We start from the raw sequence: 130,393 nt of genomic DNA, 5'->3' as shown, positions 1-130,393 counted from the left end.
AAAACACGAATTCCTTTAAAACAGTACTGTTCGCTAAAAAAAAACAATGTCTCACGTTAACCACAAACAAACGAAAATAAAATTTCTTTTAAGAGTGATTTCATGGTCGATGATGTTTTATCACTAATGTGTCATATATTATCTATAGCTAGTCTCATCTAACAAAATATCTTGAAATTATAGACACTTCAGATTAATGGAACTTAAGTTCATGATGATTACAAAATTTTATTTTTCAATTATGATCAACGATCCCCAAATTTTAACATATGTAATTTCTCTTTGCTGGTCTTTACCTATGAACTTCCATCTACCTATCCTCACAAAGGAAACAAAGAGAAACATTAAAACGTTTATGTATTGGCTTGGGTATTTAAATTAGATTGTAGCAGTTTAAAAGATACTATGTTCTTGGCCCTTTTTATTTTTCTAGGTACAAGAACCGTCATCCAAGCCATACATGACCAAAGAAACCCAACTTACTGCTGACATTATAGTATAGTACGTGCGGGTATCTCCCATTCTATATTTTATGGTAATATTCTCCTCAAAGCACCGAAAGTACAATACTCACAAAAAAGTAGTTTTAACCGGTGAATAGGCTTATAGGCTTGTAAGGACATACAAGTAGTTGTCAAATCAATAAAGGTAGTTTTTTTTTTTTTTTTTTTTTTTCGTTTTTTTCCTTTTGTTTTGGTATTAACATTTATTCGCGCATAGCGTCTTCACATAGAAACTAACAAACTATTTCTATCTTTAAAAGCAGTGTTCGGCATAACACTGGTTTTGTCCTTATTGTATGACTCATGAGGTACCGTGGTTCTGAACCCTGCATGGAAAGAATTGGGATTGATTTTACAAACTCGATGAGGACATAACTTTTTGTAGGTTTAAACTGATGTGGAGCTGGTTCGTTAACTTCTAGATATCATTTGTTTGTTCATTTGAAACGTATACTCATTTTTGTTATTTCTGTTTTGACTAGGGACTCACACCTACCTGAACTGACTTTATGTGTGTTTAATTGTGTAATATATTTCCACAGCAGCCTTATTTTAAAAGGCGCGAAGGTTGGGATCACGTCAAAGTACCTTAATCCAGCCGAATCGTTTGCGCTTGTCCTAATTCAGGAATATCGGGCCTCTGTATGTATTATCAGCCTGCCCTGAAGTGGTGTGAAGTTCTCCTCGTCGTTCATTGAAGATTCATGGGTGACCCTGAGCTGGTATCCTCTTCCCGGTGTGGTTGTTGTCTCTAACATATTCAACATATCCATTCTTGTTATATTATACACAAACAAAAATGATTCCTGTATACTATTGATTGGTGTACGGACATGTGTCACGTCTTGGCATATATGATTTGTATTAGTAAAAAACAGTGTTCTTTAAACATAAAGTGTAAAAGTAGCACGAGCTTCGAACAACTGATCTGATCTTCGGGCATAGTTGAAATATGAAAATAAAAAGAACAAATATGAGTCATAATTCATTTGTACCGTTCAATTGTATCCAGACCAATATTAGACAAAAATTAAATAGTATCTGAAGTGTAACAGGAAAATCCCATTTGAATGATAAATGTCGTAGTAAATTATAGTAGATTATCTATGTCGGATTACTCAAGTAGGTCCACTTAAATGCTTACACTGAAAATATATGTAAGGATTGCGCCTAAGTACATTGGCTGTATTGTCACGGATAGAAAACCACAGACGATATGTTTCGGTGAAAACGTCAGGGCGTTTAGAGTGAACAACAATAGTTCGATCCTTTAGTCTCTTCTGCAGTTGATGCGTGTATTTTCATTTCACATCACACCGCCTACTGTACACCACAATTCACTAAAAGAATAGGCTTTGATTCGAGGGCCATTTTTCAGTTTCCTGATACATATGCGTAGTAAACGTAAACAAAGAAAGAAGGCATAGACGAAAACACAACGAAGCATCACCGACGTCATTAACATAGGGAAGACTCCAGTTTACATAAAAGAAACTAAATTTATAGCATAAAACGCATCAACGAGAAGTGTGTGCAGAAAACTACAATAAATTATTACTCTTCGTTGAAGGTGAAATCCAGCAAAGAGAAACATTTGTTGTCGTTGATCATAATCGAAAAGGACACTAAAAAGGTTATTTAGGTCATGATGGGTGACGGACGCAAAACCTTTAACAAATTATAACTTTGTTGTATCGATATTTTCGTTATTTCTAGACTGTAAAATGTCAACTTTCAAAACCAATTATCATAATTCTAAGTTCCTTGTATTTGTAGTGTTCGTAATTTCAAGGAAGCTGAGACTAGATAGTCCCCAAATTCATGACATACTGCTGATAAATCATTACCAACCATATACTGTAAACTCAGAATTGTTGTACCGTCTTTTCTGTGGTTTCTGTGATCAATCTGTTTTTTCGCAGATTTGAATTCGCGATAGGTCCTTAAATGGCATTATAATGTTTTTCAAAGAAAAAAAATCACGCCAGTTTGATATTTGTGTGTTGGGTCTTACCGTGAAAAATAGCGAAACGTTTTACGTTTTACAGTAATCACGTTAAGCGATGGTTCTATTTTCGATGAGTTTATGGTAAACATGAAGCATTTTCCTATGAACCTAAAAGACCAGACATTGAAAACTGACACACACAACAGAAAACATTAAATAACCAAAATAAAGCATACAATGTAACAACATGAACAAACAAAATTAGCAACTAGGAATCCACTTAAAACTGGCACATGGTTCAAGTGCAGCGGTAGGGTAAGCGTTAAGACATTTCCATCATCAAACTAATTAAAATATACCACTATATGATATGATTTTATTTAAATGATAGGCACAGATTTATTATAGAGTTCATTCTTCTGACAAAAATGCATGATTTTGTTTATTTGGATAATTGCGTGGATGTCATCTCTTATTTTAAAAGAAACTTTTTAATTCACACAGGAGACATGACAAAAAAACAATCATTTTATAAACGTTTATAATAGAGAAAAATATTATGTATATATTCGAGATTAATAACGCTTTTTCATCATGTTAGCGCTAAATAAAGTTAGACAGTTGTATTTGTGTTTACCCAACCACCTAGTTAATATGCATTAATAAAAATCGGACGTAACATTCTATTACTATATATGGCTCTGCGGCGTCATTGGTTCTCAATATCCAAATGGGAACATTGAAAAAGCATATATGTGCTCGAAAAAAAATAATGTATCCTCAGAAATAGCCTGTATATATGATGCGGAGTGGTCCACTGATCTGTGTATGGAAACAATAATCGTGTTTTGTACGTAAGAAGACTGAGGTTCTTCTCGTTTTCTGTTTGCTTTTCATTTTCATTAGGCATACACCCCCGTGGTGAATACACCACTATTTGGCACACAATTTTTTAGGACTTGAAAAAAGGGTACAACGAAAATAGTGGCATTCTGTGAATCGATCTTTCTTTGACACTGGGTTATATTAATAGACAAGCCAGATAGATCTAATTATGACCAAGAGATAGCATGTACGGCTTCTTCTATTTTTACAGGGTTCGGCGACCCGTGACACAGGCATCGACACAAGTGTATGACTTCGATAATAATTAAAAGTATAACTTCTTTTGTCGTACGGATTTTGAAATAAAACAATTTACATGGATAATTTGACACAATACACAGTATACATTACATTATTATATTGGGTGACCCTAGGTGAGTTTAAGGAAGGAGCTTTTCTGGTACGGAGAGTATTTTTGTATATATAGGTCAGTTAAAATATTTAATTTTAGCAAAAAGATTAACATCATGAGTAAGCTACAGCACGAAACCCGTATGGGTTATGAAATAAAATGATCAAAAACAAATACAAAATAAACAGGTTCGTATCATCGTCTTGTCAGGAATAACGTTCTGTTAAAACGGTTGAAATATTTTCATCGAATAATCGAGGTCGGAGCTTTTTAAATCTTAGAATATGAATTAAATTTACCGTACGTAATACGTTCAATATTACATGACAAAACATAATGACATATTTCTTTGTAATGTTCGAACAGTAGAGGTGTCGTCTCACTGTGGATACATGTTATAGTTTAATATTTCTGACGGTGTTGATCATTTTCTTCTCGAAGTGGTTTAAATTGATACAACGTTAAGTACATATTCGTTGGCAAACCAAAACTTTTAATATTTTCAGTCTCAGTTGTAGAATTCATGAAACAAATGCAGAAGGCCCACGCATTTTAACCACTTGATCTATGAATTAAGAAGCAATGACGTAACACGGTCACGTAATCACATGGCTAATTAAAATTTACATGGCTTGGGTCATCGTCGATTTTGAAGCAATGTATCTTCAATTGACGATGTAAGTGACTTCAAGGGGCGTTTAGATTATTTATTTAAGGTGTTATAAATCAAATAAAACAAAAATTGAAAAAAAATATTCTTTTGTGTCACATCTCCATTGTTGCTATGCCTTTTTAATCGATATAAAATTGATAAGTGACAAGTCCTTTGTTATTCGTGCCACCATTATGAATATTTGTTTTAAACAGTTTAATAATGTGTTTTTCTTGACATATACCGATATGCCAAACATACATACTGTGTAGAATAAAAGTGTCATTTTGTAAACAATTTCTACTCGACGTATGTTCCACATTTATGGAATTAAAAATAGACTGCATTAATTCTGTATTTGTTATGTTTAAAAGTGTTAATTGGTTTTACGCAATTCTTGTCTTTATATTTTAAGCTTCTAACAATGCAAATTTATTCGATCTTCATTCAATGTCGACCGTCACGAGTGTATTCGATCTACATTCATTTCGTTCAAACATAGATTATTTTTCTACAACCAACCAATGCAGTAATCATATCATTGATGTATACATTTCCAATATCATCAATCGATGTAATTCATTGTGAGATATTCAGCATATTATGTTTAATCATGTTGTTTGATGTCGGTATTATGAGGTTACTTGACAAAACAAGATCGAATAAATTGGTTAATTTTACTATATTCCATTGTTTTGGAAGGTGGTATATTATGAAGACTATTTGGGACCTTTGATATTTGAGTTGTCCAGGATGATTATCGACGGTAAATTAGAAAATTCATCAGGCGGTCAGTCGGAAGAAAACGAACAAGGAAGAACTAGCAATGTTTCAAATCTTGGGTCAAGTAAAGACTCGATTGAGACTGTTTTACAATCAACTGAATGCAACCAAAATGGAAGAAACGATCCAGATGCTAAACCAAAACAAGTATTAAACTGTATACCACCAGCATATGAACGATATGCATGCTTAGCGTTAGAGGTAATAAAGTAATATCTGAAAACATTCAAAAGATGCAGAAACCTCAGAAATGTCAACTTTTTTCTGAACAATTTGTTGGTTTCCTGAAAAGAAAACGTACTGTTCATGATAGCCAAGCTTTTATAAATGATTTCTTCCATTATATCATTGATACTTTGTCGAAAAGCGTGAATTAAAATCCGTCAAATTCAAATAAATTAAGTTTGATACTTTTACAACAGAGGACGAAAATGAATCAGATAAAAAACGTCTAGATTTTGCGAAAAAGACTGAACTGAACTTGAATTCAAAAATCAAAATTAGAACAAAGTGAACTGAAAGAACACTAAAAAAAAAACACTTGTTGAAAAAAACTGAGGCAATTTAAAATTAGGGTTAATAAACACTGAAATAGAGGCTGAGTAAAAATAGAAAATAGAAATAGAAATAAAAGAGCGAAGATCGCTTTTACGTCTAAATGTAAATACTGAAGAAAGAATTCGAAAGTACCTCGAGGAATAGAGAAACATGATTTCAACAGATATATTCGACTGCATTAAGGTAAGATTATGATTTCGTGCCCCAAAGTATACAGTTGTAACCGTATAACATTAATTAAGACTGTTACTAACAGTGGCGATGGCGTTAGTCATGACGTTCCTCCTCACAATCATGAATAAATTTTGACAGGCACAAAAAACGGCGGGTTTAAATCACACTAGGCGTGATCACAACCCCCCTTAAAATATAGCCATTGTGGTAAACGTATTACACAATTAAACATACCGGAAAATCAGTTGATAAAAACTCTGAGTCCCGTGTTAAAACGAAAAAAAAGAAACTGAATATAAATTACACAAATTTACAGGACTACTAGCAGTTTTCTAACAAGCCAGCTCCAGACGTCTTTAAACCTACAAAAAGTTATGTCCCCCATCGTATGTGAAACCAATACCAATTCTTCCCATGAGGGGTTTAGAACCACGCTACATCATAAGTCATACAATAATGGCACAAACCATGTCATTCCAAAAATAAACTGCTTTAAAATCAATGATTTTATTTCTATGTAAAGACCATATAATGGAATAAATGTTATTATCAAACAATGCTATCATCAATAATTCGACAACAATATAACCATATCCCTTACGAATGGGCCTTTTCGACGGTCTTGTTAACTTACTGAGTGAGTATCGAGCTTACCGTAAAACAAAGGGATAGAAATACCCGCACTTATTAATCTTTATCAAGTTTATCTGTATTTAAGAATGAGTTACTTGTATCCGTTTAAACACTTTATGAATGTTTTTAACGAGTTTGTTGTATCGAAAATCTTGATGTAGTAATTTCTCGGTTATATAACGAGTCCTTTCGTTAAAATCCGAAACACTATTACAAATATGAGCAAATCAAAGTAATTATGATATGTAAACACCATATAATAGTAACATGGGAACGTCATCATCTTAAAACGGATAGTTGACAATAGGGATCGAAAAATAAATGATCTAATTTATTGTAGATTTTAGTAGTAAGTTTACCATTATCGATATGAACAGTGTGATCAAGAAACGAACATTCATAAGAAAATCAGAAATAGAAAAATAGCTGATTTTAAGAGGAAAAAAATCTACAGTGATCTTTGGATGTTTGGGAAGCCAGTACATAGTTTTATAATTATTTCAATAAGACATTTACGTCAAATAACCATACATTCATTTGCATCTTTATCAGCAGGAACAAAAACAAATTTCTTGCCGAGTTCTTTCAAATTATGTTTTATTCGGGAAATACGGTTTGGAAGTTGTTTATTAGGAGTAAAGTGCTCCTCAAAATGTTAATTTGGATATATACGTATATTACCTGCAAAAAATACAATACAAAAGCCACCATGAATGTAAAGGCATAATCTCCACATGTTCCCATCTCATCTCCTGCCACGAACAACCACACTTTTAAAAAGTTAGTTCCTTATTACTGATATTTCGAGATTAAACTTTTCCTTACCTCGACAGTTTAGACGCTTTTAAAGCGATTAATCTGGTACGTGCTCCCAATATTTTGTGGAGCCCGGCTGCACATTTACTTACTTTTCTATATTTGTTTGTATGTGCGTATTATTTTGGTTAGTTTATGTTCGTCGCTAAAAAATATAATTAAAAGCTGTGAAAAAAAAACAGGAAATTTGTTCTCGTTTTGTGACAGTGATACTGATTATTATTTATTATGCATTGACATTTAGTACGCCAATACTTCTTGTAATGAGGACTTCTTGCATACAATTTAATTTTGATTCAAGTTTTCGATGGCCTTGGTTCTAGTGCTGATGATCAAAGGTAGCTCTATGAAATACGCGTAAAGCATACCGCAATTTGCGATCATGATGCATCACTTACAGAGATATGTTCGATTACTCTCGGTGTAATTGATTAAATTATAATTACTTTTTCAAATGTATGATTAAATTAAATTAATGATTACAGCATTTCTGAAAGATCTGGTTTGGAGAATTTCGCTGTATTTACAAAATGTATTTATTTTACTAGACATCCAAGGAAATGCATACAACATGTCATGGCTATTTTGATTTGATTTTAATGTACTTCAACTTACTTGAAATAGCAGGTAAAAGAGCAACATTTTTATGATAGTCAACCATTGACGTGAATATCTGTAAAAATGCAGTGAGATAATAATAAATTTATACTTATTATATTAATTTACATCAGCAGCATGATTTTGTTGGTTCTGTTCGTATGTTGCTGGTCAAGTTTAAAGTGTCACTGCTCTTGATCGATAAGAAATTTCCCTTTAGAAAAAAATCATAAAATTGTGGTAAAAGGTAAAAACTCTCTTGATGTCATTTATCTGTCTATACTAACGGCATTGGTCGTCGTTATTTGTCAAAGCAATTATTCTTAACATGGAGCATGACATAGTTAGAGTTTATAAAATATCAGCACTTTGGAGTTGATCTTATATATCTGTTTTCCTTTTGTTTCAATATAATAGTGTCCTATAAAAAGTGCATTGTTCGACACCTTCCTATATGCATAATCCAGACAAAAAAATTAATGTCAAAGCTGAAAGTAATATTACATAATAGTTTAAGGGTTACATTTAAAAAACCTTATCCCGTGTACTTTTTTAAACTCAAATTCTAAAAATTAACCATGGCTTAGAAAAAGCTTGGAAATGAGCATAATTTAGTAACGAATGCTAGTGACCACAATTTATAAAATCGAAATTAACGATATTAGCTAAATATATTTGAAAATTTCAAATTCTTTAAAAAAAAAAACCCATCGTGACGCAATCATTCAAGTTTATATACAATACATATGCATTAAAATATGACTTGCATTTTTAAAGTTTTACCTGTATTGATTATTTAGCCGTTTGGAATATGACAAACGAAGGCCATTTAAACACATTTAACATGTAATTTGATATCAGTACATATTCACGGACAAACAAAATTTTTATATAGTTTTCATCTGTTGTTATTATTAATTAGTTGTCTTGTGCGCAATATAGGTACAGAAAATCCTTTCTTAATCGAATACTGAAAAAGTCGAAAACCATCCTCAACCAGATACTTTTAAAAATATTGTTTTATATTATTTGAAATGAATTTGAAACTGCCTTTTATGTTCCTCATCATGGATATATATGGTGTATCCAACTGCACCATAACAACCGATTTGTTGAATCGGAAAAAAACTACCCCCAACCATCACACAAAAGGACGATTCTGAGTCTCTGAATCTACAAAATGCCAAATTGTGAAAGCTTAAGACGGATTGGGTCCACGTACACATTGTAGATAATAGAATAATGTACAATAACATATATCACTGACGACAAGAAGAAAAAAACAACAGAAAAAAGCACTAATAAATAAAACCGTAAGTGACATCTGGTGCCTGAAAAAGATATTCTTGTCCTGCTTCACCAGCAGCACATTTTAAATAATAAGAAAAACAAAACCACTATAAAGAGGATAAAATCCGGTTACAGTTCTCATGCGGTCTGTCAATTCTGAGTTGAGCACATTGAAGTGTATGGAAAAGACCAGTAATGTTTTAGGCACAATGGAAATAACGTAATATCTGTTCCGTTACATGAGAAATAACGTTAAAACATGTAACATATGTGTTTAAAGAAAAAAACAATCTTTGTTGCCAACTTGGCTCTTTCATTCTCTGAATATAGCTCCTTTAAAATTTATCTTCATCGGTCATCGGTCACTATACACAAGAAAACACCGGTTGTACTAGTCATTGTTTTTGTCAATTCGCGTTCTGCGACTTTTCATATCAAGGTTTTGATTTGTACTACACTAGACTTTAAATAATACACATGTACAACAATGGTATTCTGTTAATTGTCATAACAATCGCTCTAAACATAATTGTCAGCACTGCCTATGGGAGGATGAATTTATTGTCGCATGTCGGTTGTGAAGAAATTTACTACGTTATTTTCTCCACAGAAATGTTTTGTATTACTTTTAGTAAGATCATTATTTTTATTTCTTCTGTTACTACTTATACTTTTATTGCTACTTTTATTATCAATTTTAGTCAATAAAAGCGTCTACATCAATTGGTATACATTTATATTGACACATTTTAAACTGTTAATACAATTGACTAAATATACTTAATGGAATGAAGAACATGTTCACTCGATATTTCCGTATGGTATGGTTCTCGTTTTTTAATACAACAAAAGAGATACCAGAAACAATGTTAAATTTAACAATATTTCCATGCAGTGTATACTGAAATAATCGTTTAGCAGACATAGAAAATTTGTCATATTCAATCTGGATTTCTGGGATATCAAAACGAAGCTCAGTAATTTGAAATTATGCCCCTAATCAGATGTAATGGCTAACTTGATTTTCCACAGAATGCGATACTATTAGCAAATAAGACTTATCCAGTCTTTTTGGCATCGTACACTGGATGTACTCTCGTACTTTTTGCAGTGAAAATGCAGATAACTAAATCAGGCTGATTTCACAGTATAAGGTTAAACTGAAACGTGAGTTTCCGATATCATACGGTATATAGTTAATGACACACTATATATACGGCGTCAGCCACCACAACAATGACGAAAATTGTAGAAATATGCGGTGCAAAGACAGTCGTGTACGAACGCCTTTTCATTTTTAATAAATCCTTCTTTGTGTTCACCCCTATATTTAATTCTACCTGTATTGGTATTTAACAATGTACGAATTTTAGTTTGATGGTCGTTTCCGAAAAAGGTCCTTATATAATATGTCTGCTATAGATATGGTTTGATATCAAAATAGTACGTACTTGTCATAGACTTCACAAGATAGACGTAATGTCTGATAATGAATGAAACCCTTGACACGATTTAGTTTCAAAACGGATATAGGCATCAACATCATTAATATTATATTTTTTTCCGCACTTGAATAGCATTGACCGAATTTATTTATCTTGTTACCCAGTCACAATTTTCAGTGGTATGGCTGGAAATTAGTGAATATTGCTATCTCTCTGCACCTCGCTATGCAAAACATATACATGTGCAAACAACTAAATGACATGAATTTTCATAATAATTTTGTACACAAGATAACCATCATCTGTGTGTTTTCCATAAATTTAATTGACCATAGTTTGTTACTTTTTTTGTCTTTGGTTTGGCATTTTCGAATGTTTTGAATTAATCAGTGGGTACGAGTTTATCCCCGTTTCAGTTACCACTTAAGTGAATAGACAGTAAACAAAAGGTATGCTGTGGTTTTATAAATTGAAGTTAGTTCAATATCATATCAAGAGTACACAAAAAAACCTTGTTACATGTCTATGAGCCGTGCAAAACAATGTTCAACCTTGCAACTCAACTTTTTATCGTTGGTTATGAAATTTGCCCCCCCCCCCCAAATTTTAAAGTCTGTTTGATCATTTAACCATTTTTTTTTATTTTTGTTAATTTTGTTATTGTATTTTTTGTGTTTGGTCCACTAAAATTGGTCAATATAGATCTTCAGAAAATAATGAATACTTAATATTCATTCTCATCCCTTTTAAAATATGTATTCTCACTAGACAGGATATGCACCGCCTATACGCCTTTTGCATAAAGCGTGTTGGTAATGTGTGGCTATCACAGAGGCACAAAATTACAAAAATCATTTTATTAATGAAAAAAAGTAACAAAAGGAAATTGTTTTTAGACCGAAATATTAAATCACTCTGTAATGAATATTAAAGACAATATATTATATTATATATAACCGAAGTTTATTAAATTTATATCTTGTACACTATTAATTTACAAGGTGGAAAATCTTTTCTTGTCGCAGCTTTGCTCGTGTTTTTGCTGAATCTTTATACCTTCATCATTTGATTGCATTTGTTTGCAAAAAATGGCTTTATGCTCCAGATCAAAATACAGTACTGTTTTTTTCCGTTTTACTATCAGGGTTCAAGCAATATTTTGAGTTACTAGTATCTCCTAGAATGATGGTTTGAGAAACATTTCGATATCCAGACATTTTTTCTTCACAGCTGCCATCTGAACTTGATGGACACGGAGTAAGGTAAATATTACTACTATCTGTAGCTGGAGTACACAATTCTTTTTTAAAACAAGTTTTTGGGCTCGAGTTTATAGAATTTGGTATTTGGTCCAAATCATCATCTTTTATTTCCTCATATTGATTTGTTTCGAGGACCCCTGATAATTGATCTGGTTCACTTCGGATGTTTTTGTAACATAAGTTCTTTTGTCTGACAACGAGTTGTTACTATTACAAGGAAACACACAACATTTGGTGTTAAGATGGATATTAATATCATATTTGAAGACAAATGCTGGTTTTTCTTCCCTACAATAAGTATAAGTATAAAGCATTTTAATCGGGGTTTTATTACCAATGCAATAAGCAATCATAGATTTCAGTAAAAAAGGGAACAATAAAATCGTAATTTAGAAAGATATTATCTATATTGTTGAATGAATTCTAAGACAAACTGAATTGAGAATTTTAAAGCGTTTCCATTCATTCCGATTGTTTCATTTTTGTCCGAACTCTAATAATAATAAGATAATATAGCCTACATAATTTTCCATCTCTTCATTCAGAAAAGTCATAATATAAATCACATGTAAGTGCATTATTAAAGCAACATCAGTTTTTGTACCTTTTCTAACCTACCTGTCGCTAATGTACCTCCTGTTACTTTTGTAGCTATTACAGTTGTAGTGTTAATATGATTTAAGTCGATTCTAGTCGAAAATTGAGTATTACCTCGGCCTGTAAATATCAATGAAGGGGTTAAATTCAAATGGAAAATGGAAATAAAACTATGAAAGTTAAGTTCTATTTATATGTACCATAGAATACAAAGTGATTTGCTACATTAAAAATTGAGATCAATACTAAATACAATGGCTTTACTCTAAAACGTCTTTGACAAAAAGTACAAAGCATTAATGGAAAAGTTCTATGAAGTCGTAGTCGTTAATTCAACCAATCAATTCTGTTATTTAACATAATATATTTTTACATTCTCCAACGTTTTGATCATAATGATGTATTTTTTTGTCTTAGTCTAACAAAAATGCACTTTTGTGTAAAACGGGAAGGCCGTGTACGCTTTTAAAAGATTTCGAGTAATTTTTGTTTTTTTGTTTTTTTTTGTGTTTTTTTTAATCTTATACGTCTGTGTTGCTTATATGTCTGGCATTACTTTTGACAATCTATTCCCTTACCCCTGTTCAATGCTGCAGCTGCATATCTGCGCACAATTATCACCAAAAGTCCTTGATGGGCACAATTTACACAATTCTCCCTTAACCGAAGTAAAGCCAATAGGAAATTCTATATTAATACCGAATAACAAAAGTTATTTGTGTTTTTTTTTTCATTTTGCTTCATTAAAAGATTGATCCAAGGTTACATCGCCATCATCATTTTTATTTTAGTTTGTAGCTTCTTAAATGCAAACTAGAAAGCCTTTACTTTTTTTAAATGTCAGATAGGAGTGGGAGTAACCAAGGGAACCAAAACTCAAGCAGACAAAAAATGTAATTCAGAGACAGACAACAAAGAAAATAAAGTAAGCAATATAGTACATACAAAGTGACTAAAGTTAATGAGCAACTCGGAAACTAAAACTAAAAACTGCTTTTCTAGAAACACCCGTTGGGTTGCACATAAAATGTCAACCCCGGGGTAGAAGAAAGAGGAAAGTAAAACTATGACACGTTTAACAAATCAGTTTTCATGGTGTATATAGATGTAACGTAATGATTCACGAGTTCATGATGACATCCATAAAACTTCTTTAATCGTGTAACCCTGTTACAGAAGCCTAGTTGTAAAACGTTTGGCGCGATACAAAATGTCTACGTAGTTACGACAAGCGCTTGCATAACGGATGAGTTACGATATGAAAACTCCATACGCAGGTGGTAAAGGAATGTTGCCACAAATGAAAGGAATGGTGACGATACGGGATTAAAAGCCATCGCGTTTGTCCTATAGTTTGGTCAATTGTTTTCCTTTACCATCGATTTGTAAGTGTAGGTCAAGTTTGCGGCTGACTTCACAGTGGCTGTAGTATCCTTTATCTCAGAAATACAGATTTTATAAATTGCATTTTGTTTAAGTTCTTTAAAATATGATTTTTGTTCTGTTTCTTTTTTTTTTCTGTAAAACATTTAAGCATTTTACTGTATATAACGAAAATGATAATAAAGCAGGTAAATGAATATAGAAACGTTAACTCATCTTCCATCTTCCGCCTAAATAAAACAAAACGCTTTTAAGGAATTATATATATAGTTATTGGTTAACTTTGATGACTCTTAACTGTACTTTATGTTACCCATTGTCATTGTTGGTTAATTAATTAATGTTAATATAATAGACGCAATATATGTCTTTCACAAGCATGTTAAAGTCGAAATGTCAGTATAATTTGGATTGGTATTATTTTACCGCGGCATTCATGTTGTTTTCTTTCATGGTTGTCACAACAATAATGTTGAAAGTATTCGATAGTTCCTGAAGATGAGGAGTACCTGAAATTGAACCAAATTTTATATCGATATCACATTTACAGCGAAATCATCCGATTGAGTGTTAATCAATAATCTTAATTTGGTATAGGCAAAGCTTCCACAAACTTCCAGTATTAGCACTATACAACGAAAATGTTACCATGCTGTCGTAAGTAAGAGATGTTTACACCATTGTCTGCTTTCACGACTTAAGTACGTCTGATTATTGCATTTTTTAGCGATAAATGTCATGTTTAATCTTAAAAAAAGGATAAAAATGAAAAGTTATGAATTATTGATTTCCTTACTTTATTTTTCTTCTGCAAACACCAGCTGATTGATATATCTTCATTGTTGGAAGAGGAATTATGAAAAAAAATCATCAAACCATGCAATGACAGTAAAATGCCCATTGATGTTAATTCTAATAAGGGCAAATGCTAACAGGAGGAAGTACAGAATTGATGAATAAATCACCTGATGCAAAATTATAGTTTCAATGAACGGAAATTATGTACACTAAATGTAATTCAGTTTATATTGAAACAAAAACTCAATACGGGAAGTTTATAAAAGATGCGTCATGTTTTATACAATTGTATGTCCAATGTTTGTAATCTAATTACAATGTTTGTTTATCTTATTGAAAATGATTTTTATTTTTATTTATTTATTATTTACAAACGCCTGGCCTTTGTCATGATGTAATGAGATCTTTATGATGTATGTTTAGTTTATTTAATCATTGATCGACTTAAAACTTAGTGAAAGTTAGCTTTTCGGTTCAATAGATTCGTAGTTATTATAGACACCTTTTGACACATAAGGCTTTAACAAAACACTGCATAAACAACTGTTCAAACATTTATATCTTTACATACCTAAGTGGTTTATGTTATTACTACTAAGATACATATTTTCAGCTGTTTTGTTTTCTGTTGAGTTGACAATAAACAACAAATGATTCCTCGCCTATTAGATGTAACAATAATCATATTCCATGTAAGTATGTTTAAAGAATACGAATCAAGTAAACATTTATTAAGTTATGATACATGTAGTTAATATTCGTCAAAATACAATGTTTATATTACTATCGGTTTAATGATGGTTTTTGTTTCTTTTCTAAACTAAACAAAATCACTTCGGGTTTTCACATCAAAATATCAGGTTATTTATTAGATGAATTTGACGATATTGTTCTACTTTACATATAATTGTCATACAACTTTTAAAAAAATACCGAGTTCTATATAATGTTTAAATTTATTTTAAAATGTAAATAGACTGTATTAAAGACTTTCCTACACTTTCATTATGTTCATTATGGAAAGTTGTACTTTGTGTTTTAACAGAGAAAATAACTTCGACTTATTTAAATTCTTTAGCTAGACTGGCTTTGTTTGATTTGGTCGAATGCCAAATGAACATGAACATTATCTAACTAATAACACCTACGAGTGAAAGGAAGCGTGACAGTCTACGGACCTTTTGCGTTCAAGATTTATTAAAATAAACTTTACCATTTGATTGACTGCGAACAGTTGAGAGCAACATGTATTGCATTTTGTGCACATATGACCTTCCCCTTCCAATAAAAAAAAACAAGCTATAAAGCCAAAAACTTTACAAAGTTATTGTTTGGGTATGACTTGATTTGATTGTCATCAAACGAGTCGTCAAACTCGTACATAATGGTAAAACCAAATCGTAAATTTCTAAAACGTTTTTGTTTTGTTAAACTCCACTGCTGAATTTGCAGTTTAACTGAAAAAGTCATACAAGATCACACACATCGGTAGCTTTTTTGCTCACTTAAGGTATTTTAAGTATTATATTTTTTTTTTTCATTTCAGTTAATCCAACTATCAACAAATGAGTATACTTATGATTTGCAGTGTCCTCATACCTCTCACTGGAAGTACAAAGGTGTTGCTTATTGTAACATTTCTGACAACTACTTCTGTTTATTTGATGCAAATGATAATGTATATCAACAGGGATGTAGAACGGATGGACTGGAACAGCAAAGACAAGGTAGAAATCTTTTCCAACTTTACCAAACGTTTTTTTTTGGAAATACAATTGGACAGATTTGTATTTGATATACATGTAAAAGTATATCATCTTGACTTCTATAAATCTTCATGATATCCTATCATTTTTTGCAGTTCATAAATGCACAATTACAATTTATTCATACTAGCACTTACGGCTGCATCTTTGAGTCATTTTAAATCTCTGACTCATCCATCACCTGGACAGACTACTACTAGTCGCCCCAAGCTTTTACTAAGAATTTAACTCTGTTTGTAAGACTCCTGAAGAACGATATTCTGTAGGGCCTTCAGAATACCATTTATAAAATAAAAACAAAAAAAATAGTATTCGGGAATCTTCTTTTTATATATTTTTCAACCATCTATACCTTTCAGGAAATAAGATTGTTATAAGAGGAGGGCTAGATAAAGCTCAGTGTGAGAACGACAAGTTTCAACCTTTTAAGTTTTTGACAAATAGAAATGATGACTGCGTCTTCTTAAAATCAATATGTAACGAAGAAGGACAAATTGTACACAGCGACGGAAATTCGTTTTTAAACAGATTGTGCAAATGTGACTTTGTTAGAGGTTATGTATTCGTGGTGAGTCCCTCAAGAACTTGTTTTTGTGATCCAAATATCGAAGATTGTTCATGCTTTAAAATGCAATGCCCGGAAGATCAGTTTCTGTTTCCTGGTAAGTTTTTCCACAGTATGCTTCAATTTTTAATTCATTGGATTTCATGTTGCTAATAAGATGTTACTTCTTTAAAGCATAGCACAGCTTAGCAGACTTTTAAACATTATTATGGGCATTATTTTTGTATCAAGATACGCAAAATTTGATAACTACCAATATGGCAATGATACGTTCTTCTAAAGTTCTTTTTTCTATGATAGTATTTCCGTTTTAGGTAGGTAATTATTTTAAGGACCAATTTTCGATTATGAAATATATTCAAAACGTCATAAGTTTTGAATTAATAGCTACAAAATTCTAAAAGTGGGGGACAACTTCCCATTCAATATACTTAATTCAAATTTGAATTTCGAGTGACTTGTTTTAACCATATTACAAGAAAGTCATGTGCTGGACTGTGTTACGTTATCATATTTTATTTATACATAATTACTACTAATGTAAAAATCTTAATTACTCCTATTTTTTAAGCATATTTTGCCCCGGTGAGATATTGGATATACTTTATTTTTTTACACTAACGATCGGATTCATTGACATTTTTTCACCTCTGCAAGCCATAAACAAGGCGAAAAATGTTGGTTTTTGGATAGATGAAAGTTTGTTCTCCAATTTTCACTAATATGATATTTTTTTGCCATCATAGTTGATATCGGCTTCTGAGGCGAAAGCTCACGAGCGTTTTCCAAAAGACTTGAAATGAATTAGAAGGAATTGAAGATAGGGTGCTCTAGTACAATCGTTGTTAAACTGTATAAAAGGGCATGCACTTTATTTTGAATATATTATATAAAATGTATCATAATCCCACCTACATGTACGTTTTGTGATTTAGTACATGAAATCTTCATAGCATAAACAAAAATGTCTTTCTTATTTAGTATATAATTTTAGTGTATAATTTACTAAGAAAAAAAATAATGTAGTATCAAAACGTTTTGTATTTTTTATAGATTATAAATGTCGGGCATCTAATTTTTTGAAGAAAGAAAAAATTGAGTGTATATACAGTTCAGTATCGAGGTAAGGTAAATGACAATCTCAAATTAAAATGAAGTAAGTCTTTGGAAACTTGCGAGGACAAAGACGGGACGTATGGAAAGAAGAAGAAGCCTACCCTAACGGTGCGCCTGGTCCATATTCCAGTTTTGTGGAGTCCGAGTTGCTCATTTGCTTTTTTAGCTTTGTGTGTATAATTTTAGTTACTTTGTGTTCTTTGCTAGTGTGTCTGTTTTCCATGTCTTGTCTTTGTCCCTGGATTGCACTCTTTTGATTTTCGCTATAACCTTGGTTCCTTTGATTTCTCTTACAAACAATATACTATGATAAACAATACACACAACAATGGCCACATCATATTTCTACATTGCTTTATTGATTTAATGAAAATCCGATGAATTCCATTGAACAATATTTAATTTCTCAAATTCAAAGGACGTAACCTCAATTGAGCCATAGGGCCACGTCTAGCCACATTCCTATACTACCTTTTAGTGCCAGTTAGTGGCATAAAAATTGTTAATACGCGAACTGCGTAAAAAAGATGACGTTTAAATGCCATAAAGACGAATATGATCTAGTACGCTAAAAACTTACATGGCCTACAGTGCTCCGTGAGTTTGGTTTTGGGTACTTTAACTCAAACAAGAGAAAGATATACTATTCCTTGGAAGAACCAAGGAAATTATACATGCTTAATCTAATAATATTGTACTCTTTTCTTTTGCTATATTCACTAAACAAAAACCGTAAATACGTCTTTGAGTATAGTGAATTATGCACACGATGTGAAAATTAGGTATATATGCCAATATTCTGAAATTTAAGTAACTCAAAATATATTTATGGTCCCAGTTCCAATACAATTACAGGTAATCTGAATGTTGTTAAAGACCGTGAGTTGAAAACATTTCATTAAAAAGGAACCAGGTATCGAGTCCCAGCCACAATCAATTAGAGTAAATGTCGTTATTGAAAGAACTCAGCAAGAAATCTGATTTTGTTTCTGTTGATAAAGCTGCTAATACTATCATTTTTATTTGTCGTATATTTTATATTAAAATTCTACAAAACGAAATAATAAAGTCATTGACATTCCAACTGATTACATATTCAGAAAGTGAAAATGTGAACAAAGATAAACTCGTCGCTACATCCTTACAAGCTGAATCTAGTAGCATGGAAGTCTCTATTATGAACTGGTTTCCCAAACTTCATAAATCGCCGCATAAATGTAGATTCGTTTCCTCTTCAAGTCAATTCTTTACATTTAGACTTTCTTTTTTCTTATTAGTGCGCTCAATACCGTAAAAGTCCTATTATAATTTTGTGTTACAAAGCTTATAAAAATAGTTGAATTAACTTTAAAAAAAAAAACTTGCTTGAAGTGCTTAATAAATTACAGACCGTGTGGGATCTTCCAAATCTTTTAAAAGTTTTGATTGTTTTTTTTTTACTTTATACAGTACAATTCCTCATTATTTCCAAAACAGAAAACAAACAAAAAATCACATATCTTATCAAATGGTCGTTTATTAAATCGGGATGTTAATATATTTGTTCGATTTTTTCATATTATTTTTTTGTAACAACAAACATAAAAATTACGTTAATTAGACTTTTGTTGGTATTCTTACGCACTCGAATTCCTTTTAGACAACAATTTCGTTCGTTTTTTTTTTTAAATTTACATATGACTAAACAATCGTTAGATAAATGGCAAAAACATTATACTACTATTAAAAGCCGAGACATATTGGGCTTCCTGTCGATGCCAGTATATACAAATTTTCTTCTTCCTGCATACATGTATTAAAGAAGCTTGTACTTGAACAAAAACAACACAAATTAGGATATTTGCTTCAACGAGGTAGCACAAGTGGCCAAAACATTATAAAAATGCTTAATTTTGTTTTTGTTTTGTTTTTGTTTGGGGGGGGGGGAGGTAATGAATTGATTTTAACATTTTACTGCAGTAAGAATCACAATATTAAAACTTGTGACCAGTTTTTGTCAGACGTGTCACCAGTCTTAATACTGTTATTAGTACCACAATGCAAATGACTTACGACGTCAAAGTGCGTCATAACATATTACTTTATCTTAAACCAATCATACTGCCTGTTCACGCCGATTTTAGACTTAATGTGCCATGCAATTATGGGTTTGTTTTCCAATGTTTATATATAAGATGGAAAATTGTTAACCTATAGCAGATGCCTAGATATTGACTCCAAACAATTTAAATTCTTAATTGATTCAAGACAAACTCGAAGAGAAAATGTAATTACCCGGATTTTCATCCTATATATTTCGTAATGTATTCGAATAAATAAATTAACTGATCCTCTATGGTCTTGTTTACCTCGATAAACTGTTAAAGAAGAGATATCGATGAAGTAAACTTTGTACCGTGTCTTTTGTTAACTAGTATATGTATAAAAAATGTTTTTTGTTGTTCTTGTAAACAATTCAAAAGTAAATCATGATTCTATTTGGCTTTTAACAATGACATTTGAAAAAAAAAACACAAATAAATATTTTCAAAAGCACGATATTGAGCAGACAGCGCACCGAACAAGGTTAACAATGCTTTGGCATAAATAATAAAGAGACAATTCATATTGTCATTGGTCGTATTGTGACGTTTAAAGTTTCAATGAAAAACATATTGGCCACTCCCTGGAACCGGAAGCAAGTAGAAGCACATGGTCAATAATTACATTCACAATTATTTTGTAGTTGTTCTGCAATTAAAATAAAATGTAGAAAAGGATATTAAAAACAAAACTTAGTAATGTTTGCATACTAATATATATACGAATTAATCATAAAAACGTGATCAGTGCAGTTAAATGTGCTATCATGATCAGTAGTTTTTAATCTTTAACGCTTCTTTGTTCAAGAAGACTGTCGTTTTAGAACGCCAAATAAAGTCAAGGATATTAATGCTTTATAACACACTTTTACATTCATTTGTTGTTTTTTTTTAATGTTTTAAATCAAAATTTTCGGGAATTACCTCCCTCATTTCTTAGATTATTTCGTCATTTTGAAACAGGGTAGATGACGATACATCGACGCATCCAATGTTAAAAGACAAGAGGGATCCCGATGATGATATATTTACCTATCGTAGGTTTACATTAAAACTAGATATCCTTTTGTAAGCATGGAATATCTTATATATAATATACGTCATTTTTCTCTGTACTTAGGTCAATATCATTTCTGTGCAAGACGGTCCTTACTGTTGTATAGTTATATTTATCATCAGAAAATCACCTTGTTGAAGCATGGGGATTGGATACATGTACTAACAAATGTGCGATAAAATTCCAAAAATCCATTACCACGTCAAAAGCGCGGGAAATTCAATTTCCCTGGTTATAAATAGCGAGTAATTAGTTGAGAAAATGAAATTAACTTTTTTTTTTCATGAACATGTAACAGGTTAGTTTTGATATTTATGACTTGCACAATAACATGGTTTCCTCTGATGGAATAACCACTATAGTTGTTTATGTAGAGCGTTTAATTGACTCATTTACTACTCTTAAGAATTGTGTTTGCTTTAAATATTTACATTGAACGTTTTACACTAATATCAGTTTCCATTATACTATATCAACATTAGCAAATTAACGGCAATCGACACCCTCCTGTCATGCTATAATCAGTGATGAACAGTAAAGGGCTTAAACATTTAAGTTCTGAAAGAATATGTATGAAAGAGACACAAAGCAATGTTACTTCATTTGGTTAAAACTAAACTAGTTATAACTACCGTGATGCTTAATGACGTTTTTTTTAGGTCCATGATACCGCACATTGCATGCGAAACTAACAACAAGCTTTCACTCAATTCGGAAAAGGTATCAGACAGATCTGACGATATGGGTCAGTGAAGTGAATTCAAATCGAAAAAAGCTCTAAACTGGTTTAAAATTGAAATATGCAATTCAAAAACAAATAAAAAAAAATGTTTAAAGTATCTTGAACCGGTACCCTTAGGTATTTAAAAAAAAAATGGACAACCGTTTGCCCCTTTTAAGCCATCGTCATTTTTTGAATCATTTTACAAAGATAAGAAAAACGTATATATGCGCTGCTCGGTTTTAGGCTGTGTTTAAATCGGCGGGTTTTTATAGAAAAGCAGAGGACGCTTACCCTACCGGTTTACCAGGTCCATGCTCCCAGTTTTTAGTGGAGTAAGAGTTGCTCATTTGCTTTTGTTACTTTGTATGTATGATTTTAGTTACTTCATGTTCTTTGTAGTGTATGTCTGTTTTCCATGTCTGGACTTTGTCCCTGGATTACATTCATTTGGTTACCGCTATAACCTTGGTTCCCTTGATTATTCTTAAGCTCATATTAGGTATAAACTAAATAATATATATATGTATATCTATAAAATCATTTTAGAGGTACCAGAAGGATTACTTAATGAATTACTTGATAGTACAAAAGGGTTCACAATAGTAACATTCATTTTCATTACCATATGTAAGTTGTAAGAAATGTATTTGGATTCATACTTATACATAGTTCGTCGTAACATTTGTCATTTTGCCATTTGTTTTGCATTCGGAAAATGCACGTACTTCTAACAAAAAAATGATTTTTTTTTAATTATTTGAAAATAGTCTACAATGATTCCAACGAAAAAAGATAATGAAATTATTACGCTTTATTATTTCTACAATATAATCAGTTTCGCAATAACACAAAATTTAATTATTATGTATCATATTGATTTATAAATGTATTCGGAAGTAGAAATTTAAATATAAATCTTCGGTTTATAATATTTTAACATTAATCTTAGAAAAGTTGAATGATGTTTCATATCTTTGCACCAAAAATACACACATCTTTAATTCAAATATACCGACAAAACAATGGTTATTGACATCAACAAGATAAAGTATTGATAAAACAACCGAATACATCAGTTGATATATTTCAAGTTTAAGAAGTAAAACACTTTTTACTTAAAATTTAAACAAATACTTTATACATATCTTGTGTGTACAAAAAGTTTTATTCTCCATGTTCCGTCGTCAAGTATTTTGCTGAAACACTTTTGGAATTAAATGAATATGACTCGTCGCATTGATTTATGCATCAAATTGATCAAAGTGTCTGTAAGTGTGTGTGTTCTTCAAATAAAAATTTTGTCCTCGTAAATGTATATTATTACCATAAAAATGAATAGCCAAACAATAAAAACAAAAACGAAACGAAACGAAATCTAAACAACACTTACAAAAGCCAATGGACGAATGGACTAGGTCTATTGCCTCCTTTTATCATTGATTGCATAACAAAAGGTTGTTTGGTTACAGAGGATAAAAAACACAGATCTTCAGGTTGGAAAGATTTATTGTTGAAATGTGCCCTATCATTGACTTATTCAACAGTTACTTCTATACAGCGTTTTACTGCTAAATACAAATAAAACTATCTATATACCAGAAATCACTTTAAAACAAATAATATAAACATGATATTGCATAAATAAAAGAGAGTGGATGAAATTATCATTAGTTTTAACTCAATCTTCCCTGTTTTAACAGATATGTCCCGGCAGAAAGGGGAAAGGGATATGGAAAAAGATGATTCTGAAGTTTAGTGTGATGAACATGAATGGAAAATATGTGAAATGTGTGAAAAAAAACCTATAAGCATAAAGTATCGAACTAAACTTTCGTAGCAATGGATGCAATATGGCTAGATACAGCATTTAATCAAACATCTTAAAAAACACATTTGTTTTTTATCGTATTTGCTGTCTTTTAATTGGTCAAAAGTTTTTACTGTTATTTTCAATGTTGTCAATTTTTATGGGGACACGTCCACACTTGCCGGAACTACATTTTTTATTGTTCCGAAAATTCTGAACCTTCATTCATTCTCAACAATACGATTAAAATTTAAAACAAAGATTTGTACAATAATGTGTTGCTTTCCAATCATTTAAAGATAATACCCCATCGAACAAAGCCCCTGACCAATAACCCCGACCCTCCCGACTTCCTATCATCTTCTTTAGTACTAGTAAAACAAAGATTAAAAAGATGCCAGATTTCGACATAGGTGGGGTGAAAATTTGCTTGAAATGGAGACAGGGGACACATACACTGAAGAAGATTTATTAGGATGCCTCTTCAAAGATGACATTCAAAATATTTAGGTGGTAGAGGTAAACATTCGCGACATTGCTTCAGAAAATCCTGAATTGGCAACACAAGTAGAGACGAAGGCCCCATCGCAGATTCTGTTTGCACCCCAGCCAGAGACACTGTCTCCACCGGCACCGCAGATTCCGTTAGCACCCAAGCCGACTGAAACTGAAAACCTACAGTTTCTGCACCTTAAAATAAAAACAAGAGCTGAAAGAACTTCAAGACAGTCGACAGGCTAAATCTACAAAACAAAACACAAAGTGGGGAGTCACAGGTAAATACAAACTTATCCAAATTTGGGAAACCATATTTATAATTTTGCCATAAGTGAGGAAAAATATATTAATTCAGACCAGGATTTGAACCTGGGACCAGGACCAGGTTATGGATTTCGAAACTGTTTCAACAGAAGAATTGAACAAAGTGTTGGCTAAATTTTACGCCGAGGCATCCCAAAATTTTCCGAAAGAAGATGCAAGGAAATGTCAGCTGCCCAGTCCAAAGAACGGCAAAAAACTCACTGAAAAAAACATTGGAACCGCAAAAAACCGACACATCCATAATTTAGAAAGGGATATTGCTATCGTTCGCGATAAGTAATAAAGAAAGGCAAATGAAACCTTGACGGATAATTGAAAAGAACCTCGAAAAGGGCCTCTCTCGTCCTACCAAACATAAACAAATTATTACAATGAATGACTTGGGAAAGATTAATTCTTTACTATACTCATCTGAAGTAGAGCCAATTAGCCTTAGATTCCGTGTTTTGTATAATATTACCATGCATTTTGTCACCCATGGAATTGAATTTCACGAACAACTCCAGTTTAACTCGTTTAAATTCCACTTTTTTAAACACAATCGTGAATATGCCTGCTTGTCACAGGAAATAAACAGAAACATTGACAAGACGGACTAGACTCTGAAGACACTATAAATGAAAAGCGAATGTACATTGTATCCTGGTGAAGGTGATCGCTGCACAGTTGCTTTATTGAAATTGTTGATTTCGAAAACATATCCGGATGCAACTTCATTTTTCAACCACATCAACAAAGATGCGTTGTCGTCAAAATCTCCGCAAAATTTACATCTATGGTACACAAACTTGTAAAATCTTACCAATTCAGTAGATTCAAGCCAGATGTGTCGACAAATACATACTGTAGTGTAATGTACACACCTCATTGTCTCCGTGCAACAGCGATTCAAGCATTGAGTGACGCTGGCTTCAAAAGTAGGCATACTATATATGTAACTTGTCATCTCCCCGCAAGTGCGTAACCCATAGTCCTAGCGATTCAGATCTATAGTGTGAAGTGTCGTAACAATGTGTCAGCGTTTCACAAAAAAATCGTACGTTTTACGTTTACGAGTACACCTACGAACGCCGTAAGGTTACATTTACTTGTGTTTCACAAAACCACACGTAAACGTAATCGTAAACACACTTCTTTTTCTTGAAGGTATAAAAAGCTCTTAATTAAAATTCAATTCCGGTTCGTCTGCTAATTATAAGTATCGTTAATTATCGATCGCTTCTTGATTGACACAACATGCTTTAAGTAGAAATGACATCAACAAGGAAGCCAAATTGGACGTCACTGGAAGTGACTACTTTAGTAGAGGAAATATCACCTCATATCGCATTTTTAAGGTCAAAATTCTCAAATACAGTAACAAATGAGAAAACAAAACAAAGATGGGAAAATATTACTCAAAAGTATGTTCCTTGGATTTTTTAAAAAGTATCATTGTTTTATCAACTAAGACCAAACATTTTTAAAGTATGAACATCATAATTTATAACATCTTCACCGTAAACATGTATGATAACCTAGTATCTATAGTGTTCAATTTTGTGAAAAAAATTATTCTCTTTACCTTAGCAGAATTTGTTTTCCTTGATTAGCATATCCTATTTTAAATATAGCAGTGTTGACTGACGTTGAACACGGACCGGGAGAATAATAAAACGTTGAATAAAAACACTGAAAATGCGGAAAGGCTTCGATTAATAGTGTTATCCAAACAAGTCTACAATAGAAAACTCTTCTTGTGAACTAAGAAGCCTTCCCGGAATCCTAACTCAAAAGAGTCTTGGTTCACATGTGTAAGAATGTTTCCACTAATCTGACGTCATCAATATAAACGTGTTTACAAACGTGTGTAGGGGCACTTGCGGGATTACACCTGTCGTCGCAAATGTTTGCAATAAAGTGGAACAATAGACAAACTAAATTATGCATTACCTACATGTAGACATGGGTTGTCGAATATTTCAACGTTTATTTAAACAAACATCAAACTAGGTTTTTATGAGTTTAAGAAAAAACATATTTTAACATGAACTGTTTGCATTTTTCAAGTAATTATGATTTCTGTTAACTTTAAATTTAGTTCTTATTAAACAAAACAAATAATACTAGTTTGAATCAGTGGCGGATCCATGGAGAAAATTCCGGGGTGGGGGCTTTTGTTTAAAATATTTGTTTATCATGTGCAAAATTATGCCAAAATTTGCAATTGATCGTCTGGAATCCAATAGTCGTAAAATATCATGAATCCGCTTCTGAGTATTAATACGGTACTCGACTAACATTATTCGAACAAATATATTCATATCCCGATTTATTAAATGACCTTACATGCAAAGGTATATTTCAATTGATTTCCATTTTAATCTTATTAACATATAATTCCAGATCATATTAAAAACCAATATCTTTCATTAAAGAGTTAATTCTGTCAGCCGAGCGGGGAGGACTGCAACTGAAGTAAAAAAGAAATGGCAGGACCTACAATCGGCAGTAAAAAAGAAGGAAGTTTCTAAGAGGAATCATTTGCAACAGACTGGTGGGAGAACTCCTTCTGAGGAACTTAAAGACTGGGAGTTAATGGTAAATGTATCATATTCTCCTTGGAATTTAGAGAAATCTAAAAATTAAAGTCAAACATTGATGAAAAGTTAACGGCGTCTAAGGGACCAATCCTACCTAATAGAGACTAAACCTGAATGCACATCGACACATTTAAAATGTCCGAAAATTGAAATGAAATGTATTAAAGTCCAAATTCACAATATGACAAGCAATGAAATGCTTGGTTATACATGCACAATTCTTAACTATTCTATGAATATTTCATTCATTACGCACAATATTTTTTTATGTTTCATATTTAAATAAAACTGGTAACTTGTATTTTACATGTTAAAGATACAATTCCTTCACCAAATGTTCAAGGAATTGAGGGTGGTGTTGATACTGGGTTCATCGGTTAGTTCATCAAAACGCATGACAAAAAAAATACATGTAAATGCATACAGACAATTATCAAGTGTTGAAAAATACCACCTTGAGTCAGAGTTGATATAACTTTCCAGAATGCTCCTTTTTCTTATAATGAATGTTCATTTCGGACACTGGAATGAGAACGAAACACTGAAAATTATATACCAATTTTCAGCGATCCATCTCAATTCAATGAACAACATATACGCACATGCTACTAGTATATCACTTTAGTAGTGAAGTAAACTAGGTTCTAAGTTTGCATCTGATTAGGACCTACATGTAGTGAGTAACTCATGGAAACAGATTCAAAAACAAGTGCGCAATCTTCATTGTTTTTAGTTTTCTATAACATGAAATAAACTAACATCGCAATAAATGTATTGTTTCCCATCCTGTCTATTCAAATGAATTTTACTGGAAGGTTATACTAAATTTTTTTGCATACTAGAATTACGTCTGCTATATGAAATAACATGTTTCACTTTATACTCTGAAAGTGCAATTACAGCTGAAACAACCTCAGATACCCTTAGCCAAAGCAGTGTAGAGGTACCTGGTTCAAGTTTGCCTGAAGCTAGTCAAAGTGTTCTGAGCCATAGAGGTACTTAAAAATTGGCGATCAAAGTAATATAGAAATAAAAGAGTTGCATATAGGTTGGATTTAATGTAATATCATAGCTTTATATGGCAAGCCAAAGTGGACAAGAATAAATATTTTGTAATACTGGAAAATACGTTTTTGATATTACAAAATGATTTTTTTAATATTAGAAAATATATTTTAATATTATAAATTCATTTTATAATATTACAAATTCCTGATTGATTGATTTATTCCATTTCGTCCATGGGTGGACATAGGGCGACTACAGTTTCTCTCCATTCGCTTCGGTTTTGGGCGATGGTGTTACAATTCTTCCACGTTAGTCCTACTCTCTTCAGTTCAGAGTTCAAACCCCTCCTCCAGGTGTTCTTTGGTCTTCCTCTTTTTCTTTGCCCTTGGGGATTCCAATCTAAAGCTTGCTTTGTAGTGTTTTTATTGTTCTTTCTTAAAGTATGACCAATCCATTTCCATTTTCGGGTTCGAATGGTGTTTTCTGTTGGTTGTTGTTTTGTTCTTTGCCAGAGTTTCTTGTTTGTTATTTTTTTCTGGCCATCTGATATTCAGTATATTTCTTAGGCACTTGTTAACAAAGACTTGTATAGATTTCATGGTGTTTTCTGTTTCTCTCCAGGTCTCGCAACCATATAACAGGACAGACTTAACATTGCTGTTAAAAATTTTGATCTTAGTAGTCGTTCTCAGTGTTCTACTTTTCCATACTGGCTTTAGAATGGAAAAAGCCTGTAATGCTTTCATCTTTCTGGCTTGTACATCTTCGTCAGTGCCTCCAGTTGTACTCATGACAGTTCCAAGGTACGTAAATTTATCTACATTCTCTATCTGTTGGTTATTTACCAATATTGGATCCATCTGGTTTTGTTGAATTCTCATGGCTTTGGTTTTGGCTGTGTTGATATACAATCCTGTTCTTTTAGCTGTTTCTTCGAGATGGTTGACCTGGTGTTGGGAATCTTGAAGACGATGCGATAGTGTGCATATGTCGTCTGCAAATTCGAGGTCTTCTAGACGAGATGTTAGTGTCCATTGTATACCATGAGGGTCGTTGTAAGCTGTTGTTGCTATCCAGTCGATGACTATGAGAAAGAGAAGGGGAGAGAGAATGCATCCTTGCCTTACGCCAGTTGTTACAGGGAAAGGATTCGTCAATGTACCAGCATGTATGACCTGACAAGAGAATTCTTCATACAGTAACTTAATCATGGAAATAATCTTAGGAGGAATCCCATAGTGTCCAAGAATGTTCCACAAGACCTGATGATCTATGCTGTCAAATGCTTTCTGGAAGTCAATAAAGTTTAGATATAGGGATGACTGCCATTCGATCGTTTGCTCAATAATTATTCTGAGTGTTGCAATCTGATCGACACATGATCGTTCTTGTCTAAATTCAGCTTGTTCATCTCTCAGCTTGCTATCAATCTCTTCTTTCATTCTTTGTAAGATTATACTGCATAGGATTTTACTAGGAATGGACAAAAGAGTTATTCCTCTCCAGTTGTTGTAATTGGATTTGTCCCCCTTTTTAGGTAGTTTTACCAAGAGTCCCTTTTGCCAGTCTTTTGAAATTTTTTCTTTTTCCCATATCTGGTTTAATAGCCCAAGAAGATATTGAATGGTAGTGTCATTCATGGACTTGAGGGCTTCTGGTGGTATGCCATCGATTCCCGCTGCTTTCCCATTCTTAAGATGTTGTAGGGCTTTTCTTACTTCATTTTCGGTAATTTTGTCAGTCTCTATGTTAAGTGTTGGACCTTCTTCAAGTATTGGTGGATTTGTTGGTGGTGGTCTGTTCAATACCTCACTAAAGTTTTCTTTCCATCTGTCAAGCTGATCTTCTAGCTTTGTGAGGGTATTGTTGTTTTTATCTTTGACTGGTACATTTTCATTTTGAGAGATCTTTCCACTGAGTTGTCTTGTGATGTTATACAATGTTTTGATGTCTCCTTTTAAGCAGGCGTTTTCAGCTTCTACTGCTAACTTTTCAGCATGATTTCTTTTATCTCTTTTACAGCTTTCCTTTACTTCTCTGTCTTTTGCGCTGTAAAGGTCTTGCAGGTTTTTCTTTTGCTGTCTGGTTTTGGCACTCATCAACTTTTCTTTTATTTCCCTTCTTTCAGATATTGTATCCCATGTTTGATCTGACATCCATTTCTTTCTTTTCACTTGAATGAAACCAACTGTTTCTTCGCATGCTTCCAGAATGGCTGTCTTTGTTGAGTTCCAGATGTCATCAATATCATTGTTTATTTCTTCGTTGTCAAGATCTAATAAAGTACTAAATCTGTTCCTGAGTGTAATTTGGAAGTTTTCTTTCACTTTCTGATCTTTAAACTTCTCAACATTAAACTTCCTTTTTGTAGTCTCTCTTTTCTTTGTTGTTAAAAGCTTGAGTTTAATTTGTCCAATTACAAGGTGGTGATCTGATGCTGCGTCTGCTCCACGTTTTGTTCGTACATCTTGTAATGAAGATCTCCATCGACGGCTTATTGTTATGTGGTCTATTTGGTTTTCAGTGTCTCCAGATGGTGAAATCCAGGTGGTTTTATGACAAGATTTATGTGGAAACCAAGTACCGCCAATTACTAGACTGTTTATAGCGCAAAAGTCAGCAAACATCTCTCCGTTCTCATTCATTTGCCCTATTCCATGTGGTCCTATCTCCCTATCTCTACCTCCTCTGTCATCACCTACTTTGGCATGCAGATCTCCTAAGATGATAAGGATGTCTCTTTTAGGAACGGCATCAACAACTGATTGTAATAAGTTGTAGAAGTCATTTTTATCATCTTCGTCTGCGGTGTTTGTTGGTGCATACACCTGTATAAATGTTATTTTCTGGAATCGAGTGTCAAATCTAGCTGATATCACTCTTGCAGATATTGGATTCCACTCCAAAAGCGATTTCTTGGCTTTCCTTGTAAGCATGAATCCCACGCCTTTGTCATGTATGTCGTCTTCATTTGGATTTCCTGAGAATATGACCGTATGACCTGAAGAAAGTGTTGTCATTCCAGATGTATTCCATCTTACTTCGCTGAATCCTAGAATTTCGATATTGTATCTATCCATTTCGTTCGCAATTTGCAAGCTTTTGCCACTTTGATACATTGTTCTAACATTCCAAGTACCTATGGTTGTTGGTTGTTTTGGTGAGAACAACTTCATCAGCTTTCGCGTCATTTGCTGTCCTCGATGTTTGGTTTGGTCCTCTTTCTCTAGTCGTTGACGAGTCCGAGGAATGACTTTTACTGTAATCGTTTTTGTAACCATTTGTATCCACTAGTGGGGGGTTGGCCCTCTAGCTTCAGCTTTATTTTAATGTGGTGGTCAGCAAGTCCCTCACATGCGTTTGTATCAGAGTTATCTCTCCTAGATAGGTTCCCTACCATGGGTGACGACTCCTTTCTAGCCGGGTTTTACATCAGAGTTACCTCTCCTAGACAGGTTCCCTTTCAAAGGTTAAACAAATTCCTGGTTTAGTAATATAACAAAATATCACACTTTTAAATTGAATTTGTAATATCAGGAAATGAATTTGTAATTCATTTTTGTCCACTTTGGCTTGCCATAGCTTTCTGAAATTTCACATGAGCAACGTTAACTTGGTGTATTATATCAGATATGGAACAAACATATTTAGGAGCGGGTGTAACTGTTTATTAAGCAACATTCACAGGTTGTAGTTTTTGTTATTGAGCACTTGTATATTTCCTTTTTCTTTTGTATAGGCCCTACCACAGGCATGACTATCCAGGAAAAAATATGGGATAAGCAGCTGGAAAAAATTCACGAGAAGGATACTGCAGGGTAATACTTACAGGCTATTTTACATTGCTAGTTTAACTTATGGGTCCGATCTGAAAACTTCGGTAACTTCAATATTGAGTAATCAAGGGAACCAATGTTATATCATATATCATATACTGATCGTAAGGGACCGGCATATCACCCCGCGTGTTTCCTTTGTTGTTAAAGTAGATAGACAAAACATCAAAAATTTTTGTTAGCATGAACATGTACAATAATTATTGCTCTTTAGCTGGAATCAATTTTATTTCGCTCTTCTCTTTCCTAGGGACAGCTAACCAATTCCAAAGAAGAAGAGAAAGACAGCAGAGGACGTTTATGATAGACAGTGTATTTTGCTTGATAGAAACAGACTTGCAAATAAAGTTAATCAACAAATGTTTGCACCACCGTGACAAGGAAGAGTCCAATTTTTTGGCTTTTCTGTCAACGATGATATAATAACGTCCATGGAAAAACCTTTTTGTGTGACATTTTTCATTTCAGTGCCTATGTTATGCAAAATAATAGTGTTATATTATATTTCATTCAGATAAAACGTCTAACTCCAAACTAGGGGCAATTTTTAATTTTTAATTTTTGACTTGGTGACAACTGAAATGAACGAAAAACTGTCTTATGAAGTATTACATATATTAACAACTTTTCACAACTCTTAGTTATATTCGATTTAGAACAAAACACATTTGTGTATAGACAGAATGAATAATTTTAGCCTCAAAATTGAAGTTAGAAAAAATCTCAAATTTATAAAATGATACAGCACCATAAGCCTTTACAGGCTGGTTGGTAAAAAACATAGATATATTTAGTGTCATGACTATGTATGAATATGATGTCATGTTTATATATGTCAAGCTGTATTAAACATAAAATATCTATATATTTTTCTCAGAATAACACTACATGTATTATATATTTTTTGGATATGCTGAAATTCTATACAGGTGTTTATAGAGAAGTTTATTTCCAATTTTGGTAAAAATAATTTGTTTCCATGCAGTGATGTGTTTTACTTTCAGGGTTTTGTTTAGCCTTGAACGTATTTGTTTGGGGGAAAGTGTTTTTAAATTGTTGCGCGACAAAATGGCTCAAAGAAAAACATCCATTAAGCTACCACCGGAAATCAAATGATTGTTTTATTCCAATAACTGTTTCGTCCCTGCCACGGGTACTCATCAGGTGGCTTTCAATGGGCTACCACGACAGTTTTTAGATATGATTCATATACATGTGCACGCAAAGTTAGCATAATTTAGCAAATTTTAGTCAAACTTAAGAAAACATTACATGTATATGAACACATTTTTACAATATACAACATATGTATGCACATAAATAAAATACCTTAAATAATGTGACACAACAGCTTGAACATTTATAGCTGGATACTGTTTTCTGCATAGGTAAACAGGCTCATCTTTATGTGGGCGCTGAATTGGAATCAATGTCCCACCCATAGCTCCAACAACATTTGGAATGCCACCACTTTTTTAATATCACGCTTTTTTTTAAATTTCTTGTTTTTCTTGTTTTGTTTTTTTTTTCATTCTCTGAAAATCGGAATCGACCTGAAACTCGAACTCTTACTTGAACCTGGTGATTATCCACTCATAATTGGGTCTTTAATCCTACCAGAATTGCCGACAGAGGTATAAAAATGTCAATGAAATGTTTGACCCTAATCTAGAAAGGAACTTGTATGGTGGAAAGGGAAGGATGGTAATGTGTATTTGTAATTCTGCACTTGTTCCCTTGCTTTGCTTGTGCACAAAACAATACAGAAAGTATCAACTAATATGTACAGTGGGACATTTATTACAATGGGAGCCTAGTATATTCTGGGTTTGGATGGGGCGATGAGTACCCCCAGTATACTAATATACGGGAATGTGCATTGTCATGAGTACTTTTTAAAAATGCGTAGATTTCGTTGTGATTTTTTTTCTTATTGGAAAATATACATTTGGTACAAAATATCTAATGATGCGTGACACATACTTTTTATTTGTGTCATTTACCCATATGAGAACGGTTTTCTGTATTTTTGTTTGAAAGCTTGCACCCAGTTCTGTTTCCTTCTGTGTTATATTTACTTCAACATTATGAATATGAAACGGTTTGCTACATCCATAGATGGGTACGGATTACATGTAAATTTTCACAAATGGGCACTCGAGTCATAAAAAGTAATCAATTAAAAGAATTAAGATTAGAGCGAAAGGAATACATTCCAAGGATAAAGACTACATAGGGAAAAAAATACACACACACACACACACACACACACAAAAAGAATTGAAATAACAAACATAAAACTTTAGAAATTGAGCAACCCGGAGTAATGGAAATAATAGAGTAGCACCCCTCCTTCCCGTGAGTATTCTCCTCTCTATTAGCCCCACAAAAAATGCACAGAACATGAATAGATTAATATGCTGTATATTTATATTTCAATAAAATTTTATGCTGTTCTTGTTTTGCTGGCTTATCTCGACCAGATATAAGAAGGGTACGAAACAGTAAAAGTATGAAACGTTTTGAATCGCTTTCGGTTATTAGCTATACCTTGTGTACGTTTGTGTGTACATAAACAAACACTTAACATGTGTTGTACCTGAATAAATGCAGGAATTGCATGCGACCTTGCAGTAGGTCTTTCCACGTCTTCTTTCACCAAAGCTGTGATTTGCAGAATTCCGTGCCGAGGAAACCGGTACCTCTCGATCAACTCGCTGTCATTTAATTGATCATGTGCTGTTGATTGCTCCCAACACGTTCTCTCCCGTCTCAAACGCTCACCCTCATCTCTCACCACCACGAACGCAGCCATTTTACCTTCGTTCGTCCGTCTACGATTAACTTATACCAGCTTGTGACCACTCGTAAGTTTACGATCAAAATTTACGTTTACGATGTTTTGTGGAACGGAAAAAAAAATTACGATTTGACCTACGACCATCTTACGTCTTAACTTAAATTTGTTTGTGAAAGGCTGGCCAGGTGAACAATATTTTGATGTCGCAACTGAAACCATATTGGCATCCACAAAATACACATGGATGATTTAGGGTTCTTTTATTGGTAAGGCAGATTGGAATCTGTTACAAAATAAATTAATTGACCCTGTAACACAATAAAATACTTTAAGTACAGAGAAAAGAAAGATAACTCTATTTTTTAAAGAGAACATATTCTGTCCACCTGTACAATATTATTATAATAAAATATAGATTATGTTTTCATGTATTTGTCTGTCTCTAAGACTCAACATATCTTGCGTCTACATGTATGAATTATAATTATTCATGATTGACATAAATCTCATACCAATATAATTTTGTAACTTCTGACATAGTAGTATTTTGTACAGATCTCTTTTACTCTATTAATTGTATGCAACATGTAGGATTTAAAATAACAGCAAAACATAAGTTTGCCAAACATTGCCACAAATGGTATGTTAACACAAAAAATTATAATAAAAACACAACTTACTGCTTACCTCTCAAATAGATGAAACGGTCAGGTTAACTGTCTGGTGTAATACAGTATGACACATACAAACCTGAAGCAAATATATGTTTCATAACTGATGTGTTCATGGAACAATAATAACATTCATTACAAACACCAAACACTTTGAGTACATCATTAAATAAAAATATTATTTAACATATTAAAATTTAACCATTTAATCAATTATTTATATTCTATTTATTTATAAGAAATCACATTCATTCAAGATTTGTCTCTTTTGAAACTTTTGGTTTAATAGCTCAATTATTAACTATTTTAAATATTTATAATCCTTTATATCATTTTGTCTCTTTAAATGGTTTAAATAGATTTTACTCATTCACTCAGTTCATTTTCATACTGCAAATTCATTCTCAAATTCAAACTAAACATTCAACCTCATACTAGCTGCTCAGTTAAGACAAAGTTATTTTAGTGGGATAAAGTGCTAGAAATATAGAAACAAACCTCAAATACAAGTTCCAGAAACTCAGCAATACAACTAAACTTCCAAAGTAGATTTATGTTGAAATACTAGGCAGAAACTATAGACTAAGTTATAAAAATCTCAAGGAAATCAATATGTCTGCCATCCAGCTCAGCAAACTCAAAGAGAATAATACTCACATTCCAAAGGAAACCCCAAAGAGAATTTTAAAGTACATGTGACCTGAATTGACCAATAAATAAAAGAGAAATAAAGAGTTCTATAAATAGCTCATCAGCTGATAGGTAAATCAATCAGTCAAAGTAAATGATAATCAATTACACTGATACAAGTAACAATATGTATACATTTTAATATAAATGTGAGCAAGTTTTAATAAACATATAAACCTTTCGTTTATTAATCTCAAATCATATATCATATAATAAATAAAATACAATACATAAATATATAGAAAGAGTAACATTAAATGAATATTATATCCACAGTCAATTCCTGGTTAAATTCCACTCTGCAACATACTCCCCCGGGCCGGTAAATGACGTCTCGGCATTTCATTGATGTACTAAGGTGAGGTATGTGTCTCCAATATCTTGAGAATTGAACGCCCTGCCTCTGTCTGCAAATCCTTTAGTAAACTAGAATCAGAAGCTAGAGTTGTAATGAACTTAACTCTCTTTTCCCAGTCACTTTGTGGTTTTCCTATTGCAGACTTGGTCATTAGGTATTCACCAGATCTAAATCTTTCTGGTAGCCTCCGTTCTCTGGTGGAACGTCTCAGAACCGGTGTATCTTCTGCATCTCTTTCCGGAGAACTGTCATTACCAGAATGGTTGATTTCCTGAGTAGTCTCCTCTTGGTCTGTTGAAGCGCTTCTGTTATCCTCAACATCAGACTGGCTATTGTTGACAATGATGATATCTTCCGATTGATGGGCGTCCCCTCCAGTCTCTGTTGACTCCTCATCAGGTCTCTGAACAGAATCCACATCAGCAATGACTAAACCACTGTTGCTCTGTTCCTTTTCCCCAATGACATGATGAACCCATACTGACTCTTCATCTGATGCAACATCCTCTGTTTCATCATGTTTGGTTTGGTCCGGTTCTTTGGCAGGTATCAATCTTGCAGATGTTGCTTTCCGTGGTGCAGGTGTTGGTCTGTCTCGAAGTATTCCAATAGGTAAAAGTAAGTTGCGATGAACAGTCCTGGTTCTTCCTTCCCCATTCTCCTTCCTCACCACAAAAACTGAAATGTCCTCATTCTTCTGAGTAATCTCCACATATGGGTCATGCTCCCATCGGTCAGCAAGTTTATGTTTTCCCTCAAACGCAACTACTTTCACCAACACTCTGTCACCTTCTTTCACTGTTCCTCCTCTAACTTTAATATCATAATTGTCCTTCTGCTTCTCTCTAGCTTTCTCTGCAGTAGCCTGTGCTAGTCGATGTGCCTCTGCTATTCGTTCCCGCAATTCCTGGATAAATTTTGATGATGGTTCCTTCTCATTCTCTCTAAGTCCAACCACTGCGTCAACTGGAATTCTTGGATTTCTGCCAAACATCAAAAGATAAGGTGTTTGCCCAGTGCTTTCATGTCGAGTACAGTTGTAATAATGCACCATTGGTCCAACATGTGCCTTCCAGTTGATTTTCTTTTCCTCCTCGAGTGAACCAAGCATGTCCAGAAGAGTACGATTGAACTTCTCCGTCATTCCATTTTCCATCGCATGATAACTGGTGGTGCGTGATTTCTTCATGCCGGTGATGGTACACAACTCCTTCATGATCTGGCTCTCAAAGTTGGCTCCCTGGTCACTGTGTATCCGGTTTGGTATGCCATAATGGACTATGAATTGGTTGTAAAAAGCTTCAGCGGGGGTTTTAGCAAGCTGGTTTTTCGTTGGTACTGCCACAGCAAATCTGGTAAAATGATCTGTGATCACCAATATGTGTTGATGTCCTCCCTTTGATCTTTCTAAGGTCAGATAGTCCATACAAACCAATTCCAATGGTGATGTAGTGGTAATGTTCACTAGAGGTGCTCGCTGATTGGTCTGCGATTTCCTCCGTACACACCTTCCACATTTCTTAATCCATTCCACAATATTCTTGTGCATCCCAGGCCATCTTACTAAAGATGTAGTGCGATCTTTTCCAGGGTGACCATAATCATCATGCAAAGTCTCAAGAACAGTTGGCACATGAATAGTTGGCAATACTAGCTGATTCCTAGTCCCGTCCTCTGTTGTTGTTGACCGGTACAAAACTCCATCAAAGAGGCGTAGGTGACTGAACTGTTTCCTAAGCAAATTAGTTCCAATCTGTTTGCTGGATGGTTTAGAGTTTCTCTTAAGATGTTCCACAATATTCCTAATGTCTGGATCTCGTTGTTGTACTTTCACCCAGTCGATGATATTACCAGTCTCCAATCCAGTAGGATCTTCATCATCTAATATAACATCCGGTGTTAGTGACATACTCTCCACATAGGACTATGGAATCACTGAGTTGCATATTGCCTGCACCGATTCGTTGTTTATCGTTGGTAGACGACTCATGGCATCAGCATCTGCATTGTTTCTTCCAGGGAGGTACTTGATGTCAAAGTTAAATGCTGCAAGCGAAGCAAGCCAACAGTGTCCAGTGGCATCCAACTTAGCAGTGGTAAGGACATAGGTTAACGGATTTTTGTCAGTCAGGACTGTGAACTTCTTGCCATACAAGTAATCTCTGAATTTGTCGCTAATTGCCCATTTCAATGCCAGGAACTCTCTTTTGTGTGGTGGGTAGTTCTTTTCCGCTTTGTTGATTCCACGACTGGCATACCTGATGACTCTAAGCTGTTCTTCTTGTTGTTGGTAAAGGACTGCGCCAAGTGCGTCTCCTGAAGCATCTGTATGTAACTCATAAGGAAGGGAACTGTCAGCATATCCTAGAATTGGTGCTGTGCTGAGTCTTTCTTTGAGTGTCTTAAAGGCCGTTTCTTGCAGCTCATCCCAACCCTTGATTGGCACCTTTTTGTTATTCTTTTTGGTCTTCTTATTTGGAGTAGGAATCATATCTGTTAAAGGCCTGCTGATCTTACTAAAGTCTTTGATGAATCTTCTGAAATACCCTACAAACCCTAGAAATCTACGTACGTCCTCTGGTGTTGTTGGTTTGGGCCATTCCTCTACCTTCTCTGTCTTCGCTGGGTCGATTTCCACTCCATACTCTGATACAACATGGCCTACGTACTTAACCTTCCTCTTGAAGAATTCACATTTGGTAGGTGCTAGCTTCAAGTTGGCGTCTCTGATGCGTTGAAAGATGAGTCTGACGTTTTCTAGATGTTCCTCATATGTTCTACCATAAACTATGATGTCGTCGATAAAAATGCAACAGATCTTGAAGTTGTAATCGGCCAAGCAGTTCTCCATAAGGCGTTGGTAAGTTGCTGGCGCATTAGTCAGTCCGAACGGCATCCTGTTGAACTCATAAAAACCAAGGGGTCCAACTGAGAAGGCGGTCCTCTCCTTGTGTTCCTCGAGTATCTCCACTTGATGTTATCCGGACTTCATGTCAATCACAGAAAAAACTTACTTCCAGAGCAGCAGTTAAGTAACTCCTCTATACGTGGCAAAGCATAATTATCTCTCTTCGTCTGCTGATTAAGCTGTCTATAATCCACACACAACTAATAAATCCAATAACTGCCTAAGATGGGTACGCACCTCATCGTACGTGGATAATGATATGCTTCGGTATCTCTGCTTGAATGGTTGTTCATCGAGAAGATCTATCCTGTGTTTTACTTGGTTAGTACAACCAACATCATGATCTCCTCTGCTAAAAATGTCGCTGTAGTAGACTATAAGATCTTTACTTTTCTGAAGTTGGGTATCTGTCAAATCGCTTTGAGTAATGTCTACCAATTCTAACAAATTAAAGTTGTCATCTGGTTTTAGGTTTGGTTGGTGTTCCACAGTAACTGGTTGGACTTCACATATGATGCCCTTCTTTGGTATTGTAATTGTCCTTGTACTGGTATTAGCTATTTTTACAGTGATAGTACCATTCTGTTTATAGTTGTATGGAAGGCAGGTTGGTTGAATCTCAATGTCCTTGTTGGTAGATGATAAAGTGGGTGAGTGCAAAATAGACAGTGATTGCTGATATGGCATCTTCTTGTCATAGTACGTCTCAACTTCAGTGACCCTGTTAGGTGGAATGGTGATTTGCTGTTGTAGTCTAACTATTGCAAGACGGTCATTGTTGCTAGTAAGCATCTTTTCCCTCATGGATATACAACGAAACGATAGAAACCATGGTGTTGATAACTGTGTATTCTGTAAATATCGTTGTCCATTCTCCTCTTTAAGTTTCTCCATCATTCGATTTAAGATGTTGGTACCAATGAGAACTGGTACGTGAAAACTATAGCGGCTGTCAGGTGTGACTAAACATAGCTGACGGGAAGTTGAGTTGGTATCGCTAGGTGTTTTGATGTCTACTTAAATGTATCCTAAATATGGTAATGATGTACCTCCTGCACATTCTATTTCCAAACGCTGATCCAAAGTATGTAGGTGCACTGTGTCTTGAAGATGTTTTAAGTAAAAAGATTCTGAAATGGTTGAAACGGTACTGCCAGTATCCAATAAAGCTATAATTCTATAACCATTGATTATAACGTCTGCTTCTGTAGGTTGTCCAAATAAATCTGTTGGTATGGTACTCTTTACAATATGATTACGTCTGCAAATGGGACCTGAATTCCTGAAGCCTTTTACCGGCCCCTCCGTAAAGGCTTCCTGGCGTTTAAATCACGTTGTGAATGATCCAAGTTGATTCTGCATCCAATCTGAATATGACCCTCCAAACCACAACGGTAACAGCGAACTGTCTCCTGGTTCCTTGGTGGTCTTTGGTATTGCTGCTGAGTTGGTTGGTTTGTCGGTTGTAATACCTGTTGGTTGTTCCAATCTTGGTTTGATTGTGGTAGATTTTGGTAGTTTGGTTGCGATCTTTGTGGTGGTTGCCAATTTAAACTCTGTTTTGGTTGTCGATTATAACCTCCTCTACCTGAGTTATAGTTTCCTCTCTGGTTGGGTTGATTACTACTCTGAGTATGGTTGGGCTAATAGTTACCTTGAGTTTGGTTTGGCCGATAACTGTTGGAAAAGTGCTGTTGTTGACGTTGTAACTCTGCAACTGTATGAGTAAGTTGACTAACCATTCCCATGAGCTGCTCGACATTGGTCGGTTCTACTGATGTAGCGGCTTTGAAAGTATTTGGCTTACCTGTAGACTTCTTTGGCATGTGGTCTCTCTCTAGCTCTCGAAGTGCTACTCTCAGCTTGTTCAAGTCTTTGATAGTATCAAACTTGTGTCCACAAACATCCTTCAACTCTGGTCTAAGTCCTGTGTACAGCATGTTGTGTAGCATGTTGTTCACTTCCTTGGGCATTATAAGCTGCTTCTCCACTGCTCTTCCAAGGATCTCTTGCAGACGGTTACTCCAAGTAGTAACATCTTCATCATCCTCCTGACGTGCACTATAGAATTCCGCAAGGATCTGTTCTTTATTGTCTACGTTACCATAAACACTGTCAAGAGTTGCCAGTAAGTCATCAATGGTCTTGTGGTCCTGGTACATCACCATTCTAGCTGCTGATCCAGTCAATGACCGACGAATAGCTAAGTCTTTCTGTGTTGTACTGTATGAAAGGTCCTTTTGTATCATCCTAACTTCGTATCGCCATATGTCATAAGGAGTTTCACCTTTATTGTCTCCACCAGAAAAAACTTCTAAGCTTGGGTGGCTGTGATGAAGTTGTGTACACCACTGGTTTGGTATCCATCGCATAAGTCCTCTGCTTTGGAATAGTTCCAGTAGCTGAAGTTGGTGGATCGGTTGGTAATGTAAGTCCATGAGTCTCCTGTTTCTGCCTTGTCTGGGCTGTGTAGTCTTTTATCCATTGATCAAAATCCTCTGGAGTATCACCCTTTGGGTTAAGGCCCATCATCTGGAAAGTCTTAAACATGGTATCATACTGTTGCTGTAAAACTGTTGGACTGGTAGGTTCCTGCTTAGTATCATCAGTAGATGCCATGATAATGATTTGTAGGTAACCAAATATCAATAATCTCTGACCTAGATATACAGTCAAAAATATATAACTACTCAAATTCCAAATAAGGTACTGATTTACAAAAGTATATACTTATCTTTACTATAAATAAACAGCTAACTTAATACATCTATAAAAAAATTGGGGTGAGATGTTAAGCTTCTACGTTAACAAACTCATAAAATGAGGATAATATTACACAAACAAGTAATGGAAAGTCAATTACTTATAGTCAGGTTTCTCAACTTGTATAAGTTGGTATGCAAGAACTTAAAATACAAAATCAAAGTATAACTGCTTTCAACTTACATGTATACTGTGGGCTATGTGTCACCAAAGTATCTCGTACTTTGTATGAATAGACTACACTATAAGTGTCTACAGATTCACCAATAATCTGACTGAACTACATGACCAATGACTAGAGATGACTGACCCTGACTCAACTAAGAAAATGTATAAATGGAACTGAAGTATACCCTCATCAAAGAAAGAAAAAAAAATACCTCAAAAGTATCTGCTAAAGCTGAAATAAAAAAAATAAGGGTAGATTCAAGGTATGTGCGACGTCAGTGTTATGCTGCTTTAAATGTTAGTTTAGGTATGCATGCAAGTACGCGAGTGACACGATCAAACATCCGCACAGTCAAGTGATTTAAAAGTTTAACTCGGTTTATTAAAGTTTAACTTATTTAACCAAGTTTAATCTTATTTAAATCAAAAATCTAGATTTTATCTGAAATGTTCAAAGTCAAAAAAAAATATATTGATGTACTCAAACAATAATGTACAAGAGACAAACACATAAACTACAAGACAATTTAAATGTACACACACACAATAATACTAATGTATTAACAGTAACACATAGTTATCAAACTCAATCACATACGAGCAAGATACCTGTGTGTGATATGCAAAAAGTTTGCACGGTATGTGTATATGCAAGTGTAAGCTATATGCAAGTTGTTGTCATTCTGCAATAAATGCACATCTACTAATCAATCAAATATGCACTCTGTTTTAAATGTGTACAAAAGTATTTAATAAAATCAATAAATAAATAGTTTTAATTTGTGTCACCAATTATAACAGGATTTGCACATCTCCTTCCTGTGACCTTAAACTCATGTGACCTATGAGTGGGTGTGTCACTGTCAGCGAAAAAAGGGGTCGAGTCTCATTAAACAGATTAAGTGTAAAAAAATATATATATATATGAATAGAAATGGCTAATGCACTCAGGTTTTCACAATACGCAGTTCCTGTAAAGTGTTACAGCATTGTATAGACTTATTTCTAAACTACACTAAATACAGATCTTATTTTCCAAAATCAAAAACAGCTGATTTTTTAACACTTTTTGACAAAGTTTCTTTTCATAGAAATTCATAATTTTTTTTTAAATGACAGTTACAGTACACACAAAACACATATAAACGTACAACACAAAGGTGACATCAAACCTTTATAGTTTGGTTTAAAGGTGAAAAACACTCCAAATTGTCTAAATGCTGTTAAATTTCCCGCCGGCTGACGCCTTCCGGAAGTTTACAAACTCGGATCGGTTACACTATATTAATGAATGCTGGTCCCGGGAACAATATTAAAAGTTCGTTGCAACATCAAACAGAATTCCAAGCCATCATAAATCACAATAACCAAACAGGGTTAAGATGTGAGGAAAAATGGGACCAACTTTTGAACTAAAACCACTCATGGAAGGCGATTCACTCTCAAATGAAATATTCAACACAAAACTCAAAGCTGCAATGGCTACAATACAGAATAATTCATAGAATACTAGGGACAAATCAATTTCTTCATAAGATAGGTATAAAATAATCAGATAAATTTGATTTCTGTGGGGAAGAAACAGAAACCATAGAACACCTATTTTGGTCATGTCATAAGGTGATAGATTTATGGGAAAGATTAAATGAATGGATTTTTGATACAACCGAAATAGAATTACCTTTAAATGTTGAGTTAGTCCTATTTGGGAATTTAGACAAAAATCCAAAGAACTATATTCGTAACCAAATTATTCTTTATTGAAAATTCTATATTCTAAGAACTAAATTGAATGGAACTGAACTCAACATCACTGCATTAAAAAGCTTTGTCAGAGAAAATCTAAACTTTGAAAAACAAATATTCTACAAAAATAAACAATTTCAACAATCAAATATCTACTGGAACCCCTGGCTCCAAATACTATGATTTTCTTATAATGCAACAAAAGTCATAATTAAAACAAATATATTAATAATAAATTGATAATTGACCTGCAGTCCTTTCATATCTGCTATTATATTTGTAAATATTTCTAATTATGAAATATATCTGTAATATGTAAATACACATAATACTTGCCTTCATTATGACCATATTGTAACTATCTGATATTTAGGTACATTTGTTATTTCAACAGACCAGAGCTGACCTGACACCTATTCTTCATTATTGTTTTTATTTTTTTTTCGGTATTTCTATTGTTCTTTTTCTGCTTATTAGATTTTAATTTTTTTTTAGCCATTTATCCTTTTTCAATACAAAATATCAATCTGTTTCATATTACTTAAATGTCAATTATTGTTATCAGTACATGTACCTTTATACTAACAAGTACTAACAAAATCTATCCACTCTAATAAATATAAATGAATTATCTTGTTATACTAATTTAAACGGGGCCGGGATAAGGTACCGGTATTCGATGTTTTCCACTAACAAATGTACAGATTGAAATAAAATATCAAAAATAAAAAAAAAACACGTTGGGCGCCATTGAAACCATATTGGGATCCACAAAATACACATGGATGATTTAGGGTTCTTTTATTGGTAAGGCAGATTGGAATCTGTTACAAAATAAATTAATTGACCCTGTAATACAATAAAATACTTTAAGTACAGAGAAAGATAACTCTACTTTTTAAATAAAGAACATATTCTGTCCACCTGTACAATATTATTAGAATAAAATATAGATTATGTTTTCATGTAATTGTCTGTCTCTAAGACTCAATATACCTTGCGTCTACATGTATGAATTATAATTATTCATCATTGACATAAATCTCATACCAATATATCGTCTGAATATAGCTGAAATATTGCTGCTCGGACGTTAAACCCCAACAAACAAACAAACAAACAAACATACCAATATAATTTTGTAACTTCTGACATAATAGTATTCTGTACAGATCTCTTTTACTCTATTAATTGTATGCAACATGTAGGATTTAAAATAACAGCAAAACATAAGTTTGCCAAACATTGCCACAAATGGTATGTTAACACAAAAAAATATAATAAAAACACAACTTACTGCTTACCTCTCAAATAGATGAAAAGGTCAGGTTAACTGTCTGGTATAATACTGTATGACACATACAAACCTGAAGCAAATATATGTTTCATAACTGATGTGTTCATGGAACAATAATAACATTCATTACAAACACCAAACACTTTGAGTACATCATTAAATAAAAAATATTATTTAACATATTAAAATTTAACCATTTAATCATTTATTTATATCCTATTTATTTATAAGAAATCCCATTCATTCAAGATTTGTCTCTTTTGAAACTTTTGGTTTAATAGCTCAATTATTAACTATTTTAAATATTTGTAATCCTTTATATCATTTTGTCTCTTTAAATGGTTTAAATAGATTTTACTCATTCACTCAGTTCATTTTCATACTGCAAATTCATTCTCAAATTCAAACTAAACATTCAACCTCATACTAGCTGCTCAGTTAAGACAAAGTTATTTTAGTGGGATAAAGTGCTAGAAATATAGAAACAAACCTCAAATACAAGTTCCAGAAACTCAGCAATACAACTAAACTTCCAAAGTAGATTTATGTTGAAATACTAGGCAGAAACTATAGACTAAGTTATAAAAATCTCAAGGAAATCAATATGTCTGCCATCCAGCTCAGCAAACTCAAAGAGAATAATACTCACATTCCAAAGGAAACCTCAAAGAGAATTTTAAAGTTCATGTGACCCGAATTAACCAATAAATAAGAGAGAAATAAAGACTTCTATAAATAGCTCATCGGCTGATCGGGTATATCAATCAGTCAAAGTAAATGATTATCAATTACACTGATACAAGTAACAATATGTAAACATTTTAATATAAATGTGAGCAAGTTTTAATAAACATATAAACCTTTCGTTTATTAATCTCAAATCATATATCATATAATAAATAAAATACAATACATAAATATATAGAAAGAGTAACATTAAATGAATATTATATCCACAGTCAATTCCTGGTTAAATTCCACTCTGCCACACAACCACGAGGCGACGATATTTTTATTTATTTATTTTTTTAATTCTATTTTTGGGACATTTTCACGAAATGTGATTTGGTGTTTTGCCAACAATTCCCTGAAATCGCCATTTTTCAAGACATATACATAATGACATATCAAAAGATGCAGAAAAGGATAAAATAATCGACTGAAAACAATTAGAGTTATATTTCTTTTACCACATTTGCAGAAAAAATGTTTCGACTAATTGTTTTCGACTGAATTATCAAATGACCTTGACCTTTGATCTTGGTATTTATAAGAAGCATTCAACTAACTGATGAAGAATGATATATATGGTTGCTAGGTACTCTTCATTCTAGAAAATGGCGTTGCTATGGCAAACACACTAAAATCAGTTTTTGTCTAACATACTGTAACTCCTATAGCGTTGAAAATACTGAATGAAATCCTTATTTTTCTTGTAGAGTTTCTAGTTCTGCACAATATTAACATTAACCCTCTATCTTTGATGGTTTTGGATCTGTACATGGGGAATTTTTAGTAAAAAAATTTCGATGTATTTGGGATAATTCCTACAGTATATAAAATACTGAATAGAACCCCATACTTTTCTTGTAGAGTTTTTTGTCCTGAACAACTTTTCCTTTTACATTATCCCTCTATCTTTTATGGTTTTGGCTCTGTACATGAGAAATTTGTAGCCAAAGTTCTATTTACGGGCGATAACTCACTCATAGTCGGGGAGTTTTGTGATCATAGAATTATGGTAGATCTTGACAAGACGAGTATTTTTCCCATTTCATGTTTGTTTCTATTTATTACGGTTTTCAATGAGTACCCATAACAAGGCTAAAGGTCACGGGTCATGGTCACAGGAGGAAACACCATATGTCACCTCGGATGAATGGCGAAAGTTTTTCCTATAGAGGCAAAAACGATGAATTGGTGTTAGGGGGGATAACTCAAGGCGCAAAAACTTGTCATTTCCCCGCAAGTCCACAACGCATAGTCCTAGTGATTCAGAAGTGAAGTGTCGTAAAAATGTGTCGCCCCTTGTAGGGAAAGACCTTAAAAAAGAACAAAAATGGAAATAAAGAAATTATCTGATAAGGGAATAAAGTTTCTTATACTTCTCGAAGTACATGTAACTCATTAAAATGTCTCGAAATCTATAAATACATTGGGACAAAAGTCAATTTTTCCGTTCATATACACATCAATACTGTTTGGTCATTTAACCGAGACTAATACCGTTATCTTGAAAATCATTTGTGCAGCCCAAATTTTAGACAATTGATTCTTCACTTCTTGAGATTTTAAAATTGGGTTTATTATCAAGATAACAAGTTAACAAATGAAAGACATCAAACTAACAGGCAACAGCAATCAAGTGAGTGACCGAATGTAGTTCAAATCAATCGAGACGCTTAAAAAAGCTTACTTTTATGCTTCAAAATGCATCAATGAATTCATAATGTAGCTCTAAAAATAATTTTCCAAATCAATTTAGCGTCATCATAAGTTGTTTAAACATACAACATGCAGTATTATTCAAGTCGATTATATATAAAACCTTTTTAATCGTCTCTATATACCTCTTTTCTAGTTCTATTTTTATTTTGAACCAGCAACAACAACAACATAAGGGACAGGACAATTTGTTTTTGCTTTTCTTCTTGTTTTTGTTTCTGTTTTTTTTATTTTGTTTTTGTTTGTTTTGTTTTGTTTTGTATTGTTTTTTAGGTTTTGTTTTTACTTGTTATTGGGGGTGAAATTCTGAATAGTACAACGTGTCCATTTTTCGTATTTCATCCACGCCCTCGGCCTCTAACTATGGAACTATATCAATGGGGTATCCAAATACACTAAGGAAGAGTAATCAAGGGAACCAAGGTTATAGCGGTAATCAAAAGAATGTAATCCAGAGACAAGGAAAACAGACATACACAACAAAGAACATAAAGTAACTAAAATCATACATACAAAGTAACAAAAGTAAATGAGCAACTCGGACTCCACTAAAAACTGGGAGCATGGAGCAGGTGCACCGGTGCTTTCTGCTTTTCAGGAAACACCCGCCGAGTTGCTCATAAAAAGTCGAGCCCGGGGTTGACAAACGAGGAAAGGAAAACAATGAACCGTTGAATAAATCAGTTTTCATGGTGCTGATGGATACATCATAACGATCCACGAGTTCATGATGACGACCATAAAACTTCTGTAGTGATTACTTCAATCTTGTAGAAACATAACCCTGTTCCAGACGCCTATTTATTAGACTTCTAGCGCGACACAAAAAGTCTTGCGTAGTTTCGGCAAGCTCTGGCATAACGTATGAGTTGTGATATGAACACTCCATACGCAGGAGCCGAAGGGATGTTGCCACAGATGAAAGGAAAGTTGACAATTCCGAATGAAAAGTCATCACGTTTGTCCTAAAGTTTGGTCAATAGTTTTCCTATACCATCGATTTCTAAGTGTAGGTCAAGATATGAGGCTGACTTTACAGTGTCTGTAGTATCTTTTATCTCAAGTTCTTTTGGGTTGATGCGATGTATCAAATCTCCGAAATTAGGATTGTTTAAAGATAATACATCATCTATATAGCGGAAACTGAGATTGAAGGATCTAGCCAAACAATGTTCCTTCTTTCTGATCAGATCAGCTATAACGTCAGCCTCATAAGAGTGAAGGAATAGGTCAGCTAGTAAAGAAGCACAATTTGTTCCCATTGGAATGCCGACTGTTTGTTGAAAACACGTCCACCACACTAGACAAATATGTTGTCGATTAAAAATTCCAGCATTTTGTAAACATCTTCCTATATTTGGAAGATGATTTGGAATTATTTCTTACAAAGTACGAGGAATCTCTACTAAGAACTATGACAATCGATTGACAATGGAAAGTATGGATCTGACACATCGCTTTTGCGCCGATTAGTATTTCATTTGTGCCAAAATTAAGTTATTAGTAGTAACATATCTCAGCATTACATAAAGCTATAAGTAGGACTTTCACGGGTCATTTATTCTGACACGTACCGGTTCAATGGTACAATGTATATTGTGTGCATTATAACTGCAGTGCTTTTATTGCTGATTTAAACCCCCAAAAGGGGTACAAAACTAAAAAGATAAAAATTACAATCATAAAATATATGAAAAAAACACAAAGCAGTGAGTGTCAAATAATTCAGAAATTATGCAATAATGTAAATGTCAAAATGTGAAATTACCATATTGAAATGCTAATAAAACTACAGTGCAAAAGACAGACTAAAATGTGCGAATTCATGTAACGATGCTTCTTAAATGAGTAATAATTACGCGTAAAATGACAAAATAAATTTTACTATGGCCCTTATGAGAATTACTATTTGCATATGTATAGTTTAGATTTTCACAAGTATGTCAATAAACTTGCAAAGTTTCAACCCTTATATACATGTACAACAAAACAAAGCAACACAAAATTAAAAAAAATGAACTTACAAACTTTATCATATTAAATAGTACGTTTTCACTTAATTTCTTTTTTTTCAAACCAGTAGTTAATATCTAGGACCTATGTGCACATATACAACTAGATACCAAATTGGACTTATACACTTATCAAACAAATAAATGAAAAAAACCTTCAACTGTGAGGGGTAAACACCTAGATTTAAAGGTTAAAAATTGTTTGGCGTCTTGCTGGTGAACTGTGAACAATAACGAAAAACCGTTTTTATTTGTATGTTAATTTCTAGTATCATGATAAACGTCATACACGAATATATATTAATATTCAGATTGTTTCCTTCTGACCATGTATAGGTAAAAATTACCATGTTCATTCTTAATATTTTCTTCAAAAGATGGAACCTAAACAATGTACTTAGGTCTGGCTGTAAAATGTTTTCAAATAGGAATTACATGTACACGTATGATGCATACAGATATATGTTCCGGGGTTTGGAATCAGTCCCTGTTTTTTGGGAAAATGTTGAATTAATCATATTTTGTCAAAGTAAGCAAATGATAGTCTGGCATCCTTTACAACTAAAGTCATTTCATAAGGTTATGCCACATTTACATTGTAATTGGTAGACCAGTAACTAAATATTATTCTTCACCATTTATGGACAGAACATGTGAGTATTTGATTTAATTCGTTTCTATCAGGCTAGTTTCTTGAATAGACACATGGTCGTTTGTTTATCACTTTTCACCATAGCTGGTCTAAAGAGCTTTGAACCATTACATATAAGAAAACAGTTTTAACAATCTATAACTTTATCTTATGATTTGCCCCAATATACATATGTTAGTCATTTAAGTCCGATACGACTATTTTCATAAAGACTTTTAATAAGTCATACTCAAGGTTTACATATTTTATATAATATGCATTAATATGTGAAATGAATTCAAGGTCAATCTAGTTTGTCCGTTACACGTTTCTGTAACAGATTTCTCTTCTCTGTTGAAGGGAATTAACGAATGTTTGCATTTTGCTTTTGCATGAAGACTTGTACTGCTCCTCGAAAGTTGATCTCACCTTTTCAGGTTGGTTGATTCCGTACCTACCTGCTGTTGAGCACAAGGATATTTTTGTCGATTAACGGTGGCCAGACATCCCCCGCCTTATTACAACCTCTTTTAATAAGCCAAATATAGTTCAATCACTTCGGGAAAGTAGGAATGAAAGTAGGAAAAAAGATAAACATAAATGCGTATACACTATACAATAAAAGCAATAATAACAAAATATGCAGATTATGAAAAAAAAACCCAAAAAAAGCAATATAGTTATTATAACAGACAAACAGAAGCTGTGATTTGCAGCTAAACGTTACATATATAGCCGAATGATTATGATATCATTTGTTGGCTGATTTCTGAAAATTAGCCTGTTAAAAGCAGCTACAAAGTGCAATTTTAATTGACTTTTATAACATACACATTCATTTTCTAAACTTTCTTAATTGATTATAAAAATATCCAAACGACCGATTATGTCAAGAAATTATTTAGAACAATTCAAAATAACAAACCTTTGACATGTTGACAAATCTGAATTTGAATACCCTACAAATGAGGACTGTTACTTTACACACTAAAATAAAATCATAACATGAATCAATAACATGATTCCGGTGATCACAAATGTCACTTTGTGTGTAAACCCCACCCACCCCCGGCTTATGTACGTAGCTCGATTCAAGAGCGTACGCAGTACTTCTGTAGATAGTATTTAGCCTGTACGTAGGATTCACCGTGTAAAGTTTCAAAATTTTAGGCTTGAGGCGCTGACGAGCTAAGATCAACATGATCAAGGGTCGGGAACATCTCTATCATTCATATAAGTAAATAAGCGTATTAAAACCTACCTGCGTAGACAATATGCATTGCGACAATCAAAATAACTCATCATGACATATAGCATGCAGAGGAGGATTTGCTGAACTTATACAGTTTTTTTATCGATAGGGACAGCCTTTGGGTACGCCTAATGCAGAACAGACGTACTTTCAGGTGGTACACTTTCCATACATCCGGGTAAGAATGATATTAAACGACCTTATATCAAATTGAATCATGAACAATTTGTAGCAAGAACAAGTACTACTAGTATGCTCTGTCCCCAAAATGTATATGTTGTTAGGATAAAAATAAAGAAATGCTAAAACAAAATATCTAAACAAATTATAGATCAAACCTTCATAGATAGTGTTGATATACTGTGTATTCATTTGTTGTTGTTGTTTTTTTAGTGCTTTTAGAAGATTGTATTGAACAAAAAAAAATTATTCAACGAACAATGAATTCGGTGGTCGAACAAAATCCGAAGCTGGAAAGTTTAGGAATTTCAAGTCTCGGTATGGACAAAAAAGCTCTTCCGATAATGTTACCCCTTTATTGTTTTATAAAAGCACATATTATTCTTTTTTTAATCCCTAGATAGCCTGTGGCTATGCTAGTTACCGTCCTAAAATTATTTACGTCCTAAAATGTTACGTTCGATATTTTCTGCTTTTTTTTTCCAAATTTCGGCCCGGTTTTCGTACCATTGGCTTCCCTAAAATACCTTTTAATTATTAAGATTATTTTATTATATTCATTAATTGTCAGTACTGTGGAAAAAAACATTAAATCGCGAATTCAATTTCTTTGTGATGTCTATTTCCATTTAAGGAATGGCTGATATATGTTTACGGTATATGAAGAAATTACCTCAATCACGTGGTGCACACTGAATAAACAGTGTAGCGGTTAATTAAGAAGTGTGTTCCACCAGCAATTCTGATCCCTTCATTATGAAAGGTGAAGGCATCAAAATGTCTCGGTTTTTCATGCACATGATGCTATGTTCTTTGAAAAAATATTTAAAAAAGTCCTGCAAACCTAGTGAGATGAACATTATACATTTTAAATTGTTGAAATTGTCTTTCAAATACATGTAGATGAGTAATCAATAGAAGAAAGATTCTAGCGGAAATAAAAATAATGTAGTCCAGGGACAAAGACCAGGCGTGGTAAACAGAAATACAGAACAAAGAACATAAAATAATAAACAAATGCATACAAACTAACAAAAGTAAATGAGCAACTCGGACTCCACTAAAAAATAAGAGCATGGACCAGGTGCACCGGTATGATACGTTTCTAGAACACCCGCCGAGTTTCTCATACAAGAACCAGGAGCCTTAATCGCTCACCTGGTTATAGGTTGTCTTCCAAGGGACATAAATTTAAGAAGAAGTTCTCCAACAAGTTTAACTCAAGAAGACTTTGGTATGACTTATCATAAGGATCATTTCAGCAATTGAAAGTTTCTTTTAATCTATTATGGTTTTCAAAATATTGGCTGAAAAACTGTAACAAAAACATCATTTTTTCATCTTTCAAGGGCAATAACTCTTACAAGGAGTCGCCTGACACATTTGATCCCGGAAGACCTTTAACGACATTATAATAAGGATTATATCAGCAATTGAAAAAGTTTGGCCAAACCTAACGGTTTTGAAGAAACATGCGAAAAACTACTGTTTGACCCCTCTGTTCTATTTTAGGAACGGTGGCCATATTTTCAACGGGTCAATTATCCCTACATCAGTTCTATGCAGGATATCCTTAGGAACATTCATAACTAGTTAGGTTCCAATTGGTGAAGAAGTGTCAGAGAAATTTGGAAGGAAATCATATTAAAAATAGAAAAACAAATGTCGAACACCATTAATGCTTATATGTAACAGATTAATATGAAAATGTGTCCACCGATAGATTTCATACTGCTGAACACTTTTACCCTTTGACAGAATTTGGCTAAACCTAACAGTTTTTGAGATTCATGAGAAAAACAACTGTCCGACCCCTATGTTCTTTTTTTCAGTAACGACTGCCATCTTTTTCAACGGATCAAACATCCCCACATCAATTACATGTAGGATACCCAAACGATATTCATAATAAGTTTGGTTTTAATTGATCAACTTGTGTTAGAGGATTTTTTAAAGACATTCCATAATATAAATTAAAACCAAAAACGTCGAAAAAAGGCAATTACTCAAACATGGCTTTACACGTTCAACATGAAAATTTAATCACAGGTAGTTCCCTTTATACTGAACACTCTTATCCATATCAAAATTTGGCTAAATCTCACGGTTTTTGAGATATGTGAGAAAAACTGCTGTCTAACCCCTATGTTCTATTTTTAGTAGCCGCGGTCATGTTTTTCGAGAAGAAAAAACCACAAAAGTTCTCTTCAAGATACCGCAAGAAACATCCTACCAAGTTTGGTTCCAATTGATCAGGTAGTGTCAGTGGAGAAGATTCTTGAAAAAAATAACATTAAAAATGGCAACATACGTCGAAAAAGGGCAATAACTCAAACATGCATATGGTGTTTCAGACTTGAACGAAAATTTGACCACAGATAGATCTCATCATACTGAACACTTTTATTCTGTCAGACTTTGGCTAAACCTAACGACTTTTGGAAATATATGCAAAAAATATATTGTATGACCCCTATATCCTATTTTTAGTAAGAGTGGAAATGTTTTTCGAAAATACTCACGTCAGATATATGTAGAATACCCCAAGGAACATTCAGACCAAGTGTTTATTATAGAGGAGACGAGTTTTTTTTTAAATTCTTAACAACGACGACGAACGCCAAATGATAGCAATAGCTCACATGGCTTTTGACCAGATGAGCTAAAAAGGTAAGTCCAGGGTAGACAAAAGAGAAAAGGAAAACTTTGACTCTTTGAACAAATCAGTTTTCATGGTGCATATGGATACAACGTAACGATCCACGAGTTCATGATTACGACCATAAAGCTTTTGTAGTGATGACTTTAATCTTCTAGCAATAAACCCTGTTCCAGAAGCCTAGTTCTGTAGGGGTAGATGTGATTGTCAAATCCCCGAAACCTGGATTGTTTAACGATGATACGTTATCTATCTAGCAGAGACAGAGATTAAAGGTTCTAGCTAAACGATGTTCCTTCTTTTTGATCAGATCAGCCTCCTAAGACTGAAGGAAAAGGTCAGCGAGTAGAGAACAAATCTCGACTGTTTGTTGAAAAAAAGCGTTCATCACACTGGACAAATATGTTAAATTGTATTTAAAGTTGTGAAAAGATTGTCACCAGTAGCACACCAGAAACGAATAATCAAAACAAATATAGCATTCAGTAATCAAGTAGTAATCTATCAATTTACTCCTTTTTAAGTACTTTTGACTGATACATTTGCATAGCCACGCTAGAATGTTTTCACATGCACATTTTAAAGTTGTCGGCTTCAGCTGTTAAATATAATAAAAGTTTGTTTGTATGATATCTTAAACTTGAATCCTAATTTGGTTTAATTGCTGCAAGTTAAATGTCTTTATGTCCCCACTTTGTTTACCATTACCTACAATAATAAGCAAAAAAGAGGCAGAAAATATTTGTGCAGAATTTATCTTCTTTTCGTGTTATACTTATTAATTTCTTTGATGCATTTTATATTTGCGTTGATTAGAATTGTGATCATGTTGTTTATAAAGTTATTAGTTACACACTGTAAGTTAGTTCTTCTTATGAAAGTATTTTCATATAAACAGATACAATCGTCAAGAGAGATGCACACGAGGTCGTCCATTATTTCAATCTGTGTTTAATTGATAATTTAGCCTTGAATTACTTAACATTACTAAAAATTATTACTTTATTATTAAATATCATTAAAATCAATTTCATTCGTACGCATAGTCAGTTAATTCGCATGTACTTTTGTTTTGTTCAGTATTGATCGATATGACAATTTTATCTGAATAATTAGAACTGGTTCTACATTTATTTAATTCAATATGACTATTTTACTGTTGGAAATGATCCAGTCATTTTCCTGTTATCTTGGAAACAAAATATTTTTATCCCCTGATAAAGACAGGGTCATGAACTTTTAACCGGACTACTTTCAACAATGTTATAATCGTGTCTGAAAAAAGCGTGTCTATTAGAAGAGTAATCAAAGGAACCAAGATTGTAGCGCAAATTAAAAGAATTTAGTCTAGGGACAAAGACCAGACATCGGAAACAGACAAACACAACAAAGAACAAAACGCTACTAAAATCATTCATACAAAGGACCAAAAGTAAATAAACAACTCACTCCACTAAAAACTGGGAGAATAAACCAGGTGCACCGGTAGGGTAAGCTTCTTCTGTTCAATCAATATGAATTTATTTTTGTTTATGCCAAAATATTAAATTATAAGGAATGTAACTAATTTCTGAATATATTACCTTGTATAAAGAATTTTTGTTCGATTTACGCATAACATTAACTGCTTCGCATGTTATTCTGCGTAAATCGAACCAAAGATCTAATTAGGCTACATGCCTATATGTGGGCTGTCGCTCGTTTAGGCTAGAATGGTGTAGTGTCGAACTAGTACAAAGCCGAGCCTGTTTAATTATTTGAATGTTTATGTTAAAAGATAGTAGACCTGGGGTTAAAGAGGGTAATCCAAATAGAAATGTTTCAGTCATTTGAAGGTTTGTATGACTCCTGATATTCAAACGTCAAAGTGATACAGATGTGAAAGGGAAATAACTCCAAGTAGGGGATTCAACACCTAGATCAAAGATGTCAGCCTCCTGGAACTTTGCAAATGGTAAACTAGGATATTGAAGCAATGTTGTTCATTTAATATAAAACATCATACTTTGATACATGTGTTAGGTAATCATTATATTGAATACTTAAATGAATGTAGCCATTAGTTTGACTAATAAAGAATTTTTCCCATGCTGTACCTCAAAATAATTTAATCATTAAAAAAAACTAAATGGTGAACTTTTCTAAAATAATTGTGTTTCTGGTTTTTCTACATGAATGATTCACATGATATTATTTTTGTACGAAAATTGAATTACAGGTTTTTGCAAAGTAGAGGTTCTTTTATAGGCAAATAGTTGCATATCTTTGTTATCATTTTAGTAAAATAAATTCCAAGTTACTCTTCTGGGACATCAATCCTTTCAAGTGAATTTGACATGATATCCAGTTGTTTATTTTCATATTCTGTAAAACATAACTCTTATATACCAGATATGGTTCAGTTTGGCCAGTGATTCATATTTCTAAAAAAAATTCTTAGTCCTTAATATTCAAAATCTGCACGGTTAAATTTCGTGAAAAATTGTCAGAAGTTGTACTACAGGTAGACTGATATTATGTACAACTTTAAGGAAAATTGTAACATTGTAAAAGTTTCGGGGTACCCTGTGTCTACTACCTCAAAGTGAATCTAATAGCGGCCAATCGAACTACATGTACAATTAGCCTCACAAAGATTAATTATTAAATTATTTTTAATATTCTTTACAGTACAACACATCAAAGCCTTTGCATGATTATGAACATTACAAACCTCAGTCTATATCTGTATAGTGTTCCATTTCTATGTCATTCTCTAATTCTGTTTGAGGTTTTGAAACACCTAGAACAAAGATAAGGAGACGTTTAGGGAACCAGGAAATCTCGTTTTCCTACGGTATACTTATGATGCTTCCTAGATATATAAAAAAACATAGACCTAAAGAAAAGTCCGTCAATCCCCATACAAAGAGACTTAAAAAAAACATTTCAAAACAAAGATAACTTCTTCAAAGATATCTTCATAAACTGATTTAATGTAGAGGATGTCTGATTTCCAGTTTTTATTTGAAAATTTCAACAGATGGACATTTTGTTCTTACTAAGTTAACATGCAAATACTACCAAACTAAAAAAAGACAGTCAGTGTGATATGAGACACCCAGTTTATAGAGTGAGGCTTTATACTACATTCTTGTATCGAAGGTAAACTATAAATGTCCTATACTTGAAAAGATTGTTAAAGGAAATATAATCACAACTACAATATACGACCAACGATATTTTTCTCATAGAAAATTGTGATGTTATCATGAATGAATTCTTTAAGGGCTTGCCAATGACGTATGGTCCGTACTCCTAGTTGTTGTTTAGCCCATGCATCTCATTTATTCTAATGATTTTGTTTAAAAACGTAAGTTAAGAGGAAAAATGCATAGCAGTACTTCTACGTTCGTAGTCTAGTCTTTATCAGGATAAAAATTATGCTTTTCACTTTTGTCTTGACCGTTTTGTTTTTCCTCTCAAAATCGTACATGCTAGGTGTGAGTAAAGTTTGAAACTATATGTATGCAAACATATACATTAGTTCATATTTATGGAAATACATCAAGGAGTTATTGGGTATTTTCGAAGATTGTTATCTATATGTTAACAGTAACTTTAATTTGAAGCTATTGGTGTTTTAATTGAAAAACACATACGCTGTGTCAGGAGAGACTATACCAGGTAGAACGATAACTAATTCAAATATAAACAAAATCATGCTGATTGAAAGGGTTTTTGATATTTGCTATATTATACAGGACAATAGCTTACAAAATCCGATCTCTGTCAATTTAAAAAAAAAACTTGATTGTTTAAAAAAAGTTCAATATCAGGCGAATCCAGGGACAACTCACCAAATAATCATAAATAAACGAAAAGTTCTGTTCTTTCCCTTTCATGCCATAGTGTTTGTAGGTAAATGTAAGTTTATTTGTTTTGAGCATAAGCAGATATACGATGTATAATAGTAACCTAAATATATTTTTAATATTTCCAAACACCCCTACAAAAAGGGTGCTGTGATGGTTGTATTGGTTAATGATCTATTAAGAAATGTAATAAGCTGAAATTAAGAATAAAAAGAGAAAAAAATATTTTAAAGAATTTTATTCCAACTGAGACAAAGCAATCAATAGTTTAAATCCTACCTCTACGGATCTTTAATATACCAGTTGCTAAAACAACTACCAAAACAACTGCCACACAAGATCCAATGTAAACCAACACATGTAAATTGGTACCATCTACCGAACCTTGCAATATTAGGAATGATGATTAAAATTGTGAAGCACTATGTGAAAAACGTTAACAAATATTAATAATATACATGTAATAGCACAATGTACATATGTAATGTACTTGTTGCCTGTGCTTCAAACAGATATGTGTACGCTGTATTAGTTTGTCACATATTAAGTTTCAATTTTATTCCTTGTTCGTCAAAAGTGTCTTTTTTTTTTCGGTTAATGCATTTAGTAGATTCTTTTTCTGACAGGAGATGGGCGAGCAATTTTTCAATATGAAATTTTTATATTCAAGTACGAATCTTTATATAACCAAGAAATTACTACATTACTGTTTTCAGAAATTCTCAGAATGTTTTAACCGATACAAGGAACTCATTCTGAAATACAGATGTACTAGTAAAGAATTAATAAATTCCCTGAACCGATTCGTGCAACCATTTGATGGATCGATGACCGGTAATTAAATGATTGCTTGCAGATCGATTTTCGATAATCGGTGATTGGTCTGATTGCAGTTTTGATATGTAACTTGACGGATGTTCGGTTTATGTAAATTTGGGAATTTTAATTGGTACGAATAAACTCAAGTGCCATTTTCTTTAAATTCTAAAATAGAAAATAGAAATTTGTATTTCATGAAAATAGCAAAGTTATCTAATTATATGTCTATACTGATATTATTAAGTATTTTCTGTCCAAAAATTGAAAACAGAAACAAACCAATCCGAAAAATATGTTAACCGATCATCGGTCACGAGACATAAAAAATAGCGGTATTTGGGTTTACTAATCGGCTTGAAGGATCGAGGACTATTCGTTAATTGATCGGCGATCGAAGAACAATCGCAATAATAATTTCACGGATCAGTTAAGGTACTGCACGTGAGTCACCCTTTGTTTTACGGTAATAAAGCACGGAAAGCTCAATACTCATACGATAATTTGACTAAACTGTTGAATAGGCTCATTCGTAAGGGATATAATTATGATATTTTTGTCAGACCGTTAGGAATGGCATATTTTAGTATTAACATGGACCCGCTCATAGGTTTTTTACAAAGGAATTAAAAACAAAATATTCCAAAGCAGTTTTTGAAAAGACATGGGTTGTGTCCTTATTGTATGACTAACGATGTATCACGCTTCTCAATCTCGCATGGGAAGAATTGGGATTGATTTTACATACGATGGGGACATAACTTTTGGTGGGTTTAAACTTGTTTGGAGCTGGCATGTCAGTTAACTGCTAGTAGTCATAGGTAGTACATTTGTATAATTTATAAACAAGGGAACTGATTTTTAGGTGCGTTTGGTTGTGTAATATTTGTCCAGTTTTTGTAAGAGCGGGGTTGTAATGACGCCAAAGTAATTTAACCCCGCCGCATTGTTTAGTCTAGTCAGGAACATATGGCCTCTGTATGTCTTGTTTCGTTCCGTTTACGTTATGTTATTTAAATATATGGAGGAAACTCTTTCGCTGAACCAGTGTATAATGATGTTTTGGTGCCATCTTCAGTTTGCCCTGTGGTGTGAGGTTTTTCTCGTGGTTCGTTAAAGACCAAGGGATGGCCTTGGGAGGACTTGTTTATTCTTGTAGGGTTGTTGTCACTTTGACATTTTACCATACCTATTCTCGTTATATTATTTGTTTCAATGTTTAAACCTAAACCGATAGTACTTTGGAGGAATAGAGAACTTCAATTAGATTTTAAATGGCAAAGATGAAAACTTTTAAAGGCAGAGACATTTTTGCTCTGGTTAAAAAATACAGAATAATGAGAAATTGGCAAAATGAGGCAAGACTACCCTAAGTGATGAAAAATAATATGACAAATACAGTAAACGTAGGACATATTTGGATAATTGATTTGAACCCCCCCCCCCTTTATTGAAATGAAAAACAATGTGCATGTATCCGGTTTGATTCCCAATTAAGGATGAAAGAGCTAATTCTGATATTTATCGATGCGTCGATGACTTCATCTTTTATAGCCCTATCTGTGCATATACTTAAGCAAATGCCGGTATCTGCACATCAGAAGGAATGTTTTTAGTGTGTTTAATAGTCATTAAGAGCGTGACAGCACAGAGAGCTATGATTAAATTGAGATAACAAGAACTCAATTTTAATCATTGAATGACACAGAATTATCGATACAACAATAGGCTTATGATTAACATACTTCCGTTTTCTTCATTGTTGTCGGTTGTCACATAATTTATACAGCCTCTAATATTGTCACACCTGTATTAAGAAAAACATACTTGTTCTCCTGCAAGTTTCGGTGGCATGAGAGGAAAAAAAACGATAAATCATATTTGTTTTATTCATTACTGACTGTATGGTTCAAAATGGTTTGGTTAAAAGGGTTTCCTTGGAAATTTCTTTTTTAAATTCAAGCTAACCTGCTGTATACCGCGTTCGTGACTGGCAAGCAATGCTGATATGTTTTAACTCATTGGTATGACTCAAGAAAAGATGGAAATCTCGTTCTTCCGCAACTGGGTGGAGCTTTCTATTAAGACACCTCAAGTAGATCAACTGATTTTAAGATGTGGTAGTACTGCTATCCGATGAATATTAAAGTCACATCTATTCCAATAGGAAGACAATAGCTCAAAATTAATTTTCATACCGAAACCAAAACGTGATATCGAAATGGAAAAGGTTCTACAGGTAAGAAGTAGTCTTGCGTGCATCTATTGGTTTATGACATTGAAATATAATATACGAAAGGAACACAGATCCGTCAATTTGAATGACTTAATAGAGAAATACATAGGTACTCGTCCCGAGAGAGAAAATATTTTCATCTTCAGCTCTATGTGCAAAACTTTCGGGGCCAGAAAGATAAAACAAAACAATAGTACACATTATCTTTGGGTGGTAAAGATTGCCTGTTGTCATCTGTGTTACAAATGTCCTGTGGTTGCCATAGATGTCGAATCCCGCGCGGAGGGAACGACCAAACATTTGCATCGCAAATTTGACAGTTCTAACATCGTTGGGAATTTTTCAGACCCTTATATACGTTTACGTTATCTTCCCTGTATCAATTTGATTCGATGGAGCAGTATTGAGAATAGAGTCGTCACATTCTGAGACGTTGTATAATATTGATTTGTTGTAACATGCATCATTAATTTGATCCTCCATCCTACATAATAACACCTAGATGAACTGTCCTGTACTACCATACATCGTGTACTAAGTTACAGCCCTAGATTAATCCTACGAGGAGGAATGACCCGGCCAGCAAAAGCTATATTTTTACATAGCCTAGCTGACCGAGTGGTCTAGGGCGCTAGAATGCAGGCGGTGTTGCTATAGATGTCACTGCGGTACGAGTTCGAGTCCCACGGAGGGAAAGACCAAAATTTGCTTAGCAAATTTGACAGTTCTAACATCGTTGGGAATTTTTCAGACCCTTCTATAAGTTTACGTTATCTTCCCTGTATCAATTTGATCCGACGGAGCAGTGTAGAGAATAGAGTCATCAAATTCTGAGACGTTCTATATATATATATATATATATATATATATATATATATATATATATATATATATATATATATATATATATATATATAATAATAATAATATCAATAAATAATAATAATAATAAACGGAGTAAAGCAATGAGTCACCAACATTTTGTGGTCAATGACTGAATGATAATAGAGACGAAACGGTGCAGAACAATAACTCTCCGTTTTCTGAGATTTAATAATAAGAAACCGATAAAAAAAAACAATAAGTGTCCTACCAAGTTCGTGGTCGGTGACACAATAAGAATACCACGAGATTATTATGATCGGAAGAATCATGAACGGCTCCAAAACCGGTGAGATAATCAGTTGAAACCCCAATAGCGACTGTTGAATCATCGCAAAACCTAAATAGATGGATTATGTGTGTTTTCTTACCCTTAAAATTAAATTTCGTACGAATCGAAGCATTTTAAAATTTTGGCGAGAAAATTGCCCGTCATGGCAACATCGACTTTTGTTTCATCTGAGAACTTAAATAAATGGATTCTGCATTCCATGTTTACCCTTAAGGTAGATCATACCTTATATTTCTAGTAAATAGATTTACCAGTTTATTTCTCGAATATGAACAAATTATTTTTACATCATTTAACATTGATTCAAACTGGGTCGGACATACATAGCAACATATTTTGACGATGTTTTGTAAACATGTTACATTACGTAATATGAACCTTCAAAATATGCAGTGAATTAATGCGTGTGTTATGAATGCCATTGAAATAGTGTTTTTGGAATTTCATTTGGCTGCCCGTTTAGAGGTATTGGGTAATAAAATATGATTATTGTATAAGAAAATGACTTAATGGTCATAAATCTTTAAAAGTCGTAAGGCCTTTAATTTTGAAAAGAATGAAAGTTTTAAGTTTTAATGAGTGCCAAGACTACGTCAGTTTTCAAGGACACCGATGTAGCGAAAATATTGTCTACTACACATGACAAATATGTTGCCGTACCAGCAGACAAAGCCCAAAACAACATTGCTTTTGTCTGCAAAAAGTTTTACATCCAAAGTTTATTATCAGAGGTACACATTTAGAAAACAATAGCAATAAGACCTATACTGCTACCACATTCTCCAAAGAAAGGATTATGGTAAATGTGTTATCCTCTTTTGGTCTCTCTACCGATTGAAATGACGATGATTGTGATTTACCGTCTATGTACTGGATTCCTAAAATCCACAAGAATCCATACAAACAACGTTTCGTAGACGGATCTGCAAAATGTACCACCAAACCTCTATCAAAACTGGTAAGTTCTATACTCACAACTGTCAAAGATGGTCTGTAGTCCTACTACAACATCTGTTTCTCCCGTAGTGGTATTAATTCAATTAATTAATTTAATTGGATCCGGAAAAATTCGAAAGATCTTTTGGAGACAATCAGTTCAAGACTAATATCTAAATATAATAGCACTAAAGCATACGGTTTTTTAACACTGTATACTTCTATTCCCCAGTTAAACTTTCGACTTAAAAACATTATATATTGTTGTTTTTTCCAAAAAAAAAACAGATGGTACACCTAGATTCAAATATAGTGTTCTTGGTAGAGATTTCTCATACTTTGTAATAAATAATTATAAATCATCTTTCAAATATACACAGGAAGATGTTTACAAAATGCTGGAAGTTTAAATCGACAACATATTTGCCCATTGTGGTGGACGTGTTTTCAACAAACAGTCGGCATTCCAATGGGAACAAATTGTGCTCCCTGGATTACATTCTTTTTATTACTGCAATAATCTTGGTTCTCTCAAATTAAATTGGGGTCAACTAAGTCAACTTTTGAGTTTTCCTTGGTGTATTTCACCGTCATATTACACAAAATGCACCAAAAATAATTTCTTGAGTTTTTTACCAAGGTGGCGGTAATTTTAAAAATGGCGGTCGATGCGTAGCTATAATTGTCTATCTAGCCGTGGATTATTATTTGAAACGGGTAAAAATAACCTAGATTTCACTAGATCGAAATCAGATAACTTTGAATTTTCTAACTCGTTGGCGGCCATAATAAAAACAAATGGAGACAATTTCAACATTAGCGGCCTGCATATTGTTCAAATCGTCATATTATTAATCGAAACACCCAAAATACTCTTGATATAAATTGTTACAGAAATCTGACCATTTTGAATTTTTACCGCGTTGGCGGCTATTTTAAAAATGGCTGCAAAGACGCACGCAATTTTGTTTAAATCTTTGAGCTGAATATGAATACCTAGTTTCGTCAAATCCTGATCAGCAATTTTGGAGATACATGAGTTCAAAGGTTTCTAATTGAAAATTTTTGTACTCTGGCGGGCAATATATCAAAATGACGGTGGTTTTTCTAATTTCTTGTAAAGTTTCATTTATACTGGACAAGTCACTTTTGAGAAAACGCGCGAACAACCTCAAGAATTTTTATGACAGGGGAATTAAAATAACTATAAGTAACGGATTACAAACAATCAGTCTCCGAGCAACTTCGTGGTCGTTGACTTAACAATAATAAGAAAGGGGCAAAAACAATAAGTCGCAAAACTAAATACGAGACTAAATAAGTGACAGAGCAAAATTAGAAGGGATCTCAAACTCCGTTTTCGGAGCCTTATTTTATTAATTTTCAAAACCATCAAAACTTTTTTCCACGTGACCAAAGCATTGGTAAATTTGCAAACTTAATTTAAATTTAGTATGTTTTTTGTACAAATCAGCAAATTTAAAATGTTGATACCAGCCAGATCTCGCCTCTTTGGTAAACTGAAGAATTTTTTCCATTCTACCATCAAATTGATTATCAATTTTGTTGACAAAAATGCATTGCAGTGAATAACAAGTGTGACGTTAGGAATAAGATAACTGAAAATTCTTATATGATAATATATCTGAGGTGGTTTACCTGATAACTATAAGAGGATTCAAAATTTATTTTTCAATCATTACGCTCCAATTAACTACCTAGGCAAGTTTATCAGGTAATTGCCATGTTAACAACGAATAGCCAACTCTTTTCCCTGAAGTAAAAGCAGTAACCACTGTAAGATAGTACATTTTATATCGTTAAATGAAACTTTATTCCAAAAAGGCACATTTCAGTTCAAAGACAGATATAAAGCTATATTACGTTATGTGTTGCTTTTCTTATAATCCTGAATTTAGATACATCATGCTGTTATTTGTTTACCTTTCATAAAAAGCGCATTTGCAGTTGTCAGAGCATTTGTCACCATAGCTACCTGATGGACACGGTTTGCACATTTCTTCTTTTGTAGATACGAATCCAAGAGAACATTCTGAAGAAACAGACAATCCACAAATAACATTACTCCTGATATTAGTTCTGATTATTTTGTGCAAAAGCATCACTTTTAGTATAGTGATGGCATGAAGTTTGATGTTTTTCTTACGAAGTTTGCGATATAGCCTATTGAGTATGTTTTCATTTTACTCCAGTGTGTAATCGTTGCCATGCACAGGAAGCACATAACAACTTTACACTTATATGTAATGGGTCCAATTATAAACAAAATCACACGGGAGATTTTACACGAGTACCACATACGTTAGAGGTAACTACGAAATAGATACCATTTATGGTTCATTAAAATATTCTTCAATATTTGATCTTCTTTTCTAGCTTTAGCTTTATCATATTTTCCTACCAAAATTTAAATTGATTAAAGTTGTGTTCACAAGATCAACTACATCCCATATACGAAAGGATATAAAACAATCCACTGTGAAACTAACAATTAAACAGATGCTTTACCTTTGTCGTCATTTGCAACCAAATATTTACACTCGTAAGTGTATTTGCAACTAAAAAACACCTCTTTAATTGCATGCAGTCGAAAAAGCCAAAATTTCTTTTTGGGTGGATTGATTTATACAAATTAATAGCCGTCAACACTTTATGTTACACCTACAGAATTTTGTTATTCGAAAATATTCATATGCTATAGGCGATACTGATTACGCTACATGTAAACTGGAGGCTCTAAACACCAATACCTAAGGAATAATCATATCAATTTTCAGTGAATCTCGTCCAGTAGTGTCTGAGAACATTTTTGAAAGTTATTGCATAAAAAATGGAAATTACGAAAAGGGGCAAAAGGTCTTACATAGCTTAACAGATTAACACCATAATTTGACGACAGATCAATCTTATCATACTGAAGACTTTCATCAAATATCAGAATTTTCCTAAACCTAATGGATTTTAAAGATATATGCGAAAAAAAATTCTCTGACCCACTATTTTTGATAACGGTTGCCATGTGTTTCGACGGATCATACATTCCAATATCATTTCTATGCAGAATACATTGAGGCACATTCAAACATTCAAACCTTGCTTGGTTTTAATTGGTTAGATAGTTTCAGAGGAAAATAGTTTTGAAAAACTGTTAACGACGACGGAGGTCCACGGATACCAAGGTATGGCAATAGCTCACATGGTTCTTCGGGCGGCTAAGCTAAACAAGTGATAACAAAATTCAAAAACAGTTGGAGTTCCAGTTTTTGTATGATCGGTTAACGTTATCATATATGATTATATCGGTTACGTTGACAAATTATTTAATTCTAAAATCATTCAATTTGTTGAAAGGACGTATTCGAAATATCTTAACAACTATATATTGTTTGCTGTTTATTTATATCTGAACAAGATTTTTAGGGTGAAATTTAAAAAGAAATAGTTATAATTCAACGATAATAAAAACTTGCTGAGATATCAAACGGCGGAGATAATCTGGAACATAAAACTAACACACTTCACTGAGAAAATAAAAGCTACACATAGAGACGATCAGCATGGTAGTTTTAATCAATGGTTGCATGAACCTACTTTCAGCTTCTTGCACGATACCAGCAAGTGCCGCCTTTAAAGTGTCTTCCCGGTGAAAGAGTTCGACTCGACATATAACAAGTAGCCACTTTTTTTAATTCATTTGTATTGATGAACCTAGCAGTCCAACTATAAAATGACGTCGTTGTATGAGCGGTTATTGATAAAAACGAAATTTCCGAAGGAGTCGTAATGGAAAATACGAATTGTCTTTTTTGCTATAAGATTACATTAAAACGGATTTAAATGATTTTACCTTTACAGCCACCATTTCTTCTTTCGTAATTATCACAACAAAAATACTGATATATTTCTGTTCCTCCCGGCGATGTTTTGAACCTTCAATGTAATTATGCAAAACTTAACTAATTAATGGCACTGAATATGATTGACTAATTTGAATAAATGTGATAAATATAGATATATATACATACCGCATGCACTAAGCCCAACGAACTAGACCACTCGGCCAACTTGGTTATAAAATATAGCTTTCGTTAACCGAGTGATACTACCTCGTAAGTAAATCTAGAGTGCGAACATTAGCCCACGATATAACTGTACAGGACAACCTCTGATGGTATCGAGTAAGACAATAGAGAATCTGTAACAGTATACAAATACAGCCACACCGAGTATATAATACATGTAAGAAGTTTAATCGGGTGAGGTAACTCTACCATCTTCCTTGCTAGTACATTACTATGTAGAACATAGCATGCACGGCGAGGATCAACATAGTATGTTAATACAAGGATGCATACATATCTATAATCAAGTCTAAACTACGCCCCACTCTACAATCGACGCGAGGTTGCAAATTTGCAATGCAAGTTTGGTCGCTTCCTCATATATATATATATACGTCTCAGACTGTGACGACACTGCTTCATCGGATCAAATTGATACATGTATTTATATATATATAAGTCTGAAAATTCCCAACGATGTTAGAACTGTCAAATTTGCAATGCAAATTTTGGTCGTTCCCTCCGCGGGGCTCGAACTCGTACTGCTGTGACATATATGGCAACACCGCCTGCACTAAGTCCAGCGCCCTAGACCACTCGGCCAGCTAGGCTATATCAAAATATAGCTTTCGCTGGCCAGGTCATATCTCCTCGTAGGATTAATCTAGGGCTGTAACTTAGTACACGATGTATGGTAGTACGGGATAGTTCATTTAGATGTTAATATGTAGGATAGAGGATCAAGCTAATGATGCATGTCACAACAAATCAATATTATACAAAGGTCTCAAAAAAGTTTATATGTATATTGTCTTTGTTTCCTGTTTTACGTTGATGGCTTGTTTTTTTCTTTGCCTTATACCAAATCTGACGCTTTGGTATTATTTGTCAATATTTGAAATTTCAAAATAGTTTTTTTAAGAGCCTTGATTTGTTTTTTGTAGAGTAAAGCAGAATGCAAAACTTCCTTCACATTTCCGGGAATAAGTTCTGGTGGAAATGGTAAGATGAATCGAAGGATTCAATAACATTTAACTTAATTATAAATACTAACTTACTGTACTTTTTTTTTGCAAACACTTGTCGATGTATTCATCTCCATTGTTAATAAAAGAGTAAGTAATACATTTAAGATCATCATGCCGTACATTATCGCTTATTAGATGATGGATGTTATTGGAATAACAACAGAATCAAAAAGGCCAATTATTCAAATCTAACTAATATTTCAAAGCACGGAAACGGATATCTATAATTAGAAACTTTTTTTTTATAATCTATACCGAATTTAGATATTTTGAATTTTCGAAAAAACGTATTTGTGCAATCAATATTTCAAAATATGTTTTGGGTGTTAGTGCAACTATTGTATTGTTAACGATGACTAATTAAGCAATTTTAAAATTGTATTTTAAATAGACCAATTGTGCAATCTTAAGTGAGCTGGCTGCATAAAACCTGGTCAAGAATAGACACCAACATATGACAGGTTTGGTCAAAACATAGAGAAAAATTAACACATGAAGAAGAAAAAAAAACAAAGCACAAAAACACAAGAACAAAACATTTGTACAGAAAAAAAACACGAATTCCTTTAAAACAGTACTGTTCGCTAAAAAAAAACAATGTCTCACGTTAACCACAAACAAACGAAAATAAAATTTCTTTTAAGAGTGATTTCATGGTCGATGATGTTTTATCACTAATGTGTCATATATTATCTATAGCTAGTCTCATCTAACAAAATATCTTGAAATTATAGACACTTCAGATTAATGGAACTTAAGTTCATGATGATTACAAAATTTTATTTTTCAATTATGATCAACGATCCCCAAATTTTAACATATGTAATTTCTCTTTGCTGGTCTTTACATATGAACTTCTATCTACCTATCCTCACAAAGGAAACAAAGAGAAACATTAAAACGTTTATGTATTGGCTTGGGTATTTAAATTAGATTGTAGCAGTTTAAAAGATACTATGTTCTTGGCCCTTTTTATTTTTCTAGGTACAAGAACCGTCATCCAAGCCATACATGACCAAAGAAACCCAACTTACTGCTGACATTATAGTATAGTACGTGCGGGTATCTCCCATTCTATATTTTATGGTAATATTCTCCTCAAAGCACCGAAAGTACAAAACTCACAAAAAAGTAGTTTTAACCGGTGAATAGGCTTATAGGCTTATAAGGACATACAAGTAGTTGTCAAATCAATAAAGGTAGTTGTTTTGTTTTTTTTTTTTTTTTCGTTTTTTTCCTTTTGTTTTGGTATTAACATTTATTTGCGCATAGCGTCTTCACATAGAAACTAACAAACTATTTCTATCTTTAAAAGCAGTGTTCGGCATAACACTGGTTTTGTCCTTATTGTATGACTCATGAGGTACCGTGGTTCTGAACCCCGCATGGAAAGAATTGGGATTGATTTTACAAACACGTTGAGGACATAACTTTTTGTAGGTTTAAACTGATGTGGAGCTGGTTTGTCAACTTCTAGATATCATTTGTTTGTTCATTTGAAAGGTATACTCATTTTTGTTATTTCTGTTTTGACTAGGGACTCACACCTACCTGAACTGACTTAATGTGTGTTTAATTGTGTAATATTTTTCCACAGCAGCCTTATTTTAAAACGCCCGAAGGTTGGGATCACGTCAAAGTACCTTAACCCAGCCGAATCGTTTGCGCTTGTCCTAATTCAGGAATATCGAGCCTCTGTATGTATTATCATCCTGCCCTGAAGTGATGTGAAGTTCTCCTCGTCGTTCATTGAAGACTCATGGGTGACCCTGAGCTGGTATCCTCTTCCCGGTGTGGTTGTTGTCTCTAACATATTCAACATATCCATTCTTGTTATATTATACACAAACAAAAATGATTCCTGTATACTATTGATTGGTGTAAGGACATATGTCACGTCTTGGTATATATGATTTGTATTAGTAAAAAAACAGTGTTCTTTAAACATAGAGTGTAAAAGTAGCACGAGCTTCGAACAACTGATCTGATCTTCGGGCATAGTTGAAATAAGAAAATAAAAAGAACAAATATGAGTCATAATTCATTTGTACCGTTCGTTTGTATCCAGACCAATATTAGACAAAAATTGAATAGTATCTGAAATGTAACAGGAAAATTCCAATTGCATGATAAATGTCGTAGTAAATTATAGTAGATTGTCTATGTCGGATTACTCAAGTAGGTCCATGTAAATGCTTACACTGAAAATATATGTAAGGATTGCGCCTAAATACATTGGCTGTATTGTCACGGATAGAAAACCACAGACGATATGTTTCGGTGAAAACGTCAGGGCGTTTAGAGTGAACAACAATAGTTCGATCCTTTAGTCTCTTCTGCAGTTGATGCGTGTATTTTCATTTCACATCACACCGCCTACTGTACACCACAATTCACTAAAAGAATAGGCTTTGATTCGAGGGCCATTTTTCAGTTTCCTGATACATATGCGTAGTAAACGTAAACAAAGAAAGAAGGCATAGACGAAAACACAACGAAGCATCACCGACGTTATTAACATAGGGAAGACTCCAGTTTACATAAAAGAAACTAAATTTATAGCATAAAACGCATCAACGAGAAGTGTGTGCAGAAAACTACAATAAATTATTACTCTTCGTTGAAGGTGAAATCCAGCAAAGAGAAACATTTGTTGTCGTTGATCATAATCGAAAAGGACACTAAAAAGGTTATTTAGGTCATGATGGGTGACGGACGCAAAACCTTTAACAAATTATAACTTTGTTGTATCGATATTTTCGTTATTTCTAGACTGTAAAATGTCAACTTTCGAAACCAATTATCATAATTCTAATTTCCTTGTATTTGTAGTGTTCGTAATTTCAAGGAAGCTGAGACTAGATAGTCCCCAAATTCATGACATACTGCTGATAAATCATTACCAACCATATACTGTAAACTCAGAATTGTTGTACCGTCTTTTCTGCGGTTTCTGTGATCAATCTGTTTTTTTCGCAGATTTGAATTCGCGATAGGTCCTTAAATGGCATTATAATGTTTTTCAAAGAAAAAAAATCACGCCACTTGATATTTGTGTGTTGGGTCTTACCGTGAAAAATAGCGAAACGTTTTACGTTTTACAGTAATCACGTTAAGCGATGGTTCTATTTTCGATGAGTTTATGGTAAACATGAAGCATTTTCCTATGAACCTAAAAGACCAGACATTGAAAACTGACACACACAACAGAAAACATTAAATAACCAAAATAAAGCATACAATGTAACAACATGAACAAACAAAATTAGCAACTCGGAATCCACTTAAAACTGGCACATGGTTCAAGTGCAGCGGTAGGGTAAGCGTTAAGACATTTCCATCATCAAACTAATTAAAATATACCACTATATGATATGATTTTATTTAAATGATAGGCAAAGATTTAGTATAGATTTCATTCTTCTGACAAAAATGCATGATTTTGTTTATTTGGATAATTGCGTGGATGTCATCTCTTATTTTAAAAGAAACTTTTTAATTCACACAGGAGACATGACAAAAAAACAATCATTTTATAAACGTTTATAATAGAGAAAAATATTATGTATATATTCGAGATTAATAACGCTTTTTCATCATGTTAGCGCTAAATAAAGTTAGACAGTTGTATTTGTGTTTACCCAACCACCTAGTTAATATGCATTAATAAAAATCGGACGTAACATTCTATTACTATATATGGCTCTGCGGCGTCATTGGTTCTCAATATCCAAATGGGAACATTGAAAAAGCATATATGTGCTCGAAAAAAAATAATGTATCCTCAGAAATAGCCTGTATATATGATGCGGAGTGGTCCACTGATCTGTGTATGGAAACAATAATCGTGTTTTGTACGTAAGAAGACTGAGGTTCTTCTCGTTTTCTGTTTGCTTTTCATTTTCATTAGGCATACACCCCCGTGGTGAATACACCACTATTTGGCACACAATTTTTTAGGACTTGAAAAAAGGGTACAACGAAAATAGTGGCATTCTGTGAATCGATCTTTCTTTGACACTGGGTTATATTAATAGACAAGCCAGATAGATCTAATTATGACCAAGAGATAGCATGTACGGCTTCTTCTATTTTTACAGGGTTCGGCGACCCGTGACACAGGCATCGACACAAGTGTATGACTTCGATAATAATTAAAAGTATAACTTCTTTTGTCGTACGGATTTTGAAATAAAACAATTTACATGGATAATTTGACACAATACACAGTATACATTACATTATTATATTGGGTGACCCTAGGTGAGTTTAAGGAAGGAGCTTTTCTGGTAAGGAGAGTATCTTTTTATATATAGGTCAGTTAAAACATTTAATTTTAGCAAAAAGATTAACATCATGAGTAAGCTACAGCACGAAACCCGTATGGGTTATGAAATAAAATGATCAAAAACAAATACAAAATATACAGGTTCGTATCATCGTCTTGTCAGGAATAACGTTCTGTTAAAACGGTTGAAATATTTTCATCGAAGAATCGAGATCGGAACAGTTTAAATCTTAGAATATGAATTAAATTTACCGTACGTAATAAGTTCAATATTACATGACAAAACATAATGACATATTTCTTTGTAATGTTCGAACAGTAGAGGTGTCGTCTCACTGTGGATACATGTTATAGTTTAATATTTCTGACGGTGTTGATCATTTTCTTCTCGAAGTGGTTTAAATTGATACAACGTTAAGTACATATTCGTTGGCAAACCAAAACTTTTAATATTTTCAGTCTCAGTTGTAGAATTCATGAAACAAATGCAGAAGGCCCACGCATTTTAACCACTTGATCTATGAATTAAGAAGCAATGACGTAACACGGTCACGTAATCACATGGCTAATTAAAATTTACATGGCTTGGGTCATCGTCGATTTTGAAGCAATGTATCTTCAATTGACGATGTAAGTGACTTCAAGGGGCGTTTTGATTATTTATTTAAGGTGTTATAAATCAAATAAAACAAAAATTGAAAAAAAAATTCTTTTGTGTCACATCTCCATTGTTGTTATGCCTTTTTAATCGATATACAATTGATAAGTGACAAGTCCTTTGTTATTCGTGCCACCATTATGAATATTTGTTTAAAACAGTTTAATAATGTGTTTCTCTTGACATATACCGATATGCCAAACATACATACTGTGTAGAATAAAAGTGTCATTTTGTAAACAATTTCTACTCGACGAATGTTCCTCATTTATGGAATTAAAAATAGACTGCATTAATTCTGTATTTTTTATGTTTAAAAGTGTTAATTGGTTTTACGCAATTCTTTTCTTTATATTTTAAGCTTCTAACAATGCAAATTTATTCGATCTTCATTCAATGTCGATCGTCACGAGTGTATTCGATCTACATTCATTTCGTTCAAACATAGATTATTTTTCTACAACCAACCAATGCAGTAATCATATCATTGATGTATACATTTCCAATATCATCAATCGATGTAATTCATTGTGAGATATTCAGCATATTATGTTTAATCATGTTGTTTGATGTCGGTATTATGAGGTTACTTGACAAAACAAGATCGAATAAATTGGTTAATTTTACTATATTCCATTGTTTTGGAAGGTGGTATATTATGAAGACTATTTGGGACCTTTGATATTTGAGTTGTCCAGGATGATTATCGACGGTAAATTAGAAAATTCATCAGGCGGTCAGTCGGAAGAAAACGAACAAGGAAGAACTAGCAATGTTTCAAATCTTGGGTCAAGTAAAGACTCGATTGAGACTGTTTTACAATCAACTGAATGCAACCAAAATGGAAGAAACGATCCAGATGCTAAACCAAAACAAGTATTAAACTGTATACCACCAGCATATGAACGATATGCATGCTTAGCGTTAGAGGTAATAAAGTAATATCTGAAAACATTCAAAAGATGCAGAAACCTCAGAAATGTCAACTTTTTTCTGAACAATTTGTTGGTTTCCTGAAAAGAAAACGTACTGTTCATGATAGCCAAGCTTTTATAAATGATTTCTTCCATTATATCATTGATACTTTGTCGAAAAGCGTGAATTAAAATCCGTCAAATTCAAATAAATTAAGTGTGATACTTTTACAACAGAGGACGAAAATGAATCAGATAAAAAACGTCTAGATTTTGCGAAAAAGACTGAACTGAACTTGAATTCAAAAATCAAAATAGAACAAAGTGAACTGAAAGAACACTAAAAAAAAAACACTTGTTGAAAAAAACTGAGGCAATTTAAAATTAGGGTTAATATACACTGAAATAGAGGCTGAGTAAAAATAGAAAATAGAAATAGAAATAATAGAGCGAAGATCGCTTTTACGTCTAAATGTAAATACTGAAGAAAGAATTCGAAAGTACCTCGAGGAATAGAGAAACATGATTTCAACAGATATATTCGACTGGATTAAGGTAAGATTATGATTTCGTGCCCCAAAGTGTACAGTTTTAACCGTATAACATTAAGTAAGACTGTTACTAACAGTGACGATGGCGTTAGTTATGACGTTCCTCCTCATAATCATGAATAAATTTTGACTGGCACAAAAAACGGTGGGTTTAAATCACTCTAGGCGTGATCACAACCCCCCTAAAAATATAGCCATTGTGGTAAACGTATTATACAATTAAACATACCGGAAAATCAGTTGATAAAAACTCTGAGTCCCGTGTTAAAACGGAAAAAAAGAAACTGAATATAAATTACACAAATTTACAGGACTACTAACAGTTTTCTAACAAGCCAGCTCCAGACGTCTTTAAACCTACAAAAAGTTATGTCCCCCATCGTATGTGAAACCAATACCAATTCTTCCCATGAGGGGTTTAGAACCACGCTACATCATAAGTCATACAATAATGGCACAAACCATGTCATTCCAAAAATAAACTGCTTTAAAATCAATGATTTTATTTCTATGTAAAGACCATATAATGGAATAAATGTTATTATCAAACAATGCTATCATCAATAATTCGACAACAATATAACCATATCCCTTACGAATGGGCCTTTTCGACGGTCTTGTTAACTTACTGGGTGAGTATCGAGCTTACCGTAAAACAAAGTGATAGAAATACCCGCGCTTATTAATCTTTATCAAGTTTATCTGTATTTAAGAATGAGTTACTTGTATCCGTTTAAACACTTTATGAATGTTTTTAACGAGTTTGTTGTATCGAAAATCTTGATGTAGTAATTTCTCGGTTATATAACGAGTCCTTTCGTTAAAATCCGAAACACTATTACAAATATGAGCAAATCAAAGTAATTATGATATGTAAACACCATATAATAGTAACATGGGGACGTCATCATCTTAAAACGGATAGTTGACAATAGGGATCGAAAAATAAATGATCTCATTTATCGTAGATTTTAGTAGTAAGTTTACCATTATCGATATGAACAGCGTGATCAAGAAACGAACATTCATAAGAAAATTAGAAATAGAAAAATAGCTGATTTTAAGAGGAAAATAATCTACAGTGATCTTTGGATGTTTGGGAAGCCAGTACATAGTTTTATAATTATTTCAATAAAACATTTACGTCAAATAACCATACATCCATTTGCATCTTTATCAGCAGGAACAAAAACAAATTCCTTGCCGAGTTCTTTCAAATCATGTTTTATTCGGGAAATAAGGTTTGGAAGTTGTTTATTAGGAGTAAAGTGCTCCTCAAAATGTTAATTTGGATATATACGTATATTACCTGCAAAAAATACAATACAAAAGCCACCATGAATGTAAAGGCATAATCTCCACATGTTCCCATCTCATCTCCTGCCACGAACAACCACACTTTTAAAAAGTTAGTTCCTTATTACTGATATTTCGAGATTAAACTTTTCCTTACCTCGACAGTTTAGACGCTTTTAAAGCGATTAATCTGGTACGTGCTCCCAATATTTTGTGGAGCCCGGCTGCACATTTACTTACTTTTCTATATTTGTTTGTATGTGCGTATTATTTTGGTTAGTTTATGTTCGTCGCTAAAAAATATAATTAAAAGCTGTGAAAAAAAAACAGGAAATTTGTTCTCGTTTTGTGACAGTGATACTGATTATTATTTATTATGCATTGACATTTAGTACGCCAATACTTCTTGTAATGAGGACTTCTTGCATACAATTTAATTTTGATTCAAGTTTTCGATGGCCTTGGTTCTAGTGCTGATGATCAAAGGTAGCTCTATGAAATACGCGTAAAGCATACCGCAATTTGCGATCATGATGCATCACTTACAGAGATATGTTCGATTACTCTCGGTGTAATTGATTAAATTATAATTACTTTTTCAAATGTATGATTAAATTAAATTAATGATTACAGCATTTCGGAAAGATCTGGTTTGGAGAATTTCGCTGTATTTACAAAATGTATTTATTTTACTAGACATCCAAGGAAATGCATACAACATGTCATGGCTATTTTGATTTGATTTTAATGTACTTCAACTTACTTGAAATAGCAGGTAAAAGAGCAACATTTTTATGATAGTCAACCATTGACGTGAATATCTAAAAAAATGCAGTGAGATAATAATAAAATATATTCTTATTATATTAATTTACATCAGCAGCATGATTTTGTTGGTTCTGTTCGTATGTTGCTGGTCAAGTTTGAAGTGTCACTGCTCTTGATCGATAAGAAATTTCTCTTTAGAAAAAAATCATAAAATTGTGGTAAAAGGTAAAAACTCTCTTGATGTCATTTACCTGTCTATACTAACGGCATTGGTCATCATTATTTGTCAAAGCAATTATTCTTAACATTGATCATGACATAGAGTTTATAAAATATGATATAAAATAATATAGCACTTTGGAGTTGACCTTATATATCTGTTTTCCTTTTGGTTCAATATAATAGCGTCCTATAAAAAGTGCATTGTTCGACACCTTCCTATATGCATAATCCAGACAAAACATTATTGTCAAAGCTGAAAGTAATATTACATAATAGTTTAAGGATTACATTTAAAAAACCTTATCCTATGTACTTTTTTAAACTCAAATTCTAAAAATTAACCATGGCTTAGACAAAGGTTCACAAACGTTTTGGAAATGAGCATAACTTAGTAGCGAATACTAGTGACCACAATTTATAAAATCGAAATTAACGATATTAGCTAAATACATTTGAAATATTAAATTCTTTAAAAACAAAAGCCATCATGACGCAATCATTCAAGTTTATATACAATACATATGCATTAAAAAATGACTTGCATTTTTTTAAGTTTTACCTGTATTGATTACTTAGCCGTGTGGAATATGACAAACGAAGGCCATTTAAACACATTTGACATGTAATTTGATATGAGTACATATTCACGGACAAACAAAATTTTTATATAGTTTTCATCTGTTGTTATTATTAATTAGTTGTCTTGTGCGCAATATAGGTACAGAAAATCCTTTCTTAATCGAATACTGAAAAAGTCGAAAACCATCCTCAACCAGATACTTTTAAAAATATTGTTTTATATTATTTGAAATGAATTTGAAACTGCCTTTTATGTTCCTCATCATGGATATATATGGTGTATCCAACTGCACCATAACAACCGATTTGTTGAATCGGAAAAAAACTACCCCCAACCATCACACAAAAGGACGATTCTGAGTCTCTGAATCTACAAAATGCCAAATTGTGAAAGCTTAAGACGGATTGGGTCCACGTACACATTGTAGATAATAGAATAATGTACAATAACATATATCACTGACGACAAGAAGAAAAAAACAACAGAAAAAAGCACTAATAAATAAAACCGTAAGTGACATCTGGTGCCTGAAAAAGATATTCTTGTCCTGCTTCACCAGCAGCACATTTTAAATAATAAGAAAAACAAAACCACTATAAAGAGGATAAAATCCGGTTACAGTTCTCATGCGGTCTGTCAATTCTGAGTTGAGCACATTGAAGTGTATGGAAAAGACCAGTAATGTTTTAGGCACAATGGAAATAACGTAATATCTGTTCCGTTACATGAGAAATAACGTTAAAACATGTAACATATGTGTTTAAAGAAAAAAACAATCTTTGTTGCCAACTTGGCTCTTTCATTCTCTGAATATAGCTCCTTTAAAATTTATCTTCATCGGTCATCGGTCACTATACACAAGAAAACACCGGTTGTACTAGTCATTGTTTTTGTCAATTCGCGTTCTGCGACTTTTCATATCAAGGTTTTGATTTGTACTACACTAGACTTTAAATAATACACATGTACAACAATGGTATTCTGTTAATTGTCATAACAATCGCTCTAAACATAATTGTCAGCACTGCCTATGGGAGGATGAATTTATTGTCGCATGTCGGTTGTGAAGAAATTTACTACGTTATTTTCTCCACAGAAATGTTTTGTATTACTTTTAGTAAGATCATTATTTTTATTTCTTCTGTTACTACTTATACTTTTATTGCTACTTTTATTATCAATTTTAGTCAATAAAAGCGTCTACATCAATTGGTATACATTTATATTGACACATTTTAAACTGTTAATACAATTGACTAAATATACTTAATGGAATGAAGAACATGTTCACTCGATATTTCCGTATGGTATGGTTCTCGTTTTTTAATACAACAAAAGAGATACCAGAAACAATGTTAAATTTAACAATATTTCCATGCAGTGTATACTGAAATAATCGTTTAGCAGACATAGAAAATTTGTCATATTCAATCTGGATTTCTGGGATATCAAAACGAAGCTCAGTAATTTGAAATTATGCCCCTAATCAGATGTAATGGCTAACTTGATTTTCCACAGAATGCGATACTATTAGCAAATAAGACTTATCCAGTCTTTTTGGCATCGTACACTGGATGTACTCTCGTACTTTTTGCAGTGAAAATACAGATAACTAAATCAGGCTGATTTCACAGTATAAGGTTAAACTGAAACGTGAGTTTCCGATATCATACGGTATAGGGTTAATGACACACTACATATACGGCGTCAGCCACGACAACAATGACGAAAATTGTAGAAATATGCGGTGCAAAGACACTCGTGTACGGACGCCTTTTCAGTTTTAATAAATCCTTCTTTGAGATCACCCCTGTATTTAGTTCTACCTGTATTCGTATTTGACAATGTACAAATTTTAGTTTGACTCTCGTTTCCGAAAAAGGTCCTTATATAATATGTCTGCTATAGATATGGTTTGATATCAAAATAGTACGTACTTGTCATAGACTTCACAAGATAGACGTAATGTCTGATAATGAATGAAACCCTTGACACGATTTAGTTTCAAAACGGATATAGGCATCAACATCATTAATATTATATTTTTTTCCGCACTTGAATAGCATTGACCGAATTTATTTATCTTGTTACCCAGTCACAATTTTCAGTGGTATGGCTGGAAATTAGTGAATATTGCTATCTCTCTGCACCTCGCTATGCAAAACATATACATGTGCAAACAACTAAATGACATGAATTTTCATAATAATTTTGTACACAAGATAACCATCATCTGTGTGTTTTCCATAAATTTAATTGACCATAGTTTGTTACTTTTTTTGTCTTTGGTTTGGCATTTTCGAATGTTTTGAATTAATCAGTGGGTACGAGTTTATCCCCGTTTCAGTTACCACTTAAGTGAATAGACAGTAAACAAAAGGTATGCTGTGGTTTTATAAATTGAAGTTAGTTCAATATCATATCAAGAGTACACAAAAAAACCTTGTTACATGTCTATGAGCCGTGCAAAACAATGTTCAACCTTGCAACTCAACTTTTTATCGTTGGTTATGAAATTTGCCCCCCCCCCCCCAAATTTTAAAGTCTGTTTGATCATTTAACCATTTTTTTTTTATTTTTGTTAATTTTGTTATTGTATTTTTTGTGTTTGGTCCACTAAAATTGGTCAATATAGATCTTCAGAAAATAATGAATACTTAATATTCATTCTCATCCCTTTTAAAATATGTATTCTCACTAGACAGGATATGCACCGCCTATACGCCTTTTGCATAAAGCGTGTTGGTAATGTGTGGCTATCACAGAGGCACAAAATTACAAAAATCATTTTATTAATGAAAAAAAGTAACAAAAGGAAATTGTTTTTAGACCGAAATATTAAATCACTCTGTAATGAATATTAAAGACAATATATTATATTATATATAACCGAAGTTTATTAAATTTATATCTTGTACACTATTAATTTACAAGGTGGAAAATCTTTTCTTGTCGCAGCTTTGCTCGTGTTTTTGCTGAATCTTTATACCTTCATCATTTGATTGCATTTGTTTGCAAAAAATGGCTTTATGCTCCAGATCAAAATACAGTACTGTTTTTTTCCGTTTTACTATCAGGGTTCAAGCAATATTTTGAGTTACTAGTATCTCCTAGAATGATGGTTTGAGAAACATTTCGATATCCAGACATTTTTTCTTCACAGCTGCCATCTGAACTTGATGGACACGGAGTAAGGTAAATATTACTACTATCTGTAGCTGGAGTACACAATTCTTTTTTAAAACAAGTTTTTGGGCTCGAGTTTATAGAATTTGGTATTTGGTCCAAATCATCATCTTTTATTTCCTCATATTGATTTGTTTCGAGGACCCCTGATAATTGATCTGGTTCACTTCGGATGTTTTTGTAACATAAGTTCTTTTGTCTGACAACGAGTTGTTACTATTACAAGGAAACACACAACATTTGGTGTTAAGATGGATATTAATATCATATTTGAAGACAAATGCTGGTTTTTCTTCCCTACAATAACTATAAGTATAAAGCATTTTAATCGGGGTTTTATTACCAATGCAATAAGCAATCATAGATTTCAGTAAAAAAGGGAACAATAAAATCGTAATTTAGAAAGATATTATCTATATTGTTGAATGAATTCTAAGACAAACTGAATTGAGAATTTTAAAGCGTTTCCATTCATTCCGATTGTTTCATTTTTGTCCGAACTCTAATAATAATAAGATAATATAGCCTATATAATTTTCCATCTCTTCATTCAGAAAAGTCATAATATAAATCACATGTAAGTGCATTATTAAAGCAACATCAGTTTTTGTACCTTTTCTAACCTACCTGTCGCTAATGTACCTCCTGTTACTTTTGTAGCTATTACAGTTGTAGTGTTAATATGATTTAAGTCGATTCTAGTCGAAAATTGAGTATTACCTCGGCCTGTAAATATCAATGAAGGGGTTAAATTCAAATGGAAAATGGAAATAAAACTATGAAAGTTAAGTTCTATTTATATGTACCATAGAATACAAAGTGATTTGCTACATTAAAAATTGAGATCAATACTAAATACAATGGCTTTACTCTAAAACGTCTTTGACAAAAAGTACAAAGCATTAATGGAAAAGTTCTATGAAGTCGTAGTCGTTAATTCAACCAATCAATTCTGTTATTTAACATAATATATTTTTACATTCTCCAACGTTTTGATCATAATGATGTATTTTTTTGTCTTAGTCTAACAAAAATGCACTTTTGTGTAAAACGGGAAGGCCGTGTACGCTTTTAAAAGATTTCGAGTAATTTTTGTTTTTTTGTTTTTTTTTGTGTTTTTTTTAATCTTATACGTCTGTGTTGCTTATATGTCTGGCATTACTTTTGACAATCTATTCCCTTACCCCTGTTCAATGCTGCAGCTGCATATCTGCGCACAATTATCACCAAAAGTCCTTGATGGGCACAATTTACACAATTCTCCCTTAACCGAAGTAAAGCCAATAGGAAATTCTATATTAATACCGAATAACAAAAGTTATTTGTGTTTTTTTTTTCATTTTGCTTCATTAAAAGATTGATCCAAGGTTACATCGCCATCATCATTTTTATTTTAGTTTGTAGCTTCTTAAATGCAAACTAGAAAGCCTTTACTTTTTTTAAATGTCAGATAGGAGTGGGAGTAACCAAGGGAACCAAAACTCAAGCAGACAAAAAATGTAATTCAGAGACAGACAACAAAGAAAATAAAGTAAGCAATATAGTACATACAAAGTGACTAAAGTTAATGAGCAACTCGGAAACTAAAACTAAAAACTGCTTTTCTAGAAACACCCGTTGGGTTGCACATAAAATGTCAACCCCGGGGTAGAAGAAAGAGGAAAGTAAAACTATGACACGTTTAACAAATCAGTTTTCATGGTGTATATAGATGTAACGTAATGATTCACGAGTTCATGATGACATCCATAAAACTTCTTTAATCGTGTAACCCTGTTACAGAAGCCTAGTTGTAAAACGTTTGGCGCGATACAAAATGTCTACGTAGTTACGACAAGCGCTTGCATAACGGATGAGTTACGATATGAAAACTCCATACGCAGGTGGTAAAGGAATGTTGCCACAAATGAAAGGAATGGTGACGATACGGGATTAAAAGCCATCGCGTTTGTCCTATAGTTTGGTCAATTGTTTTCCTTTACCATCGATTTGTAAGTGTAGGTCAAGTTTGCGGCTGACTTCACAGTGGCTGTAGTATCCTTTATCTCAGAAATACAGATTTTATAAATTGCATTTTGTTTAAGTTCTTTAAAATATGATTTTTGTTCTGTTTCTTTTTTTTTTCTGTAAAACATTTAAGCATTTTACTGTATATAACGAAAATGATAATAAAGCAGGTAAATGAATATAGAAACGTTAACTCATCTTCCATCTTCCGCCTAAATAAAACAAAACGCTTTTAAGGAATTATATATATAGTTATTGGTTAACTTTGATGACTCTTAACTGTACTTTATGTTACCCATTGTCATTGTTGGTTAATTAATTAATGTTAATATAATAGACGCAATATATGTCTTTCACAAGCATGTTAAAGTCGAAATGTCAGTATAATTTGGATTGGTATTATTTTACCGCGGCATTCATGTTGTTTTCTTTCATGGTTGTCACAACAATAATGTTGAAAGTATTCGATAGTTCCTGAAGATGAGGAGTACCTGAAATTGAACCAAATTTTATATCGATATCACATTTACAGCGAAATCATCCGATTGAGTGTTAATCAATAATCTTAATTTGGTATAGGCAAAGCTTCCACAAACTTCCAGTATTAGCACTATACAACGAAAATGTTACCATGCTGTCGTAAGTAAGAGATGTTTACACCATTGTCTGCTTTCACGACTTAAGTACGTCTGATTATTGCATTTTTTAGCGATAAATGTCATGTTTAATCTTAAAAAAAGGATAAAAATGAAAAGTTATGAATTATTGATTTCCTTACTTTATTTTTCTTCTGCAAACACCAGCTGATTGATATATCTTCATTGTTGGAAGAGGAATTATGAAAAAAAATCATCAAACCATGCAATGACAGTAAAATGCCCATTGATGTTAATTCTAATAAGGGCAAATGCTAACAGGAGGAAGTACAGAATTGATGAATAAATCACCTGATGCAAAATTATAGTTTCAATGAACGGAAATTATGTACACTAAATGTAATTCAGTTTATATTGAAACAAAAACTCAATACGGGAAGTTTATAAAAGATGCGTCATGTTTTATACAATTGTATGTCCAATGTTTGTAATCTAATTACAATGTTTGTTTATCTTATTGAAAATGATTTTTATTTTTATTTATTTATTATTTACAAACGCCTGGCCTTTGTCATGATGTAATGAGATCTTTATGATGTATGTTTAGTTTATTTAATCATTGATCGACTTAAAACTTAGTGAAAGTTAGCTTTTCGGTTCAATAGATTCGTAGTTATTATAGACACCTTTTGACACATAAGGCTTTAACAAAACACTGCATAAACAACTGTTCAAACATTTATATCTTTACATACCTAAGTGGTTTATGTTATTACTACTAAGATACATATTTTCAGCTGTTTTGTTTTCTGTTGAGTTGACAATAAACAACAAATGATTCCTCGCCTATTAGATGTAACAATAATCATATTCCATGTAAGTATGTTTAAAGAATACGAATCAAGTAAACATTTATTAAGTTATGATACATGTAGTTAATATTCGTCAAAATACAATGTTTATATTACTATCGGTTTAATGATGGTTTTTGTTTCTTTTCTAAACTAAACAAAATCACTTCGGGTTTTCACATCAAAATATCAGGTTATTTATTAGATGAATTTGACGATATTGTTCTACTTTACATATAATTGTCATACAACTTTTAAAAAAATACCGAGTTCTATATAATGTTTAAATTTATTTTAAAATGTAAATAGACTGTATTAAAGACTTTCCTACACTTTCATTATGTTCATTATGGGAAGTTGTACTTTGTGTTTTAACAGAGAAAATAACTTCGACTTATTTAAATTCTTTAGCTAGACTGGCTTTGTTTGATTTGGTCGAATGCCAAATGAACATGAACATTATCTAACTAATAACACCTACGAGTGAAAGGAAGCGTGACAGTCTACGGACCTTTTGCGTTCAAGATTTATTAAAATAAACTTTACCATTTGATTGACTGCGAACAGTTGAGAGCAACATGTATTGCATTTTGTGCACATATGACCTTCCCCTTCCAATAAAAAAAACAAGCTATAAAGCCAAAAACTTTACAAAGTTATTGTTTGGGTATGACTTGATTTGATTGTCATCAAACGAGTCGTCAAACTCGTACATAATGGTAAAACCAAATCGTAAATTTCTAAAACGTTTTTGTTTTGTTAAACTCCACTGCTGAATTTGCAGTTTAACTGAAAAAGTCATACAAGATCACACACATCGATAGCTTTTTTGCTCACTTAAGGTATTTTAAGTATTATATTTTTTTTTTTCATTTCAGTTAATCCAACTATCAACAAATGAGTATACTTATGATTTGCAGTGTCCTCATACCTCTCACTGGAAGTACAAAGGTGTTGCTTATTGTAACATTTCTGACAACTACTTCTGTTTATTTGATGCAAATGATAATGTATATCAACAGGGATGTAGAACGGATGGACTGGAACAGCAAAGACAAGGTAGAAATCTTTTCCAACTTTACCAAACGTTTTTTTTTGGAAATACAATTGGACAGATTTGTATTTGATATACATGTAAAAGTATATCATCTTGACTTCTATAAATCTTCATGATATCCTATCATTTTTTGCAGTTCATAAATGCACAATTACAATTTATTCATACTAGCACTTACGGCTGCATCTTTGAGTCATTTTAAATCTCTGACTCATCCATCACCTGGACAGACTACTACTAGTCGCCCCAAGCTTTTACTAAGAATTTAACTCTGTTTGTAAGACTCCTGAAGAACGATATTCTGTAGGGCCTTCAGAATACCATTTATAAAATAAAAACAAAAAAAATAGTATTCGGGAATCTTCTTTTTATATATTTTTCAACCATCTATACCTTTCAGGAAATAAGATTGTTATAAGAGGAGGGCTAGATAAAGCTCAGTGTGAGAACGACAAGTTTCAACCTTTTAAGTTTTTGACAAATAGAAATGATGACTGCGTCTTCTTAAAATCAATATGTAACGAAGAAGGACAAATTGTACACAGCGACGGAAATTCGTTTTTAAACAGATTGTGCAAATGTGACTTTGTTAGAGGTTATGTATTCGTGGTGAGTCCCTCAAGAACTTGTTTTTGTGATCCAAATATCGAAGATTGTTCATGCTTTAAAATGCAATGCCCGGAAGATCAGTTTCTGTTTCCTGGTAAGTTTTTCCACAGTATGCTTCAATTTTTAATTCATTGGATTTCATGTTGCTAATAAGATGTTACTTCTTTAAAGCATAGCACAGCTTAGCAGACTTTTAAACATTATTATGGGCATTATTTTTGTATCAAGATACGCAAAATTTGATAACTACCAATATGGCAATGATACGTTCTTCTAAAGTTCTTTTTTCTATGATAGTATTTCCGTTTTAGGTAGGTAATTATTTTAAGGACCAATTTTCGATTATGAAATATATTCAAAACGTCATAAGTTTTGAATTAATAGCTACAAAATTCTAAAAGTGGGGGACAACTTCCCATTCAATATACTTAATTCAAATTTGAATTTCGAGTGACTTGTTTTAACCATATTACAAGAAAGTCATGTGCTGGACTGTGTTACGTTATCATATTTTATTTATACATAATTACTACTAATGTAAAAATCTTAATTACTCCTATTTTTTAAGCATATTTTGCCCCGGTGAGATATTGGATATACTTTATTTTTTTACACTAACGATCGGATTCATTGACATTTTTTCACCTCTGCAAGCCATAAACAAGGCGAAAAATGTTGGTTTTTGGATAGATGAAAGTTTGTTCTCCAATTTTCACTAATATGATATTTTTTTGCCATCATAGTTGATATCGGCTTCTGAGGCGAAAGCTCACGAGCGTTTTCCAAAAGACTTGAAATGAATTAGAAGGAATTGAAGATAGGGTGCTCTAGTACAATCGTTGTTAAACTGTATAAAAGGGCATGCACTTTATTTTGAATATATTATATAAAATGTATCATAATCCCACCTACATGTACGTTTTGTGATTTAGTACATGAAATCTTCATAGCATAAACAAAAATGTCTTTCTTATTTAGTATATAATTTTAGTGTATAATTTACTAAGAAAAAAAATAATGTAGTATCAAAACGTTTTGTATTTTTTATAGATTATAAATGTCGGGCATCTAATTTTTTGAAGAAAGAAAAAATTGAGTGTATATACAGTTCAGTATCGAGGTAAGGTAAATGACAATCTCAAATTAAAATGAAGTAAGTCTTTGGAAACTTGCGAGGACAAAGACGGGACGTATGGAAAGAAGAAGAAGCCTACTCTAACGGTGCGCCTGGTCCATATTCCAGTTTTGTGGAATCCGAGTTGCTCATTTGCTTTTTTAGCTGTGTGTGTATAATTTTAGTTACTTTGTGTTCTTTGCTAGTGTGCCTGTTTTCCATGTCTTGTCTTTGTCCCTGGATTGCACTCTTTTGATTTTCGCTATAACCTTGGTTCCCTTGATTTCTCTTACAAACAATATAATATGATAAACAATACACACAACAATGGCCACATCATATTTCCACATTGCTTTATTGATTTAATGAGAATCCGATGTATCAGATTTTATTCCATTGAACAATATTTAATTTCTCAAATTCAAAGGACGTAACCTCAATTGGGCCATAGGGCCACGTCTAGCCACATTCCTATACTACCTTTTAGTGCCAGTTAGTGGCATGAAAATTGTTAATACGCGAACCGCGTAAAAAAGATGACGTTAAAATGCCATAAAGACGAATATGATCTAGTACGCTGAAAACTTACATGGCCGACAGTACTCCGTGAGTTTGGTTTTGGGTACTTTAACTCAAACAAGAGAAAGATATACTATTCCTTGGAAGAACCAAGGAAATTATACATGCTTAATCTAATAATATTGTACTCTTTTCTTTTGTATATTCACTAAACAAAAACCGTAAATACGTCTTTGAGTATAGTGAATTATGCACACGATGTGAAAATTAGGTATATATGCCAATATTCTGAAATTTAAGTAACTCAAAATATATTTATGGTCCCAGTTCCAATACAATTACAGGTAATCTGAATGTTGTTAAAGACCGTGAGTTGAAAACATTTCATTAAAAAGGAACCAGGTATCGAGTCCCAGCCACAATCAATTAGAGTAAATGTCGTTATTGAAAGAACTCAGCAAGAAATCTGATTTTGTTTCTGTTGATAAAGCTGCTAATACTATCATTTTTATTTGTCGTATATTTTATATTAAAATTCTACAAAACGAAATAATAAAGTCATTGACATTCCAACTGATTACATATTCAGAAAGTGAAAATGTGAACAAAGATAAACTCGTCGCTACATCCTTACAAGCTGAATCTAGTAGCATGGAAGTCTCTATTATGAACTGGTTTCCCAAACTTCATAAATCGCCGCATAAATGTAGATTCGTTTCCTCTTCAAGTCAATTCTTTACATTTAGACTTTCTTTTTTCTTATTAGTGCGCTCAATACCGTAAAAGTCCTATTATAATTTTGTGTTACAAAGCTTATAAAAATAGTTGAATTAACTTTAAAAAAAAAACTTGCTTGAAGTGCTTAATAAATTACAGACCGTGTGGGATCTTCCAAATCTTTTAAAAGTTTTGATTGTTTTTTTTTTACTTTATACAGTACAATTCCTCATTATTTCCAAAACAGAAAACAAACAAAAAATCACATATCTTATCAAATGGTCGTTTATTAAATCGGGATGTTAATATATTTGTTCGATTTTTTCATATTATTTTTTTGTAACAACAAACATAAAAATTACGTTAATTAGACTTTTGTTGGTATTCTTACGCACTCGAATTCCTTTTAGACAACAATTTCGTTCGTTTTTTTTTTTAAATTTACATATGACTAAACAATCGTTAGATAAATGGCAAAAACATTATACTACTATTAAAAGCCGAGACATATTGGGCTTCCTGTCGATGCCAGTATATACAAATTTTCTTCTTCCTGCATACATGTATTAAAGAAGCTTGTACTTGAACAAAAACAACACAAATTAGGATATTTGCTTCAACGAGGTAGCACAAGTGGCCAAAACATTATAAAAATGCTTAATTTTGTTTTTGTTTTGTTTTTGTTTGGGGGGGGGGAGGTAATGAATTGATTTTAACATTTTACTGCAGTAAGAATCACAATATTAAAACTTGTGACCAGTTTTTGTCAGACGTGTCACCAGTCTTAATACTGTTATTAGTACCACAATGCAAATGACTTACGACGTCAAAGTGCGTCATAACATATTACTTTATCTTAAACCAATCATACTGCCTGTTCACGCCGATTTTAGACTTAATGTGCCATGCAATTATGGGTTTGTTTTCCAATGTTTATATATAAGATGGAAAATTGTTAACCTATAGCAGATGCCTAGATATTGACTCCAAACAATTTAAATTCTTAATTGATTCAAGACAAACTCGAAGAGAAAATGTAATTACCCGAATTTTCATCCTATATATTTCGTAATGTATTCGAATAAATAAATTAACTGATCCTCTATGGTCTTGTTTACCTCGATAAACTGTTAAAGAAGAGATATCGATGAAGTAAACTTTGTACCGTGTCTTTTGTTAACTAGTATATGTATAAAAAATGTTTTTTTGTTGTTCTTGTAAACAATTCAAAAGTAAATCATGATTCTATTTGGCTTTTAACAATGACATTTGAAAAAAAAAAAACACAAATAAATATTTTCAAAAGCACGATATTGAGCAGACAGCGCACCGAACAAGGTTAACAATGCTTTGGCATAAACAATAAAGAGACAATTCATATTGTCATTGGTCGTATTGTGACGTTTAAAGTTTCAATGAAAAACATATTGGCCACTCCCTGGAACCGGAAGCAAGTAGAAGCACATGGTCAATAATTACATTCACAATTATTTTGTAGTTGTTCTGCAATTAAAATAAAATGTAGAAAAGGATATTAAAAACAAAACTTAGTAATGTTTGCATACTAATATATATACGAATTAATCATAAAAACGTGATCAGTGCAGTTAAATGTGCTATCATGATCAGTAGTTTTTAATCTTTAACGCTTCTTTGTTCAAGAAGACTGTCGTTTTAGAACGCCAAATAAAGTCAAGGATATTAATGCTTTATAACACACTTTTACATTCATTTGTTGTTTTTTTTTTAATGTTTTAAATCAAAATTTTCGGGAATTACCTCCCTCATTTCTTAGATTATTTCGTCATTTTGAAACAGGGTAGATGACGATACATCGACGCATCCAATGTTAAAAGACAAGAGGGATCCCGATGATGATATATTTACCTATCGTAGGTTTACATTAAAACTAGATATCCTTTTGTAAGCATGGAATATCTTATATATAATATACGTCATTTTTCTCTGTACTTAGGTCAATATCATTTCTGTGCAAGACGGTCCTTACTGTTGTATAGTTATATTTATCATCAGAAAATCACCTTGTTGAAGCATGGGGATTGGATACATGTACTAACAAATGTGCGATAAAATTCCAAAAATCCATTACCACGTCAAAAGCGCGGGAAATTCAATTTCCCTGGTTATAAATAGCGAGTAATTAGTTGAGAAAATGAAATTAACTTTTTTTTTTCATGAACATGTAACAGGTTAGTTTTGATATTTATGACTTGCACAATAACATGGTTTCCTCTGATGGAATAACCACTATAGTTGTTTATGTAGAGCGTTTAATTGACTCATTTACTACTCTTAAGAATTGTGTTTGCTTTAAATATTTACATTGAACGTTTTACACTAATATCAGTTTCCATTATACTATATCAACATTAGCAAATTAACGGCAATCGACACCCTCCTGTCATGCTATAATCAGTGATGAACAGTAAAGGGCTTAAACATTTAAGTTCTGAAAGAATATGTATGAAAGAGACACAAAGCAATGTTACTTCATTTGGTTAAAACTAAACTAGTTATAACTACCGTGATGCTTAATGACGTTTTTTTTAGGTCCATGATACCGCACATTGCATGCGAAACTAACAACAAGCTTTCACTCAATTCGGAAAAGGTATCAGACAGATCTGACGATATGGGTCAGTGAAGTGAATTCAAATCGAAAAAAGCTCTAAACTGGTTTAAAATTGAAATATGCAATTCAAAAACAAATAAAAAAAAATGTTTAAAGTATCTTGAACCGGTACCCTTAGGTATTTAAAAAAAAATGGACAACCGTTTGCCCCTTTTAAGCCATCGTCATTTTTTGAATCATTTTACAAAGATAAGAAAAACGTATATATGCGCTGCTCGGTTTTAGGCTGTGTTTAAATCGGCGGGTTTTTATAGAAAAGCAGAGGACGCTTACCCTACCGGTTTACCAGGTCCATGCTCCCAGTTTTTAGTGGAGTAAGAGTTGCTCATTTGCTTTTGTTACTTTGTATGTATGATTTTAGTTACTTCATGTTCTTTGTAGTGTATGTCTGTTTTCCATGTCTGGACTTTGTCCCTGGATTACATTCATTTGGTTACCGCTATAACCTTGGTTCCCTTGATTATTCTTAAGCTCATATTAGGTATAAACTAAATAATATATATATGTATATCTATAAAATCATTTTAGAGGTACCAGAAGGATTACTTAATGAATTACTTGATAGTACAAAAGGGTTCACAATAGTAACATTCATTTTCATTACCATATGTAAGTTGTAAGAAATGTATTTGGATTCATACTTATACATAGTTCGTCGTAACATTTGTCATTTTGCCATTTGTTTTGCATTCGGAAAATGCACGTACTTCTAACAAAAAAATGATTTTTTTTTAATTATTTGAAAATAGTCTACAATGATTCCAACGAAAAAAGATAATGAAATTATTACGCTTTATTATTTCTACAATATAATCAGTTTCGCAATAACACAAAATTTAATTATTATGTATCATATTGATTTATAAATGTATTCGGAAGTAGAAATTTAAATATAAATCTTCGGTTTATAATATTTTAACATTAATCTTAGAAAAGTTGAATGATGTTTCATATCTTTGCACCAAAAATACACACATCTTTAATTCAAATATACCGACAAAACAATGGTTATTGACATCAACAAGATAAAGTATTGATAAAACAACCGAATACATCAGTTGATATATTTCAAGTTTAAGAAGTAAAACACTTTTTACTTAAAATTTAAACAAATACTTTATACATATCTTGTGTGTACAAAAAGTTTTATTCTCCATGTTCCGTCGTCAAGTATTTTGCTGAAACACTTTTGGAATTAAATGAATATGACTCGTCGCATTGATTTATGCATCAAATTGATCAAAGTGTCTATAAGTGTGTCTGTTCTTCAAATATAAATTTTGTCCTCGTAAATGTATAGTATTACCATAAAAATTGAATAGCCAAACAATAAAAACAAAAACGAAACGAAATCTAAACAACACTTACAAAAGCCAATGGACGAATGGACTAGGTCTATTGCCTCCTTTTATAATTGATTGCATAACAAAAGGTTGTTTGGTTACAGGGGATAAAAAACACAGATCTTCAGGTTGGAAAGATTTATTGTTGAAATGTGCCCTATCATTGACTTATTCAACAGTTACTTCTATACAGCGTTTTACTGCTAAATACAAATAAAACTATCTATATACCAGAAATCACTTTAAAACAAAAAATATAAACATGATATTGCATAAATAAAAGAGAGTGGGTGAAATTATCATTAGTTTTAACTCAATCTTCCCTGTTTTAACAGATATGTCCCGGCAGAAAGGGGAAAGGGATATGGAAAAAGATGATTCTGAAGTTTAGTGTGATGAACATGAATGGAAAATATGTGAAATGTGTGAAAAAAAAATAAAACATAGAAGCATAAAGTATCGAACTAAACTTTCGTTGCAATGGATGCAATATGGCTAGATACAGCATTTAATCAAACATCTTAAAAACACATTTATTTTTTATCGTATTTGCTGTCTTTTAATTGGTCAAAAGTTTTTACTTTTATTTTCAATGTTGTCAATTTTTATGGGGACATGTCCACACTTGCCGGAACTACATTTTTTATTGTTCCGAAAATTCTAAACCTTCATTCATTCTCAACAATACGATTAAACTTTAAAAACAAAGATTTGTACGATAATGTGTTGCTTTCCAATCATTTAAAGATAATACCCCATCGTACAAAGCCCCTGACCTATAACCCCGACCCTCTCGACTTCCTATCATCTTCTTTAGTACTAGTAAAACAAAGATTGGAAAGGTGCCAGATTTCGACATAGGTGGGGTGAAAATTTGCTTGAAATGGAGACAGGGGACACATACACTGAAGAAGATTTATTAGGATGCCTCTTCAAAGATGACATTCAAAATATTTAGGTGGTAGAGGTAAACATTCGCGACATTGCTTCAGAAAATCCTGAATTGGCAACACAAGTAGAGACGAAGGCCCCACCGTAGATTCTCTTTGCACCCCAGCCAGAGACACTGTCTCCACCGGCACCGCAGATTCCGTTAGCACCCAAGCCGACTGAAACTGAAAACCTACAGTTTCTGCACCTTAAAATGAAAACAAGAGCTATAAGAACTTCAAGACAGTCGACAGGCTAAATCTACAAAACAAAACACAAAGTGGGGAGTCACAGGTAAATACAAACTTATCCAAACTTGGGAAACCATATTTATAATTTTGCCATAAGTGAGGAAAATATATTAATTCAGACCAGGATTTGAACCTGGGACCAGGACCAGGTTATGGATTTCGAAACTGTTTCAACAGAAGAATTGAACAAAGTGTTGGCTAAATTTTACGTCGAGGCATCCCAAAATTTTCCGAAAGAAGATGCAAGGAAATGTCAGCTGCCCAGTCCAAAGAACGGCAAAAAAACTCACTGAAAAAAACATTGGAACCGCAAAAAACCGACACATCCATAATTTAGAAAGGGATATTGCTATCGTTCGCGATAACGAATAATGAAAGGCAAATGAAACCTTGACGGATAATTGAAAAGAACCTCGAAAAGGGCCTCTCTCGTCCTACCAAACATAAACAGATTATTACAATGAATTCTTTACTATACTCATCTGAGGTAGAGCCAATTATCTTTAGATTCCGTGTTTTGTATAATATTACCATGCATTTTGTCACCCATGGAATTGAATTTCACGAACAACTCCAGTTAAACTTGTTTAAATTCCACTTTTATAAACACAATCGTGAATATGCCTGCTTGTCACAGGAAATAAACAGAAACATTGGCAAGACGGACTAGACTCTGAAGACACTATAAATGAAAAGCGAATGTACATTGTATCCGTGTGAAGGTGATCGCTGCACAGTTGCTTTATTGAAATTGTTGATTTCGAAAACATATCCGGATGCAACTTCATTTTTCAACCACATCAACAAAGATGCGTTGTCGTCAAAATCTCCGCAAAATTTACATCTATGGTACACAAACTTGTAAAATTTTACCAATTCAGTAGATTCAAGCCAGATGTGTCGAAAAATACATACTGTAGTGTAATGTACACACCTCATTGTCTCCGTGCAACAGCGATTCAAGCATTGAGTGACACTGGCTTCAAAAGTAGGCATACTATATATGTAACTTGTCATTTCCCCGCAAGTCCGTAACCCATAGTCCTAGTGATTCAGATCTATAGTGTGAAGTGTCGTAACAATGTGTCAGCGTTTCACAAAAAATCGTACGCTTTACGTTTACGAGTACACCTACGAACGCCGTAAGGTTACATTTACTTGTGTTTCACAAAACCACTCGTAAACGTAATCATAAACACACTTCTTTTTCTTGAAGGTATAAAAAGCTCTTAATTAAAATTCATTTCCGGTTCGTCTGCTAATTATTAGTATCGTTAATTATCGATCGCTTCTTGATTGACACAACATGCTTTAAGTAGAAATGACATCCACAAGGAAGCCAAATTGGACGTCACTGGAAGTGACTACTTTAGTAGAGGAAATATCACCTCATATCGCATTTTTAAGGTCAAAATTCTCAAATACAGTAACAAATGAGAAAACAAAACAAAGATGGGAAAATATTACTCAAAAGTATGTTCCTTGTATTTTTTAAAAAAGTATCATTGTTTTATCAACTAAGACCAAACATTTTTAAAGTATGAACATCATAATTTATAACATCTTCACCGTAAACATGTATGATAACCTAGTATCTATAGTGTACAATTTTGTGAAAAAAATTATTCTCTTTACCTTAGCAGAATTTGTTTTCCTTGATTAGCATATCCTATTTTAAATATAGCAGTGTTGACTGACGTTGAACACGGACCGGGAGAATAATAAAACGTTGAATAAAAACACTGAAAATGCGGAAAGGCTTCGATTAATAGTGTTATCCAAACAAGTCTACAATAGAAAACTCTTCTTGTGAACTAAGAAGCCTTCCCGGAATCCTAACTCAAAAGAGTCTTGGTTCACATGTGTAAGAATGTTTCCGCTAATCTGACGTCATCAATATAAACGTGTTTACAAACGTGTGTAGGGGCACTTGCGGGATTACACCTGTCGTCGCAAATGTTTGCAATAAGGGTGTAACAATAGACAAACTAAATTATGCATTACCTACATGTAGACATGGGTTGTCGAATATTTCAACGTTTATTTAAACAAACATCAAACTAGGTTTTTATGAGTTTAAGAAAAAACATATTTTAACATGAACTGTTTGCATTTTTCAAGTAATTATGATTTCTGTTAACTTTAAATTTCGTTCTTATTAAACAAAACAAATAATACTAGTTTGAATCAGTGGCGGATCCATGGAGAAAATTCCGGGGGGGGGGGGGGCTTTTGTTTAAAAATATTTGTTTATCATGTGCAAAATTATGCCAAAATTTGCAATTGATCGTCTGGAATCCAATAGTCGTAAAATATCATGAATCCGCTTCTGAGTATTAACACGGTACTCGACTGACATTATTCGAACAAATATATTCATATCCCGATTTATTAAATGACCATACATGGATAGGGATATTTCAATTGATTTCCATTTTTATCTTATTAACATATAATTCCAGATCATATTAAAAACCAATATTTTCCATTAAAGAGTTAATTCTGTCAGCCGAGCGGGGAGGACTGCAACTGAAGTAAAAAAGAAATGGCAGGACCTAAAATCGGCAGTAAAAACGAAGGAAGTTTCTAAGAGGAATCATTTGCAACAGACTGGTGGGAGAACTCCTTCTGAGGAACTTAAAGACTGGGAGTTAATGGTAAATGTATCATATTCTCCTTGGAATTTAGAGAAATCTAAAAATTAAAGTCAAACATTGATGAAAAGTTAACGGCGTCTAAGGGACCAATCCTACCTAATAGAGACTAAACCTGAATGCACATCGACACCTTTAAAATGTCCGAAAATTGAAATGAAATGTATTAAAGTCCAAATTCACAATATGACAAGCAATGAAATGCTTGGTTATACATGCACAATTCTTAACTATTCTATGAATATTTCATTCATTACGCACAATATTTTTTTATGTTTCATATTTAAATAAAACTGGTAACTTGTATTTTACATGTTAAAGATACAATTCCTTCACCAAATGTTCAAGGAATTGAGGGTGGTGTTGATACTGGGTTCATCGGTTATTGCATCTGATTAGGACCTACATGTAGTGAGTAACTCATGGAAACAGATTCAACAACAAGTGCGCAATCTTCATTGTTTTTAGTTTTCTATAACATGAAATAAACTAACATCACAATAAATGTATTGTTTCCCATTCTGTCTATTTACATGAATTTTACTGGAAGGTTATACTAAAATTTTTGCATACTAGAATTACGTCTGCTATATGAAATAACATGTTTCACTTTATACTCTGAAAGTGCAATTACAGCTGAAACAACCTCAGATACCCTTAGCCAAAGCAGTGTAGAGGTACCTGGTTCAAGTTTGCCTGAAGCTAGTCAAAGTGTTCTGATCCATAGTGGTACTTAAAAATTGGCGATCAAAGTAATATAGAAATAAAAGAGTTGCATATAGGTTGGATTTAATGTAATATCATAGCTTTATATGGCAAGCCAAAGTGGACAAGAATAAATATTTTGTAATACTGAATACGTTTTTGATATTACAAAATGATTTTTTTAATATTAGAAAATATATTTTAATATTATAAATTCATTTTATAATATTACAAATTCCTGATTGATTGATTTATTCCATTTCGTCCATGGGTGGACATAGGGCGACTACAGTTTCTCTCCATTCGCTTCGGTTTTGGGCGATGGTGTTACAATTCTTCCACGTTAGTCCTACTCTCTTCAGTTCAGAGTTCAAACCCCTCCTCCAGGTGTTCTTTGGTCTTCCTCTTTTTCTTTGCCCTTGGGGATTCCAATCTAAAGCTTGCTTTGTAGTGTTTTTATTGTTCTTCCTTAAAGTATGACCAATCCATTTCCATTTTCGGGTTCGAATGGTGTTTTCTATTGGTTGTTGTTTTGTTCTTTGCCAGAGTTTCTTGTTTGTTATTTTTTCTGGCCATCTGATATTCAGTATATTTCTTAGGCACTTGTTAACAAAGACTTGTATAGATTTCATGGTGTTTTCTGTTTCTCTCCAGGTCTCGCAACCATATAACAGGACAGACTTAACATTGCTGTTAAAAATTTTGATCTTAGTAGTCGTTCTCAGTGTTCTACTTTTCCATACTGGCTTTAGAATGGAAAAAGCCTGTAATGCTTTCATCTTTCTGGCTTGTACATCTTCGTCAGTGCCTCCAGTTGTACTCATGACACTTCCAAGGTACGTAAATTTATCTACATTCTCTATCTGTTGGTTATTTACCAATATTGGATCCATCTGGTTATGTTGGATTCTCATGGCTTTGGTTTTGGCTGTGTTGATATACAATCCTGTTCTTTTAGCTGTTTCTTCGAGATGGTTGACCTGGTGTTGGGAATCTTGAAGACGATGCGATAGTGTGCATATGTCGTCTGCAAATTCGAGGTCTTCTAGACGAGATGTTAGTGTCCATTGTATACCATGAGGGTCGTTGTAAGCTATTGTTGCTATCCAGTCGATGACTATGAAAAAGAGAAGGGGAGAGAGAATGCATCCTTGCCTTACGCCAGTTGTTACAGGGAAAGGATCCGTCAATGTACCAGCATGTATGACCTGACAAGAGAATTCTTCATACAGTAACTTAATCATGGAAATAATCTTAGGAGGAATCCCATAGTGTCCAAGAATGTTCCACAAGACCTGATGATCTATGCTGTCAAATGCTTTCTGGAAGTCAATAAAGTTTAGATATAGGGATGACTGCCATTCGATCGTTTGCTCAATAATTATTCTGAGTGTTGCAATCTGATCGACACATGATCGTTCTTGTCTAAATTCAGCTTGTTCATCTCTCAGCTTGCTATCAATCTCTTCTTTCATTCTTTGTAAGATTATACTGCATAGGATTTTACTAGGAATGGACAAAAGAGTTATTCCTCTCCAGTTGTTGTAATTGGATTTGTCCCCCTTTTTAGGTAGTTTTACCAAGAGTCCCTTTTGCCAGTCTTTTGAAATTTTTTCTTTTTCCCATATCTGGTTTAATAGCCCAAGAAGATATTGAATGGTAGTGTCATTCATGGACTTGAGGGCTTCTGGTGGTATGCCATCGATTCCCGCTGCTTTCCCATTCTTAAGATGTTTTAGGGCTTTTCTTACTTCATTTTCGGTAATTTTGTCAGTCTCTATGTTAAGTGTTGGACCTTCTTCAAGTATTGGTGGATTTGTTGGTGGTGGTCTGTTCAATACCTCACTAAAGTGTTCTTTCCATCTGTCAAGCTGATCTTCTAGCTTTGTGAGGGTATTGTTGTTTTTATCTTTGACTGGTACATTTTCATTTTGAGAGATCTTTCCACTGAGTTGTCTTGTGATGTTATACAATGTTTTGATGTTTCCTTTTAAGCAGGCGTTTTCAGCTTCTACTGCTAACTTTTCAGCATGATTTCTTTTATCTCTTTTACAGCTTTCCTTTACTTCTCTGTCTTTTGCGCTGTAAAGGTCTTGCAGGTTTTTCTTTTGCTGTCTGGTTTTGGCACTCATCAACTTTTCTTTTATTTCCCTTCTTTCAGATATTGTATCCCATGTTTGATCTGACATCCATTTCTTTCTTTTCACTTGAATGAAACCAACTGTTTCTTCGCATGCTTCCAGAATGGCTGTCTTTGTTGAGTTCCAGATGTCATCAATATCATTGTTCATTTCTTCGTTGTCAAGATCTAATAAAGTACTAAATCTGTTCCTGAGTGTAATTTGGAAGTTTTCTTTCACTTTCTGATCTTTAAACTTCTCAACATTAAACTTCCTTTTTGTAGTCTCTCTTTTCTTTGTTATTAAAAGCTTGAGTTTAATTTGTCCAATTACAAGGTGGTGATCTGATGCTGCGTCTGCTCCACGTTTTGTTTGTACATCTTGTAATGAAGATCTCCATCGACGGCTTATTGTTATGTAGTCTATTTGGTTTTCAGTGTCTCCAGATGGTGAAATCCAGGTGGTTTTATGACAAGATTTATGTGGAAACCAAGTACCGCCAATTACTAGACTGTTTATAGCGCAAAAGTCAGCAAACATCTCTCCGTTCTCATTCATTTGCCCTATTCCATGTGGTCCTATCTCCCTATCTCTACCTCCTCTGTCATCACCTACTTTGGCATGCAGATCTCCTAAGATGATAAGGATGTCTCTTTTAGGAACGGCATCAACAACTGATTGTAATAAGTTGTAGAAGTCATTTTTATCATCTTCGTCTGCGGTGTTTGTTGGTGCATACACCTGTATAAATGTTGTTTTCTGGAATCGAGTGTCAAATCTAGCTGATATCACTCTTGCAGATATTGGATTCCACTCCAAAAGCGATTTCTTGGCTTTCTTTGTAAGCATGAATCCCACGCCTTTGTCATGTATGTCGTCTTCATTTGGATTTCCTGAGAATATGACCGTATGACCTGAAGATAGTGTTGTCATTCCAGCTGTATTCCATCTTACTTCGCTGAATCCTAGAATTTCGATATTGTATCTATCCATTTCGTTCGCAATTTGCAAGCTTTTGCCACTTTGATACATTGTTCTAACATTCCAAGTACCTATGGTTGTTGGTTGTTTTGGTGAGAACAACTTCATCAGCTTTCGCGTCATTTGCTGTCCTCGATGTTTGGTTTGGTCCTCTTTCTCTAGTCGTTGACGAGTCCGAGGAATGACTTTTACTGTAATCGTTTTTGTAACCATTTGTATCCACTAGTGGGGGGTTGGCCCTCTAGCTTCAGCTTTATTTTAATGTGGTGGTCAGCAAGTCCCTCACATGCGTTTGTATCAGAGTTATCTCTCCTAGATAGGTTCCCTACCATGGGTGACGACTCCTTTCTAGCCGGGTTTTACATCAGAGTTACCTCTCTTAGACAGGTTCCCTTTCAAAGGTTAAAAAAATTCCTGGTTTAGTAATATTACAAAATATCACACTTTTAAATTGAATTTGTAATATCAGGAAATGAATTTGTAATTCATTTTTGTCCACTTTGGCTTGCCATAGCTTTCTGAAATTTCACATGAGCAACGTTAACTTGGTGTATTATATCAGATATGGAACAAACATGTTTAGGAGCGGGTGTAACTGTTTATTAAGCAACATTCACAGGTTGTAGTTTTTGTTATTGAGCACTTGTATATTTCCTTTTTCTTTTATATAGGCCCTACCACAGGCATGACTATCCAGGAAAAAATATGGGATAAGCAGCTGGAAAAAATTCACGAGAAGGATACTTCAGGGTAATACTTACAGGCTATTTTACATTGCTAGTTTAACTTATGGGTCCGATCTGAAAACTTCGGTAACTTCAATATTGAGTAATCAAGGGAACCAATGTTATATCATATATCATGTACTGATCGTAAGGGACCGGCATATCACCCCGCGTGTTTGCTTTGTTGTTAAAGTAGATGGACAGAACATCAAAATTTTTTGTTAGCATGAACATGTACAATAATTATTGCTCTTTAGCAGGAATCAATTTTATTTCGCTCTTCTCTTTCCTAGGGACAGCTAACCAATTCCAAAGAAGAAGACAGCAGAGGACGTTTATGATAGACAGTGTATTTTGCTTGATAGAGAACTAATAAAAACAGACTTGCAAATAAAGTTAATCAACAAATGTTTGAACCACCGTGACAAGGAAGAGTCCAACGTTTTGGCTTTTCTGTCAACGATGATATAATAACGTCCATGGAAAAACCTTTTTGTGTGACATTTTTCATTTTAGTGCCTATGTTATGCAAAATAATAGTGTTATATCATATTTCATTCAGATAAGACGTCTAACTCCAAACTAGGGGCAATTTTTTCATTCAAAATCTTTTAATCAAGGACTGTCTGATTGTTTGGGCATTACTGTGAGCTTGTATTTCAGTATCTATTTGCTGGGAAATGTCATCCTTAATTAACACTGATATCATAAGTGGCATTCTTTCATATATGCATTTGGTATGTAGATTCATTGTTGAAGTTATGATTTTTACTCACTTGGGCGGCTGATAATGTAGGTGGCCGCCAGTTTTATGGAGGCACCTACAAGTAAAAAAAACTGCATTCAACATTTATGTACTTTATTATTGATTATTTATTTAATTTGTTATTTGGAACATAGTTTTTGATCATTGTTAACAATGAAACTTGCAATCCTATCCGATCACAATTTTTAATTTTCCCAAACCAGATAACCTTGGAATTTACTGATGTTACAGTATAGTGCATGTTTGTTATAGTTCGATGGTTGTAAACACTAAGCGCTTCGACTGAAGATCTTGAGGCAAAGTAAAAGATATATAATATAGTCTGTAACGTTTAGCAGTCACTGCTGCCTTCTAATTGACTGGCGCATTAATGTGTCTTTGTCGTTAAATTACTTTTTAATTTAATTTTGAAGGATAGTCATCGTTCTATTACCATGATTATTTATTTGTTTGTTTGTTTTGGTTTTGAGGCCTTTCAGAGTTTAATAAAAGGCGTATTTGCACTTGTTGTAGACCTTTTGTGATCTCTGAAAGTATTTTATATTAATAGGTTATACACTGGTGCATTTGTTACGTTTCATTATATCCGTTTTTTTTTCTTTTCCATCATTACCTAAAACTTGACTTAATCACACCAAAGCATCTCTCAACAGGATTTCTGGTCTTGCAATGTGCCGCATTGTACCGTGACTCTTGAACAGTAGTTGTCCTCAATTTTGAGGTCATAAGCCATTTCTTTAGGGGATAACCCGAATTGCCAAGAAGCCAACTATTGTCTAGTGTTTCCATATATTGGGGTATGCTAGAATTAAAATGAAGTAATCACTTGTGGATCCTGGCCACTTAACAAATACACTGGTAAATCTGAAACAAGAAAGCGAAGTGTCTTATTTAACAATATTATTTGATATACATCTTACACTCGTAATTTTCAAAATTGTCAAGATGAGGTTGATAATATACATGAAAACTTTGTTGACTTGGTGACAACTGAAATGAACGAAAAACTGTCTTATGAAGTATTACATATATTAACAACTTTTCAAAACTCTTAGTTATATTCGATTTAGAACAAAACACATTTGTGTATAGACAGAATGAATAATTTTAGCCTCAAAATTGAAAGTTAGAAAAAATCTCAAATTTATATGTTACACTGTAATAAAATGATACAGCATCATAAGCCTCTACAGGCTGGTTGGTAAAATACATAGATATATTTAGTGTCATGACTATGTATGAATGTGATGACATGTTTATATATGTCAAGCTGTATTAAAAATAAAATATCTATCTATTTTTCTAAGAATAACACTACATGTATTATGTATTTTTTGGATATGCTGAAATTCTATACAGGTGTTTATAGAGAAGTTTATTTCCAATTTTGGTAAAAATAATTTGTTTCCATGCAGTGATGTGTTTTACTTTCAGGGTTTTGTTTAGCCTTGAACGTATTTGTTTTGGGGAAAATGTTTTCAAATTGTTGCGCGAAAAAATGGCTCAAAGAAAAACATCCATTAAGCTACCCCCGGAAATCACATGATTGTTTTATTCCAATAACTGTTTCGTCCCTGCCACGGGTACACATCAGGTGGCTTTCAATGGGCTACCACGACAGTTTTAAGATATGATTCATATACATGTGCACGCAAATTTAGCATAATTTAGCAAATTTTGTCAAACTTAAGAAAAAATTACATGTATATGAACACATTTTTACACTATACAACATATGTAAAAACATAAATAAAATACCTTAAATCATGTGACACAACAGCTTGAACATTTATAGCAGGATACTGTTTTCTGCATAGGTAAACAGGCTCATCTTTATGTGGGTGCTAAATTGGAATCAATGTCCCATCCACAGATCCAACAACATTTGGAATTCCACCACTTTTTGAAAAATCCCTCCTTCACTCTAAGGATGCTCTGTCGGCTGGCACATTGGATGTTTTGGAGTCTCTGACAAATTGATTTGGTCACATCTTCCACACACCTGCTGACTGAAGCTTTAGAGATGCCGTAGATCGGCCGTTTCTGACAAAAAAGTCCCCTTTTGCCAGAAACCTCAGAGTTGTCATGACCTTACGAAATAATATAGAAGATTTTCGGAGAATATCGGACTAAATTAGAATAAAGTTGTTTTTAGGCTGAGTGTAATTTTCTCTATCATGATAGTTATATTAGACTTTTTTTAATATCATGTTTTTTTTTTTCATTCTCTGAAAATCGGAATCGACCTGAAACTCGAACTCTTACATGAACCTGGTGATTATCCACTCATAATTGATGCGTGACACATACTTTTTATTTGTGTCATTTACCCACATGAGAACGGTTTTCTGTATTTTTGTTTGAAAGCTTGCACCCAGTTCCGTTTCCTTCTGTATTAGATTTACTTCAACATTGTGAATATGTTTTTTTGTTTGTTTGTTGGAGTTTAACGTCCGAGCAGCAATATTTCAGCTATATTCAGACGAGGAACATGAAATGGATGATAAAATGAACATGAAATGAAAAACAAGGATGGGACACAAGGACAAATAGGGTCGACAAATTTTGATTGCCACTGGAAAAAGGGGGGTGGGTAAGGTCGGGCAATTTAGCCTCCTGTGGCGGAGCGCAAAGGTTCCTACTCCTATCGAATACCACAGCAGGGTTCTTTAACGTGCAAGGAACGTGGCATCTTTCCCAACACGGTGCACCACTATGGTTTGCGGTCAGGTTTTCCGTATTATAGCCTGACAACCCCAGCATGTAACACGCCAAGGGTACCCCATTCAACCACCTGGGGCACACATCCCAGTTGCTCTGTGGGCAGAGCGCATAGCCCCCGGCTAGGTTTCTGAGCACCATTTAGTCGTCTTATACGACAAGCTTAGCGCTGCTGCAGGCCTATTCTTTTAACACCCGGACCTGCACGGGCCTTATATGAATATGAAACGGTTTGCTACATCCATAGATGGGTACGGATTACATGTAAATTTTCACAAATGGGCACTCGAGTCATAAAAAGTAATCAATTAAAAGAATTAAGATTAGAGCGAAAGGAATACATCCCAAGGATAAAGACTACATAGGGAAAACACACACACACACACCCAAGAAAAGAATTGAAATAACAAACATAAAACTTTAGAAATTGAGCAACCCGGAGTAATGGAAATAATAGAGTAGCACCCCTCCTTCCCGTGAGTATTCTCCTCTCTATTACCCCCACAAAAAATGCACAGAGCATGAATAGATTAATATGCTGGTTTTCAATAAAATTTTATGCTGTTCTTGTTTTGCTGGCTTATCTCGACCAGATATAAGAAAGGTACGAAACAGTAAAAGTATGAAACGTTTTGAATCGCTTTCGGTTATTAGCTATACGTTGTGTACTTTTGTGTGTACATAAACAAACACTGAACATGTGTTGTACCTGAATAAATGCAGGAATTGCATGCGACCTTGCAGTTCTTTCCACGTCTTCCTTCACCAAAGCTGTGATCTGCAGAATTCCGTGCCGAGGAAACCGGTACCTCTCGATCAACTCTCTGTCATTTAATTCATTAAGTGCTGTTGATTGCTCCCGAAACGTTCTCTCCCGTCTCAAACGCTCACCCTCATCTCTCACCACCATGAACGCAGCCATTTTACCTTCGTTCGTGCGTCTACGATTAACTTATACCAGCTTGTGACCACTCGTAAGTTTACGATCAAAATTTACGTTTACGATGTTTTGTGAAACGGAAAAAAAATTACGATTTGACCTACGACCATCTTATGTCTTACGTTCAACTTATATTTTTTGTGAAAGGCTGGCCAGGTGAACAATATTTTGGTGTCGCAACCACGAGGCGACGATATTTTTATTAATTTTTTTTATTTTATTTTTGGGACATTTTCACGAAATGTGAATCGGTGTTTTGCCAACAATTCCCTGAAATCGCCATTTTTCAAGACATATACATAATGACATATCAAAAGATGCAGAAAAGGCTGAAATAATCCATTGAAAACAATTAGAGTTATATTTCTTTTACCACATTTGCAGAAAAATGTTTCGACTTATTGTTTTCGACTGAATTATCAAATGACCTTGACCTTTGACCTTTGATCTTGGTATTTATAAGAAGCATTCAACTAACTGATGAAGAATGATATATATGGTTGCTAGGTAACAAGGCTCAAGGTCACGGGTCATGGTCTCAGGAGGAAACACCATATGTCACCTCGGATGAATGGTGAAAGTTTTTCCTATAGAGGCAAAAACGACGAATTGGTGTTAGGGGGGATAACTCAAGGCGCAAAAACTTGTCATTTCCCCGCAAGTCCACAACGCATAGTCCTAGTGATTCAGATGTGAAGTGTCGTAAAAATGTGTCGCCCCTTGTGGGGAAAGACCTTAAAAAAGAACAAAAAAGGAAATAAAGAAATTATTTGATAAGGGAATAAAGTTTCTTATACTTCTCGAACTACATGTAACTCATTAAAATGTCTCGAAATCTATAAATACATTGGGACAGAAGTCAATTTTTCCGTTCATATACACATCAATACTGTTTGGTCATTTAACCGAGACTATCATTTGTGCAGCCCAAATCTTAGACAATTGATTCTTCACTTCTTGAGATTTTAAAATTGGGTTTACTATGAAGTTAACAAGTTAACAAATGAAAGACATCAAACTAGCAGGCAACAGCTATCAAGTGAGTGACCGAATGTAGTTCAAATCGAGACGCTTAAAAAAGCTTAATTTTATGGTTCAAAATGCATCAATGAATTCTTAATGTAGCTCTAAAATTAATTTTCCAAATCAATTTAGCGCCATCATAAGTTGTTTAAACATACAACATGCAGTATTATTCAAGTCAATTATATATAAAACCTTTTTTTGTCGTCTCTATATACCTCTTTTCTAGTTCTATTTTTATTTTGAAACAGCAACAACAACATAAGGGACAGGAAAATTTGTTTTTGCTTTTGTTCTTGTTTTTGTTTCTGTTTTTTTGTTTTTGTTTTTGTTTTTGTTTGTTTTGTTTTGTTTTGTTTTTTGGGTTTTGTTTTTATTTTTTATTGGGGGTGAAATTCTGAATAGTACAACGTGTCCATTTTTCGTATTTCATCCACGCCCTCGGCCTCTAACTATGGAACTACATCAATGGGGTATCCAAATACACTAAGAAAGAGTAATCAAGGGAACCAAGGTTATAGCGGTAATCAAAAGAATGTAATCCAGGGACTTGACTTACACCATAACGATCCACGAGTTCATGATGACGACCATAAAACTTCTGTAATGATAACTTCAATCTTGTAGCAACATAACCCTGTTCCAGACACCTATTTGTTAGAGTTCTAGCGCGATACAAAAAGTATGCGTAGTTTCGGCAAGCTCTGGAATAACGTAAGAGTTGTGATATGAACACTCCATACGCAGGAGCCGAAGGGATGTTGCCACAGATGAAAGGAAAGTTGACAATTCTGAATGAAAAGTCATCACGTTTGTCGTAAAGTTTGGTCAATAGTTTTCCTTTACCATCGATTTCTAAGTGTAGGTCAAGATATGAGGCTGACTTCACAGTGTCTGTAGTATCTTTTATCTCAAGTTCTTTTGGGTAGATGCGATGTATCAAATCCCCCAAATTAGGATTGTTTAAAGATAATACGTCATCTATATAGCGGAAACTTAGATTGAAGGATCTAGCCAAACAATGTTCCTTCTTTCTGATCAGATCAGCTATAAAGTCAGCCTCATAAGAGTGAAGGAATAGGTCAGCTAGTAAAGGAGCACAATTTGTTCCCATTGGAATGCCGACCGTTTGTTGAAAAACACGTCCACCACACTGGACAAATATGTTGTCGATTAAAAATTCCGGCATTTTGTAAACATCTTCCTCTGTATATTGGGAAGATGATTTGGAATTATTTCTTACAAAGTATGAGGAATTTCTACTAAGAACTATGACAATCGATTGACAATGGAAAGTATGGATCTGACACACCGCTTTTGCGCCGATTAGTATTTCATTTGCGCCAAAATTAAGTTATTAGTAGTAACATATCTCAGCATTACATAAAGCTATAAGTAGGACTTTCACGGGTCATTTATTCTGACACGTACCGGTTCAATGGTACAATGTATATTGTGTGCATTATAACTTCAGTGCTTTTATTGCTGATTTAAACCCCCGAAAGGGGTACAAAACTAAAAAAGATTAAAATTACAATCATAAAATATATGAAAAAAACACAAAGCAGTGAGTGTCAAATTATTCAGAAATTATGCAATAATGTAAATGTCAAAATGTGAAATTACCATATTGAAATGCAAATAAAACTACAGTGCAAAAGACAGACTAAAATGTGCGAATTCATATAACGATGCCTCTTAAATGAGTAATAATTACGCGTAAAATGACAAAATAAATTTTACTATGGCCCTTATGAGAATTACTAATTGCATATGTATAGTTTAGATTTTCACAAGTATGTCAATAAACTTGCAAAGTTTCCACCCTTATATACATATACAACAAAACAAAGCAACACAAAATTAAAAAAAAAATGAACTTACAAACTTTATCATACTAAATAGTACGTTTTCACTTAATTTCTTTTTTTTTCAAACCAGTACTTAATATCTAGGACCTATGTGCACATATACAACTAGATACCAAATACCATATGCATATAATTGGACTTATACACTTATCAAACAAATAAATGAAAAAAACCTTCAACTGTGAGGGGTAAACACCTAGATTTAAAGGTTAAAAATTGTTTGGCGTCTTGCTGGTGAACTGTGAACATATTGTCTAAATAACGAAAAACCGTTTTTATTTGTATGTTAATTTCTAGTATTATGATAAACGTCATACACGAATATATATTAATATTCAGATTCTTTCCTTCTGACCATGTATAGGTAAAAATTACCATGTTCATTCTTAATATTTTCTTCAAAAGATGGAACCTAAACAATGTACTTAGGTCTGGCTGTAAAATGTTTTCAAATAGGAACTACATGTACACGTATGATGCATACAGATATATGTTCCGGGGTTTGGAATCATTCCCTGTTTTTTGGGAAAATGTTGAATTAATCATATTTTGTCAAAGTAAGCAAATGATAGTCTGGCATCCTTTACAACTAAAGTCATTTCATAAGGTTATGCCACACTTACATTGTAATTGGTAGACCAGTAACTAAATATTATTCTTCACCATTTATGGACAGAACATGTGAGTATTTGATTTAATTCGTTTCTATCAGGCTAGTTTCTTGAATAGACACATGGTCGTTTGTTTATCACTTTTCACCATAGCTGGTCTAAAGAGCTTTGAACCATTACATATAAGAAAACAGTTTTAACAATCTATAACTTTATCTTATGATTTGCCCCAATATACATATGTTAGTCATTTGAGTCCGATACGACTATTTTCAAGACTTTTAATAAGTCATACTCAAGGTTTACATATTTTATATAATATGCATTAATATGTGAAATGAATTCAAGGTCAATCTAGTTTGTCCGTTACACGTTTCTGTAACAGATTTCTCTTCTCTGTTGAAGGGAATTAACGAATGTTTGCATTTTGCCTTTGCATGAAGACTTGTACTGCTCCTCGAAAGTTGATCTCACCTTTTCAGGTTGGTTGATTCCGTACCTACCTGCTATTGAGCACAAGGATATTTTTGTCGATTAACGGTGGCCAGACATCCCCCGCCTTATTACAACCTCTTTTAATAAGCCAAATATAGTTCAATCACTTCGGGAAAGTAGGAATGAAAGTAGGAAAAAAGATAAACATAAATGCGTATACACTATACAATAAAAGCAATAATAACAAAATATGCAGATTATGAAAAAAAAAAACAAAAAAAGCAATATAGTTATTATAACAGACAAACAGAAGCTGTGATTTGCAGCTAAACGTTACATATATAGCCGAATGATTATGATATCATTTGTTGGCTGATTTCTGTAAATTAGCCTGTTAAAAGCAGCTACAAAGTGCAATTTTAATTGACTTTTATAACATACACATTCATTTTCTAAACTTTCTTAATTGATTATAAAAATATCCAAACGACCAATTATGTCAAGAAATTATTTAGAACAATTCAAAATAACAAACCATTGACATGTTGACAAATCTGAATTTGAATACCCTACAAATGAGGACTGTTACTTTACACACTAAAATAAAATCATAACATGAATCAATAACATGATTCCGGTGATGACAAATGTCACTTTGTGTGTAAACCCCAACCCACCCCCGGCTTATGTACGTAGCTCGATTCAAGAGCGTACGCAGTACTTCTGTAGATAGTATTTAGCCTGTACGTAGGATTCACCGTGTAAAGTTTCAAAATTTTAGGCTTGAGGCGCTGACAAGCTAAGATCAACATGATCAAGGGTCGGGAACATCTCTATCATTCATATAAGTAAATAAGCATATTAAAACCTACCTGCGTAGACAATATGCATTGCGACAATCAAAATAACTCATCATGACATATAGCATGCAGAGGAGGATTTGCTGAACTTATACAGTTTTTTTATCGATAGGGACAGCCTTTGGGTACGCCTAATGCAGAACAGACGTACTTTCAGGTGGTACAATTTCCATACATCCGGGTAAGAATGATATTAAACGACCTTATATCAAATTGAATCATGAACAATTTGTAGCAAGAACAAGTACTACTAGTATGCTCTGTCCCCAAAATGTATATGTTGTTAGGATAAAAATAAAGAAATGCTAAAACAAAATATCTAAACAAATTATAGATCAAACCTTCATAGATAGTGTTGATATACTGTGTATTCATTTGTTGTTGTTGTTTTTTTAGTGCTTTTAGAAGATTGTATTTAACAAAAAAAAATTATTCAACGAACAATGAATTCGGTGGTCGAACAAAATCCGAAGCTGGAAAGTTTAGGAATTTCAAGTCTCGGTATGGACAAAAAAGCTCTTTCGATAATGTTACCCCTTTATTGTTTTATAAAAGCACATATTATTCTTTTTTAATCCCTAGATAGCCTGTGGCTATGCTAGTTACTGTCCTAATATTATTAATGTTACGTTCGATATTTTCTGCTTTTTTTTTCCAAATTTCGGCCCGGTTTTCGTACCATTGGCTTCCCTAAAATACCTTTTAATTATTAAGATTATTTTATTATATTCATTAATTGTCAGTACTGTGGAAAAAAACATTAAATCGCGAATTCAATTTCTTTGTGATGTCTATTTCCATTTAAGGAATGGCTGATATATGTTTACGGTATATGAAGAAATTACCTCAATCACGTGGTGCACACTGAATAAACAGTGTAGCGGGTTATTAAGAAGTGTGTTCCACCAGCAATTCTGATCCCTTCATTATGAAAGGTGAAGGCATCAAAATGTCTCGGTTTTTCATGCACATGATGCTATGTTCTTTGAAAAAATATTTAAAAAAGTCCTGCAAAACCTAGTGAGATGAACATTATACATTTTAAATTGTTGAAATTGTCTTTCAAATACATGTAGATGAGTAATCAATAGAAGAAAGATTCTAGCGGAAATAAAAATAATGTAGTCCAGGGACAAAGACCAGGCGTGGTAAACAGAAATACAGAACAAAGAACATAAAATAATAAACAAATGCATACAAACTAACAAAAGTAAATGAGCAACTCGGACTCCACTAAAAAATAAGAGCATGGACCAGGTGCACCGGTATGATACGTTTCTAGAACACCCGCCGAGTTTCTCATACAAGAACCAGGAGCCTTAATCGCTCACCTGGTTATAGGTTGTCTTCCAAGGGACATAAATTTAACAAGAAGTTCTCCAACAAGTTTAACTCAAGAAGACTTTGGTATGACTTATCATAAGGATCATTTCAGCAATTGAAAGTTTCTTTTAATCTATTATGGTTTTCAAAATATTGGCTGAAAAACTGTAAAAAAAAACATCATTTTTTCATCTTTCAAGGGCAATAACTCTTACAAGGAGTCGCCTGACACCTTTGATCCCGGAAGACCTTTAACGACATTATAATAAGGATTATATCAGCAATTGAAAGAGTTTGGCCAAACCTAACGGTTTTGAAGAAACATGCGAAAAACTACTGTTTGACCCCTCTGTTCTATTTTAGGAACGGTGGCCATGTTTTCAACGGGTCAATTATCCCTACATCAGTTCTATGCAGGATATCCTTAGGAACATTCATAACTAGTTAGGTTCCAATTGGTGAAGAAGTGTCAGAGAAATTTGGAAGGAAATCATATTAAAAATAGAAAAAAAAAATGTCGAACACCATTAATGCTTATATGTAACAGATTAATATGAAAATGTGTCCACCGATAGATTTCATACTGCTGAACACTTTTACCCTTTGACAGAATTTGGCTAAACCGAACAGTTTTTGAGATTCATGAGAAAAACAACTGTCCGACCCCTATGTTCTTTTTTTCAGTAACGACTGCCATCTTTTTCAACGGATCAAACATCCCCACATCAATTATATGTAGGATACCCAAACGATATTCATAATAAGTTTGGTTTTAATTGATCAACTTGTGTTAGAGGATTTTTTAAAGACATACCATAATATGAATTAAAGCCAAAAACGTCGAAAAAAGGCAATTACTCAAACATGGCTTTACACATTCAACATGAAAATTTAATCACAGGTAGTTCTCTTTATGCTGAACACTCTTATCCATATCAGAATTTGGCTAAATCTCACGGTTTTTTAGATATGTGCGAAAAACTACTCTCTAACCCCTATGTCCTATTTTTAGTAGCCGCGGTCATGTTTTTCGAGAAGAAAAAACCACAAAAGTTCTCTTCAAGATACCGCAAGAAACATTCCTATCAATTTTGGTTCCAATTGATCAGGTAGTGTCAGAGGAGAAGATTCTTGAAAAAAATAACATTAAAAAAGGCAACGTACGTCGAAAAAGGGCAATAACTTAAACATGCATATGGTGTTTCAGACTTGAACGAAAATTTGACCACAGATAGATCTCATCACACTGAACACTTCTATTCTGTCAGACTTTGGCTAAACCTAACGACTTTTGGAAATATATGCAAAAAATATATTGTATGACCCCTATATCCTATTTTTAGTAAGAGTGGAAATGTTTTTCGAAAATACTCACGTCAGATCTATGTAGAATACCCCAAGGAACATTCAGACCAAGTGTTTATTATAGAGGAGACGAGTTTTTTAAAATTCTTAACGACGACGACGAACGCCAAATGATAGCAATAGCTCACATGGCTTTAGACCAGATGAGCTAAAAAGGTAAGTCCAGGGTGGACAAAAGAGAAAAGGAAAACTTTGACTCTTTGAACAAATCAGTTTTCATGGTGCAGATGGATACAACGTAACGATCCACGAGTTCATGATTACGACCATAAAGCTTTTGTAGTGATGACTTTAATCTTCTAGCAATAAACCCTGTTCCAGAAGCCTAGTTCTGTAGGGGTAGATGTGATTGTCAAATCCCCGAAACCTGGATTGTTTAACGATGATACGTCATCTATCTAGCAGAGACAGAGATTAAAGGTTCTAGCTAAACGATGTTCCTTCTTTTTGATCAGATCAGCCTCCTAAGACTGAAGGAAAAGGTCAGCGAGTAGAGAACAAATCTCGACTGTTTGTTGAAAAAAAGCGTTCATCACACTGGACAAATATGTTAAATTGTATTTAAAGTTGTGAAAAGATTGTCACCAGTAGCACACCAGAAACGAATAATCAAAACAAATATAGCATTCAGTAATCAAGTAATAATCTATCAATTTACTCCTTTTTAAGTACTTTTGACTGATACATTTGCATAGCCACGCTAGAATGTTTTCACATGCACATTTTTAAGTTGTCGGCTTCAGCTGTTAAATATAATAAAAGTTTGTTTGTATTATATCTGAAACTTGAATCCTAATTTGGTTTAATTGCTGCAAGTTAAATGTCTTTATGTCCCCACTTTGTTTACCATTACCTACAATAATAAGCAAAAAAGAGGCAGACAATACTCGTGTTATACTTATTAATTTCTTTGATGCATTTTATATTTGCGTTGATTAGAATTGTGATCATGTTGTTTATAAAGTTATTAGTTACACACTGTAAGTTAGTTCTTCTTATGAAAGTATTTTCATATAAACAGATACAATCGTCAAGAGAGATGCACACGAGGTCGTCCATTATTTCAATCTGTGTTTAATTGACAATTTAGCCTTGAATTACTTAACATTACTAAACATTATTACTTTTTTATTAAATATCATTAAAATCAATTTCATTCGTACGTATAGTCAGTTAATTCGCTTGTACTTTTGTTTTGTTCAGTATTGATCGATATGACATTTTTATCTGTATAATTAGAACTGGTTCTACATATAATTATAATTCACTGTTGATCCAGTCATTTTCCTGTTATCTTGGAAACAAAATATTTTTATCCCCTGATAAGGACAGGGTCATGAACTTTTAACCGGACTACTTTCAACAATGTTATAATCCTGTCTGAAAAAGCGTGTCTATTAGAAGAGTAATCAAAGGAACCAAGATTCTAGCGCAAATTAAAAGAATTTAGTCCATGGACAAAGACCAGACATCGAAAACAGACAAACACAACAAAGAACAAAACGCTACTAAAATCATTCATACAAAGTACCAAAAGTACATAAACAACTCACACTCCACTCAAAACTGGGAGAATGAACCAGGTGCACCGGTAGGTTAAGCTTCCTCTGTTCAATCAATATGAATTTATTATTGTTTATGCCAAAATATTAAATTTTAAGGAATGTAACTAATTTCGGAATATATTACCTTGTATAAAGATTTTTTGTTCGATTTACGCATAACATTAACTGCTTCGCAAGTTATTCTGCGTAAATCGAACCAAAGATCTAATTAGGCTACATGCCTATCTGTGGGCTGTCGCTCGTTTAGGCTAGAATGGTGTAGTGTCAAACTGGTACAAAACCGAGCCTGTTTAATTATTTGAATGTTTATGTTTAAAGCTAGTAGACCTGGGGTTAAAGGGGGTAATCCAAATAGAAATGTTTCAGTCATTTGAACGTTTGTATGACTCCTGATATTCAAACGTCAAAGTGATACAGATGTGAAAGGGAAATAACTCTAAGTAGGGGATTCAACACCTAGATCAAAGATGTCAGCCTCCTAGAACTTTGCAAATTGTAAACTAGGATATTGAAGCAATGTTGTTTATTGAATATACAACATCATAATTTGATACATGTGTTAGGTAATCATTATATTGAATACTTAAATGAATGTAGCCATTAGTTTGACTAATAAAGAATTTTTCCCATGCTGTACCTCAAAATAATTTAAACATTAAAAAAACTAAATGGTGAACTTTTCTAAAATAATTGTGTTTCTGGTTTTTCAACATGAATGATTCACATGATATTATTTTTGTACGAAAATTGAATTACAGGTTTTTGCAAAGTAGAGGTTCTTGTACAGGCAAATAGTTGCATATCTTTGTTATCATTTTAGTAAAATAAATTCAAAGTTACACTTCTGGGACATCAATAGAATAAAAAAAAAAGATCATATTAAATTGTATATATCAATCCTTTCAAGTGAATTTGACATGATATTCGTTGTTTATTTTCATATTCTGTAAAACATTACTTTTATATACCAGATATGGTTCAGTTTGGCCAGTGATTCATATTTCTAAAAAAGAAATCTTAGTCCTTAATGTTCAAAATCTCCACGGTTAAATTTCGTGAAAAATTGTCAAAAGTTGTACTACAGGTAGATTGATATTATGTACAACTTTAAGGAAAATTGTAACATTGTAAAAGTTTCGGGGTACCCTATGTCTACTACCTCAAAGTGAATCTAATAGCGGCCAATCAAACTACATGTACAATTAGCCTCACAAAGATTAATTATTAAATCATTTTTGATATTCTTTACAGTACAACACATCAAAGCATTTGCATGATTATGAACAAATGTTACAAACCTCATTCTATATCTGTATAATGTCGAGTTCCATTTCTATGTCATTCTCTAATTCTGTTTGAGGTTTTGAAACACCTAGAACAAAGATAAGGAGACGTTAAGGGAACCAGGAAATCTCATTTTCCTACGGTATATTTATGATGCTTCCTAGATATATCAAAAACCATAGACCTAAAGAAAAAGTCCGTCAATCTCCATACAAAGAGACTTAAAAAAAAACATTTCAAAACAACGATAACTTCTTCAAAGATATCTTCATAAACTGATTTAATGTAGAGGATGTCTGATTTCCAGTTTTTATTTGACAATTTCAACAGATGGGCATTTTGTTCTTACTCGATATTTTCCTCTTTGAAAATTGTGATGTTATAATTTTTGAATGAATTCTTTAAGGGCTTGCCAATGACGTGCGGTCCGTACTCCTAGTTGTTGTTTAGCCCATGCATCTCATTTATTCTAATGATTTTGTTTAAAAACGTAAGTTAATAGGAAAAATGCATAGCAGTACTTCTACTTCGTAGTCTAGTCTTTATCAGGATAAAAATTATGCTTTTCACTTTTGTCTTGACCGTTTTGTTTTTCCTCTCAAAATCGTACATGCTAGGTGTGAATAAAGTTTGAAACTATATCTATGCAAACATATACATTAGTTCATATTTATGGAAATACATCAAGGAGTTATTGGGTATTTTCGAAGATTATTATCTATATGTTAACAGTAACTTTAATTTGAAGCTATTGGTGTTTTAATTGAAAAACACATACGCTGTGTCAGGAGAGACTACACCAAGTAGAACGATAACTGATTCGAATATAACAAAATCATGCTGATTGAAAGGGCCTTTGATATTTGCTATATTATACAGGACAATAGCTTACAAAATCCGATCTCTGTCAATTTAAAAAAAAAGCTTAATTGTTTAAAAATAGTTCAATATCAGGCGAATCCAGGGACAACTCACCAAATAATCATAAATAAACGAAAAGTTCTGTTCTTTTCCTTTCATGCCATAGTGTTTGTAGGTAAATGTAAGTTTATTTGTTTTAAGCATAAGCAGATATACGATGTATAATAGTAACGTAAATATATCTTATCATTTCCAAACATCCCTACAAAAAGGGTGTTGTGATGATTGTATTGGTTAATGATCTATTACGTGTTATGTAAGAAATTTAATAAGCTGAAATTAAGAATAAAAAAAGAAAAAAATGATTTTAAACAATCTATAGTTTAAATCCTACCTTTACGGATCTTTAATATACCAGTTGCTAAAACAACTACCAAAACAACTGCCACACAAGATCCAATGCAAACCAACACATGTAAATTGGTACCATCTACCGAACCTTGCAATATTAGGAATGATGATTAAAATTGTGAAGCACTATGTGAAAAACGTTAACAAATATTAATAATATACATGTAGTAGTACAATGTACAAATGTAATGTACTTGTTGCCTGTGCTTCAAACAGATATGTGTACATTGTATTAGTGTGTTACATATTAAGTTTCACTTTTATTCCTTGCTCGTCAAAAGTGTCTTTTTTTCGGTTAATGCATTTAGTAGATTCTTTTTCTAACAGGAGATGGGCGAGCACTTTTTCAATATGATTTTTTTGTATTCAAGTACGAATCTTTATATAACCGAGAAATTACTACATTAATGTTTTCGATATCAGAAACTCTCAGAATGTTTTAACCGATACAAGGAACTCATTCTGAAATACAGATGTACTAGTAAAGAATTAATAATGTCCTTGAACTGATTCGTGCAACCATTTGATGGATCGATGACCGATAATTAAATGATTGCTTGCAGATCGATTTTCGATAATTGGTGATTGGTCTGATCGCAGTTTTGATATGTAACTTGACAGATGACCGGTTTATGTAAATTTAGGAATTTTAATTGGTACGAATAAACTCAAGTGCCATATTCTTTAAATTCTAAAATAGAAAATAGAAATTTTGTATTTCATGAAAATAGCAAAGTTATGTAATTATATGTCTATACTGATATTATTTAGTATTTTCTTTCCAAAAATTGAAAACCGAAACAAACCAATCCGAAAAATATGTTAACCGATCATCGGTCACGAGACATAAAAAATAACGGTGTTCGGGTTTACTGATCGGCTTGAAGGATCGAGGACTATTCGTTAATTGATCGGCGATCGAAGTACAATCGCAATAATAATTTCACGGATCAGTTAAGGTACTGCACGTGAGTCACCCTTTGTTTTACGGTAATAAAGCACGGAAAGCTCAATACTCATACGATAATTTGACTGAACTGTTGAATAGGCTCATTCGTGAGGGATATAATTATGATATTGTTGTCAGACCGTTAGGAATGGCATATTTTGGTATTAACATGGACCCACTCATAGGGTCTTTACATAGGAATTAAAAACAAAATATTCCAAAGCAGTTTTTGGAAAGACATGGGTTGTGTCCTTATTGTACGACTAATGATGTATCACGCTTCTTAATCTCGCATGGGAAGAATTGGAATTTTACACACGATGGGGACATGACTTTTGGTGGGTTTAAACTTGTTTGGAGCTGGCATGTCAGTTAACTGCTAGTAGTCCTAGGTGGTACATTTGTATAATTTATAAACAAGGGAACTGATTTTTAGGTGCGTTTGGTTGTATAATATTTGTCCAGTTTTTTTAAGAGCGGGGTTGTAATGACGCCAAAGTAATTTAACCCACCCCCCCGCATTGTTTACGCATGTCCCTAGTCAGGAACATATGGCATCTGTATGTCTTGTTTCGTTCCGTTTACGTTATGTTATTTAAATATATGGAGGAAATTCTTTTCGCTGAACCAGTGTATAATGATGTTTTGGTGCCATCTTCAGTCTGCCCTGTGGTGTGAGGTTTTTCTCATGGTTCGTTGAAGACCAATGGATGGCCTTGGGCGGACTTGTTAATTCTTGTAGGGTTGTTGTCACTTTGACATTTTACCATACCTATTCTCGTTATATTATTTGTTTCAATGTTTAAACCTAAACCGATAGTACTTTGGAGCAATAGGGAACTTCAATTAGATTTTAAATGGCAAAGATGAAAACTTTTAAAGGCAGAGACATTTTTGCTCTGGTTAAAAAATGCAGAATAATGAGAAATTGGCAAAATGAGGCAAGACTACCATAAGTGATGAAAAATAATATGACAAATACAGTAAACGTAGGAGATATAGGAGAATTGATTTGACCCCCCCCCCTTTATTGAAATGAAAAACAATGTGCATTCATCTGGTTTTATTCCCAATTAAAGGATGAAAGACCTAATTCTGATATTTATCGATGCGTCGATGACTTCATCTTTTATAGCCATATCCGTGCATATACTTCAACAGATGCCAGTATCTGCACATCAGTAGGTATGTCTTTTAGTGTGTTTAATAGTCATTAAGAGCGTGACAGCGCAGAGAGCTATAATTAAATTGAGATAACAAAAACTCAATTTTAATCATTGAATGACACAGAAATATCGATACAATAATAGGCTTATGATTAACATACTTCCGTTTTCTTCATTTTTGTCGTAGATAGATGTTGTCACAGAATTTATACAACCTCTAATATTGTCACACCTGTATTAAGAAAAAACATACTTGTTCTCGTGCAAGTTTCGGTGGCAAGAGAGTAAAAAAAAAACGATAAATCATATTTGTTTTATTCATTACTGACTGTATGGTTCAAAATGGTTTGGTTAAAAGGGTTTCCTTGGATATTTCTTTTTTAAATTCAAGCTAACCTGTTGTATACCGCGTTCGTGACTGGCAAGCAATGCTGATATGTTTTAACTCATTGGTATGACTCAAGAAAGGATGGAAATCTCGTTCTTCCGCAACTGGGTGGAGCTTTCTATTAAGACACCTCAAGTAGATCAACTGATTTTAAGATGTGGTAGTACTGCTATCCGATGAATATTAAAGTCTCATCTATTCCAATAAGAAGACAATAGTTCAAAATAAATTTTCATACCGAAACCAAAACGTGATATCGAAATGGAAAACCAAATCCAGCACCAAAAGGTTCTACAGGTAAGAAGTAGTCTTGCGTGCATCTATTTGTTTATGACATTGAAATATAATATACGAAAGGAACACAGATCTGTCAATTTGAATGACTTAATAGAGAAATACATAGGTACTCGTCCCGAGAGAGAAAATATTTTCATCTTCAGCTCTATGTGCAAAACTTTCGGGGCCAGAAAGATAAAACAAAACAATAGTACGCATTATCTTTGGGTGATAAACATTGCCTGTTGTCATCTGTGTTACAAATGTCCTGTGGTTGCCATAGATGTCACAGCGGTACGAGTTCGAATCCCGTGCGGAGGGAACGACCAAACATTTGCTTCGCAAATTTGACAGTTCTAACATCGTTGGAATTTTTCAGACCCTTCTATAAGTTTACGTTATCTTCCCTGTATCAATTTAATCCGATGGAGCAATGTAGAGAATAGAGTCGTCACATTCTGAGACGGTATATATATATATATATATATATATATATATATATATATATATATATATATATATATATATATATATATATATATATATTATCAATAAAAAAAATAATAATAAACGGAGTAAAGCATTGAGTCACCAATATTTTTTGGTCAACAATGACTTCATGATAATAGAGACGAAACGCGGTAGAACTCTACCAAACAGGTTTCTTGAACAGGATAATATTGCTACAAGATTTAAGTCATCACTACAGACGTTTTATGGTCGTCATCACGAACTACTGGATCATTATGGTGTATCCGTCTGCACCATGAAAACTGATTTATTCAACGAGTCATCTACCTCGGACTTGTCTTTTTTATGTGCACCTGGGCGGGTGTTTCTAGAAAAGCAGTAGACGTTTACTCTACCGGTGCATCTGGTCCATGCTCCCAGTTTTAGTGGATTCCGAGTTGCTCATTTGCTTATATTACTTTGTATGTATGATTTTAGTTAATTTATGTTCTTTGTTGTGTATGTCTGTTTTTCATGTCTGGTCTTTGTCCCTGGATTACATTCTTTTTATTACTGCAATAACCTTGGTTCCCTTGATGACTCTTTATTCATTTCATAAAGGTGACCCTAAAAAACATTTTCAACAAACTTACAGATGTTAATATTAAATTAATTGGGGTCAACTAAGTCAACTTTTGAGTCTTCCTTGGTGTATTGCACCATCATATTACACAAAATGCACCAAAACTAATTCCTTGAGTTTTTTTTACCAAGGTGGCGGTAATTTTAAAATGGCGGCCGATGCGTAGCTATAATTGTCTATCTAGCCGTGGATTATTATTTGAAACGGGTAAAAAAGACCTAGATTTCAACTTTGATCGAAATCAGATAACTTTGAATTTTCTAACTCGTTGGCGGCCATAATAAAAAGAAATGGGGACTATTTCAACATTAGCGGCCGACATATTGTTCAAATCGTCATATTATTAATCGAAACACCCAAAATACTCTTGATATAAATTGTTACAGAAATCTGACCATTTTGAATTTTTACCGCGTTGGTGGCTATTTTAAAAATGGCTGCAAAGACGCACGCAAATTTGTTTAAATCTTTGAGCTGAATATGAATACCTAGTTTCGTCAAACCCTGATCAGCAATTTTGGAGATACATGAGTTCAAAGTTTTCTACTTGAAAATTTTTGTACTCTGGCGGCCATGATATCAAAATGACGGTGGTTTAAATTTTCTAACTTCCTGTAAAGTTTCATTTATACTGGACAAGTCACTTTTGAGAAAACGCACGGACAACTTCAAGAATTTTTATGACAGGGGAATTAAAATAACTATAAGTAACGGCTTAAAAACAATCAGTCTCCGAGCAACTACGTGGTCGGTGACTTAATAATAATAAGAAAGGGGCAAAAACAATAAGTCGCAAAACTAAATACGAGACTAAATAAGTGACAGAGCAAAATTAGAAGGGATCCCAAACTCCGTTTTCGGAGCCTTATTTTATTCTTTAAGAAACCGACCCCTTTCGTCGGGAAACACAATTAATGATCCCAAAGCTTGTTGTGATTGGAATCGCCTTTAATAATAGACCATTTGATTTTCAAAACCATCTTAACTTTTTTCCACGTGACCAAAGCATTGGTAAATTTGCAAACTTAATTTAAATTTTGTATGTTTTTTTGTACAAATCAGCAAATTTAAAATGTTGATACGGCCAGATCTCGCCTCTTTGGTATACTGAAGAATTGTTTCCATTCTACCATCAAATTGATTATCAATTTTGTTGACAAAAATGCTTTGCAGTGAATAACAAGTGTGACGTTAGGAATAAGATAACTGGAAATTCTTATGTGATAATACATCTGAGGTGGTTTACCGGATAACTATAAGAGGATTCAAAATTTATTTTTCAATCATTAAGCTCCAATTAACTACCTAGGCAAGTTCATCAGGTAATTGCCATGTTAACAACGAATGGCCAACTCTTTTCCCTGAAGTAAAAGCAGTAACCACTGTAAGATAGTATATTTTATATCGTTAAATGAAACTTTATTCCAAAAAGGCACATTTCAGTTCAAAGATAGATATAAGGCGATATTAAGTTATGTGTTGCTTTTCTTATAATCCTGAATTTAGATACAGCATGCTGTTATTTGTTTACCTTTCATCAAAAGCGCATTTGCATTTCTCAGAGCATTTGTCACCATAGCTACCTGATGGACACGGTTTGCACACTTCTTCGCTTGTAGATAAGAATCCAAGAGGACATTCTGAATAAACAGACAATCCATAAATAACATTACTCCTGATGCAAAAGCATCACCATTAGTATAGTGATGGCATGAAGTTTGATGTTTTTCTTACGAAGTTTGCGATATAGCGTATTTAGTATGTTTTCATTTTACTCCAGTGTGTAATCGTTGCCATGCACAGAAAGAACATAACAACTTTACACTTATATGTAATGGGTCAAATTATAAACAAAATAACACGAGAGGTAACTACGACATAGATAACATTTATGGTTCATTAAAATATTCTTCAATATTTGATCTTCTTTTCTAGCTTTAGCTTTATCATATTTTCCTACCAAAATTTAAATTGATTAAAGTTGTGTTCACAAGATCAACTACATCCCATTTACGAAAGGATATAAAACAATCCACTGTGAAACTGACAATTAAACAGATGCTTTACCTTTGTCGTCATTTACAACCAAATATTTACACTCGTAAGTGTATTTGCATCAACTAAAAAAACACCTCTTTAATTGCATGCAGTCGAAAAAGCCAAAATTTCTTTTTGGGTGGATTGATATATACAAATTAATAGCCGTCAACACTTTATGTCACACCTACAGAATTTTTTTATACGAAAATATTCCTATGCTATAGGCGATACTGATTACCTTACATGTAAACTGGAGGCTCTAAACACCTATACCTAAGGAATAATCATATCAATTTTCAGTGAATCTCTTCCAGTAGTGTCTGAGAACATTTTTGAAAGTTATTGCATAAAAAATGGAAAATACGAAAAGGGGCAAAAGGTCTTACATGGCTTAACAGATTAACACCAGAATTTGACGACAGATCGATCTTATCATACTGAAGACTTTCATCAAATATCAGAATTTTTCTAAACCTAATGAATTTTAGAGATATATGCGAAAAAAATTTCTCTGACCCACTATGTTCTATTTTTAATAACGGTTGTCATGTGTTTCGACGGATCAAACATACCCATTTCATTTCTATGCAGAATACATTGAGGCACATTCAAACATTCAAACCTTGTTTGGTTTAAATTGGTTAGATAGTTTCAGAGGAAAATAGTTTTTGAAAAACTGTTAACGACGACGGAGGTCGACGGATACCAAGGTATGGCAATAGCTTACATGGTTCTTCGGGCGGCTGAGCTAAAAAAGTGATAACAAAATTCAAACACAGTTGGAGTTCCAGTTTTTGTATGATCGGTTAACGTTATCATATATGATTATTTCGGTTTCGTTGACAAATTATTTTATTCTAAAATCATTCAATTTGCTGAAAGGACGTATTCGAAATATGCTAACAACTATATATTGTTTGCTGTTTATTTATATCTTAACAAATTTTTTAGGGTCAAATGTAAAAAAGAAATATTTATAATTCAACGATAATAAAAACTTGCTGAGATATCAAACGGCGGAGATAATCTGGAACATAAAACTAACACACTTCACTGAGAAAATAAAAGCTACACACAGAGACGATCAGCATGTTAGTTTTAATCAGTGGTTACATGAATCTACTTTCAGCTTCTTGCACGATACCAGCAAGTGCCGCCTTTAAAGTGTCTTGCCCGGTGAAAGAGTTCGACTCGACATATAAGTAGCCACTTTTTTAAATTCAATTTAATTGATGAACCTAGCAGTCCAACTATAAAATGACGTCGTTGTATGAGCAGACATTGATAAAAACGAAATTTCCGAGGGAGTCGTAATGGAAAATACGAATTGTCTTTTTTGCTATAAGACTACATTAAAACGGATCTAAATGATTGAAATTTACCTTTACAGTCACCATTTCTTCTTTCGTAATTATCACAACAAAAATACTGATATATTTCTGTTCCTCCCGGCGATGTTTTGAACCTTCAATGTAATTATGCAAAACTTAACTAATTAATTGGCACTGAATATGATTGACTAATTTGAATAAATGTGATAAATATAGATATATATACATACCGCATGCACTAAGCCCAACGAACTAGACCACTCGGCCAACTTGGTTATAAAATATAGCTTTCGTTAACCGAGTGATACTACCTCGTAAGTAAATCTAGAGTGCGAACATTAGCCCACGATATAACTGTACAGGACAACCTCTGATGGTATCGAGTAAGACAATAGAGAATCTGTAACAGTATACAAATACAGCCACACCGAGTATATAATACATGTAAGAAGTTTAATCGGGTGAGGTAACTCTACCATCTTCCTTGCTAGTACATTACTATGTAGAACATAGCATGCACGGCGAGGATCAACATAGTATGTTAATACAAGGATGCATACATATCTATAATCAAGTCTAAACTACGCCCCACTCTACAATCGACGCGAGGTTGCAAATTTGCAATGCAAGTTTGGTCGCTTCCTCATATATATATATATATATATATATATATATATATATATATATACGTCTCAGACTGTGACGACACTGCTTCATCGGATCAAATTGATACATGTATTTATATATATATATATAAGTCTGTAAAATCCCCAACGATGTTAGAACTGTCAAATTTGCAATGCAAATTTTGGTCGTTCCCTCCGCGGGGCTCGAACTCGTACTGCTGTGACATATATGGCAACACCGCCTGCACTAAGTCCAGCGCCCTAGACCACTCGGCCAGCTAGGCTATATCAAAATATAGCTTTCGCTGGCCGGGTCATATCTCCTCGTAGGATTAATCTAGGGCTGTAACTTAGTACACGATGTATGGTAGTACGGGACAGTTCATTTAGATGTTAATATGTAGGATAGAGGATCAAGCTAATGATGCATGTCACAACAAATCAATATTATACAAAGGTCTCAAAAAAGTTTATATGTATATTGTCTTTGTTTCCTGTTTTACGTTGATGGCTTGTTTTTTTCTTTGCCTTATACCAAATCTGACGCTTTGGTATTATTTGTCAATATTTGAAATTTCAAAATAGTTTTTTTAAGAGCCTTGATTTGTTTTTTGTAGAGTAAAGCAGAATGCAAAACTTCCTTCACATTTCCGGGAATAAGTTCTGGTGGAAATGGTAAGATGAATCGAAGGATTCAATAACATTTAACTTAATTATAAATACTAACTTACTGTGCTTTTCTTTTGCAAACACTTGTCGATGTATTCATCTCCATTGTTAATAAAAGAGTAAGTAATACATTTAAGATCATCATGCCGTACATTATCGCTTATTAGATGATGGATGTTATTGGAATAACAACAAATTCATACAACCAGAATCAAAAAGGCCAATTATTCAAATCTAACTAATATTTCAAAGCACGGAAACGGATATCTATAATTAGAAACTTTTTTTATGATATATACAGAATTTAGATATTTTGAATTTTCGAAAAAACGTATTTGTGCACTCAATATTTGAAAATATGTTTTGGGTGTTAGTGCAACTATTGTATTGTTAACGAAGACTAATTGAGCAGTTTAAAAATTTTATTTTAAATAGACCAATTGTGCAATCTTAAGTGAGCTGGCTGCATAAAACCTGGTCAAGGATAGACACCAACATATGACAGGTTTGGTCAAAACATAGAGAAAAATTAACACATGAAGAAGAAAAAAAACAAAGCACAAAAACACAAGAACAAAACATTTGTACAGAAAAAAAACACGAATTCCTTTAAAACAGTACTGTTCGCTAAAAAAAAAACAATGTCTCACGTTAACCACAAACAAACGAAAATAAAATTTCTTTTAAGAGTGATTTCATGGTCGATGATGTTTTATCACTAATGTGTCATATATTATCTATAGCTAGTCTCATCTAACAAAATATCTTGAAATTATAGACACTTCAGATTAATGGAACTTAAGTTCATGAAGATTACAAAATTTTATTTTTCAATTATGATCAACGATCCCCAAATTTTAACATATGTAATTTCTCTTTGCTGGTCTTTACCTATGAACTTCCATCTACCTATCTTCACATAGGAAACAAAGAGAAACATTAAAACGTTTATGTACTGGCTAGGGTATTTAAATTAGATTGTAGCAGTTTAAACGATACTATGTTCTTGGCCGTTTTTATTTTTCTAGGTACAAGAACCGTCATCCAAGCCATACATGACCAAAGAAACCAAACTTACTGCTGACATTATAGTATAGTACGTGCGGGTATCTCCCATTCTATATTTTATGGTAATATTCTCTTCAAAGCACCAAAAGTACAATACTCACAAAAAAGTAGTTTTAACCGTTGAATAGGCTCAAAAAGGACATACAAGTAGTTGTCAAATCAATAAAGGTAGTTGTTTTTTTTTTCGTGTTTTTTTTTCCTTTTGTTTTGGTATTAACATTTATTCGCGCTTGGCGTCTTCACATAGAAACTAACACACTATTTCTATCTTTAAAAGCAGTGTTCGGCATAACACTGGTTTTGTCCTTATTGTATGACTCATGAGGTACCGTGGTTCTGAACCCCGCATGGAAAGAATTGGGATTGATTTTACAAACACGATGAGGACATAACTGTTTGTAGGTTTAAACTGATGTGGAGCTGGTTTGCCAACTTCTAGATATCATTTGTTTGTTCATTTGAAACGTATACTCATTTTTTTTATTTCTGTTTTGACAAGGGACTCACACCTACCTGAACTGACTTAATGTGTGTTTAATTGTGTAATATTTTTCCACAGCAGCCTTATTTTAAAACGCCCGAAGGTTGGGATCACGTCAAAGTACCTTAACCCAGCCGAATCGTTTGCGCTTGTCCTAATTCAGGAATATCGGGCCTCTGTATGTATTATCATCCTGCCCTGAAGTGATGTGAAGTTCTCCTCGTCGTTCATTGAAGACTCATGGGTGACCCTGAGCTGGTATCCTCTTCCCGGTGTGGTTGTTGTCTCTAACATATTCAACATATCCATTCTTGTTATATTACACACAAACAAAAATGATTCCTGTATACTATTGATTGGTGTAAGGACATATGTCACGTCTTGGTATATATGATTTGTATTAGTAAAAAAACAGTGTTCTTTAAACATAGAGTGTAAAAGTAGCACGAGCTTCGAACAACTGATCTGATCTTCGGGCATAGTTGAAATAAGAAAATAAAAAGAACAAATATGAGTCATAATTCATTTGTACCGTTCGTTTGTATCCAGACCAATATTAGACAAAAATTGAATAGTATCTGAAATGTAACAGGAAAATTCCAATTGCATGATAAATGTCGTAGTAAATTATAGTAGATTGTCTATGTCGGATTACTCAAGTAGGTCCATGTAAATGCTTACACTGAAAATATATGTAAGGATTGCGCCTAAATACATTGGCTGTATTGTCACGGATAGAAAACCACAGACGATATGTTTCGGTGAAAACGTCAGGGCGTTTAGAGTGAACAACAATAGTTCGATCCTTTAGTCTCTTCTGCAGTTGATGCGTGTATTTTCATTTCACATCACACCGCCTACTGTACACCACAATTCACTAAAAGAATAGGCTTTGATTCGAGGGCCATTTTTCAGTTTCCTGATACATATGCGTAGTAAACGTAAACAAAGAAAGAAGGCATAGACGAAAACACAACAAAGCATCACCGACGTCATTAACATAGGGAAGACTCCAGTTTACATAAAAGAAACTAAATTTATAGCATAAAACGCATCAACGAGAAGTGTGTGCAGAAAACGAACTACAATAAATTAATACTCTTCGTTGAAGGTGAAATCCAGCAAAGAGAAAAATTTGTTGTCGTTGATCATAATCGAAAAGGACACTAAAAAGGTTATTTAGGTCATGATGGGTGACGGACGAAAAACCTTTAACAAATTATAACTTTGTTGTATCGATATTTTCGTTATTTCTAGACTGTAAAATGCCAACTTTCAAAACCAATTATCATAATTCTTAGTTCCTTGTATTTGTAGTGTTCGCAATTTCAAGGAAGCTGAGACTAGATAGTCCCCAGATTCATGACATACTGCTGATAAATCATTACCAACCATATACTGTAAACTCAGAATTGTTGCACTGTCTTTTCTGCGGTTTCTGTGATCAATCTGTTTTTTCGCAGATTTGAATTCGCGATAGGTCCTTAAATGGCATTATAATGTTTTTCAAAGAAAAAAAAATCACGCCAGTTTGATATTTGCGTGTTGGGTCTTACCGTGAAAAATAGCGAAGATTTTTACGTTTTACAGTAATCACGCTAAGCGATGGTTCTATTTTCGATGAGTTTATGGTAAACATGAAGCATTTTCCTATGAACCTAAAAGACCAGACATTGAAAACTGACACACACAACAGAAATTATTAAATAACCACAATAAAGCATACAATGTAACAACATGAACAAACAAAATTAGCAACTCGGAATCCACTTAAAACTGGCACATGGTTCAAGTGCAGCGGTAGGGTAAGCGTAAAGACATTTCCATCATCAAACTAATTAAAATGTACCACTATATGATATGATTTTATTTTAATGATAGGCACAGATTTATTATAGAGTTTATTCTTTTCTTCTGAAAAAAATGCATAATTTTGTTTATTTGGATAATTGCGTGGATGTCATCTCTTATTTTAATAGATACTTTTTAATTCACACAGGAGACATGACAAAAAACAATCATTTTATAAACGTTTATAATAGAGAAAAATATTATGTATATATTCGAGATTAATAACGCTTTTTCATCATGTTAGCGCTAAATAAAGTTAGACAGTTGTATTTGTGTTTACCCAACCACCTAGTTAATATGCATTAATAAAAATCGGACGTAACATTCTATTACTATATATGGCTCTGCGGCGTCATTGGTTCTCAATATCCAAATGGGAACATTGAAAAAGCATATATGTGCTCGAAAAAAAATAATGTATCCTCAAAAATAGCCTGTATATATGATGCGGAGTGGTCCACTGATCTGTGTATGGAAACAATAATCGTGTTTTGTACGTAAGAAGACTGAGGTTCTTCTCGTTTTCTGTTTGCTTTTCATTTTCATCAGGCATACACCCCGTGGTGAATACACCACTATTTGGCACACAATTTTTTAGGACTTGAAAAAAGGGTACAACGAAAATAGTGGCATTCTGTGAATCGATCTTTCTTTGACACTGGGTTATATTAATAGACAAGCCAGATAGATCTAATTATGACAAAGAGATAGCATGTACGGCTTCTTCTATTTTTACAGGGTTCGGCGACCCGTGACACAGGCATCGACACAAGTGTATGACTTCGATAATAATTAAAAGTATAACTTCTTTTGTCGTACGGATTTTGAAATAAAACAATTTACATGGATAATTTGACACAATACACAGTATACATTACATTATTATATTGGGTGACCCTAGGTGAGTTTAAGGAAGGAGCTTTTCTGGTACGGAGAGTATCTTTTTATATATAGGTCAGTTAAAACATTTAATTTTAGCAAAAAGATTAACATCATGAGTAAGCTACAGCACGAAACCCGTATGGGTTATGAAATAAAATGATCAAAAACAAATACAAAATATACAGGTTCGTATCATCGTATTGTCAGGAATAACGTTCTGTTAAAACGGTTGAAATATTTTCATCGAAGAATCGAGATCGGAACAGTTTAAATCTTAGAATATGAATTAAATTTACCGTACGTAATAAGTTCAATATTACATGACAAAACATAATGACATATTTCTTTGTAATGTTCGAACAGTAAAGGTGTCGTCTCACTGTGGATACATGTTATAGTTTAATATTTCTGACGGTGTTGATCATTTTCTTCTCGAAGCGGTTTAAATTGATACAACGTTAAGTACATATTCGTTGGCAAACCAAGACTTTTAATA

At 33.3% G+C, this 130,393-nt stretch overlaps 5 protein-coding genes, 1 long non-coding RNA gene and 2 pseudogenes across 15 annotated transcripts; 5 read left to right on the top strand and 3 right to left on the bottom strand.

Annotated features, from left to right (window-relative positions):
• Positions 1-11,539: 11,539 nt before the first annotated feature.
• LOC148605281 (uncharacterized) lies at positions 11,540-14,818 on the bottom strand. 3 transcript variants are annotated; one of them, XM_088550715.1, is made up of 5 exons: positions 14,675-14,818; positions 14,305-14,387; positions 13,074-13,182; positions 12,517-12,615; positions 11,540-12,186 (listed from the first exon to the last, which is right to left on the bottom strand). In XM_088550715.1, exons 2-5 carry the CDS (start codon positions 14,329-14,331, stop codon positions 12,053-12,055), a joined length of 369 nt encoding a protein of 122 aa, XP_088406841.1. In that variant the 5' UTR covers positions 14,332-14,387; positions 14,675-14,818; the 3' UTR covers positions 11,540-12,052. The 3 variants fall into 3 exon arrangements, with proteins under 3 accessions (XP_088406841.1, XP_088406842.1, XP_088406843.1); XM_088550716.1 differs by lacking the exon at positions 13,074-13,182; XM_088550717.1 differs by lacking the exon at positions 11,540-12,186 and having other exon boundaries at positions 12,516-12,615.
• Positions 14,819-15,200: 382 nt separating this feature from the next.
• Positions 15,201-23,287, top strand: LOC148605280 (uncharacterized). 2 transcript variants are annotated; one of them, XM_088549772.1, is made up of 6 exons: positions 15,201-15,368; positions 16,223-16,403; positions 16,802-17,104; positions 18,061-18,130; positions 21,168-21,241; positions 22,532-23,287. In XM_088549772.1, exons 1-6 carry the CDS (start codon positions 15,327-15,329, stop codon positions 22,621-22,623), a joined length of 762 nt encoding a protein of 253 aa, XP_088405898.1. In that variant the 5' UTR covers positions 15,201-15,326; the 3' UTR covers positions 22,624-23,287. The 2 variants fall into 2 exon arrangements, with proteins under 2 accessions (XP_088405898.1, XP_088405899.1); XM_088549773.1 differs by lacking the exon at positions 21,168-21,241.
• Positions 23,288-24,194: 907 nt separating this feature from the next.
• LOC148605279 (uncharacterized) lies at positions 24,195-25,578 on the top strand (annotated as a pseudogene).
• A 1,234-nt stretch (positions 25,579-26,812) lies between these two features.
• LOC148605278 (uncharacterized) lies at positions 26,813-32,833 on the top strand. Of its 2 annotated transcripts, none has more exons than XR_015916057.1 (4): positions 26,813-27,194; positions 28,099-28,191; positions 31,944-32,022; positions 32,291-32,833. It is a non-coding gene; the product is annotated as an uncharacterized LOC148605278 (long non-coding RNA). The 2 variants fall into 2 exon arrangements; XR_015916056.1 differs by having other exon boundaries at positions 28,088-28,191.
• A 22,180-nt stretch (positions 32,834-55,013) lies between these two features.
• Positions 55,014-125,856, bottom strand: LOC148605274 (uncharacterized). Of its 3 annotated transcripts, none has more exons than XM_088548496.1 (7): positions 125,678-125,856; positions 124,372-124,454; positions 122,481-122,589; positions 119,354-119,424; positions 117,061-117,165; positions 57,334-57,402; positions 55,014-55,328 (listed from the first exon to the last, which is right to left on the bottom strand). In XM_088548496.1, exons 1-6 carry the CDS (start codon positions 125,767-125,769, stop codon positions 57,335-57,337), a joined length of 528 nt encoding a protein of 175 aa, XP_088404622.1. In that variant the 5' UTR covers positions 125,770-125,856; the 3' UTR covers positions 55,014-55,328; position 57,334. The 3 variants fall into 3 exon arrangements, with proteins under 3 accessions (XP_088404622.1, XP_088404623.1, XP_088404621.1); XM_088548497.1 differs by lacking the exons at positions 117,061-117,165; positions 119,354-119,424 and adding exons at positions 58,754-58,858; positions 61,036-61,097; XM_088548495.1 differs by lacking the exons at positions 55,014-55,328; positions 57,334-57,402 and adding exons at positions 113,561-113,809; positions 115,820-115,893 and having other exon boundaries at positions 125,678-125,853.
• Positions 80,860-84,138, bottom strand: LOC148605277 (uncharacterized). 3 transcript variants are annotated; one of them, XM_088548498.1, is made up of 5 exons: positions 83,995-84,138; positions 83,625-83,707; positions 82,394-82,502; positions 81,837-81,935; positions 80,860-81,506 (listed from the first exon to the last, which is right to left on the bottom strand). In XM_088548498.1, the coding sequence occupies exons 2-5, from the start codon at positions 83,649-83,651 to the stop codon at positions 81,373-81,375; spliced, it is 369 nt and encodes a 122-aa protein (XP_088404624.1). In that variant the 5' UTR covers positions 83,652-83,707; positions 83,995-84,138; the 3' UTR covers positions 80,860-81,372. The 3 variants fall into 3 exon arrangements, with proteins under 3 accessions (XP_088404624.1, XP_088404625.1, XP_088404626.1); XM_088548499.1 differs by lacking the exon at positions 82,394-82,502; XM_088548500.1 differs by lacking the exon at positions 80,860-81,506 and having other exon boundaries at positions 81,836-81,935.
• LOC148605276 (uncharacterized) lies at positions 84,535-93,257 on the top strand. Of its 2 annotated transcripts, XM_088548493.1 has the most exons (6): positions 84,535-84,688; positions 85,542-85,722; positions 86,121-86,423; positions 87,380-87,449; positions 90,498-90,571; positions 91,861-93,257. In XM_088548493.1, exons 1-6 carry the CDS (start codon positions 84,647-84,649, stop codon positions 91,950-91,952), a joined length of 762 nt encoding a protein of 253 aa, XP_088404619.1. In that variant the 5' UTR covers positions 84,535-84,646; the 3' UTR covers positions 91,953-93,257. The 2 variants fall into 2 exon arrangements, with proteins under 2 accessions (XP_088404619.1, XP_088404620.1); XM_088548494.1 differs by lacking the exon at positions 90,498-90,571.
• On the top strand, positions 93,406-94,945 carry LOC148605275 (uncharacterized; annotated as a pseudogene).
• Positions 125,857-130,393: the final 4,537 nt, after the last annotated feature.

Source organism: Perna viridis, chromosome 10 (assembly GCF_037379345.1).
Source record: "Perna viridis isolate PV_CMFRI_1.1 ecotype Kerala chromosome 10, ASM3737934v1, whole genome shotgun sequence".
NCBI classification, from domain to species: domain Eukaryota; kingdom Metazoa; phylum Mollusca; class Bivalvia; order Mytilida; family Mytilidae; genus Perna; species Perna viridis.
This window is presented reverse-complemented; position numbering and strand designations above follow the sequence as displayed.

Coding starts and splice junctions, on each gene's coding strand:
- LOC148605277 (XM_088548498.1), bottom strand. CDS start 83,651: ATGAAAGAAAACAACATGAATGCCGCG. Junction 81,936..82,393: donor AGCTGCAGCATTGAACAGGG/GTAAGGGAATAG, acceptor TGATATTTACAG/GCCGAGGTAATACTCAATTT. Junction 81,507..81,836: donor AGGAGGTACATTAGCGACAG/GTAGGTTAGAAA, acceptor TAGTTATTGTAG/GGAAGAAAAACCAGCATTTG.
- LOC148605281 (XM_088550715.1), bottom strand. CDS start 14,331: ATGAAAGAAAACAACATGAATGCCGCG. Junction 13,183..14,304: donor AAAACAACATGAATGCCGCG/GTAAAATAATAC, acceptor GTATTAATATAG/AATTTCCTATTGGCTTTACT. Junction 12,187..12,516: donor AGGAGGTACATTAGCGACAG/GTAGGTTAGAAA, acceptor TACTTATTGTAG/GGAAGAAAAACCAGCATTTG.
- LOC148605276 (XM_088548493.1), top strand. CDS start 84,647: ATGATTCCTCGCCTATTAGATGTAACAATAATCATATTCCAT. Junction 84,689..85,541: donor TAACAATAATCATATTCCAT/GTAAGTATGTTT, acceptor TTTTCATTTCAG/TTAATCCAACTATCAACAAA. Junction 85,723..86,120: donor ACTGGAACAGCAAAGACAAG/GTAGAAATCTTT, acceptor TATACCTTTCAG/GAAATAAGATTGTTATAAGA.
- LOC148605280 (XM_088549772.1), top strand. CDS start 15,327: ATGATTCCTCGCCTATTAGATGTAACAATAATCATATTCCAT. Junction 16,404..16,801: donor ACTGGAACAGCAAAGACAAG/GTAGAAATCTTT, acceptor TATACCTTTCAG/GAAATAAGATTGTTATAAGA. Junction 18,131..21,167: donor ATATACAGTTCAGTATCGAG/GTAAGGTAAATG, acceptor ATTTTGAAACAG/GGTAGATGACGATACATCGA.
- LOC148605274 (XM_088548496.1), bottom strand. CDS start 125,769: ATGTACGGCATGATGATCTTAAATGTATTACTTACTCTTTTATTAACA. Junction 119,425..122,480: donor AAATGCGCTTTTGATGAAAG/GTAAACAAATAA, acceptor TTCTTAATACAG/GTGTGACAATATTAGAGGTT. Junction 57,403..117,060: donor TATATTAAAGATCCGTAAAG/GTAGGATTTAAA, acceptor TCTTTGTTCTAG/GTGTTTCAAAACCTCAAACA.